This window comes from Heptranchias perlo, chromosome X (assembly GCF_035084215.1).
Source record: "Heptranchias perlo isolate sHepPer1 chromosome X, sHepPer1.hap1, whole genome shotgun sequence".
NCBI classification, from domain to species: domain Eukaryota; kingdom Metazoa; phylum Chordata; class Chondrichthyes; order Hexanchiformes; family Hexanchidae; genus Heptranchias; species Heptranchias perlo.
Genome location: NC_090370.1, coordinates 14,199,883 through 14,344,061, shown reverse-complemented (window position 1 = coordinate 14,344,061; position 144,179 = coordinate 14,199,883).

Sequence of the window (144,179 nt, the reverse complement as noted above, 5' to 3'; positions counted from 1 at the left end):
GTTCAACATGGAGGAGGACTGATTCATCAGCTGAGGGAGGGCGGTAGGTGGTTTCCTTGTCCATTTTTGACCTGATGCCATGAGATTTCATGGGGTCCAGAGTCAATGTTGAGGACTCCCAGGGCCACTCCCTCCTGACTGTATATCACTGTACCGCCACCTCTGGTGGTTCTGTCCTGCCGGTGGGACAGAACATACCCAGGGATGGTGTTGGAAGAGTCTGGGATGTTGGCTGAAAGCTTTGATTCTGTGAGTATGGCTATGTTAGGTTGTTGCTTGACTAGTCTGTGGGACAGCTCTCCCAATTTTGGCACAAGTCCCCAGATGTTAGTGAGGAGAACTTTGCAGGGTCGATGGGGTTGAATTGCCTTTGTCGTGTCCAGTGCCTAGTGGCCCTATGCCGGGTGGTCCGTCCGGTTTTATTCTTATTATGACTTTTTTTAGCGAGATTTTACAACTGAGTGGCTTGCTAGGTCATTTCAGAGGGCATTGCTGTGGATCTGGAGTCACGTATGTTCCAGACTGGGTAAGGACTGCAGGTTTCCTTCCCGAAAGGGCATTAGTGAACGAGATGGGTTTTGACAACAATCCGGTAGTTTCCATGACCGCCATTACTGATACTAGTATTTTAATTCCAGATTTTTATTTAATTAATTGAATTTAAATTCCGCAGCTGCCATGGCGGGATTTGAACTCATAACTCTAGATTATTAGTCCAGTAAGATAACCACTATGCTACCATACCGATGCAATATCAAAGGATAGCTCTCAGTGTGTTCAAAATAATAATTGAGCTTCAGTCCATGATATTGTCCAAACCTCGATTAGATTCCAGACTGTAACTCACTCCCGGGTATCTGTTATTCTATATATAAACCCCCCAAACCCCTCGATTAGATTCCAGACTGTAACCCACTCCCGGGTATCTGTTATTCTATATATAAACCCCCCGAACCCCTCAATTAGATTCCAGTCTGTAACTCACTACTGGGTATCTGTTATTCTATATATAAACCCCCTCAACCCCTCAATTAGATTCCAGTCTGTAACTCACTCCCGCGTATCTGTTATTCTATATATAAACCCCCCGATCCCCTCAATTAGATTCCAGTCTGTAACTCACTCCTGGGTATCTGTTATTCTATATATAAACCCCCCGATCCCCTCAATTAGATTCCAGTCTGTAACTCACTACTGGGTATCTGTTATTCTCCAAATAAACCCCCCGAACCCCTTGATTAGATTCCCCCTGTAACTCACTCCCATGTATCTGTTATTCTATATATAAACCCCCCCCCCGAACCCCTCGAATGGATTCCCTCCTGTAACTCACTCCTGGGTATCCGTTATTCTATATATAAACAACCCCGAACCCCTCGATTAGATTCCAGCCTGTAACTCACCCCCGGGTATCTGTTATTCTATATATAAACCCCCCGAACCCCTCGATTAGATTCCAACCTGTAACTCACACCTGGGTATCTCTTATTCTATATATAAATCCCCCGAACCCCTTGATTAGATTCCAGCCTGTAACTCACTCCCAGGTATATGTTATTCTATATATAAATCCCCCGAACCCCTTGATTAGATTCCAGCCTGCAACTCACTCCCAGGTATATGTTATTCTGTATATAAACCCCCCCGAACCCCTCGATTAGATTCCAGCCTGTAACTCACTCCCGGGTGTCTGTTATTCTAAATATAAACCCCCCTGAACCCCTTGATTAGATTCCAGCCTGAAACTCACTCCCGGGTATCTGTTATTCTATATATAAAAACCCCCGAACCACTCGAACCACTCGATTCGTTTCCAGCCTGTAACTCACTCAGAATATCTGTTATTCTATGAGTAAACCACCCGCGATTAAATTCCCTCCTATAAGTTACTCCTGGGTACCTATTGTTCCATATCTAAACCACCTGAACCCCTCGATTAGTTACCAGCCTGTAACTCACTCCCAGTTATCCGTTACTCTATAAATAAACCCCCCCAAACCCCTCGATGAGATTCTAGCCTGTAACTCACTCCCGGGTATCTGTTATTCTATATAGAAACCACCCGTTTCCCTCGATTAGATTCCAGCCTGTAACTCAATCCCGGGTATCTGTTATTCGATATATAAAGCACCTGAACTCATCGATTAGATTCCAGCCTGTAACTCACTCCCGGGTATCTGTTATTCGATATATAAACCCCCCCCAAACCACTTGATTAGATTCCAGTCTGTAACTCACTCCTGGGTATCTGTTATTCTATACATAAACCCTCTGAACTCCTCGATTAGATTCCAGTCTGTAACTCACTCCCGGGTATCTGTTATTCTATGTATAAACCCCCCCCGAAACCCTCGATTAGATTCCCCCCTGTAACTCACTCACGCGTATCTATTATTCTATATATAAACACCCCAATCCCCTCAATTAGATTCCAGCCTGTATCTCACCCACGGGTATCTGTTATTCTATATATAAACCCCTGGAACCCCTCGATTAGATTCCAGTCTGTAACTCACTCCCGGGTATCTGTTATTCTATATATAAACCCCGCGAACCCCTCGATTAGATTCCATTCTGTAACTCACTCCTGGGTATCTGTTATTCTATATATAAACCCCTCGAACACCTTGATTAGATTCGAGCCTGTAACTCACTCCCGGGTATCTGTTATTCTATATATAAAGCCCTCCGAATCCCTCAATTAGATTCCCCCCTGTAACTCACTCCTGAGTATCTGTTATTCCAGACATAAACTAGCTGAACCCCTCGATTAGATTCCAGTCTGTTACTCACCTCCGCGGATCTGTTATTCTATATATAAACCCCCTGAAATCCTCGATTAGATTCCAGTCTGTTACTCACCCCCGCGTATCTGTTATTCTATAAATAAACCCCCCGTTGCCCTCGATTAGATTCCAGCCTGTAACTCACTCCCGGGTATCTGTTATTCTATATGTAAACTACCCGAACCCCTCGATTAGATTCCAGCCTGTAACTCACTCCCGGGTATCTGTTATTCTAAAAATAAACCACCTGAACCCCTCAATTAGATTCCAGCCTGTAACTCACTCCCGGGTATCTGTTATTCTATATATAAACACCCCCTGAACCCCTTGATTAGATTCCAGTCTGTAACTCACTCCCGGGTATCTGTTATTCTAAAAATAAACCACCTAAACCCCTCAATTAGATTCCAGCCTGTAACTCACTCCCGGGTATCTGTTATTCTATATATAAACACCCCCGAACCCCTCGATTAGATTCCAGCCTGTAACTCACACCTGGGTATCTCTTATTCGATATATAAATCCCCCGAACCCCTTGATTAGATTCCAGCCTGTAACTCACTCCCGGGTATCAGTTATTCTATATATAAACCTCCCCGAACCACTCGATTCGATTCCAGCCTGTAACTCACTCAGGATATCTGTTATTCTCTGTGTAAACCACCCAAACCCTGCGATTAAATTCCCTCCTATAAGTTACTCCTGGGTACCTATTATTCCATATCTAAACCATCTGAACCCCTCGATTAGTTACCAGCCTGTAACTCACTCCCAGTTATCCGTTATTCAATAAATAAACCCCCCAAACCCCTCGATGAGATTCTGGCCTGTAACTCCTCACTCCCGGGTATCTGTTATTCTATATCGAAACCACCCGTTCCCCTCGATGAGATTCAGGCCTGTAACTCACTCCCGGGTATCTGTTATTCGATATCTCAACTCCCCGAAACCCTCAATTAGATTCCTCGCTGTAACTCACTCCCGGGTATCTGTTATTCGACATATAAACCCCCCGAGCCCCTCAATTAGATTCCAGCCTGCAACTCACTCCCGGGTATCTGTTATTCTATATATAAACCACCCGTTCCCCTCGATTAGATTCCAGCCTGTAACTCACTCCCGGGTATCTGTTATTCGATTTATAAACCCCCCCCCGAACCCCATGATGAGATTCCAGCCTGTAACTCACACCCTGGTATCTTTTATTCTATATACAAACCCCCCGAACCCCTCGATTAGATTCCAGCCTGTAACTCACTCCCAGGTATCTTTTATTCTATACATAAACCCTCTGAACTCCTCGATTAGATTCCAGTCTGTAACTCACTCCCAGGTATCTGTTATTCTATACATAAACCCTCTGAACCCCTCGATTAGTTACCAGCCTGTAACTCACTCCCAGTTATCCGTTACTCTATAAATAAACCCCCCCAAACCCCTCGATGAGATTCTAGCCTGTAACTCACTCCCGGGTATCTGTTATTCTATAGATAAACCACCCGAAATCCTCAATTAGATTCCTCGCTGTAACTCACTCCCGGGGATCTGTTATTCGAAATATAAACCACCCGTTCCCCTTGATTAGATTCCAGCCTGCAACTCACTCCTGGGTATCTGTTATTCTATATATAAACCCCACCCCCCGAACCCCATGATTAGATTCCAGCCTGTAACTCACTCTCGGGTATCTGTTATTCTTTGTATAAACCACCTGATCCCCTAGATTAGATTCCAGCCTGTAACTCACCCCCGGGTATCTGGTATTATACATATAAATCCCCCAAACCCTTTGATTAGATTTCAGCCTATAACTCACTCCTGGTTCTCTGTTATTCTATATATAAACCCCCCCAAAACCCTCGATTAGATTCCAGCCTGTAACTCACTCCCGGGTATCTGTTATTCCATATATAAACCCCCCAAAACCCTCGATTAGATTCCAGCCTGTAACTCACTCCCAGGTATCTGTTATTCTACAGATAAACCCCCCCGAAACCCTCGATTAGATTCCAGCCTGTAACTCACTCTCGGTTATCTGTTATTCTAAAAATAACCCCCGAACCCCTCAATTAGATTCCAGCCTGTAACTCACTCCCGGGTATCTGTTATTCAATTTATAAACCCCCCCCGAACCCCATGATGAGATTCCAGCCTGTAACTCACACCCTGGTATCATTTATTCGATATATAAACCACCCGAAACCCTCGATTAGATTCCAGCCTGTAACTCACTCCCGGGTATCTGTTATTCTATATATAAACCACCTGAACCCCTTGATTAATTTCTAGCCTGGAACTCACTCCCAGGTAGCTGTTATTCTATATATAAACCCCCCGAATCCCTCGATTAGATTCCCCCCTGCAACTCACTCCCGGGCATCTGTTATTCTATCTATAAACCCCCCAAAACCCTCAATTAGATTCCAGCCTGCAACTCACTCCCGGGTATCCGTTACTCTATATATAAACACCCCGAACCCCTCGATTAGATTCCAGCCTATAACTTACTCCCAGGTATCTGTTATTCTAAAAATACCCCCCCAAACCCCTCAATTAGATTCCAGCCTATAACTTACTCCCAGGTATCTGTTATTCTATAAATAAACCCCCCCGAAACCCTCGATTAGATTCCAGCTTGTAACTCACTCTCGGTTATCTGTTATTCTAAAAATACCCCCCCAAACCCCTCAATTAGATTCCAGCCTATAACTTACTCCCAGCTATCTGTTATTCTATATATAAACCCCCCCGAAACCCTCGATTAGATTCCAGCCTGTAACTCACTCTCGGTTATCTGTTATTCTAAAAATACCCCCCGAACCCCTCAATTAGATTCCAGCCTGAAACTCACTCCCTGGTATCTGTTAATCTATATATCAGCCCCCCGAACCCCTCGATTAGATTCCAGTCCAAACTCACTCTCGGTTATTCTGTACATAAACCCCCCGAACCCTACGATTAGATTCCAGCCCGTAACTCACTCCCAGGTATCCGTTATTCCAAGTATAAAACCCCCAAACGCCCTGATTAGATTCCCCCTGTAACTAACTCCCGGGTATCTGTTGTTCTATATATAAACCCCTCGAACCCCTCGATTAGATTCCAGCCTGGAACTCACTCCTGGGTATCTGTTATTCTATATATAAACCACCCGAACCCCTCGATTAGATTCCAGCCTGTAACTCACTCCCGGGTATCTGTTATTCTATATATAAACCCCCACCCAAACCCCTCGATTCGATTCCCCCCTGTAACTCACTCCCGGGTATCTGATATTCGAGATATAAACCCCCCGAACCCTTCAATTAGATTCCCCCCTGTAACTCACTCCTGGGCATCTGTTATTCTGTATATAAACCCCCCCCGAACCCCTTGATTAGATTCCAGCCTGCAACTCACTCCCGGATGTCTGTTATTCCATATCTAAACCCCCTGAACCCCTCGATTAGATTCCAGCCTGTAACTCACTCCTGGGTATCTGTTATTCTATATATAAATCCCCCCAGAACCCTCGATTAGATTCCAGTCTGTAACTCACCACCGGGTATCCGTTATTCTATATATAAACCCCCCCGAATCCCTCGATTAGATTCCAGCCTGTAACTCACTCCCGGGTATCCGTTATTCTAAAAATACCCCCCCAAACCCCTCAATTAGATTCCAGCCTATAACTTACTCCCAGGTATCTGTTATTCTATAAATAAACCCCCCCGAAACCCTCGATTAGATTCCAGCTTGTAACTCACTCCCTGGTATCTGTTAATCTATATATCAGCCCCCCGAACCCCTCGATTAGATTCCAGTCCAAACTCACTCTCGGTTATCTGTTATTCTGTACATAAACCCCCCGAACCCCTCGATTAGATTCCAGTCTGTAACTCACTCCCGGGTATCTGTTATTCTATATATAAACCCCTCGAACCCCTCGATTAGATTCCAGCCTGTAACTCACTCCCGGGTATCTGTTATTCTATATATAAACCCCCTGAACCCCTCGATTAGATTCCAGCCTGTAACTCACTCCTGGGTATCTGTTATTCTATATATAAACCCCCCGAACCCCATGATTAGATTCCAGCCTGTATCTCACTCCCGGGTATCTGTTATTCTATATATAAACCCCCTGAACCTCTCGATTAGATTACAGCCTGTAACTCACTCCCGGGTATCTGTTATTCTATATATAAACCCCCTGAACCTCTCGATTAGATTCCAGCCTGTAACTCACTCCCGGGTATCTGTTATTCGAGATATAAACCCCCCGAACCCCTCGATTAGATTCCAGTCTGTAACTCACTCCCGGGTATCTGTTATTCTATATATAAACCACCCGAACCCCTCGATTAGATTCCAGCCTGTAACTCACTCCCGGGTATCTGTTATTCGATATATAAACCACCTGAACCCCTCGATTAGTTTCCAGCCTATAACTTACTCCCAGGTATCTGTGATTCCATTTCGAAACCCTCCAAAACCCTCGATTAGATTCCAGCCTGTAACTCACTCCCGGGTATCCGTTATTCTATATATAAACACCCCGAACCCCTCAATTAGATTCCAGCCTGTAACTCACTCCCGGGTATCCGTTATTCTATATATAAACACCCCGAACCCCTCGATTAGATTCCAGCTTGTAACTCACTCTCAGTTATCTGTTATTCTAAAAATACCCCCCCAAACCCCTCAATTAGATTCCAGCCTATAACTTACTCCCAGGTATCTGTTATTCTATATATAAACCCCCCGAACCCCTCGATTAGATTCCAGTCTGTAACTCACTCCCGGGTATCTGTTATTCCATATAGAAACCCCCCAAAACCCTCGATTAGATTCCAGCCTGTAACTCACTCCCGGGTATCCGTTATTCTATATATAAACACCCCGAACCCCTCGATTAGATTCCAGCCTGTAACTCACTCCTGCTTATCTGTTATTCAATATATAAACCCCCCCCCCGAACCCCTCGATTAGATTCCAGCCTGTAACTCACTCCCAGGTATCTGTTATTCGATATATAAACCACCTGAACCCCTCGATTAGTTTCCAGCCTATAACTCACTCTCGGTTATCTGTCATTCTAAAAATACCCCCCGAACCCCTCAATTAGATTCCAGCCTGAAACTCACTCCCGGGTATCCGTTATTCCATATATAAACCCCTCGAACCCCTCGATTAGATTCAAGCCTGTAACTCACTCTCTGGTATCTGTTAATCTATATATCAGCCCCCCGAACCCCTCGATTAGATTCCAGTCTAAACTCACTCTCGGTTATCTGTTATTCTGTACATAAACCCCCTGAACCCCTCGATTAGATTCCAGCCTGTAACTCACTCCTGGGTATCTGTTATTCTATATATAAACCCCCTGAACCCCTCGATTAGATTCCAGCCTGTAACTCACTCCTGGGTATCTGTTATTCTATATATAAACCCCCTGAATCCCTCGATTAGATTCCAGCCTGTAACACACTCCCTGGTATCTGTTATTCTATATATAAACCCCCCCGAACCCTTCGATTAGATTCCAGCCTGCAACTCACTCCCAGGTATCTGTCATTCTATATATAAACACCCCGAACCCCTCGATTAGATTCCAGCCTGTAACTCACTCCCGGGTGTCTGTTATTCTATATATAAACCCCCCCGAACCCCTCGATTAGATTCCAGCCTGTAACTCACTCCCGGGTTTCTGTTATTCTATTTTCTAAACCCCCCTGAACCCCTCGATTAGATTCCAGCCTGTAACTCACTCCCGGGTATCTGTTATTCTTTATATAAACCCCCACCCAAACCCCTCGATTCGATTCCCCCCTGTAACTCACTCCCGGGTATCTGATATTCGAGATATAAACCCCCCGAACCCTTCAATTAGATTCCCCCCTGTAACTCACTCCTGGGCATCTGTTATTCTGTATATAAACCCCCCCCGAACCCCTTGATTAGATTCCAGCCTGCAACTCACTCCCGGATGTCTGTTATTCTATATCTAAACCCCCTGAACCCCTCGATTAGATTCCAGCCTGTAACTCACTCCTGGGTATCTGTTATTCTATATATAAATCCCCCCAGAACCCCTCGATTCGATTCCAGTCTGTAACTCACCCCCGGGTATCCGTTATTCTATATATAAGCCCCCCCGAATCCCTCGATTAGATTCCAGCCTGTAACTCACTCCCGGGTATCCGTTATTCTAAAAATACCCCCCCAAACCCCTCAATTAGATTCCAGCCTATAACTTACTCCCAGGTATCTGTTATTCTATAAATAAACCCCCCCGAAACCCTCGATTAGATTCCAGCTTGTAACTCACTCCCTGGTATCTGTTAATCTATATATCAGCCCCCCGAACCCCTCGATTAGATTCCAGTCTAAACTCACTCTCGGTTATCTGTTATTCTGTACATAAACCCCCCGAACCCTACGATTAGATTCCAGTCTGTAACTCACACCCAGGTATCCGTTATTCGAAGTATAAAACCCCCAAACCCCTTGATTAGATTCCCCCTGTAACTAACTCCCGGGTATCTGTTATTCTGTATATCAACCCCCCGAACCCCTCGATTAGATTCCAGTCTGTAACTCACTCCCGGGTATCTGTTATTCTATATATAAACCACCCGAACCCCTCGATTAGATTCCAGCCTGTAACTCACTCCCGGGTATCTGTTATTCGATATATAAACCACCTGAACCCCTCGATTAGTTTCCAGCCTATAACTTACTCCCAGGTATCTGTTATTCCATTTCTAAACCCTCCAAAACCCTCGATTAGATTCCAGCCTGTAACTCACTCCCGGGTATCCGTTATTCTATATATAAACACCCCGAACCCCTCAATTAGATTCCAGCCTGTAACTCACTCCCGGGTATCCGTTATTCTATGTATAAACACCCCGAACCCCTCGATTAGATTCCAGCTTGTAACTCACTCTCGGTTATCTGTTATTCTAAAAATACCCCCCCAAACCCCTCAATTAGATTCCAGCCTGTAACTCACTCCCGGGTATCCGTTATTCTATGTATAAACACCCCGAACCCCTCGATTAGATTCCAGCTTGTAACTCACTCTCGGTTATCTGTTATTCTAAAAATACCCCCCCAAACCCCTCAATTAGATTCCAGCCTATAACTTACTCCCAGGTATCTGTTATTCTATATATAAACCCCCCGAACCCCTCGATTAGATTCCAGTCTGTAACTCACTCCCGGGTATCTGTTATTCCATATAGAAACCCCCCAAAACCCTCGATTAGATTCCAGCCTGTAACTCACTCCCGGGTATCCGTTATTCTTTATATAAACACCCCGAACCCCTCGATTAGATTCCAGCCTGTAACTCACTCCTGCTTATCTGTTATTCAATATATAAACCCCCCCCCCGAACCCCTCGATTAGATTCCAGCCTGTAACTCACTCCCAGGTATCTGTTATTCGATATATAAACCACCTGAACCCCTCGATTAGTTTCCAGCCTATAACTCACTCTCGGTTATCTGTTATTCTAAAAATACCCCCCGAACCCCTCAATTAGATTCCAGCCTGAAACTCACTCCCGGGTATCCGTTATTCTACATATAAACCCCTCGAACCCCTCGATTAGATTCAAGCCTGTAACTCACTCCCTGGTATCTGTTAATCTATATATCAGCCCCCCGAACCCCTCGATTAGATTCCAGTCTAAACTCACTCTCGGTTATCTGTTATTCTGTACATAAACCCCCTGAACCCCTCGATTAGATTCCAGCCTGTAACTCACTCCTGGGTATCTGTTATTCTATATATAAACCCCCTGAACCCCTTGATTAGATTCCAGTCTGTAACTCACTCCTGGGTATCTGTTATTCTATATATAAACCCCCTGAATCCCTCGATTAGATTCCAGCCTGTAACACACTCCCTGGTATCTGTTATTCTCTTTATAAACCCCCCCGAACCCTTCGATTAGATTCCAGCCTGCAACTCACTCCCAGGTATCTGTCATTCTATATATAAACCCCCCGAACCCCTCGATTAGATTCCAGCCTGTAACTCACTCCCAGGTATCTGTTATTCTATATATAAACCCCCCCGAACCCCTCGATTAGATTCCAGCCTGTAACTCACTCCCGGGTTTCTGTTATTCTATTTTCTAAACCCCCCTGAACCCCTCGATTAGATTCCAGCCTGTAACTCACTCCTGGGTATCTGTTATTCTATATATAAACCCCCCGAACCCCTCGATTAGATTCCAGTCTGTAACTCACTCCCGGCTGTCTGTTATTCTATATATAAACCCCCCGAACCCCTCGATTAGATTCCAGTCTGTAACTCACTCCCGGGTTTCTGTTATTCTATTTTCTAAACCCCCCTGAACCCCTCGATTAGATTCCAGCCTGTAACTCACTCCTGGGTATTTGTTATTCTATATATAAACCCCCCGAACCCCTCGATTAGATTCCAGTCTGTAACTCACTCCCGAGTATCTGTTATTCTATATATAAACCCCCCGAACCCCTCGATTAGATTCCAGTCTGTAACTCACTCCCGGGTATCTGTTATTCTGTATATAAACCCCCCGAAACCCTCGATTAGATTCCAGCCTGTAACTCACTCCCGGGTATCTGTTATTCTATATATAAACCCCCCGAACCCCTCGATTAGATTCCAGTCTGTAACTCACTCCCGGCTGTCTGTTATTCTATATATAAACCACCCGGCCCCCTCGATTACATTATCGCATTGCTGGTGGTGGGCTCTTGCTGTCTGCAGATAGGCTGCCACATTTCCTACATTACAACAGTGACTACACTTCAAAAAGTCCTTCATTGGTCGTAAAGCGCTTTGGAACGCTCTGAGGTCGAGAAAGGCACTATATAAATGCAAGTCCTTTTCTTTCTTTAAAAGAAATGGGGTCATTTATCACAATTCTAACAGAGCAGCAGTTGTCTACCAGGAATGAGGAATGTTAAACAGCGCGATGGAGTCAGTCAAGAAACCGCCACATTCCTGACATTGCATCTCATCCGCTGCTTGGTGCTGCAGGGGCCACGAAAAGGTAATAGGAAGCTTGAAAAAATAAATAGAAAAAGAAAATGTGAAGGGGGAGGGGAGGAGGAGGGGAAGGGAGGACAAACACCAACCACAGCAGCTGCAGCGTAGGTCAAATGAGGGAGCACAAGGCGGCCCAGAGTGATCAGTCACAGCCTTTACTCCAGTACACAGCGTTGAAATGTAACTTCTATTTTTAACTGTCTCCAATTTTAGAATTTATTTTTGTCTTTCCTTCTAAGTAGAGTCGATAAAAGGGGGAGCGAGAGAGGAAGGGAGAGGCTGAGACACCGGGGGAGCAGAGAGACACAACGGTGAGAGGGAAAGTAAGTGAAGGATAGGGGAGATAAGGAAAGAGAGACTTTGAGATAAAGCCTTGTGAGCGGGGGAGGGGGGAGACAGAAAGGAGAGGGGAAAAGATGAAATGAAGGGAGGTGAGAGAAAAACAAGAAAAAGGGATGGGGGAGAAACTGGGACAGAGATACTGAGAGGAAAGTGATGTAAGAGAGAGAAAGGGGAAGAGGAGAAAATGTGAGAGGAGAGGGAATGACGAGGTGAGAGTGGGATATAGACCCAAGGGAGGGAACAGTCAGCCAGTCTGACCCTGTGTTTGTGTGACATTGGATGTTTCCATTACTGTACTGATGTAATGGAGTCCTGGGGTAGATGCACTGGGCATTCTGTCTGATATAAACTCCTAGCTCTGAGGCCAGCTGTGAATCAGGGGTTACCCCCAGGCTGGTGTTAGCTTGACACAATCCTCCTGTCACTCCCTGCCCCGAAAAAATGCACAGCAGATGTGGTTTGCTGGTAAAGTGTTAACATCTGGAGCATGAAGTGAATGGCTGGAGAGGATACAGCACAAACTCTGCACTCAGTCCCTGCAAGGCATGCAGATCAGCGAGGAATGTGAGAAAAAGTGAGAAAGAGAGATAATGGGGAGTACAAAGAGAAACGGAGAGAGGAAAGATAGAGACAGAGAAACACACAGACAGATCCGAGAGAGAGAGAGAGAGCAAGAGAAAGAGATGTAGAGAAAGAGAGAGATATAAAGAGACAGAGATGAAAGATGGAGACACGGAGATGCAGACAGACAAAAACAGAGAGAAAAACAGAGAGTGATAGACAGGAGACATGGAATAAAGGTAGAGACAGAGAAACACAGAGAGACAGAGACAGGCAGACAGACAGAAAACATGAAGAGACAGAAAGAGGAGAGACAGACAGAGAGAAACAGAAAAAGAGAGACTAACAGAGGAGAGACAGAGAGAAAGACAAGTGAGAGAGCAGGAGAGAGACAGACAGAAATAGAAGAGACAAAGAGAGGAGAGATGGAGACGATAGGAAGGAGTAAAAGCCTAAGGGAGAGTGAGAGGGAAGAGGAAGGAAAGATAGGGATAGACGTTGGGGATGGGGGGCGAGGAGGGTTGAAAATTGGCAAGAGAAAGGATAGCTAACATCCACCGTTGCCCTCGCCCACCATTTCAGTCACATCCTCAAAGAATTCCAATACATTTGTCAGTCACAGCCTGCCTCTCCTGAACCTGTATTGCTTTGGACTCATTGCTCTCTGCTTTTTAAATACACTTGAATAGCTTTTCTTATAATCAACTCCTGTTCTCTTTCCCAATGTGGGCATTGAGCCTACAATCCTCGGGATTGTGCTTCTCACACTTTTTTTAAAAATTGGAACAACACGAGCTGTGTCCCAACTGCCTGAGACTACCCCTGTTTTTAATGAGCTGCGGAAAGGTTCAGCTCTGCAGTCCCCAGCTTCCAGCCTCGCTTCCTTGCTTTTTCTTGGATGGATTCCTCCTGCTTCTGGTACCTCATGAATATTCAGTGAAACTTCATTCCCGATTTCTCATTTCTCCATGAACCCAGCTGCATCTTTTATTGCTTCAAGTATCAGAAAGGGATGTGAGAACTGGAGCTGGACCATTTGCAACTGGTTGCATTTGTGTGTCCTCTTTTCTAAAAGGAAAGGAAAAAACTTGCATTTATATATCACCTTTTACAACCTCAGGATGTCCCAAAGCACTTCACAGCCAATGAAGTACTTTTGAAGTGCAGTCACTGTTATAATGTAGGGAAACGTGACAGGCACCCGTGATTATTAAAATGATTCCCGAGGGCCAATTTCAGTTGAGCCTTGGGCCTCAGGTGTGCGTTTGGAGTGTGCTACCTATTTCAGGCCTGAAAACGGGCCTAGACCAATTTGCAGCCCCTAGCGTCAAATTATGGGCAGTTCTGTGCTGTGGGCCATGGTCAAGCACCAGGAAATAGTTAAGAAATCCAAAAGTGTTTCTCATTCTGGTTTTCCATTCCTGACCTCCACTTGCTATATCCCTTGAATGGCTCTTAACGGCTAAAATGGGGAGCTCACAACATAGGAAAATGTTAACATGAATTTATTGTTCTGTGGCACCCCTAACATTTTCTGCTGCTCTATGATCTGCAACACAATATTTATCACAACGAAAAAGTTTGTTTACACTTATAGCTGTTAATGGAATAAACAGGGGAAGCCAAGTCAAACCATACATAGTTGAAAGGAATAACTACAGTGAACGCAGAAATATTTTGCATTTTTTGAGATCCTTGTGCGAGACTCAAAAAAAAGGCTAGTGTGGTTTTAGGGAGTTACAGTTTTCCTGAAATTATTATAATTGGCCACCAGTTTGGTGTGCTGTTTCAAATTTATTGCTTCTAAAATCACCAGCTGAATTGCCATGCCAACTCTACACATGGAGAGTGGACGTAAGGATCTAATAATCAGACTAGACAAAGTCATTCAGCTTGCCTTGATTCTTACTCCTTTGGAACATAGATAACCAATTGCTATTTGTCTTCTAATTTACACTGCTTATTCTTCAACTATGGTTTAACATTCCTTAATCGTAAATTGTAAATTCACCATCCCTGAACATCTTTTACAACAATCAATATCAGCCCTGCTGTTCGATATCTTTCACTGTGCTCAGTTTCTGTCCTGGTTAGATAGAGGTGTTCAAAATCATGAACGGTTTTGATAGAGTAAATAAGGAGAAAATGTTTCCAGTGGCAGAAGGGTTGGTAACCAGAGGACACAGATTTAAGGTGATTGGCAAAAGAACCAGAGGCTACATGAGGAAACATTTTTTTACGCAGAGAGTTGTTATGATCTGGAATGCACTGCCTGAAAGGGTGGTGGAAGCAGATTCAATAGTAACTTTCAAAAGGGAATTGGATAAATTCTTGAAGGGAAAAAATTTACAGGACTATGGGGAAAGAGCCTAATTGGATAGCTCTTGCAAAGAGCTGGCACAGGCACAATGGCCTCCTCCTGTGCTGTACCTGCTATGATACTATGGTGTTGGATAACTCTCACAGTGCTTGGTATTGTCCTGGTGTTGGATATATCTCACTGTGCTCAGTATCTGCCCTGGTGTTGGATATATCTCAATGTGCTCAGTTATCTGTGCTGGTTTTTTTTTATTCATTCATGGGATATGGGCGTCACTGGCAAGGCCAGCATTTAATGCCCATCCCTAATTGCCCTTGAGAAAGTGGTGGTGAGCTGCCTTTCTTGAACAACTGAGTGGCTTGCTAGGCCATTTCAGAATCAACCACATTGCTGTGGGTCTGGAGTCATATATAGACCAGACCAGGTAAGGACATTAGTGAACCAGATGGGTTTTTACAACAATCCGATAGTTTCATGGCTACCATTACTGATACTAGTTTTTTTTAATTCCAGATTTTATTTAATTAATTGAATTTAAATTCCCCAGCTGCTATGGTAGGATTTGAACTCATGACTCTGGAATATTAGTCTAAGGCCTCTGGATTATTAGTCCAGTAATATAACCACTATGCTACCATACCGATGGATATTTCGCACTATGCTCAGTATCTGTTCTGGTGTTTGTTATCTCTCACTGTGCTCAGTATCTGTTCTGGTGTTGGATATCTCTCCCTGTGCTCAGTATCTGCTCTGGTGTTGGATATCCCTCACTGTGCTCAGTATCTGTCCTGGTGTTGGATGTCTTTCACCGTGCTCCGTATCTGTCTTGGTGTTGGATATCTCTCACCGTGCTCAGCACCTATCCTGGCGTTGGATATCTCTCACTGTGCTCAGTATCTGTCCTGGTGTTGGATATCTCTCACTGTGCTCAGTATCTGTCCTGGTGTTGGCTATCTCTCACTGAGCTCAGTATCTGCCCTGGTGTTGGCTATCTCTCACTGTGCTCATTACCTGCCCTGGTGTTGGATATCTCTCACTTTGCTCAGTATCCACCCTAATGGTCAGTGTCTGTCGCCATACTCACTCTCTGCCGTCATGCTTCACCGATTAGCCTGGGCAGACAGTCATCTTACAACATAATTCTACTTTTTAGTACTAGTATGTCTCCTGTTGCATTGCTCACCTGTAGTCTGTGATCTGGAGTGTGATCTCTGTCATTTAATGTTGTCGCATGATTGCAATTTCCTCCATAGCTGTAATGCAGCAAATTTACTGAAGGAATATATCACATGATGACACAAGGTAAAAATATCACACTCCGAACTGTTACTGAAAGATAGGGGCCTCACAGGTGCAATATTTATAATATTATTTACTTACAACTTTACAAAACTTTAAAGATGCAAGTAAGTTTGTTCTTCTCTCCCCTAAACCTCTTATTCCCAGTTATTTGCATTATTCTTTCCTCCTCCCTCTCCAACACCTTCCTCCTTTTTCTCAATTATTTACATGTTTAGAAAGGATACTTTTTTCTCTCCCTTACTTCCCCCATAGTGGGTGAATTACCAGCGGCTGCCCATAGAACAGTACCCAAGTAAAGAGCCAGCACCTTCAAGAGAAAGAAAGTCATTTCTACCCTAAAGGATGTGCCTTACTCCCAGAGTCAGAACAGCACCATTGTGAATTTTAGCATCTTCCACACCAGCTATCCATGTGACTTCCCTCAATGAGATTGGTTGTCCTGGACTGGCGTTGAACTTAAGTTCTGGGTAAGAGAGAAATGAAGGAGATCGCAACAATGAGAAAAGTGCAAGCTAAAAGAAAAGAAAGAACTTGCATTTCTATAGACCTCAGGACGTCCCAAAGTGCTTTACAGCCAATTAAGTACTTTTGAAGTGTAGTCACTATTGTAATGTGGGAAATGTAGGAGCCACTCTGCACACAGCTAGATCCCACAAATATGATAACCAGGTAATCTGTTTTAATGATGTTTGTTGAGGGATAAATATTGGCCAGAACACCAGGGCGAAATCTCCTGCTCTTCATCAAAATAGTGCCATGGGATCTTTATATACACCTGAGAGGGCAGACAGGGCCTCGGTTTAACATCTCCTCCGAAAGACAGCACCTCTGACAGTGCAGCACTCCCTCAGTACTGGCACTGGGAGTGTCAGCCTGGATTAGATGCTCAAGTCTCTGGAGCTTGAACTCACAACCTTCTGACTTAGAGATGAGAGTGTGACCCACTGATCCAGGGCTGACACTGACAGAAGAGCGGAGTGGAGAAAAAGATGCAACTTCCCATTGCATGTTTTTGGTGACAAAACACAAGTGGAATGATTGTTCAAGTGAGATGTGGCCTCCAATAATTTTTTAATTTTTGTGCTAAATGTTTTGACCTAACCCATTAAAGCTTTGTTGAGTAAGGTGATTGGTAGCAGTGGTTTATCACCAGTGGTAAGATAACAGAATCGGCATGCATCGCGACTGTCCCTGTTGTAATTGGGACATCCGAGAAACCAGCAGCTTGCAAAGTTCCCAAGCCGGCAAGATCAGCTGATTTGCCAGTTCTCCATAAACGGTGCTCCCGCCCACAAGCACCAAGCTGAATTCCGCCGTTCCGACACGTTGCGTGCTGAGGGATTTTATAATCAGCAGTGAATGTGAGATAACTACTCACACAGGATGAACAGTCACAACTCACCCATGATTACTGCTCTTGTTGTTTTCACAACTTGAAGATTAGTAGAGTAATGGAAGGATTTGCAGTCTGACAGGTCTCTCCTTCCATGGCCGTAACCATCTTTACACCAGCCAATAGGGTGGTTAGTCCAATACGGCAGGGGGGCTTTATGGGCTCCCACAATCCGTAAGATATGGGGGGGGGAGGGGGCCACCCACCGGACACAAGTATCCCGCTGGACGTCAACCCAGAATTCAGAGCTGGAGCTCCAGTCGCCGCAACTGTCTGGAGCGGGGTTCGAACCCTGCTCACCTGCTGCTAAAAGCCTCATCCATGCCTTTGTTACCTCTAGACTCGACTATTCCAATGTTTTCCTGGCCGGCCTCCCACCTTGCACCCTCCGTAAATTTGAGCTCATCCAAAACTCTGCACCAAGTCCCGTTCATCCATTACCCACTGTGATCACTGACCTAATCGCTCCACCATTGGCGGCCGTGCCTTCAGCTGCCGAGGCCCTGAGCTCTGCAATTCCCTCCCTAAACCAGTCTGCCTCTCAACCTCTCTTCTTTTAAGACGCACCTTAAAACCTACCTCTTTGACCAAGTACCTGTTCTAGTAGCTCCTTATGTGGCTTGGTGTCAAATTTTGTTTGATAATTGCTCCTGTGAAGTGCCTTGGGATGTTTTACTACGTTAAAGGCGCTATATAAATGCAAGTTGTTGTTGTTGCACCTTCTGACTCAGAGATTGGTCCCAGGTTGACATCAGTGGTAGGAGGGGAAAATTACGTGTAAGGGAAATTTAAAGGGATAGGGCCAATTAAAGGGGCATCTCAACCCATCAGCAGCATCTGCCAGGTTGAAGAGGCAGGGGATACATAGACGAATAAAATTCCTCTGAGTTTGGATGGGGACTTCATACAGCCGCCCCAGGGCCAACTGGAAAATGTAGCGGGGGCCCTAAACCAGTGGGAATCTGGCAGGACCAATCTCAGCCAGGATCTCCAGCCGCTACTGCCCCATTTCCGCCCTGAAATCGCCCGGGGGGCAGGGGGGCGGCGAGCAGTAGCGACGTGAAACTCAGCCCCTAAGTCTCTACCCGAACCGTCACTAACCTGCCTCTTCTCACTCCAGACGCTCCTCTGGCGGTCTCTGCTTCTATTTCCAAATTTCCAGCGGTCACAGCCCTTTTTCATTTCCTCTACAGAGTGAATCTGATGAGGCGCCGTGCCACCAACAGGACCTTGCAGGCAGCCAGTGCTGATCTGCAGGCCAAGTTGCACATAGCGCCCCTGCGATGTCCCGTGACGCGCGAGCAGCGCTGGGCCTCGTGACATTCACCTGCATACTTCCCTCTTATACACACAGCAAGAAGGATCCCTGCAATCTGCTAGCAAAGGCACCTACTTCATGCTGGCTCATTGGGAAAACTAAGAAAACAAGTTGAGACATAGAGACACACACACACGAGCGATACAATAAAGGAAGATTGTGCTACCATTTGACGCGTTAATGCTTGCTGTTTAAAAAAAAATTACTTTACCTAGGCATTCTGATAAGCAACCCAGCTGAGCCAGGGGTGTAGAGAGCGTCTACACACACAAACACATGCACACACACATACACAATGTTCCCTTCTGTGTGTGGGAATTGATATGTGCACATTCCATACAGCTCTACCACTGTGCACTGAGGATCTAAGGGGCTCGGAGGTGCCCAGGTATCCTGTGCCCCTCCGTGCTGAGAAAAAGGCAGAGCTTTCCTGGATTGAGAGCTTCTCTTTTTAAATAGTTTAAAAATAGTTGCTTGTCCTGCACTGCGTAGGGATTTTTTCTTTTCTGTCGTTTTTTTCCCCTCCTCCTTCTCTGCTGAACGTGTTGTCTCCTCGCTGCAGCACGGGTTCCACAAGTGCCAGTCATCTCACCCAGGGGTCCGTTCTTCATGGGTTGATACTGGAAAGTGAGGATCAGCAGGCTATTCAACTGCAGAGGGCCTCACAGCAAAGCCCGATTCTGTCTCCACCTGATGTATATACACACACACATATACACGCACACGCATATACACACGCGTGTGCGTGGTTTCCTGGACAGTGGTCAGGAGTGGGAACCCTGTCTGATTTTTCCTCATGCACTGAAGTTAACTGTAGTGTCCCTACTGCCACTTGGCATCAGGCGACTCAGCACAGTCCAGAAACCCTCCTGGTGTGTGTGTCTTAGATCACATGGTGCATTTACCCATTAAGCCATTGAGCGAGCAGTACTGAGCTGCATTTCAAAGCTGTTCATATCACCGTCCCTTCACCATTACTTCATGGGCTCTCAGCCACTGTTTTTGTGTGTGTGAAGTACTGAGGCTGATTTTTCTGGTCCTGTGTCTGGGGCTATGTGATAACCCAGGGTGTGGCGAACACAGGACAATCAGGCGGGGAGACGTGCACGCCCATAAAGGAGCCTGTGCCATTTTCCAGCCATTTATTTAAAGTGGGTGGGATCCCATACGGGCATGCACTCCTCCACGCCCGATTGTCCTGTATTCACTGTCCCCCGGGCGATCCTGTAGCTCCAGGCTCAGAAACAGGAAAATCTACCCCATTATATTCATGTCACAACTGTGCAGTGGACACTTACATGTCTGCAGTCTTGACACTGAGTGCTCCTAAATTAAGGGCAGCGCCAGCCTTGTTTTAACAGTAAGGCAGCACTCCCTGTACAGTGCCCCGACAATGTACCTCAGCCTTTCACATCGTTCACCTGACGAAGGGGGAAGCCTCCGAAAGCTTGTGAATTTAAAATAAAATTGCTGGACTATAACTTGGTGTTGTAAAATTGTTTACAATTAAACATAGGAAAGTAACCTCCTTGCTGACCAGTTTCTATTTCTTATTCTGACCATGTTTAAACTGTTAGTGAGGTTGACCTGAACTCTGATCCCAAAGTGACCCCAATCAGGAGCTTTCCCCATTGGGATCTTTCCAAATGTGACTGACCTCCCAGCCCGCTGTCAGCACTGTGTGAGGAGTTGTAGCAACTTAAATTCCTGTAAAGAACCTCCCTTTTATGTTCAAACTGCCCAATCAGGCAATTGACATTGTTGCCTCAATATTTGATTGGCTACAACAATCCAACTGGCTGACTGTCAGGTTAAGGTGTGAAATATTAAGGTTTTATATAAGTCTTACTTGATTGGATAGAATTCAATCAAAAACTATGAAAGAAAGAACTTCAATATCTATAGCACCTTTCACAACCTCAGGATGTCCCAAAGCGCTTTACAGCCAATGAAGCACTTTTGGAGTGTAGTCACTGTTGTGATGTAGGAAATGCGGCAGCCAATTTGCGCACAGCAAGCTCCCACAAACAGTAATGAGATAATGACCATATCATCTGTTTTAGGTGTTGGTTAAGGGATAAATATTGGCCAGGACACCAGGAGAACTCCCCTGCTCTTCTTCAAATAGTGCCATGGGATCTTTTACATCTACCTGAGAGGGCAGACGGGACCTCAGTTTAACGTCTCATCCGAAAGACGGCACCTCCGACAATGCAGCACTCCCTCAGTACGGAACTGGAGTGTCAGCCTAGATTATGTGCTCAAGTCTCTGGAGTAGGACTTAAACCCACAACCTTCTGACTCAGAGAGAAGATTGCTACCACTGAGCCATGGCTGAAACCTGAGGAGACCTGAGCAGAGGAGATGATGGGGCGATTTGGTAGAGGTGTTTAAAATTATGAAGAGATGGGACAGGATAGATAGAAACAGACCGTTTCCAGTGGTTGAGGGGTCTAGAACAAGGGGAGATAGATATTGGATTAAATGTAAGTAATTTAGGACCGAGAGCAGAAGGAACTGTTTTTTACCAGAGGGTTGTGAGGCTGTGGAATGTATTACCTGAGTTAGTGATTGAAACAGGGACCATGTCAATATTTAAGAATAAGGTACTGAGGTGGTTGAAGGAAAGAGGGATAAAGGGATATGAGAACAGGGCGGGCACATGGGATTAGGATACTGCTGGTGTAGAGGATAAACACCAACATGGACTGGTTGGGCCAAACAGTCTGTTTCTGTGTTGTAATATCTATATAATTCTACGATAGGTTGTGTAGAAATGTTATTTACATAAACGTTGCCTTATTTTTATATGTTTGTTCCACTGGCCACAGCCTCTCCAGCTTCCCAATGCTATTGGCCAAAGTTTCCTTATCCTTCCAGTCTTATTGGTTAACATTTCTCCCTCTTCTTCTGAGGGGCGGGTGGAAGAGGAGAATCCAGGCCACTGTCTCTTAAACCCACCTGTATTGTTTGCTTCAATGTCCTTTCCTGGTAATTTATACCACAAATGTATTACCCTTCAAAAGAAAGAACGGACGTGCATTTATACAGCGCCTTTTAAGACCTCAGGCTGCCCCAAAGCACTTTACAACCAATGAAGTATTTTTGAAGTGTAGTCACTGTTGTAATGTAGGAAACGCTGCAGCCAATTTGCGCACAGCAAGATCCTACAAATAGCAATGAGATAAATGACCAGATGATCTGTTTTATTGAAGTTGGTTGATAAAGTTCCTTCTGATTTCCCATCATAGTCCTAATTTCAGAATTTTTAATCTGTGTCCTCTGGGATTTGAACCTTTCACCACAGGGAACAATTTGCCTGAGTCAGTTTTGCCAATTTATTTCAGAATCCTGAAAACTTCAATTAGGTCACCTTAAGCGCTCCTGTTTTCCAAAGAAAATAATCCCAGCTTCCTTAACTTTTCCTCATAACTTGAATTCCTACTACCTGGAAATATTTTAAATGGTTCATTGAATACAAAAAAGCACTTTCAGTAAAGAAATTGGAGAGGGACTAGCAGATCCCACTTCCTCCCCAGTCTGACTCAGGAGAAACAGTGTGGATGGCTGTATTATCATCATCTTTCTATCCGAGGTGGAATCCTATCCCATATCGGACTCTTGCTATGAATGTTGGTCACAGTGCTTTGGGATCAATACACCTAGAGTCACATTGGAGCTCAGTTCAACTGTCTTCCCGCTGAGAATCATGCAGCTGTTTCAACGGATAGGCCTCTTCCAGTTGAGGTGGTGTGGAAAGAGGTGGAATCTGTTTGAGAACGCATACATGTGACAGTTCAACGTTGTGTTGAGTGCGTGAACCAGTGACCTGCTGATTCTAAAACTATAAACAGCTGAAATGTAACTTTTAATTGTTGGGGGTGGGTGGGTACAACAACAACAACTTGTATTTATATAGCACCTTTAATGTAGTAAAACGTCCCAAGGCGCTTCATAGGAACGATTATCAAACAAAATTTGACACTCAGCCACATAAGGAGATATTAGGACAGGTGACCAAAAGCTTGGTCAAAGAGTTAGGTTTTAAGGAGCGTCTTTAAGGAGGAGAGAGAGGTACAGAGACAGAGAGGTTTAGGGAGGGAATTCCAGAGCTTAGAGCCTAGGCAGCTGAAGGCACGGCCGCCAATGGTGGGGCGATTAAATTTCGGGATGCACAAGAGGCAAGAATTGGAAGAGTGCAGAGATCTCGGAGGGTTGTAGGGCTGGAGGAGGTTACAGAGATAGGGAGGGGTGAGGCCATGGAGGGATTTGAAAACAAGGATGAGAATTTTAAAATCGAGGCGTTCCCGGACCGGGAGCCAATGTAGGTCAGGGAGCACAGGGGTGATGGGTGAACGGGACTTGGTGCGAGTTAGGATACAGGCAGCAGAGTTTTGGATAAGCTCAAGTTTATGGAGGGTGGAAGATGGGAGGCCGGTCTGGAGAGCATTGGAATAGTCCAGGCTAGAGGTAACAAAGGCATGGATGAGGGTTTAAGCAGAAGATGGGCTAAGGCAGGAGCGGTGACGGGTGATTAAACTTACTATTGAATGAGGTGGGGAATGGAACACTTTTCTACTTCTGTCACACTTTCCAGCACCATTGATTCTAAGTTCTCCAGGTGTTCTGGCCAATATTCCTCCCTCAAATGACACCCCCCCCCCGAAAAAAAATAACTGGACATCCATATCATCGTTGTTTGTGCCTTAATTGAAAAAATAATTGCGCCACATCTATGTTTTGCTTTAAGCGAGAATTTCAGGTGAAGGGCTAAGGCCCATAGTGGAGGACAGCACCAAGATTGGAAATAGTCGGCAAGAAGATTAAGTCAAAAAGCAGTGGCTACGTGACACCAAGCTTGGATTTTAGAAGCCTGTAGATTGTGGGAGGAAGGGAAGACTGAGAGAGGAGAGGAGTTCCACAGCTTTGAGGCCCTGAGAAAGAGTGAGTTAGAGTAGGAGACGGTGCAATGAGTCTTCAGAGCTGATTCTACGAATCAAGGCTCCCAGTGGCGCGTGGCACTGACAGGGAGAACATCTTGGGAAATCATGGGCTGCGGGGCTACGATCATAGTATCATAGTAGATACAGCACAGGAGGAGGCCATTCGGCCCATTGTGCCTGTGCCGGCTCTTTGAAAGAGCTATCCAATTAGTCCCATTCCCCTGCTCCTTCCCCATAGCCCTGTAATTTTTACCCTTCAGGTATTTATCCAATTCCCTTTTGAAAGTTACTATTGAATCTGCCGCCACCACCCTTTCAGGCAGCGCGTTCCAGATCATAACAACTCGCTGCATAAAAAATGTTTCCTCATCTCGCCTCTGGTTCTTTTGCCGATCACCTTAAATCTGTGTCCTCTGGTTACCGACCCGTCTGCCATTGGAAACAGTTTCTCCTTATTTACTCTGTCAATATCCGGAGATGCGCTCCATGTCAGTGCCACTTCCCGTTGGAAGCATCAGATCGCAAATCGACCCTTTGATTTCAACACACTGAAGATGTGAAGGGGCAAGAGAAGAAAGTTCAGGGGAGCAACGAACATAGCAATATCAGTTGTTATTAGTACTTGACACTCTTTCCTTGGAGGATAGTCTGAGGTAGTCGAAGGATTCACAGGCTGATAGGCCATAACGTGAACATTCCTTCCATGGCCATAACCAGCCGATAGGGTGATTAGTCCTAAACGGGCGGGAACGTTTTATGGGCTTCCACAACCCATACGATGAGTAGAGGGCACCTGCACCCAACACACGCGAGTTTCTCGCTGGATGTCATCTCAGAATTCAGAGCCGGAGCTCTGGTCTTCCCTCTCCGGGACTGTCTGGAGTGGGGTTTTGAACCCTGTACCGTCTGACTCAGAGGCGGGAATCCTACCACTGAGCCAAAGTCTTGCTCCATCAGTAAGATAGAGAGAGACAAGAAAGGTTGGGCGAGCGAGGGATAACAAAGGTTTTTCTTGCATTCTTGTTCTTCGGCAATCTTTGAATGCAAAGGCGTAACAGAATGCGCAGTGTGGTGATGCAAAACACCAATGAACCCTGGCCATTGCTGCTTTAATAGAGGGAGGTTTGACTGTAGCAAGAGAGGAATCTGCTTTTGGCAACAGAAGCTAGAAAACTGGGCTGTGATTCAGAGAGCTCAGTGGAATAAACTGCAACAGGATCTGGCATTGCATTGAAAACAGTAGCCTCCAGTGTACTAGTGCTGACAGAGCCATACTAGTGAAAACCCACAGATGGCTAAACTTAACGGTTTGAAAGAATAAATTGCAGCACACATGGAGGCCATTCACACATTGGACGGAGATTACTGCAGCGCTGAAGTAATAAATTTGTTCCTCCCATCCCCCAACCCACCCTCCAAAAAGATTTAGGACAGAAAGTTAGGGGTGAATCTTGACTTTTACACTCCGCCCGAATATCATTTCCACTGAAGTCAGAATAGATACAGAAAATGCTGAGACACACAGCAGGTCAGTTGGTATCGGAAAAAGAAAAGATAGGGTAATGTTTCAGTGGGAACCTTCATCAGAATTGGCATGGCCAGGCCAGAGAAGCCCCTTTATCAGATTGTCCAAATTAAAGAGCAGGGAGGGGAGGACATAGGGTTGCCAACCCTCCAGGACGACCCTGGAGTCTCCAGGAATTAAAGGCTAATCTCCAGGACGCTGCTGCAAGGAACGCAGGAAAAAAATCATTGGGGCAATAAAAAATTGTGTTTTTTTTAAAAAATGTCTTTGAACACTTTTGTTTATTAATTATAAAAATATCAGACATGGGAAAAAAGGCTGTTTGACTGACAGTCAAGAATCATCCAATCGGGTAACGAAGAGTCTATTTGCTTTCCAATTGGTGTGGGAAGGCGGTGCGCCACGAGGATGGATGTGTTGGGTGACCAATGGCAGGAGTGTGGGGGCGGGGAAGTTGGAGGCAGGAGGTCATGCGATGACATCTCCAGAAATATGTCCAACCAGAGTTGGCAACCCTAGGAGGACAACAGGTGGGGTCAAGAATTCAGGTCTACTAATTTTTCTACTAATTAGGAAGCGAAAGGGCTTAATTGGTATAAATTTTAAAAATTGAGCTGGTGAATGACTGTTCGGTTTGACCCAGTCCATCGCATTGAGATCATCTGTGGTTGGATCATGGGACCCAAATGACTGCTAAATTTCATTTGTCATTGGTCCTCATGTGATACCCAAGAACCAATTCCCACTCTCCTGACCTACCTCCAGAGGCAGCTTGCCCATTTCCGAGGGATCAACTATGGGCTGAGTGCCTCACCGGTAATTTGGCAGCGGGGTATAAAAGTAGGTGTTAGGCCCCTCATTAACCTATTCAAGGGGCCTAATGCCTGTTTTAGGCGGCCGCCCCAATATTGGATCTGACGTATTTCAGGCTTCCTTGGGGCGTGGGACATAGTCCCGTGAAATTGGTACTTTTTGCCCCATTTTCCGCCTAGAAAGTGGGCACAACGAGGAGCAGTATCTACCCCTCTGTTTCTATTGACTCTGTCCCACTTCTTCATAATTTTAAACACCTCTATCAAAATCACCCCATAATATCCTCTGCTGTAATGAAAATGTTTCCAACTTTTGGTTATACCCTTATAGTTACAATGTTCAGTTATTGGTTGTACATTGACTGAAAGTGTTTTGTTAATTGTGTGACTGACATTACAACACTGTACATTCATACTGACAATGGGGCTTTCAAAGGAAACAAATGCAAAAGCCCAGAGCAAAATGAAAAGAGAAAACTGCAAAAAAGAGAAAAAGCTGCAAATACACAGCAGACCAGTCAGCATCTGTATGGAGAAAAGAGAGATGAGCGTTTTGGGTGTGAACCCTTCTTCAGAACTTCAGTTCTGATGAAAGGGCCACACTTGAAACATTAACCTGATTTTTCTCCTCACAGATGCTGACTGACTTGCTGTGTATTTCCAGCATTTTCTGTTTTTATCACAAACACAGAGCAAATTTATTTAATAGTTAAAGTAATCATGGTGAATGTGATCTCCTGGACTGGTTTCGATCATCTAAGGGGGCGGGGCGGTCAGAGAGGAATTTTCCAGATTTTTTCACCTTTTTTAGCCCTGGGTTTTTCTTGGTCTCTCCCAGGAGATTACATGGCTGTTGGGGGGGGGGGGGTGGGTGGGTAGGAAGTGACTAGTCATGATACTCCAGGCATCGTGAGTGTGGGGCAGGCTTGATGGAGCAGCTAGTCTTTTCCTGCCTGTAATTCTAGTATGTTCATATGTAACTCTTGCAGTTTGCATTGTATTTGCAAAACTGATAAGCAGAGTCACATTTATTGTAAGCAGTGAAAGGATATAGTTCTCTTTGGTGTCAAACGTGGTTGCCCTCCTGCCCAGGACCTCCTGGACTATGTATTGAATACACCAGTGTCTGCAAAATGAAATTCCCTGGTTCTTTTCTTCAACATGAACAGTCCCGTTCATCTGGATTGCTGAACACTTAATTTCTTACCTGGGTCGAGAGACACATCTCCTTATTAAGGTGCTAATTAATGTTGATCATGATGATCAAACTGATTGATTACGTTGACCTCATGGACATTGAGTATTGTAGAGCCGATGAGGAAACTGCTGCTCCTCTGTGCTTGTAAATTGCTCACATTGTACAAGAAATTGCTCCATTAAAGGCCCAACACAAGGAAAAATCCCCTCCCCCAACCGCTTACTTTAAGGGTAGGGAAAAGGATTCAGAGAAAGGTGACAAGATGATTCCAGGTCATTCCAGATCATTGAGCTGTGACGATAAAGACTGCGGATCTCAATCGGTTCGAATTGGAAAAGAAGAGTAAGGGAGGGAGAATATGATTTAAGTTTTTTAAATCATAAAGGGAGTTGATACTTGCATGTGTAGAGTTAATTTGTGCAAAATCAATGTAGGAGAACCAGAGGACATAATTATCAGCTGAAAAAGCTAAAAGCCCAATTGTAACTTAAGGATTAATTTCTTTACATTCACAATCGTTGACTGATGGTAAAGACTGCCACCTAGTGCAGTGAAAACAGAATCAACCAAAACCTTCCAAACACAATTGGATCAATTCCTGATTTAGCAAGCTGTCGAATTCCTATGGATTTTGGTCAGGAACAAGACAAAAACTGGTTAGTTTAAGCCTTGAAACATGAGCGGATTGGGTGGGTCATGTACTTGGAGGATGGGGTGGGTCCTGTACCTGTACCTGGGGGCTAGGATGGATTGGGTGGGTCTTGTACCTGGGGAATGGGGTGGACCAGGTGGGTCTTGTACCTGGGGAATGGGGTGGACAAGGTGGGTCTTGTACCTGGGGAATGGGGTGGACAAGGTGGATCCTACCTGGGGGATGGGGTGGACAAGGTGGGCCCTGTACCTGGGGGATGGGGTGGACAAGGTGGATCCTGTACCTGGGGGATGGGGTGCATTGGGTGGGTCTTGTATCTGGGGGATGGGGTGCATTGGGTGGGTCTTGTATCTGGGGGATGGGGTGCATTGGGTGGGTCTTGTATCTGGGGGATGGGGTGCATTGGGTGGGTCTTGTATCTGGGGGATGGGGTGCATTGGGTGGGTCTTGTACCTGGGGGGGTGGGGTGCACTGGGTGGGTCTTGTACCTGGGGGAATGGGGTGCATTGGGTGGGTCTTGTACCTGGGGGATGGGGTGCATTGGGTGGGTCTTGTACCTGGGGGATGGGGTGCATTGGGTGGGTCTTGTACCTGGGGGATGGGGTGCATTGGGTGGGTCTTGTACCTGGGGGATGGGGTGCATTGGGTGGGTCTTGTACCTGGGGGATGGGGTGCATTGGGTGGGTCTTGTACCTGGGGGATGGGGTGCATTGGGTGGGTCTTGTACCTGGGGGATGGGGTGCATTGGGTGGGTCTTGTACCTGGGGGATGGGGTGCATTGGGTGGGTCTTGTACCTGGGGGATGGGGTGCATTGGGTGGGTCCTGTACCTGGGGGATGGGGTGCATTGGGTGGGTCCTGTACCTGGGGGATTATTAAATGTTCAAAATGTCTGCAAGAAATTCCCCTCACATTTTCTGGGACCTAAGGCTTGGGTTGGAAATCTCAATTGGATCTTGGTTGAATTTCCAGCTTGTCTTGACAGGTTCTGTTTCTGCGAAAAAGCTGCATCATGGGCGTTGTCATTTTCACTTTGCTCTGGTGGAAATACAAGCCAGGACCTTCCATCCTCTCTCCGCCAATTTGTTGTATCAGAATGACGGGTATTTAGACTGCAACAGGACTGTAGTAAATACCAGAAACTGCACTCTAGTTCCTAGACTACCCATGAGCAACTCCAAGGGTGTTATACACACAAATATACACATATACAAAAACACATCTATGTACACATACACAAATATACACATATACAAAAACACATATACATACGCATTCACACAAATGTACACATACACAGAGATAAAAGTACATATGCACACACAAATATACACATACACTAAGGGACATACATACACATACGCAAATGTACACACACAAAGACACGTATGCATACACATACACACAAATATACGCACACAAAGACACATATACATACGGATACACACAAATATACATATACACAGAGACACGTATACACATGCATACAACAACAAGAACTTGCATTTATATAGCGTCTTTAACAAAGGAAAATGTCTGAAGGTGCTTCACAGGAGCGATTATCAAACAAAATTTGACACCGAGCCAAAGAAGGAGATATTAGGACAGATGACCAAAAGCTTGGTCAAAGAGGTAGGTTTTAAGGAGCGTCTTAAAGGAAGAGAGAGAGGTAGAAAGGCGGAGAGGTTTAGGGAGGGAATTCCAGAGCTTAGGGCCGAGACAGCTGAAGGCACGGCCGCTAATGGTGGAGCAAAGGAAGTGGGGGATGCACTAGAGGCCAAAGTTGAAGGAACGCAGAGTCAACTCGCCAAGGCTTCTTCGACAGCACTTCCCAAACCCGCGACCTCTACCACCTAGAAGGACAAGGGCAGCAGGCGCATGGGAACAACACCACCTGCACGTTCCCCTCCAAGTCACACACCATCCCAACTTGGAAATATATCGCCGTTCCTTCATTGTCGCTGGGTCAAAATCCTGGAACTCCCTTCCTATCAGCACTGTGGGAGAACCGTCACCACACGGACTGCAGCGGTTCAAGAAGGCGGCTCACCACCACCTTCTCGAGGGCAATTAGGGATGGGCAATAAATGCCGGCCTTGCCAGCGACGCCCACATCCCGTGAACGAATAAAAAAAAACATAGGTTAACGAGTACAGTGGTGATCGATGAATGGGACTTGGTGTGAGTACAGATACGGACAGCAGAGTTTTGGATGAGCTCAAGTTTACGGAGGGTGCAAGGTGGGAGGCTGGCCAGGAGAGCATTGGAATAGTCCAGTCTGGAGCTAACAAAGGCATGGATGAGGGTTTCAGCAGCAGATGGGCTGAGGCAGGGGCGGGGACGGGCGATATTACGGAAGTGGAAGTAGGCGGTCTTGGTGATGGAGAGGATATGGGGTCGGAAGCTCATCTAGAGGTCAAATAGGACGCCACGGCTTCAAACGGTCTGGTTCAGCCTCAGACAGTGGCCAGGGAGAGGGATGGAGTCGGTGGCTAGGGAACAGAGTTTGTGGTGGGGACCAAGGACAATGGCTTTGGTCTTCCCAATATTTAATTGGAGGAAATTTCTGCTCATCCAGTACTGGATGTCGGACAAGCAGTGTGACAAATCAGAGACAGTGGAAGGATCGAGAGAGGCAGTGGTAGGCAGAGCTGGGTGTCGCCAGTGTACATGTGGAACCTGACGTTGTGTTTTCAGATGATGTCGTCGAGGGGCAGCATGTACAAGAGAAATAGGAGGGGCCCAAGGATAAATCCTTGGGAAACTCCAGCGATTACAGTGCAGGATCAGGAAGAGAAGCCATTGCAGGAGATTTTCTGGCTACAACTGGATAGATAAGAATGAAATCAGGTGAGGGCAGTCCCACCCTCAATAATTTATTAATACACACACACACACACACACACGCACACACGTATATATATATATATATATATACACACACAAGTACACATGCACATACACACATAAACAAATATATATATAATATATACAGAGAACCAAAGCCCTGAGCAGAAAATGGAATAGCAGCAATGTGAGACAATAGAGACGACAGTTGTGTGTTGAGAGGAAATTGTCTGTAGATTGCATAATAGTGTGTTGAGAGGAGATTGTCTATAGACTGTACAGTAGTGTGTTGAGAGGAGATTGTCTATGGAGAGACTGTACAGTAGTGTGTTGAGAGGAGATTGTCTATGGAGAGACTGGACAGTAGTGTGTTGAGAGGAGATTGTCTATAGAGAGATTGTCCAGTAATATGCTGAGAGGAGATTGTCCATAGAGAGACTGTACAGTAGTGTGTTGAGAGGAGATTGTCTATGGAGAGACTGGACAGTAGTGTGTTGAGAGGAGATTGTCTATGGAGAGACTGGACAGTAGTGTGTTGAGAGGAGATTGTCTATGGAGAGACTGTACAGTAGTGTGTTGAGAGGAGATTGTCTATGGAGAGACTGGACAGTAGTGTGTTGAGAGGAGACAACTTTTTCAATACTAGGAATGAAAAGGTTTGTTCATTTTTCCTGAGGCCACTGAAGTTACAGCATTGAAAGGATCTGTGAAAGATTTGAAGTTTTAACCAAGAGGATTTGGCACGGTAACCTTGTGGTTTTGGTACTAGTTTAACCACCCAATAAATCTGGTAATTTGTGGGTTGGTACTAGATGAAATTACCATGAAAAGTGTCTGATTGTTTTAAAGATCCAACTGGTACACTAAAGTCCCTCAAGGAAGGGATCCTGCCACCGCTACCTGGTCTGGCCTGCACGTGACTCCCGTCCCACACAATGTGGTTGACTCAATGCAACGAGGGATGGGCAATAAATGCCAGCCTTGCCAGCATCGGCCACATCCCGAGAATGAATTTAAAAAATTAAATTCAGATATTTCATCTACCCTTGTAGTGTTAGTGAAGATCTGTAAGATGATGGGAGAAGTGCTTCCTATTTCGCTATGTCATCGTATAATGACGATTACTTCACAGTTTGTGGATTTGCTGTTAAAGCTGGATATTTTCCTCACAGTTCTTTTTTTCAGGATTCTATTCATTTGGTGTTGGAGCTGAAACAATTTGATTTCCACCACACAGGACTCTGCTGAGAGCAAATAAACTCTCCCTCCCCTACGAAGATTGACCATCAAGTATTAAAAAACACTTGCTTTGTGTGTGGTCCCAGAATAATGTGATACTCATGACAGCCAATACCTGCCATGGCAGAGGAAGAGGAGAGAACAGTTATTAAGTAGTCCATTTGTTATGAGTTCCTAAAGTATTTTGAAGGATTTTGGACTTTTCAACATGCACGTTTTGGTGCCAGCTCTTTTAAGGAGGATTAAGTAAGGTGTATGGAGCAGGAACTGCTAGGGTAACGCTCGCCTGGGAGCTGGAATCAACTTGAAACCCTGGATTAGCATGGTGAATATTTGGTAAAAGAGTATGATGGATTAAAGAATGAACCGCAAATGACAGATGACTCATGTGCAGTCAATCACAATCGAGACGAAATTACAGCGAGACTAATTTGGGATCGATAGTCAACCAAGGAACGGATCGTTTGTATCAAAACACCACTAGAGCAAAGGACTATGGGAACTTGACCGAAATCAGAAAGCATGCTGGACTATTTTTTTTTACATAAAATGTACAGCACAGAAACAGGCCATTCAGGCCAACAGGTCTATGCCAATGTTTATGCTCCATACGAGCCTCCTCCCACCCCTCTTCATCTAATCCTATCAACATATCCTTTTATTCCTTTCTCCCTCATGTGTTTATCTAACTTCCCCTTAAATGCATCTCCACTAGTCGCCTCAACTACTCCTTGTGGGAGTGAGTTCCACATTCTCACCACTCTTTGGGTAAAGAAGTTTCACCTGAATTCCCTATTGGATTTATTAGTGACTTTCTTATATTTATGGCCCCTAGTTTTGGTCTCCCCTGCAAATGGAAACATCGTCTTTACGTATACCCTATCAAACCCTTTCATTATCTTAAAGACCATATTGATAAACTTGCCCAAGTTTGAAAAGTATCTCTCATTGTTGAAGGACACAGGCTGCTAAGAATGAGAGATAAACAAGGAAGGCGACAGATAAATAGAGAATAACAAAAGACAGCTGTCTGCTGAAACCGTGAGAAGGCAGTTGAAAGAAAGAGGAAAAAAGCAAGTCCATTTATAGCTGTTCTGCCCTGCATCAAACTTGGGAGAAAAAGATATAAAAACACAGACTTGCAAAGATTTTTAGGAGAACCATGTGTAACGTTTGTACAAGAGGGTGTAGGAGAGGCACCTTCTTATACCCCAACAAAAGGGATTTGATCACCACTTATTTCTTGAGTTGTGCTTGCTGGAAAGGTTGTATGAGAAGCGACTTCTTTCAATCTGGTAAAAACTGTCATGTCTGAATGTCAAATTAAATTGTATAGAGTTGGAAAATAATTACAGTGTCTTGCTTGATTCTTGACTGTTTGTATCCTGAACTAGAGAGAGGGAAAAAACCCTACAATTTCAATCTTTAATTAAATAATTATCAGTTTGGGACCAAAGCATAAAATTGCCCATAATTCAGCACTGTGATATAATGATTGCCCTTCCCCCTTTCATTTTCCATGCACATTATTTTCTTTCCATTTAAGCAATATTCCCTTCCTGGATTTATTTGTCCCCTTGTGAAGCACTTTGCATTTCTCTACATTGAATTTCATCTGTCAACTATCTACCCAATTCCCAAATATATTCAAATCCTCCCGTAGCTGATCTTGTTCAGCTTTGGCGTCTACCGCCTTCATTAGCTTTGTATAATCTGCAAATTTAGCCATTGTGCTTGTGACTCCGAGCTCCTCCAGATCATTTATGAAGATATTAAACAATAGAGGTCCCAAAACAGACCCCTGTGGGACTCCACTGGTAACATTCTCCCAATACAATCCCTGTACCACTACCCTCTGGTTTCTATCGATCAACCAATTACGTATCCATTGTAAGATATCTCCACTGATTCGCATTTCCACTAATTTTCAGTACCTCTCCAGAGGAATTGTATCAAAGGCCATACTGAAATCAGAGTACACCACATCCACTGCCTATCCCTTTCCAGCTCTTTTGTCACACCCTCAAAGAAAACCAGTAAGTTCGACTGTGCCGAGGAGAAGAATTTTGACACTTGTATAGAATATGGCATTCACTTCTATCCAGTCTTTAGGTACTTCAAAGCACTTCCAGCCCAGTTCACAACAGGACAAAATTACAAAGCTCTAGTTCTATCCTGTCTTTGTTGGGTAAACACCAGAAGCACTATACAGCTGTTTTATTTGAAACAGAGTTGTCCTATGTAGGTCTGGAGGTGATACTTAATTTGATGCAGTATGAAAACATTATGGTAAAACGAGCAATGGATACAGATAAAAAGTTAATGGAGACCTCCCCTTCATGAATCCATATTGGCTACCTTTTATGATTTTATTTCTATCCAGATGCTACATGATCTTATCTTTAATGAGGGGTTCCATAACTTTATCCACAATGGACGTCAAACTCACTGGTCTCTAGTTTCCTGGGTCACTTTTTCAACCTTTTTTAAAAATAGGGATAACATCTGCCTTTCTCCAATCACCAGGCATCTCTCCAGTATTCAGTGATTTCCGGAAGATTTGTGCCAGAATTCCTGCAACTTCCTCCCTTATTTCCTTAAGGATCCTCGGATGCATCTTATCCGGCCCCTGAGATTTACTTACCTTAAGTTTGCACAACTGTTCGTCAGTCATGCTGTTAGTAATGTGAATAGTGTCACAACTTATCTCTGCAACACCGTCTTGTTCCTTTTTCAGATAAATTGTTATCTGTCTCCTCCTTGGTAAAAACTGAGGCAAAAATCTTATCGATTATTTTTGCAGCCTGTGTAGCATCAGTTGTCATGTCCTCACCCGATCCCACTTTCAGTGGCTCCACTCCATCCCTCATTTTCTCTTATAGCTAGAAAACTTTTTTGTTATTATCCTTCATTTCTCTCACCATATTCAATTTGAAATTTTCCTTTGCCATTTTGATGCCCTTTTTACATTCCTGGTATGCCTTTTGGTATTGAATCTGACTTAATTCTTTCATGGCCTTAAATGTTTTTTTTCCTTCATTGTTTAAGAAGGGCGGCAGGGAAAAGCCTGGGAACTACAGACCAGTGAGCCTGACATCTGTAGTGGGTAAGTTGTTAGAGGGTATTCTGAGGGACAGGATCTACAGGCATTTGGAGAGGCAGGGACTAATTAGGAACAGTCAGCATGGTTTTGTGAGAGGAAAATCATGTCTCACGAATTTGATTGAGTTTTTTGAAGGGGTAACCAAGAAGATAGATGAGGGCTGTGCAGTAGACGTGGTCTACATGGACTTCAGCAAAGCATTTGACAAGGTACCGCATGGTAGGTTGTTACATAAGGTTAAATCTCATGGGATCCAAGGTGAGGTAGCCATTTGGATACAAAATTGGCTTGACGACAGAAGACAGAGGGTGGTTGTAGAGGGTTGTTTTTCAAACTGTGTCCAGCGGTGTGCCTCAGGGATCGGTGCTGGGTCCGCTGTTATTTGTTATTTATATTAATGATTTGGATGAGAATTTAGGAGGCATGGTTAGTAAGTTTGCAGATGACACCAAGATTGGTGGCATTGTGGACAGTGAAGAAGGTTATCTGGGATTGCAACGGGATCTTGATAAATTGGGCCAGTGGGCCGATGAATGGCAGATGGAGTTTAATTTAGATAAATGTGAGGTGATGCATTTTGGTAGATCGAATCGGGCCAGGACCTACTCCGTTAATGGTAGGGCGTTGGGGAGAGTTATAGAACAAAGAGATCTAGGAGTACAGATTCATAGCTCCTTGAAAGTGGAGTCACAGGTGGATAGGGTGGTGAAGAAGGCATTCGGCATGCTTGGTTTCATTGGTCAGAACATTGAATGCAGGAGTTAGGATGTCTTGTTGAAGTTGTACAGGGCATTGGTGAGGCCACACTTGGAGTACTGTGTACAGTTCTGGTCACCCTATTATAGAAAGGATATTATTAAACTAGAAAGAGTGCAGAAAAGATTTACTAGGATGCTACCGGGACTTGATGGTTTGACTTACAGGGAGAGGTTAGACAGACTGGGACTTTTTTCCCTGCAGAGTAGAAGGTTAAGGGGTGATCTTATAGAAGTCTATAAAATAATGAGGGGCATAGATAAGGTCGATAGTCAAAATCTTTTCCCAAAGGCAGGGGAGTCTATAACGAGGGGGCATAGATTTAAGGTGAGAGGGGAGAGATACAAAATGGTCCAGAGGGGCAATTTTTTCACTCAAAGGGTGGTGAGTGTCTGGAACGAGCTGCCAGAGGCAGTAGTAGAGGCGGGTACAATTTTGTCTTTTAAAAAGCATTTGGACAGTTACATGGATAAGATGGGTATAGAGGGATATGGGCCAAGTGCAGGCAATTGGGACTAGCTTAGTGGTATAAACTGGGCGACATGGACATGTTGGGCCGAAGGGCCTGTTTCCATGTTGTAACTTCTATGATTCTATGATTCTATGATTTGTTACTTGGTAGTCCCGTTCAACCAGACAGAAGTGTCTTTAAGCTTGGTACCTTTGCTTTGTTAGGTACACATTGGTCCATTGCATTCAGAATCACCTCCTTGAAGGAATGCCATAGTTTCTGCACTCTCCTAGCCATATTCAAACCTTCCAGGCCCACTCTGATGAGACTTCTCAAGCGCATAAAATTGGTCCACTTACAATTTGGGAATTTTGTTTGGGCTTTAGTAACCTCTCTAATTCTTGTAATGTCAAAAGTGATCACATTATGATCACTGGTACTTAAAGCCTCACCCACCTTTGTGTTGGAGATTTGATTGTCCTTGGCAGATAACCAGGATAAATGATAGATATTCGCAAACTAGGAGCTAGAGGTCCTGTTAGATAGTGTAACTGAAATGTATTGGGAACCTGTTGGGTGAGCAGTTTGGAGACAAGCATCCAAAGAATGGCAGCAAACATTGGCAGATGGAGAAAAGGAGCAATCATATTAGGTTTATTATCCTGACTATTGTAACCCTCACCCAATTCCTGTTGACAACTGTAACCAACCCAACCTGACTCTTGCTGGTAATCTCAACCGGACCTGACTCTGATTGGCAGTCCCAACCCAACTTGATCCAACACCCATTGGCAGCCCCAATCCAAGGCAACTGGACTCAACTTGTGTTGAGAGCTTCAACTCGATTCCACCCAACTTCCACCGGCAGCCCTGACCTGACGCAACTGGACCAGACTCCCACTTGTAGTGTCAACCCAACCCGACCTGACTCCCATGAGCAGCCCCGCCCCCACTGTTGCTGGGGCGTCACACATTCCAATGAACTTATAACTGACTCTTAACCTGAAGAAATTAGACATATACGGGCTGTGAAGTTATAAGTGCTAGGTTTTTAAAACATGTCGATAAAATAAAATACACACTCAAATAAATAAATTGTGATTAACCTGCCAGCTGTAAGTTCAGTCATTTGAGTGCATGAGTTGGAGTGGGAGTTGGGCTGAGTTAGGGCCACCAGCAGGAATTAGGCCAAGGCTGTAAGCTCAAGTCAGGTCAGGGCTACTTCTGGGAGTTGGGTCTGCCAGCGGGTGTTGGGCTGGGGTGGCCAATGGGACTCAGGTTGTGGCAGCCAGTGGGAGCTAGGTCAGAGGTGATACCAGCAGTTGGGTTGGACCCTACCAGCAGATGTTGGGTGGATCAGGGTGGCCAATGGGAATTAAATCAGGTTGGGACTGCCAATAGGAGTCGCGATTAGGGCAGCCAGTGAAAGTTGAGTCCAGTCAGGACTCCCAGTGGAAGTTGCATCTGGTTGGCGTTGCTAGCAGAATTTCGACCAGGTCAAGGCTGCCAATTAGAGTTAGGTTGGGCTGATGCTGCCATTGGGAGTCAGGTCTATTAAGGGATGTCAGCAGACTTTGAGTCCGATCCAGGACTGCCAATGGGTGTCAGGTCTGGTTGGAGCTGGCAGCAGAAATTAAGACAGTTTCTGCCTGCCAGTGGGAGTCAGGTCAGATCAGGGCTGCCATTGGGAATCAGGTTAATAGGGGATGCAGCCATATTCCCTGCAGCCCTTCTAAATCCTCTCCCTTCCTTCAGCTAACTCACAGGTCTGACTGTGAGCAATGAGCTCAATGTTCAACAGCAACAACTTGCACCTTTAACGTAGTAAAACGTCTCAATGTTTCACAGCAGATCTAGTAGAGTTAGAGAGGTGATGGAAGGCATGGTTGAAGAGGTAGGTTTTTCCTGGGCAAAGCTACACAAGTTTGACTTGATTGCCTTTTAAGAATAACATAACAAGTCATTGTATTTTTACATTTGAACATGGGTGCAAGGATAGAATAGAACTTCCTTTGAGAAGAAGTTGGCTAATGAAGGTAGACTATATTAACCCAGAGTAATGAAACCAGTTGGCACGTGTTTGGCTTCAGATAAAGAGCTTCTCCGTCAGAAGTTCTCTTCTTTGAAGCCCCAAACAACCGTGACAAACAAGGCTGGAGTAATTGGCCTGCTCTTCACAGATGTTATTGAATCACTAAAGAACAAAGACATAACTACATCTTGGCTGGGGATCTGTACTCTCCTCTCTTGTTCCTTCTAAGTTCCCTCCACCCTATGTTCTCACCAGTGGTGCAATGGCAACTCTAGAGGTGAGTAGACTGCAAACCATGTACAGGATTTATTTTCTAGTGTGGGGGGGGGGGCACGCGGGTCTGAGTGTATTGCTCCCTCCCCAGGAATTTTTGACTGCTGACACTTTATTTGGTGCATTTTCCAGCATTTTAGAGCAGGCATATATATCAAAATATTTTTTGATGTGCTTACTGCATCTTGTAAGAACGTATACCCTATTGAGCTGGATAGAAATCAAATATAATGGTGCATCATGTGATAATCTATGATAACAAAATAATGGACTCGTTTCTTGACTTTTATTTTAAATGTTTTTTTTCTTATACCACTTTTTTTGAGCCTAGAAATGACTGAGCGACATTAGTGAACAAACGCATGTGTCATTGCTCTGCTATTTTAACGGAGGTGTTAACCCATTTATTTGAAATGTCATATAAATTCCTTAAACATGCTAATATCCCGAACAGTAATCTCCGGGCTTTGGTCTGAAAATGAATCACTGATAATATAATAGTGCAGTGTAAAAAAAGCTCCTCATCACAGGAACTGTTACACAGTCATTGATTTTCATTACAAGGTGGCTGCCAGCATCGCTTTGACCTTGAGTACCTTTGGAGCCAGAATCTGATATACTTCATGGGTTCTCACAAGGCAAGAGGTGACCCATTCAGGCTCATAACATGAGACTTGTTGTGTTTGAGATGAGCATCACTGGTCTACTGTCACTCTGTTTAGCCTTCATCAGAGCAGAGTCACTCTGCACGTTCATTGATATGGAATTCTTCAAAATTAGTGGTCCATCAACTTAAAAGTGAGCAGTGCGATATAGTTTCATCTGAAAATGTCTTAAATGAGAGCCTTGCCTTCCAAGAAGCCGCCAATGAGGTCAAGAATGAGATATACCAAAACTGTCAATTGTATGCCAAGTTTCGAGCAATAGATGGGAATAAATCAATTTATGGATTGCAAACCATTCATAATTATAAATCTAATGATGGGTGGGATTTCTTATCAGCCACATTAATAATAATTAAGTTTCTCAACGGGATACATTTTATGTCATGAAAATATGGAACATATATGAATGAGGATTACACATAATATGTCATGGTAATGGGGACCGTGTATGAATGTGAACAATACATAGTACATAATAATAATGGGTGTCATGTACCAAAATGATACCAGGGATGAGGGACTTCAGTTATGTGGAGAGACTGGAGAAGCTGGGGTTGTTCTCCTTTGAACAAGATGGGGTTGTTCTCCCCCTTAAGGGGGAGATTTAATACATATGTTCAAAATTATGAGGGGTTTTGATAGAGTAGATGCGGAGAAACTGTTTCCAGTGGCAGGAAGGTCGGTAACCAGAGGACACAGATTTTAGGTAATTGGCAAAAGAACCAGAGGGGAGCAGCCAGTTGTTATGATCTGGAATGCACTGCCTGAAAGGGCGGTGGAAGCAGATTCAATGGTAACTTTCAAAAGGGAATTGGATATATACTTGAAAGGGAAAATTTTGCAAGGCGATGGGGAAAGAGCAGGGGGAGTGGGACTAATTGAATAGCACTTTCAAAGAGCCGACACAGGCACGATGGGCCCAATGGCCTCCTTCTGTGCAGTATGATTCTCTGAAAGTGGGTGTCCGGGAATTTCTGCTGAGGTGCTCCCACTCCACTGCTGTACGTTCGCCGGCAAAATTACGATGGTGGAATGAGGGCAGCTCCAAGGAAATTCCCAACCTGCATGCGTATACATGGATGGGGTTTCCTGCTTTCGTTGAATCCTGGTGCATCCTTGACGTGGCATAACCTCCAGTGCAATACTGAGGGAGTGCGGCACTGCTGGAAGTGCTGTATTTTGTTTGAGACATTAAAAGCAGTGGCTTTATCTGTCTGCTCAAGTGCATGTAAAAGATCTCATGAAACTGTTTGAAATACAGCAGGCATGTTCTCCTAGTGTTCTAGCCAGTGTTTATTCCTCTACCAAAACAGATTGTCTGGTCATTTGGCTCATCTCCTGTTTTTGGCACCTTGCTGTGCATAAATTGGCTGCAACATTTCCCTGTATTACAACAACTACACTTCAAAAGTTCACTTCATTGGCTGTGAAGCACTTTAGGACTTCCCGAGGAGGAGAAAGGTGCTATATAAATGCAAGTTCTTTCTTTCTCTGTTCAGTCCTGGTGGTGTCCTGCACTAGGGGTCTAGGAGTATATGGCCCATTAGGGTTTTGGCTTGCAAGGTTGTCTGGAGCCAAGTGGGAAGAATCCTGGCCCCAGATACAAGTCTACTCCTCCAAGTTCTGTTAATGAGCTAGGCTTTCTGGTCAATCATTATCAGTGTCTTGGAGCACTTGGTTCAATTATTGGATTACTGAATCTATCTATCGTCAGCCATGTTATCTTGGAGCCACCTTGACCCCGAAGAGACTCCACTACCTCTTCCCCCCAAGAGGATAGTCAGTAGTTGGTCAGTAGACAACTTACAAGTGAACATCAATCAAACTGAAGTTCTCAAGAGTCTTAAAGCACTCAAGGCAAATAAATCCCTGAAGGATGGATAGTGTCTGTCCTAGGGTACTAAGAGAGACTAGGGGTGAAACTTGTGAAGTGACCATATTCTAAGGAAATCACTGAATGCTGAGGAAGTCCCACTAGATCCGAAACAGGCTAATGTAATACCCATATTCACGGAAGAAGATTAATCTAATCCAGGGAAACATTCAAACCACGGAGGCGATGCAGAGAAGAGCCACAAGGTTAATGCCTAGTGTCAAAGGATTGAGTGTCGAAGAAAGAATAGAGAAACTGGGATTCTATATCTTTGAAAGGAGGTAGTCTTAAACAGTACAGATAAGGTAAATCTGCAGCACTAGATTAATGGAGCACTGGCTAAAACCAGGAAAGGGCCTTTTAGTTCATGTGTCAGGAAGAACTTCTTCACACAAAGAGTAAACGACATTTGAAATGGTCTCCGGCTAGGGCAGTGGAGGGAAAAACCTTAGACTCATTGAAGAGACAGTGAGATGATGTGATGGGCGACTGTAAGGGTTTTGGTACATGGATGGACTGACTGGTATCCCTCACGTATCTATCTTGTGATCTGGTGAACTTACTGTGCAGTTGATGCTGAATTAAATAAATGGATTAACACCTACATTAAAGCAGCCAACAGAGAAATGTCACACAAACCCGATGTTTGTCCTCCAATATCAACAGTGACTTCCAACAATCACCAGGCTGGAGTCCAACACTGTCCCTACTGAATCACTCCTGTCTGGCATACAGATTCAGCAGCCCCCAGGCCAGGAGTCCAACACTGTCAATACTGGAACACCTCAATTCTTTCCTCTTTCCCTCTTACGCAGTTTGCTGTGAGTTTGATTTCATCTCCAGTTCTCAAATGACAGTATTACTGAACTAAGTCTGTGAGTTTACATCAGCCGTTACTGGGAGTCATTTAAAGAAAACAAATGAAGGATTAGAACAGGTTTGGGTCTGGCTGAGATACCCCTCATGATCAAATAGCCCACTGACACTCACTGTTTAAGCTCACACATGAAGAATGTCAACTTGGTCGGCTAGTGCTCATGAAACTCTACCTCAGTAAGAATCAATGCCGCAGGAGACAGGTGGGAATTAAAACTTTGGCCTTTTCTCCTGAGCCGTCACTCCTTAGACAGGCACCAATAGATGGTGCTGTGAGGAAATCTTTGTCCTGTTTCATACCATAACTTACTTAACAATCTGACCCTTGAACGTGGACAGACCTGTACAAAGTGAGCTCATGCAAATCGAGCGGGAACGATTGTCCTGACAGATCCCGGGGCCAGTCATTGTTCCCCTGAGGGAACCAGGCCAGTGACCTGCTGTAGCGTTTAGACATCCCATCAGGGGAACCAGCTAGATCCAAGAGCTAATGAGCCATTTGTAAAGATCAGCAGTTAATGAGGGACAAATAAGGCAAGTGAATGTAGCAGAGAAATGTTTCCTGTAAACTGGGATAGCTGGAAACAACAGGGGTGCAGAATGTTACACCAAGATGCTATGGAGGTTAGCTTTGATTAATCAACTGTGAAGCAGAATCCAAAGTCAGTGCTGATTAAACAGAGGGCAATTAGCATAACTGGACAGCGGGGTTCGCAGTAATGAGGCAGTAAATACCACACTCGTAATCCCTTTTTCCACTTGGATAGACTTTGTGAATTACTCCAGGATCACAGCTGATTCCAATCCAAATCAGCCATGTAAATGTATGAATGAATGCACATTGTGGTGTGGCACTGGGCCATACAATCCCCGAAGGTCCCATGCTCAATTCCTGGTCTATGCTGCGCTAACTGACCTCAGCCAGGGTGACAATGGTGAGGCACCAAGTGGTCTCAGCATCCCTGGGCAAGGGAAAGAAAGAACTTGCATTTACATAGCACCTTTCATAACCTCAGGATGTCCCATACCACTTTACAGCCAATGAAGTACTTTTGAAATGTAGTCACTGTTCTAACATAGGAAACGCGGCAACTAATTTGCACACAGCAAGGTCCCACAAACAGCAATGTTATAATGACCAGATAATCTGTTTTAGTGATGTTGGTTGAGGGATAAATATTTGCCAGGACACCGGGGAGAACTCCCCTGTTCGTCAAAATAGTGCTGTGGGATTTTTTTATGTCCACCTGAAAGGGCAGATGGGGCCTCAGTTTAACGTGTCATCCAAAAGGCAGCACCTCTGACATTGCAGCATTCGCATTGGAGTGTCAGCCTGGATTTTGTGCACAAGTCCCTGGAGTGGGACTTAAACCCATCAACCTTCGGACTCAGAGGCGAGAGAGCAACCCACTGAGCCACAGCTAACACCTAATAGGAATGGAAAGATTAACCAGAGTTCCAACTGGCAAGGTGGAATCAGACTGCCTCTTTGGAGTGTCCAGTAGACTGTCCATTTTGGAAAGATGTAAGGAATCTTACAACACCAGGTTATAGTCCAACAAATTTATTTTAAAATCACAAGCTTTCGGAGATTATCCCCTTCGTCAGGTGAATGACGAAGGGGATAATCTCCGAAAGCTTGTGATTTTAAAATAAATTTGTTGGACTATAACCTGGTGTTGTAAGATTCCTTACATTTGTCCACTCCAGTCCATCACCAGCATCTCCACATCATTTTGGAAAGAGAAGACATGTAGTATTGATGGCTACAGTGTGGTTCTTCCGTTTTGGAGGAGGGAATGTTAGAACATAAGAACATAAGAAATAGGAGCAGGAGTAGGCCAATCGGCCCCTCGAGCCTGCTCCCCCATTCAATAAGATCATGGCTGATCTGATCCTAACCTCAAATCTAAATTCATGTCCAATTTCCTGCCCGCTCCCCGTAACCCCTAATTCCCTTTACTTCTAGGAAACTGTCGATTTCTGTTTTAAATTTATTTAATGATGGAGCTTCCACAGCTTCCTGGGGCAGCAAATTCCACAGACCTACTACCCTCTGAGTGAAGAAGTTTCTCCTCATCTCAGTTTTGAAAAAGCAGCCCCTTATTCTAAGATTATGCCCCTAGTTCTAGTTTCACCCATCCTTGGGAACATCCTTACCGCATCCACCCGATCAAGCCCCTTCACAATCTTATATGTTTCAATAAGATTGCCTCTCATTCTTCTGAACTCCAATGAGTAGAGTCCCAATCTACTCAACCTCTCCTCATATGTCCACCCCCTCATCCCCGGGATTAACCGAGTGAACCTTCTTTGTACTGCCTCGAGAGCAAGTATGTCTTTTCTTAAGTATGGACACCAAAACTGTATGCAGTATTCCAGGTGCGGTCTCACCAATACCTTATATAACTGCATCAATACCTCCCTGTTTTTATATTCTATCCCCCTAGCAATAAAAGCCAACATACCGTTGGCCTTCTTGATTTCTTCAACACCGTGGAAGATCAGCTAATATAAATTTTTAAAAAATATTACAACATAAAGGGATGGATAGCTCGCGTAACGAGTCTCCGCCCTTTTTTCCTGGGTGTTCCCTGGACATGCAGCAGAGGAAAATATGCCCTGTGTTCTTTCAGTCACATGGTAATACCAGGCTTTTAAATGCATTTGAAGAATATTAACAGAAATTATTCAAAGCTATTACAGAATTATGGAATGCGATATCCAAATTACAGGTAAAAATCCTGGAAGTTGACTTTTTCGATCATCCATTAGCCAATGGCTCTGACTAGCTAGTCATCCACCCATCCAGTCTTTTATTCATCCTTCCATTTCTCCACCCATCCATCTTTCCATCCATCCACCCATTTATCCATCCACTTATTTATCCATTCATCCATTCATTGATCCATCCACCCATTCATTCATCTCGGGCACCCAGTGATAGGACAACTAATCATGCCTGTAAGCGGGGGCAGGGAAGAGTTCCTTCTATTGTTACTTTTCGTGAAATCAGAGACTTGTTCTTTTAGAACGGATTTATGATCTCGCTACAAGTAGCGATCAGAGGAAATCTCCCTCCCCATGAAGCACAGGATTGGTCACTGGTATTACCATGTGACCGAAAGAACACGAGGCATATTTTCCTCTGCTGCATGTCCAGGGAACACCCAGGAAAAAGGGGCGGAGACTCGTTACGCGAGCTATCAACCCCTTTGCGTTGTAATATTTTTTAAAAATTTATATTAGCTGATCTTCCACGGTGTTGATCACAGGTAGCCTGGGTCTGGAGTGTAGATGTGATATTTCGCTCCTAACTTGGGCTGTCCCTCTAAGGCCACTGCTCTAAAAGGGCAAATCCAGATAATTGTAGTTGGTTGATCTGCAGCCTAAAATTTAGAAACAGTTAAAATTACTAGCTTTCTTTCTCTTCTTTCACCAAGTGTGATGTCAGGTGTGTGGCAGCTGGAGTGTAATGTTTGGAGTGTGACAGGTGTGCTGGATGCTTTTCACATTCAGGTGATTGCCTTTCTGGTTTTGAACCAGGATGTGTGGTTTCAGTGTGGCTGCCGTCAATTTTGTGACAATGGAGACCGGACAGAAGAGGCCCAACTTTCCAAGGCTGGGTTTTAAGAAGGACTGTGGTCACCAGGGGCAGGGACCAATGATACACGCGCAAAACCGCCTGCTACTGCACGTGCGGGTATGTGTGCGGACCATTTTTGCACATGCACACAGCCATTTGTTTTCAGTACCCTGCCCCCATCTGGTTTAGGGTTGCCAACTCTGGCTGGATGTATTCCTGGAGGTTTCATCACATGACCCCCTCCCTCCAACTGCCCCGCCCCCACACTCGCCCCATTGGTCACCCAACATGTCTATTCTCACGGCGCAATGCCTTCCCAAGCCAATTGGAAAGCAAACAGACCCTTCATTACCCGATTGGATGATTCTTGACTGTCAGTCAAACGGCCTTTTCCCCATCACCAACATTAGTAAACAAAAATTTTCAAAGAATTTTTTTTTAATGCCCCCTATGATTTTTCTCCCGAGTTTTGCTCCCAGCAGTCTCCTGGAGATTAATCTTCAATTCCTGGGGACTCCAGGGCAATCCTGGAGGGTTGGCAACCCGAATCCGGTTCTGGATCGGGTCAAAAGGGCTCACCTTAGCCCCAGCGCTCCTGCTCTATATTCCGAGACTGTCTGCAGGATGGCCTGTTTAAAGTGCGCTCTCTGTACTCTCTGCGCTCAATTGGCGTTTCTGTGAGCTCGATGGCGATGCCAGAAATTTTGGATGCTGCTCACACTCAGAAGAGCAGAGGTATGGCAGGTATGAGATCTGACAGAGCAGTAATGTGAGGAAAATGAAAGGAGAGAGCCAGCACAAACAAAACTCCCTTTGAGTGAGCTCATGGCAATGCAGGCCTTCCATCAGCAACGAAAGGAGTCCAGGCAAGGGGGCAGCGGCTGGTAGGGTGTCGGTGACCTGGCAATAAGGGACTTTTTATTTCTGAAAGCCCTGCAGTGTGCTGAACAAATATTTGCCTGTTTGTGTCAATGGAGGACAGAAATGTGGAACAAATATAGAAACCAAAAGAGGCCAAGGGAGCGAGTAAAGAGGGGAGGCACACAGGGAAAAATGCAACCTTAGCACACACGCACAGAATAAGAGACCTCAGTACATTTAGCCCAGGTGAGCCAATGGATTCTGACTTAACTTTTCATTGAGGGCCAAAGTCTTGAGCAGTGAGGCCCACTTTCACCGAACTACCTTAAAGCAACTCCGCGTGCTTCACTTTTAAAAAGCCTTTATCTCTTTCTTTCTCTTTCGCTCACTATACCCCCATGTCCCCGTGTTAGTGAGCTCGAAATTTAGGGCCGCGTGGGGCAGCTGGTGAGGGGAGGTAAGGGAGGGGGGAAGGCTAGACTGCTATCAGCGCCTGAGTTATATTTTGAGGTGAATGAGCGATAGTCCAAATTCGACTGGACTTGAGAGACCGAGGCTAACTGAAAATGTAGAGGAATAAAATTGAGTGGCCTTTCACTGTTGGAAATGTTAAACAATAAATGGTAGAATTTTTTTTAAATTGGCAGCAATTACTCAGGAAAGGGTGGGTGTGGCTCTGTGCCCCAATTGAATGGAGCATTATAGACAGAAGAAAGAGCAAGTCAGACATTGGGCAAAGGGAAAAGACTGACGGACTTAACCCTTTCAGTGCTGCAGTAACACTTCCACATTGAAATTAAAATTTAACAGGACTGTAAGCAATGACCTTTTTCCACAATGGCAAGCTCAGATTTTTACTATTATTCAATGAAGTTGTTTAATGTTATCCCATTTCTCATAGTGATTTTTCTCTCCCTCTTTTGCCCCTCCTCCCCCATACTGGACACTGAAGGGTTGGGGGGGGATGGGATCTGCTCCCTCGCTTGGCTGCTTGGTGATTGGCTGCTGGGAGGTGCGCCAGAGATATGCAAGTCGAGTCTAATTGGTGCCAAAAACCAGCTCAGTGTTCCCGCCTCCTGGCTCCAGCCAATTGGAAGGTCATCCCACATTGTCGTACTGACCCGTGAGCCTGCCACATTCTGACACGTTTCCTTGTTGTTCTGTAGATTGGTCCAATTCTACGGCATAACAGGCGACAGGCCAGAAACGACGGTGTGTGATTTAAACAGGTTAATGCCTCCATCCACCTAACGGACAATATCATTCCATGTGGACGTGTTAATTCTTCCAACACTAGGATCTCATTTTGGGACTGTGGTTACTAACCCAGAAAAAAATCATTGACATAAAGGGCTGGATTCTCCTCCTGGGTGGGATAGTGGTGGAGAATGATGGACAAGTCAGACAGTGAGGCCTACCGCAGTGACAATGGCCCTGGTGCCCCCTAATGGAGGGAGAGGTACTTGGTGCGGCCTCCTCCCCCTTCACTCTGGCCCCCACTTTCTTTGCTTTGTCGACCTCAGTCTCTGTTGAGGTCTTCAAGGCTGTCTCTGTGCAGATCTTTGAGGTGCTTTTGCTCCTTTAACTGCCTGGAGGCCGGGATTTTGCAACTGGGCAATGGCAGGCTCCCTCTTGACGGCAGGAATACCATCGGGGTCAGACCTTGAATACCTGATGAACCCAATCCAGCAATCTGGGCCAGGATTGCAGCATTGTCCGAGGGGTGAATGGAAGCCCAGCCCCACTGGAACTGGGAGGAGAGTCCCCGTCAAAGTGTTTTAGGAAAAAGTAAAGGTCGTTAGGCACAGCCAGCCCTTCTCTTTTTCATCAACCCGACCGACCTGCCTTCTGACCATCGGGTAAATTCACTGATCCCATGCTCCCGGGGTGGGGGGGGGGGGGGCCACATCAAAAGGAGCGTGGATGGGAGATAGGGGCACAACACTGTACGGTCAATTCTCTGACCCATGCTCCCTTCGAGCCTGGTTCCCCGCTGGGAGCATTGAATTTACCTTTTCTCTCTCCTGAAACACATCTAACTGTCTCTTGAACCAGTCTGGTTTAGTGTCCTTCCCTGGGAAAACACTCCACATTCGATTAACCTTTGGATGAGCAAGTTCCCCTGACTCTCCTTTTACCCTGAACTTACATTATTTTTAACATGTCCCCCTGGGATTTGAACCCATCACCACACGGAACGATTCACCTGGATCAATTTGATCAGTTCCCACCATAATCCTGAAAATCTCAATGAGGTTACCTTGAATGCTACTCTTTTGCAAAGAAAACAAGACCATCCAGCCGAACCTTTCCTTGCAACTTAAATTCCTGATGTCTCCAATCATCTTTGTTGCCCCCTCAGTCCCCTCTTAAGGGCAGTCATATCCTTCCTGTGATTGGGTGATCAGAACTGCACACAGTGCTCCAGATGGCGGCTGATCAGTTTGCCGGCAAAGAGCGCAGACGGAGGTTGGGGGGTATGGGGTGTGCAGGCCCGTCAGTCCCTGACGGGGTTAAAAGAAAGGGCCCTTACTTCATTTGTTCAGTGTAGAGTTCTCTTGTGCCTCAGTGTTTGCTGGAAAGATGAGGCCCAGTTAGCCATGTAGATGCAAACTGTTTGCTCTTCCGTATTTGACAGGGTAACAAATAACTGGAATAACAGATGTGCTGGGTGGTCACAATCACACATTCCAAGCCTGGCAGCTGCAGTGCAAGAGGTCAGCCTCCTAGCAACCACATAAGTAGCACCAGGACAACTCTGCTCTGGAGGAAGAACTTGTCCACCAGTGATGGGAGTCCATGGGGTGGGATAAAGCACAGTGTCCAGCCACACACCCAAAGAAAGTTTTCTTCCATGCCCTGTTCATCTCCTGGGCACTCACTGCACCAGGTACTTCACTGAGAGGGAAGAAAGGACAGCCATAAAATGCAGCTGTATGGATAATAAAACCAGAGTACACATACATAGATCCCACTCTCAGTGAAAGACTCTCAGTTATAACACTCTCTCTGTTACAACCCACCCTCAGTATAAGACTCTCAGTTATAACACTCTCTCTCACACACCACCCTCAGTATAAGACTCTCAGTTATAACACTCTCTCTGTTACACCCCACCCTCAGTATAAGACTCTCAGTTATAACACTCTCTCTGTTACACCCCACCCTCAGTATAAGACTCTCAGTTATAACACTCTCTCTGTTACACACCTCACCCTCAGTATAAGACTCTCAGTTATAACACTCTCTCTGTTACACACTCCACCCTCAGTATAAGACTCTCAGTTATAACACTCTCTCTGTTACACCCCACCCTCAGTATAAGACTCTCAGTTATAACACTCTCTCTGTTACACACCCCACCCTCAGTATAAGACTCTCACTTATAACACTCTCTCTGTTACAACCCACCCTCAGTATAAGACTCTCAGTTATAACACTCTCTCTGTTACACACCCCACCCTCAGTATAAGACTCTCAGTTATAACACTCTCTCTGTTACACCCCACCCTCAGTATAAGACTCTCAGTTATAACACTCTCTCTGTTACACACCCCACCCTCAGTATAAGACTCTCACTTATAACACTCTCTCTGTTACAACCCACCCTCAGTATAAGACTCTCAGTTATAACACTCTCTCTGTTACACCCCACCCTCAGTATAAGACTCTCAGTTATAACACTCTCTCTGTTACACCCCACCCTCAGTATAAGACTCTCAGTTATAACACTCTCTCTGTTACACACCCCACCCTCAGTATAAGACTCTCAGTTATAACACTCTCTCTGTTACACACCCCACCCTCAGTATAAGACTCTCAGTTATAACACTCTCTCTGTTACACACCCCACCCTCAGTATAAGACTCTCAGTTATAACACTCTCTCTGTTACACACCCCACCCACAGTATAAGACTCTCAGTTATAACACTCTCTCTGTTACACACCACCCTCAGTATAAGACTCTCAGTTATAACACTCTCTCTGTTACACACCCCACCCTCAGTGTAAGACTCTCAGTTATAACACTCTCTCTGTTACACACCCCACCCTCAGTATAAGACTCTCAGTTATAACACTCTCTCTGTTACACACCACCCTCAGTATAAGACTCTCAGTTATAACACTCTCCCTGTTACACCCCACCCTCAGTGTAAGACTCTCAGTTATAACACTCTCTCTGTTACACCCCACCCTCAGTGTAAGACTCTCAGTTATAACACTCTCTGTTACACCCCACCCTCAGTATAAGACTCTCAGTTATAACACTCTCTCTGTTACACCCCACCCTCAGTATAAGACTCTCAGTTATAACACTCTCTGTTACACCCCACCCTCAGGATAAGACTCTCAGTTACAACACTCTCTCTGTTACACCCCACCCTCAGTATAAGACTCTCAGTTATAACACTCTCTCTGTTACAACCCACCCTCAGTATAAGACTCTCAGTTATAACACTCTCTCTGTTACACTCCACCCTCAGTATAAGACTCTCAGTTATAACACTCTCTCTGTTACACTCCACCCTCAGTATAAGACTCTCAGTTATAACACTCTCTCTGTTACACCCCACCCTCAGTATAAGACTCTCAGTTATAACACTCTCTCTGTTACACCCACCCTCAGTAGAAGGCTCTCAGTTGTAACACTCTCTCTGTTACACCCCACCCTCAGGATAAGACTCTCAGTTATAACACTCTCTCTGTTACACCCCACCCTCAGTATAAGACTCTCAGTTGTAACACTCTCTCTGTTACACCCCACCCTCAGTATAAGACTCTCAGTTGTAACACTCTTTCTGTTACACCCCACCCTCAGTATAAGACTCTCAGTTATAACACTCTCTCTGTTACACACCACCCTCAGAAAAAGACTCTCAGTGAGAACACTCTCTCTCACACACCCCACCCTCAGGAAAAGACTCTCAGTTACAACACTCTCTGTTACACCCCACCCTCAGGATAAGACTCTCAGTTACAACACTCTCTCTGTTACACACCCCACCCTCAGTATAAGACTCTCAGTGAGAACACTCTCTCTCACACACCCCACCCTCAGTATAAGACTCTCAGTTACAACACTCTCTCTGTTACACACCCCACCCTCAGTATAAGACTGTCAGTTATAACACTCTCTCAGTTACAACACTCTCTCTGTTACACACCCCACCCTCAGTATAAGACTGTCAGTTATAACACTCTCTCTGTTACACACCCCACCCTCAGTATAAGACTCTCAGTTATAACACTCTCTCTGTTACACCCCACCCTCAGTATAAGGCTCTCAGTTATAACACTCTCTCTGTTACACCCCACCCTCAGTATAAGACTCTCAGTTATAACACTCTCTCTGTTACACCCCACCCTCAGTATAAGACTCTCAGTTGTAACACTCTCTCTGTTACACCCCACCCTCAGTATAAGACTGTCAGTTATAACACTCTCTCTGTCACAAACCACCCTCAGTATAAGACACTCCGTCATAACACTCTCTCTGTTACAACCCACCCGCAGTATAAGACTCTCAGTTATAACACTCTCTCTGTTACACCCCACCCTCAGTATAAGACTCTCAGTTATAACACTCTCTCTGTTACACACCCCACCCTCAGTATAAGACTCTCAGTTATAACACTCTCTCTGTTACACACCACCCTCAGTATAAGACTCTCAGTTATAACACTCTCTCTCACACACCCCACCCTCAGTATAAGACTCTCAGTTATAACACTCTCTGTTACACCCCACCCTCAGGATAAGACTCTCAGTTACAACACTCTCTCTGTTACACCCCACCCTCAGTATAAGACTCTCAGTTATAACACTCTCTCTGTTACACCCCACCCTCAGTATAAGACTCTCAGTTGTAACACTCTCTCTGTCACACACCCCACCCTCAGTATAAGACTCTCAGTTACAACACTCTCTGTTACACCCCACCCTCAGGATAAGACTCTCAGTTACAACACTCTCTCTGTTACACACACCACCCTCAGTATAAGACTCTCAGTTCTAACACTCTCTCTGTTACACCCCACCCTCAGGATAAGACTCTCAGTTACAACACTCTCTCTGTTACACACACCACCCTCAGTATAAGGCTCTCAGTTATAACACTCTCTCTGTTACACCCCACCCTCAGTATAAGACTCTCAGTTATAACACTCTCTCTGTTACACACCCCACCCTCAGTATAAGACTCTCAGTTATAACACTCTCTCTGTTACACCCCACCCTCAGTATTAGGCTCTCAGTTATAACACTCTCTCTGTTACACCCCACCCTCAGTATGAGACTCTCAGTTATAACACTCTCTCTGTTACACACCCCACCCTCAGAAGAAGACTCTCAGTGATAACACTCTCTCTGTCACACACCACCCTCAGTGTAAGACTCTCAGTTATAACACTCTCTCTGTTACACCCCACCCTCAGTATAAGACTCTCATTTATAACACTCTCTCTGTTACACACACCACCCTCAGTATAAGACTCTCAGTTATAACACTCTCTCTGTTACAACCCACCCTCAGTATAAGACTCTCAGTTATAACACTCTCTCTGTTACACCCCACCCTCAGTATAAGACTCTCATTTATAACATTCTCTCTGTTACACACCCCACCCTCAGTATAAGACTCTCAGTTATAACACTCTCTCTGTTACACCCCACCCTCAGTATAAGACTCTCAGTTATAACACTCTCTCGGTTACACCCCACCCTCAGTATAAGGCTCTCAGTTATAACACTCTCTCTGTTACACCCCACCCTCAGTATGAGACTCTCAGTTATAACACTCTCTCTGTTACACCCCACCCTCAGTATCAGACTCTCAGTTATAACACTCTCTCTGTTACACCCCACCCTCAGTATAAGACTCTCAGTGATAACACTCTCTCTGTTACACACCCCACCCTCAGTATAAGACTCTCAGTTTTAACACTCTCTCTGTAACACACCCCACCCTCAGTATAAGGCTCTCAGTTATAACACTCTCTCTGTTACAGCCCACCCTCAGTATAAGACTCTCAGTGATAACAGTCTCTCTGTTACACCCACCCTCAGTGTAAGACTCTCAGTTAAAACAGTCTCTCTTTTACACCCCACCCTCAGTAAAAGGATCTCAGTTACAACACACTCTCTGTTACACCCCACCCTCAGTATAAGACTCTCAGTTACAACACTCTCTCTGTTACACCCCACCCTCAGTATAAGACTCTCAGTTATAACACTCTCTCTGTTACACACCACCCTCAGTATAAGACCCTCAGTTATAACACTCTCTCTCTGTTACACACCCCACCCTCAGTATAAGACTCTCAGTTATAACGCTCTCTCTGTTACACACCACCCTCAGTATAAGACTCTCAGTTATAACACTCTCTCTGTTACACCCCACCCTCAGTCTAAGACTCTCAGTTATAACACTCTCTCTGTCACACACCACCCTCAGTATAAGACCCTCAGTTATAACACTCTCTCTCTGTTACACACCCCACCCTCAGTATGAGGCTCTCAGTTATAACACTCTCTCTGTTACACCCACCCTCAGTATAAGGCTCTCAGTTATAACACTCTCTCTGTCACACCCCACCCTCAATATAAGACTCTCAGTTCCAACACTCTCTCTGTTACACCCCACCCTCAGTATAAGACTCTCAGTTGCAACACTCTCTCTGTTGCACCCACCCTCAGCATCAGACTCTCAGTTATAACACTCTCTCTGTTACACCCACCCTCAGTTTCAGACTCTCAGTTATAACACTCTCTCTGTTACACCCACCCTCAGTAGAAGACTCTCAGTTATAACACTCTCTCTGTTACACCCCACCCTCAGTATAAGACTCTCAGTTATAACACTCTCTCTGTTACACCCCACCCTCAGTATAAGACTCTCAGTTTTAACACTCTCTCTGTAACACACCCCACCCTCAGGATAAGGCTCTCAGTTATAACACTCTCTCTGTTACAGCCCACCCTCAGTATAAGACTCTCAGTGATAACAGTCTCTCTGTTACACACCCCACCCTCAGTATAAGACTCTCAGTTATAACACTCTCTCTGTTATACACCCCACCCTCAGTATAAGACTCTCAGTTACAACACTCTCTCTGTTACACCCACCCTCAGTGTAAGACTCTCAGTTAAAACAGTCTCTCTTTTACACCCCACCCTCAGTAAAAGGATCTCAGTTACAACACACTCTCTGTTACACCCCACCCTCAGTATAAGACTCTCAGTTACAACACTCTCTCTGTTACACCCCACCCTCAGTATAAGACTCTCAGTTATAACACTCTCTCTGTTACACACCACCCTCAGTATAAGACCCTCAGTTATAACACTCTCTCTCTGTTACACACCCCACCCTCAGTATAAGACTCTCAGTTATAACACTCTCTCTGTTACACACCACCCTCAGTATAAGACCCTCAGTTATAACACTCTCTCTCTGTTACACCCCACCCTCAGTATAAGACTCTCAGTTATAACACTCTCTCTGTTACACCCCACCCTCAGTCTAAGACTCTCAGTTATAACACTCTCTCTGTCACACACCACCCTCAGTATAAGACCCTCAGTTATAACACTCTCTCTGTTACACACCCCACCCTCAGTATAAGACTCTCAGTGATAACACTCTCTCTGTCACACCCCACCATCAGTATGAGGCTCTCAGTTATAACACTCTCTCTGTTACACCCACCCTCAGTATAAGGCGCTCAGTTATAACACTCTCTCTGTCACACCCCACCCTCAATATAAGACTCTCAGTTCCAACACTCTCTCTGTTACACCCCACCCTCAGTATAAGACTCTCAGTTGCAACACTCTCTCTGTTGCACCCACCCTCAGCATCAGACTCTCAGTTATAACACTCTCTCTGTTACACCCACCCTCAGTTTCAGACTCTCAGTTATAACACTCTCTCTGTTACACCCCACCCTCAGTATAAGACTCTCAGTTATAACACTCTCTCTGTTACACCCCACCCTCAGTATAAGACTCTCAGTTTTAACACTCTCTCTGTAACACACCCCACCCTCAGTATAAGGCTCTCAGTTATAACACTCTCTCTGTTACACACCCCACCCTCAGTATAAGACTCTCAGTTATAACACTCTCTCTGTTACAGCCCACCCTCAGTATAAGACTCTCAGTGATAACAGTCTCTCTGTTACACCCACCCTCAGTATAAGACTCTCAGTTCCAACACTCTCTCTGTTGCACCCCACCCTCAGTATAAGACTCTCAGTTATAACACTCTCTCTGTTACACCCACCCTCAGTATAAGACTCTCAGTTATAACACTCTCTCTGTTACACCCACCCTCAGTTTCAGGCTCTCAGTTATAACACTCTCTCTGTTACACCCAACCTCAGTATCAGACTCTCAGTTATAACACTCTCTCTGTAACACACCCCACCCTCAGTATAAGACTCTCAGTTATAACACTCTCTCTGTTACACACCCCACCCTCAGTATGAGACTCTCAGTTATAACACTCTCTCTGTGACACACCCCACCCTCAGTATAAGACTCTCAGTTATTACACTCTCTCTGTTACACCCCACCCTCAGTATAAGGCTCTCAGTTATAACACTCTCTCTGTTACACCCCACCCTCAGTAAAAGACTCTCAGTTATAACACTCTCTCTGTTACACCCCACCCTCAGGACAAGGATCTCAGTTATAACACTCTCTCTGTTGTACCCCACCCTCAGGATAAGACTCTCAGTTATAACACTCTCCCTGTTACACCCCACCCTCAGTGTAAGACTCTCGGTTATAACACTCTCTCTGTTGCACACCACCCTCAGTATAAGACTCTCAGTTATAACACTCTCTCTGTTACACCCCACCCTCAGTGTAAGACTCTCAGTTATAACACTCTCTCTGTTACACCCCACCCTCAATATAACACTCTCAGTTATAACACTCTCTCTGTTACACCCCACCCTCAGGATAAGACTCTCAGTTATAACACTCTCTCTGTTACACCCCACCCTCAGTATAAGACTCTCAGTTATAACACTCTCTCTGTTACACCCACCCTCAGTATAAGACTCTCAGTTATAACACTCTCTCTGTTGCACACCCCACCCTCAGTATAAGACTCTCAGTTATAACACTCTCTCTGTTACACCCCACCCTCAGTATAAGACTCTCAGTTATAACACTCTCTCTGTTACACCCCACCCTCAGTATAAGACTCTCAGTTATAACACTCTCTCTGTTACACCCCACCCTCAGTATAAGACTCTCAGTTATAACACTCTCTCTGTTACACCCCACCCTCAGTATAAGACTCTCAGTTATAACACTCTCTCTCACACACCCCACCCTCAGTATAAGACTCTCAGTTATAACACTCTCTGTTACACCCCACCCTTAGTATAAGACTCTCAGTTATAACACTCTCTCTGTTACACACCCCACCCTCAGTATAAGACTCTCAGTTATAACACTCTCTCTGTTACACCCCACCATCAGAATAAGACTCTCAGTGAAAACACTCTCTCTGTTACACCCCACCCTCAGTATGAGACTCTCGGTTATAACACTCTCTCTGTTACACCCACCCTCAGTATGAGACTCTCAGTTATAACACTCTCTCTGTTACACACCCCACCCTCAGTATAAGACTCTCAGTTATAAAAATCTCTCTATCACAAACCACCCTCAGTGTAAGACTCTCAGTTACAACAGTCTCTCTGTCACAAACCACCCTCAGTATAAGACTCTCAGTTGTAACACTCTCTCTGTTACACCCCACCCTCAGTATAAGACTCTCAGTTATAACACTCTCTCTGTTACACCCCACCCTCAGTATAAGACTCTCAGTTATAACACTCTCTCTGTTACACCCCACCCTCAATATAAGACTCTCAGTTATAACACTCTCTCTGTTACACCCCACCCTCAGTATAAGACTCTCAGTTATAACTCTCTCCCTGTTACACCCCACCCTCAGTATAAGACTCTCAGTTGTAACACTCTCTCTGTTACACCCCACCCTCAGTATAAGACTCTCAGTTGTAACACTCTTTCTGTTACACCCCACCCTCAGTATAAGACTCTCAGTTATAACACTCTCTCTGTTACACACCACCCTCAGAAAAAGACTCTCAGTGAGAACACTCTCTCTCACACACCCCACCCTCAGGAAAACACTCTCAGTTACAACACTCTCTGTTACACCCCACCCTCAGGATAAGACTCTCAGTTACAACACTCTCTCTGTTACACACCCCACCCTCAGTATAAGACTCTCAGTGAGAACACTCTCTCTCACACACCCCACCCTCAGTATAAGACTCTCAGTTACAACACTCTCTCTGTTACACACCCCACCCTCAGTATAAGACTGTCAGTTATAACACTCTCTCAGTTACAACACTCTCTCTGTTACACACCCCACCCTCAGTATAAGACTGTCAGTTATAACACTCTCTCTGTTACACACCCCACCCTCAGTATAAGACTCTCAGTTATAACACTCTCTCTGTTACACCCCACCCTCAGTATAAGGCTCTCAGTTATAACACTCTCTCTGTTACACCCCACCCTCAGTATAAGACTCTCAGTTATAACACTCTCTCTGTTACACCCCACCCTCAGTATAAGACTCTCAGTTGTAACACTCTCTCTGTTACACCCCACCCTCAGTATAAGACTGTCAGTTATAACACTCTCTCTGTCACAAACCACCCTCAGTATAAGACACTCCGTCATAACACTCTCTCTGTTACAACCCACCCGCAGTATAAGACTCTCAGTTATAACACTCTCTCTGTTACACCCCACCCTCAGTATAAGACTCTCAGTTATAACACTCTCTCTGTTACACACCCCACCCTCAGTATAAGACTCTCAGTTATAACACTCTCTCTGTTACACACCACCCTCAGTATAAGACTCTCAGTTATAACACTCTCTCTCACACACCCCACCCTCAGTATAAGACTCTCAGTTATAACACTCTCTGTTACACCCCACCCTCAGGATAAGACTCTCAGTTACAACACTCTCTCTGTTACACCCCACCCTCAGTATAAGACTCTCAGTTATAACACTCTCTCTGTTACACCCCACCCTCAGTATAAGACTCTCAGTTGTAACACTCTCTCTGTCACACACCCCACCCTCAGTATAAGACTCTCAGTTACAACACTCTCTGTTACACCCCACCCTCAGGATAAGACTCTCAGTTACAACACTCTCTCTGTTACACACACCACCCTCAGTATAAGACTCTCAGTTCTAACACTCTCTCTGTTACACCCCACCCTCAGGATAAGACTCTCAGTTACAACACTCTCTCTGTTACACACACCACCCTCAGTATAAGGCTCTCAGTTATAACACTCTCTCTGTTACACCCCACCCTCAGTATAAGACTCTCAGTTATAACACTCTCTCTGTTACACACCCCACCCTCAGTATAAGACTCTCAGTTATAACACTCTCTCTGTTACACCCCACCCTCAGTATTAGGCTCTCAGTTATAACACTCTCTCTGTTACACCCCACCCTCAGTATGAGACTCTCAGTTATAACACTCTCTCTGTTACACACCCCACCCTCAGAAGAAGACTCTCAGTGATAACACTCTCTCTGTCACACACCACCCTCAGTGTAAGACTCTCAGTTATAACACTCTCTCTGTTACACCCCACCCTCAGTATAAGACTCTCATTTATAACACTCTCTCTGTTACACACACCACCCTCAGTATAAGACTCTCAGTTATAACACTCTCTCTGTTACAACCCACCCTCAGTATAAGACTCTCAGTTATAACACTCTCTCTGTTACACCCCACCCTCAGTATAAGACTCTCATTTATAACATTCTCTCTGTTACACACCCCACCCTCAGTATAAGACTCTCAGTTATAACACTCTCTCTGTTACACCCCACCCTCAGTATAAGACTCTCAGTTATAACACTCTCTCGGTTACACCCCACCCTCAGTATAAGGCTCTCAGATATAACACTCTCTCTGTTACACCCCACCCTCAGTATGAGACTCTCAGTTATAACACTCTCTCTGTTACACCCCACCCTCAGTATCAGACTCTCAGTTATAACACTCTCTCTGTTACACCCCACCCTCAGTATAAGACTCTCAGTGATAACACTCTCTCTGTTACACACCCCACCCTCAGTATAAGACTCTCAGTTTTAACACTCTCTCTGTAACACACCCCACCCTCAGTATAAGGCTCTCAGTTATAACACTCTCTCTGTTACAGCCCACCCTCAGTATAAGACTCTCAGTGATAACAGTCTCTCTGTTACACCCACCCTCAGTGTAAGACTCTCAGTTAAAACAGTCTCTCTTTTACACCCCACCCTCAGTAAAAGGATCTCAGTTACAACACACTCTCTGTTACACCCCACCCTCAGTATAAGACTCTCAGTTACAACACTCTCTCTGTTACACCCCACCCTCAGTATAAGACTCTCAGTTATAACACTCTCTCTGTTACACACCACCCTCAGTATAAGACCCTCAGTTATAACACTCTCTCTCTGTTACACACCCCACCCTCAGTATAAGACTCTCAGTTATAACGCTCTCTCTGTTACACACCACCCTCAGTATAAGACTCTCAGTTATAACACTCTCTCTGTTACACCCCACCCTCAGTCTAAGACTCTCAGTTATAACACTCTCTCTGTCACACACCACCCTCAGTATAAGACCCTCAGTTATAACACTCTCTCTCTGTTACACACCCCACCCTCAGTATGAGGCTCTCAGTTATAACACTCTCTCTGTTACACCCACCCTCAGTATAAGGCTCTCAGTTATAACACTCTCTCTGTCACACCCCACCCTCAATATAAGACTCTCAGTTCCAACACTCTCTCTGTTACACCCCACCCTCAGTATAAGACTCTCAGTTGCAACACTCTCTCTGTTGCACCCACCCTCAGCATCAGACTCTCAGTTATAACACTCTCTCTGTTACACCCACCCTCAGTTTCAGACTCTCAGTTATAACACTCTCTCTGTTACACCCACCCTCAGTAGAAGACTCTCAGTTATAACACTCTCTCTGTTACACCCCACCCTCAGTATAAGACTCTCAGTTATAACACTCTCTCTGTTACACCCCACCCTCAGTATAAGACTCTCAGTTTTAACACTCTCTCTGTAACACACCCCACCCTCAGGATAAGGCTCTCAGTTATAACACTCTCTCTGTTACAGCCCACCCTCAGTATAAGACTCTCAGTGATAACAGTCTCTCTGTTACACACCCCACCCTCAGTATAAGACTCTCAGTTATAACACTCTCTCTGTTATACACCCCACCCTCAGTATGAGACTCTCAGTTACAACACTCTCTCTGTTACACCCACCCTCAGTGTAAGACTCTCAGTTAAAACAGTCTCTCTTTTACACCCCACCCTCAGTAAAAGGATCTCAGTTACAACACACTCTCTGTTACACCCCACCCTCAGTATAAGACTCTCAGTTACAACACTCTCTCTGTTACACCCCACCCTCAGTATAAGACTCTCAGTTATAACACTCTCTCTGTTACACACCACCCTCAGTATAAGACCCTCAGTTATAACACTCTCTCTCTGTTACACACCCCACCCTCAGTATAAGACTCTCAGTTATAACACTCTCTCTGTTACACACCACCCTCAGTATAAGACCCTCAGTTATAACACTCTCTCTCTGTTACACCCCACCCTCAGTATAAGACTCTCAGTTATAACACTCTCTCTGTTACACCCCACCCTCAGTCTAAGACTCTCAGTTATAACACTCTCTCTGTCACACACCACCCTCAGTATAAGACCCTCAGTTATAACACTCTCTCTGTTACACACCCCACCCTCAGTATAAGACTCTCAGTGATAACACTCTCTCTGTCACACCCCACCATCAGTATGAGGCTCTCAGTTATAACACTCTCTCTGTTACACCCACCCTCAGTATAAGGCGCTCAGTTATAACACTCTCTCTGTCACACCCCACCCTCAATATAAGACTCTCAGTTCCAACACTCTCTCTGTTACACCCCACCCTCAGTATAAGACTCTCAGTTGCAACACTCTCTCTGTTGCACCCACCCTCAGCATCAGACTCTCAGTTATAACACTCTCTCTGTTACACCCACCCTCAGTTTCAGACTCTCAGTTATAACACTCTCTCTGTTACACCCCACCCTCAGTATAAGACTCTCAGTTATAACACTCTCTCTGTTACACCCCACCCTCAGTATAAGACTCTCAGTTTTAACACTCTCTCTGTAACACACCCCACCCTCAGTATAAGGCTCTCAGTTATAACACTCTCTCTGTTACACACCCCACCCTCAGTATAAGACTCTCAGTTATAACACTCTCTCTGTTACAGCCCACCCTCAGTATAAGACTCTCAGTGATAACAGTCTCTCTGTTACACCCACCCTCAGTATAAGACTCTCAGTTATAACACTCTGTCTGTTACACACCACCCTCAGTATAAGACCCTCAGTTATAACACTCTCTCTCTGTTACACACCCCACCCTCAGTACAAGACTCTCAGTGATAACACTCTCTCTGTCACACCCCACCATCAGTATGAGGCTCTCAGTTAGAACACTCTCTCTGTTACACCCCACCCTCAGTATAAGGCTCTCAGTTATAACACTCTCTCTGTCACACCCCACCATCAGTATAAGACTCTCAGTTCCAACACTCTCTCTGTTGCACCCCACCCTCAGTATAAGACTCTCAGTTATAACACTCTCTCTGTTACACCCACCCTCAGTATAAGACTCTCAGTTATAACACTCTCTCTGTTACACCCACCCTCAGTTTCAGGCTCTCAGTTATAACACTCTCTCTGTTACACCCAACCTCAGTATCAGACTCTCAGTTATAACACTCTCTCTGTAACACACCCCACCCTCAGTATAAGACTCTCAGTTATAACACTCTCTCTGTTACACACCCCACCCTCAGTATGAGACTCTCAGTTATAACACTCTCTCTGTGACACACCCCACCCTCAGTATAAGACTCTCAGTTATTACACTCTCTCTGTTACACCCCACCCTCAGTATAAGGCTCTCAGTGATAACACTCTCTCTGTTACACCCCACCCTCAGTAAAAGACTCTCAGTTATAACACTCTCTCTGTTGCACCCCACCCTCAGGACAAGGATCTCAGTTATAACACTCTCTCTGTTGTACCCCACCCTCAGGATAAGACTCTCAGTTATAACACTCTCCCTGTTACACCCCACCCTCAGTGTAAGACTCTCGGTTATAACACTCTCTCTGTTGCACACCACCCTCAGTATAAGACTCTCAGTTATAACACTCTCTCTGTTACACCCCACCCTCAGTGTAAGACTCTCAGTTATAACACTCTCTCTGTTACACCCCACCCTCAATATAACACTCTCAGTTATAACACTCTCTCTGTTACACCCCACCCTCAGGATAAGACTCTCAGTTATAACACTCTCTCTGTTACACCCCACCCTCAGTATAAGACTCTCAGTTATAACACTCTCTCTGTTACACCCACCCTCAGTATAAGACTCTCAGTTATAACACTCTCTCTGTTGCACACCCCACCCTCAGTATAAGACTCTCAGTTATAACACTCTCTCTGTTACACCCCACCCTCAGTATAAGACTCTCAGTTATAACACTCTCTCTGTTACACCCCACCCTCAGTATAAGACTCTCAGTTATAACACTCTCTCTGTTACACCCCACCCTCAGTATAAGACTCTCAGTTATAACACTCTCTCTGTTACACCCCACCCTCAGTATAAGACTCTCAGTTATAACACTCTCTCTCACACACCCCACCCTCAGTATAAGACTCTCAGTTATAACACTCTCTGTTACACCCCACCCTTAGTATAAGACTCTCAGTTATAACACTCTCTCTGTTACACACCCCACCCTCAGTATAAGACTCTCAGTTATAACACTCTCTCTGTTACACCCCACCATCAGAATAAGACTCTCAGTGAAAACACTCTCTCTGTTACACCCCACCCTCAGTATGAGACTCTCGGTTATAACACTCTCTCTGTTACACCCACCCTCAGTCTGAGACTCTCAGTTATAACACTCTCTCTGTTACACACCCCACCCTCAGTATAAGACTCTCAGTTATAAAAATCTCTCTATCACAAACCACCCTCAGTGTAAGACTCTCAGTTACAACAGTCTCTCTGTCACAAACCACCCTCAGTATAAGACTCTCAGTTGTAACACTCTCTCTGTTGCACCCCACCCTCAGTATAAGACTCTCAGTTATAACACTCTCTCTGTTACACCCCACCCTCAGTATAAGACTCTCAGTTATAACACTCTCTCTGTTACACCCCACCCTCAATATAAGACTCTCAGTTATAACACTCTCTCTGTTACACCCCACCCTCAGTATAAGACTCTCAGTTATAACTCTCTCCCTGTTACACCCCACCCTCAGTGTAAGACTCTCAGTTATAACACTCTCTCTGTTACACCCCACCCTCAGTGTAAGACTCTCAGTTATAACACTCTCTGTTACACCCCACCCTCAGTATAAGACTCTCAGTTATAACACTCTCTCTGTCACACACCACCCTCAGTATAAGACCCTCAGTTATAACACTCTCTCTGTTACACACCCCACCCTCAGTATAAGACTCTCAGTGATAACACTCTCTCTGTCACACCCCACCATCAGTATGAGGCTCTCAGTTATAACACTCTCTCTGTTACACCCACCCTCAGTATAAGGCTCTCAGTTATAACACTCTCTCTGTCACACCCCACCCTCAATATAAGACTCTCAGTTCCAACACTCTCTCTGTTACACCCCACCCTCAGTATAAGACTCTCAGTTGCAACACTCTCTCTGTTGCACCCACCCTCAGCATCAGACTCTCAGTTATAACACTCTCTCTGTTACACCCACCCTCAGTTTCAGACTCTCAGTTATAACACTCTCTCTGTTACACCCACCCTCAGTAGAAGACTCTCAGTTATAACACTCTCTCTGTTACACCCCACCCTCAGTATAAGACTCTCAGTTATAACACTCTCTCTGTTACACCCCACCCTCAGTATAAGACTCTCAGTTTTAACACTCTCTCTGTCACACACCCCACCCTCAGTATAAGGCTCTCAGTTATAACACTCTCTCTGTTACACACCCCACCCTCAGTATAAGACTCTCAGTTATAACACTCTCTCTGTTACAGCCCACCCTCAGTATAAGACTCTCAGTGATAACAGTCTCTCTGTTACACCCACCCTCAGTATAAGACTCTCAGTTATAACACTCTGTCTGTTACACACCACCCTCAGTATAAGACCCTCAGTTATAACACTCTCTCTCTGTTACACACCCCACCCTCAGTACAAGACTCTCAGTGATAACACTCTCTCTGTCACACCCCACCATCAGTATGAGGCTCTCAGTTAGAACACTCTCTCTGTTACACCCCACCCTCAGTATAAGGCTCTCAGTTATAACACTCTCTCTGTCACACCCCACCCTCAGTATAAGACTCTCAGTTCCAACACTCTCTCTGTTGCACCCCACCCTCAGTATAAGACTCTCAGTTATAACACTCTCTCTGTTACACCCACCCTCAGTATAAGACTCTCAGTTATAACACTCTCTCTGTTACACCCACCCTCAGTTTCAGGCTCTCAGTTATAACACTCTCTCTGTTACACCCAACCTCAGTATCAGACTCTCAGTTATAACACTCTCTCTGTAACACACCCCACCCTCAGTATAAGACTCTCAGTTATAACACTCTCTCTGTTACACACCCCACCCTCAGTATGAGACTCTCAGTTATAACACTCTCTCTGTGACACACCCCACCCTCAGTATAAGACTCTCAGTTATTACACTCTCTCTGTTACACCCCACCCTCAGTATAAGGCTCTCAGTTATAACACTCTCTCTGTTACACCCCACCCTCAGTAAAAGACTCTCAGTTATAACACTCTCTCTGTTACACCCCACCCTCAGGACAAGGATCTCAGTTATAACACTCTCTCTGTTGTACCCCACCCTCAGGATAAGACTCTCAGTTATAACACTCTCCCTGCTACACCCCACCCTCAGTGTAAGACTCTCGGTTATAACACTCTCTCTGTTGCACACCACCCTCAGTATAAGACTCTCAGTTATAACACTCTCTCTGTTACACCCCACCCTCAGTATAAGACTCTCAGTTATAACACTCTCTCTGTTACACACCCGACCCTTAGTATAAGAGTCTCAGTTATAACACTCTCTCTGTTACACCCACCCTCAGTATAAGGCTCTCAGTTATAACACTCTCTCTGTTACACCCCACCCTCAGTATAAGACTCTCAGTTATAACACTCTCTCTGTTACACCCACCCTCAGTATAAGACTCTCAGTTATAACACTCTCTCTGTTGCACACCCCACCCTCAGTATAAGACTCTCAGTTATAACACTCTCTCTGTTACACCCCACCCTCAGTATAAGACTCTCAGTTATAACACTCTCTCTGTTACACCCCACCCTCAGTATAAGACTCTCAGTTATAACACTCTCTCTGTTACACCCCACCCTCAGTATAAGACTCTCAGTTGTAACACTCTCTCTGTTACACCCCACCCTCAGTATAAGACTCTCAGTTATAACACTCTCTCTCACACACCCCACCCTCAGTATAAGACTCTCAGTTATAACACTCTCTGTTACACCCCACCCTTAGTATAAGACTCTCAGTTATAACACTCTCTCTGTTACACACCCCACCCTCAGTATAAGACTCTCAGTTATAACACTCTCTCTGTTACACCCCACCCTCAGTAAAAGACCCTCAGTGATAACACTCTCTCTCTGTTACACACCCCACCCTCAGTATAAGACTCTCAGTTATAACACTCTCTCTGTTACACACCACCCTCAGTATAAGACCCTCAGTTATAACACTCTCTCTCTGTTACACCCCACCCTCAGTATAAGACTCTCAGTTATAACACTCTCTCTGTTACACCCACCCTCAGTGTAAGACTCTCAGTTAAAACAGTCTCTCTTTTACACGCCACCCTCAGTAAAAGGATCTCAGTTACAACACACTCTCTGTTACACCCCACCCTCAGTATAAGACTCTCAGTTACAACACTCTCTCTGTTACACCCCACCCTCAGTATAAGACTCTCAGTTATAACACTCTCTCTGTTACACACCACCCTCAGTATAAGACCCTCAGTGATAACACTCTCTCTCTGTTACACACCCCACCCTCAGTATAAGACTCTCAGTTATAACACTCTCTCTGTTACACACCACCCTCAGTATAAGACCCTCAGTTATAACACTCTCTCTCTGTTACACCCCACCCTCAGTATAAGACTCTCAGTTATAACACTCTCTCTGTTACACCCCACCCTCAGTCTAAGACTCTCAGTTATAACACTCTCTCTGTCACACACCACCCTCAGTATAAGACCCTCAGTTATAACACTCTCTCTGTTACACACCCCACCCTCAGTATAAGACTCTCAGTGATAACACTCTCTCTGTCACACCCCACCATCAGTATGAGGCTCTCAGTTATAACACTCTCTCTGTTACACCCACCCTCAGTATAAGGCTCTCAGTTATAACACTCTCTCTGTCACACCCCACCCTCAATATAAGACTCTCAGTTCCAACACTCTCTCTGTTACACCCCACCCTCAGTATAAGACTCTCAGTTGCAACACTCTCTCTGTTGCACCCACCCTCAGCATCAGACTCTCAGTTATAACACTCTCTCTGTTACACCCACCCTCAGTTTCAGACTCTCAGTTATAACACTCTCTCTGTTACACCCACCCTCAGTAGAAGACTCTCAGTTATAACACTCTCTCTGTTACACCCCACCCTCAGTATAAGACTCTCAGTTATAACACTCTCTCTGTTACACCCCACCCTCAGTATAAGACTCTCAGTTTTAACACTCTCTCTGTAACACACCCCACCCTCAGTATAAGGCTCTCAGTTATAACACTCTCTCTGTTACACACCCCACCCTCAGTATAAGACTCTCAGTTATAACACTCTCTCTGTTACAGCCCACCCTCAGTATAAGACTCTCAGTGATAACAGTCTCTCTGTTACACCCACCCTCAGTATAAGACTCTCAGTTATAACACTCTGTCTGTTACACACCACCCTCAGTATAAGACCCTCAGTTATAACACTCTCTCTCTGTTACACACCCCACCCTCAGTACAAGACTCTCAGTGATAACACTCTCTCTGTCACACCCCACCATCAGTATGAGGCTCTCAGTTAGAACACTCTCTCTGTTACACCCCACCCTCAGTATAAGGCTCTCAGTTATAACACTCTCTCTGTCACACCCCACCCTCAGTATAAGACTCTCAGTTCCAACACTCTCTCTGTTGCACTCCACCCTCAGTATAAGACTCTCAGTTATAACACTCTCTCTGTTACACCCACCCTCAGGATAAGACTCTCAGTTATAACACTCTCTCTGTTACACCCACCCTCAGTTTCAGGCTCTCAGTTATAACACTCTCTCTGTTACACCCAACCTCAGTATCAGACTCTCAGTTATAACACTCTCTCTGTAACACACCCCACCCTCAGTATAAGACTCTCAGTTATAACACTCTCTCTGTTACACACCCCACCCTCAGTATGAGACTCTCAGTTATAACACTCTCTCTGTGACACACCCCACCCTCAGTATAAGACTCTCAGTTATTACACTCTCTCTGTTACACCCCACCCTCAGTATAAGGCTCTCAGTTATAACACTCTCTCTGTTACACCCCACCCTCAGTAAAAGACTCTCAGTTATAACACTCTCTCTGTTACACCCCACCCTCAGGACAAGGATCTCAGTTATAACACTCTCTCTGTTGTACCCCACCCTCAGGATAAGACTCTCAGTTATAACACTCTCCCTGCTACACCCCACCCTCAGTGTAAGACTCTCGGTTATAACACTCTCTCTGTTACACCCACCCTCAGTATAAGACTCTCAGTTATAACACTCTCTCTGTTGCACACCCCACCCTCAGTATAAGACTCTCAGTTATAACACTCTCTCTGTTACACCCCACCCTCAGTATAAGACTCTCAGTTATAACACTCTCTCTGTTACACCCCACCCTCAGTATAAGACTCTCAGTTATAACACTCTCTCTGTTACACCCCACCCTCAGTATAAGACTCTCAGTTGTAACACTCTCTCTGTTACACCCCACCCTCAGTATAAGACTCTCAGTTATAACACTCTCTCTCACACACCCCACCCTCAGTATAAGACTCTCAGTTATAACACTCTCTGTTACACCCCACCCTTAGTATAAGACTCTCAGTTATAACACTCTCTCTGTTACACACCCCACCCTCAGTATAAGACTCTCAGTTATAACACTCTCTCTGTTACACCCCACCATCAGAATAAGACTCTCAGTGAAAACACTCTCTCTGTTACACCCCACCCTCAGTATGAGACTCTCGGTTATAACACTCTCTCTGTTACACCCACCCTCAGTATAAGACTCTCAGTTATAACACTCTCTCTGTTACACACCCCACCCTCAGTATAAGACTCTCAGTTATAACACTCTCTCTATCACAAACCACCCTCAGTGTAAGACTCTCAGTTACAACAGTCTCTCTGTCATAAACCACCCTCAGTATAAGACTCTCAGTTGTAACACTCTCTCTGTTACACCCCACCCTCAGTATAAGACTCTCAGTTATAACACTCTCTCTGTTACACCCCAGCCTCAGTATAAGACTCTCAGTTATAACACTCTCTCTGTTACACCCGACCCTCAGTATAAGACTCTCAGTTATAACACTCTCTCTGTTACACCCCACCCTCAATATAAGACTCTCAGTTATAACACTCTCTCTGTTACACCCCACCCTCAATATAAGACTCTCAGTTATAACACTCTCTCTGTTACACCCCACCCTCAGTATAAGGCTCTCAGTTATAACACTCTCTCTGTTACACCCGACCCTCAGTATCAGACTCTCAGTTGTAACACTCTCTCTGTTGCACCCCACCCTCAATATAAGACTCTCAGTTATAACACTCTCTCTGTTACACCCCACCCTCAGTATAAGGCTCTCAGTTATAACACTCTCTCTGTTACACCCGACCCTCAGTATCAGACTCTCAGTTGTAACACTCTCTCTGTTGCACCCCACCCTCAATATAAGACTCTCAGTTATAACACTCTCTCTGTTACACCCCACCCTCAGGATAAGACTCTCAGTTATAACACTCTCTCTGTTACACCCCACCCTCAGTATAAGACTCTCAGTTATAACACTCTCTCTGTTACACCCCACCCTCAGTACAAGACTCTCAGTTATAACACTCTCTCTGTTACACCCCACCCTCAGGATAAGACCCTCAGTTGTAACACTCTCTCTGTTACACCCACCCTCAGGATAAGACTCTCAGTTATAACACTCTCTCTGTTACACCCCACCCTCAGTATAAGACTCTCAGTTATAACACTCTCTCTGTTACACCCCACCCTCATTATAAGACTCTCAGTTATAACACTCTCTCTGTTACACCCGACCCTCAGTATCAGACTCTCAGTTATAACACTCTCTCTGTTACACACCACCCTGAGTATAAGACTCTCAGTTCTAACACTCTCTCTGTTGCACCCCACCCTCAATATAAGACTCTCAGTTATAACACTCTCTCTGTTACACCCCACCCTCAGGATAAGACTCTCAGTTATAACACTCTCTCTGTTACACCCCACCCTCAGTATAAGACTCTCAGTTATCACACTCTCTCTGTTACACACCACCCTCAGTATAAGACTCTCAGTTATAACACTCTCTCTGTTGCACACCCCACCCTCAGGAGAAGACTCTCAGTTATAACACTCTCTCTGTTACACACCACCCTCAGTATAAGACTCTCAGTTATAACACTCTCTCTGTTACAGCCCACCCTCAGTATAAGACTCTCAGTTATAACACTCTCTCTGTGACACACCCCACCCTCAGTATAAGACTCTCAGTTATAACACTCTCTCTGTTACACCCCATCCTCAGTGTAAGACTGTCAGTTATAACACTCTCTCTGTTACACCCCACCATCAGAATAAGACTCTCAGTGAAAACACTCTCTCTGTTACACCCCACCCTCAGGAAAAGACTCTCAGTTATAACACTCTCTCTGTTACACCCCCCACCCTCAGTATAAGACTCTCAGTTACAACACTCTCTCTGTTACACACCCCACCCACAGTATAAGGCTCTCAGTTACAACACTCTCTCTGTTACACACCCCACCCACAGTATAAGGCTCTCAGTTATAACACTCTCTCTATTCCACCCCACCCTCAGTATAAGACTCTCAGTTTTAACACTCTCTCTGTTACACACCCCACCCTCAGTATAAGACTCTCAGTGAGAACACTCTCTCTCACACACCCCACCCTCAGTATAAGACTCTCAGTTATAACACTCTCTCTGTTACACACCCCACCCTCAGTATAAGGCTCTCAGTTATAACACTCTCTCTGTTATACACCCCACCATCAGTATAAGACTCTCAGTTATAACACTCTCTCTGTTCCACCCACCCTCAGTGTAAGACTCTCAGTGATAACACTCTCTCTGTTATACTGAGGATGGGGTGTGTAACAGAGAGAGTGTTACAACTGAGAGTCTTATACTGAGGGTTCGGTGCAACAGAGAGAGTGTTATAACTGAGAGTCTTATACTGAGGGTGGGTTGTGACAGAGAGAGTGTTATAACTGAGAGTCTTATACTGAGGGTGGGGTGTAACAGAGAGAGTGTTATAACTGAGAGTCTTCTACTGAGGGTGGGGTGTGTCACAGAGAGAGTGTTATAACTGAGAGTCTTATACTGAGGGTGGGTTGTGACAGAGAGAGTGTTATAACTGAGCGTCTTATACTGAGGTTGGGGTGTGTAACAGAGAGAGTGTTGAAACTGAGAGTCTTATACTGAGGGTGGGGTGTGTAACAGAGAGAGTGTTGAAACTGAGAGTCTTATACTGAGGGTGGGGTGTTACAGAGACAGTGTTATCACTGAGAGTCTTATACTGAGGGTGGGGTGTGTAAGACTCTCAGTGATAACACTCTCTCTGTAACACCCCACCCTCAGTATAAGACTCTCAGTTTCAACACTCTCTCTGTTACACACCCCACCCTCAGTATAAGGCTCTCAGTTGTAACACTCTCTCTGTTGCACACCCCACCCTCAGTATAAGACTCTCAGTTGTAACACTCTCTCTGTTGCACACCCCACCCTCAGTATAAGACTGTCAGTTATAACACTCTCTCTGTTACACCCCACCCTCAGTATAAGACTCTCAGTTATAACACTCTCTCTGTTACACCCGACCCTCAGTATCAGACTCTCAGTTATAACACTCTCTCTGTTGCACCCCACCCTCAATATAAGACTCTCAGTTATAACACTCTCTCTGTTACACCCCACCCTCAGGATAAGACTCTCAGTTATAACACTCTCTCTGTTACACCCCACCCTCAGTATAAGACTCTCAGTTATAACACTCTCTCTGTTACACCCCACCCTCAGTATAAGACTCTCAGTTATAACACTCTCTCTGTTACACCCCACCCTCAGGATAAGACCCTCAGTTGTAACACTCTCTCTGTTACACCCACCCTCAGGATAAGACTCTCAGTTATAACACTCTCTCTGTTACACCCCACCCTCAGTATAAGACTCTCAGTTATAACACTCTCTCTGTTACACCCCACCTTCATTATAAGACTCTCAGTTATAACACTCTCTCTGTTACACCCGACCCTCAGTATCAGACTCTCAGTTATAACACTCTCTCTGTTGCACCCCACCCTCAATATAAGACTCTCAGTTATAACACTCTCTCTGTTACACCCCACCCTCAGGATAAGACTCTCAGTTATAACACTCTCTCTGTTACACCCCACCCTCAGTATAAGACTCTCAGTTATAACACTCTCTCTGTTACACACCACCCTCAGTATAAGACTCTCAGTTATAACACTCTCTCTGTTGCACACCCCACCCTCAGGAGAAGACTCTCAGTTATAACACTCTCTCTGTTACACACCACCCTCAGTATAAGACTCTCAGTTATAACACTCTCTCTGTTACAGCCCACCCTCAGTATAAGACTCTAAGTTATAACACTCTCTCTGTGACACACCCCACCCTCAGTATAAGACTCTCAGTTATAACACTCTCTCTGTTACACCCCATCCTCAGTGTAAGACTGTCAGTTATAACACTCTCTCTGTTACACCCCACCATCAGAATAAGACTCTCAGTGAAAACACTCTCTCTGTTACACCCCACCCTCAGGAAAAGACTCTCAGTTATAACACTCTCTCTGTTACACCCCCCACCCTCAGTATAAGACTCTCAGTTACAACACTCTCTCTGTTACACACCCCACCCACAGTATAAGGCTCTCAGTTATAACACTCTCTCTATTCCACCCCACCCTCAGTATAAGACTCTCAGTTTTAACACTCTCTCTGTTACACACCCCACCCTCAGTATAAGACTCTCAGTGAGAACACTCTCTCTCACACACCCCACCCTCAGTATAAGACTCTCAGTTATAACACTCTCTCTGTTACACACCCCACCCTCAGTATAAGGCTCTCAGTTATAACACTCTCTCTGTTATACACCCCACCATCAGTATAAGACTCTCAGTTATAACACTCTCTCTGTTACACCCACCCTCAGTGTAAGACTCTCAGTGATAACACTCTCTCTGTTATACTGAGGATGGGGTGTGTAACAGAGAGAGTGTTACAACTGAGAGTCTTATACTGAGGGTTCGGTGCAACAGAGAGAGTGTTATAACTGAGAGTCTTATACTGAGGGTGGGTTGTGACAGAGAGAGTGTTATAACTGAGAGTCTTATACTGAGGGTGGGGTGTAACAGAGAGAGTGTTATAACTGAGAGTCTTCTACTGAGGGTGGGGTGTGTCACAGAGAGAGTGTTATAACTGAGAGTCTTATACTGAGGGTGGGTTGTGACAGAGAGAGTGTTATAACTGAGCGTCTTATACTGAGGTTGGGGTGTGTAACAGAGAGAGTGTTGAAACTGAGAGTCTTATACTGAGGGTGGGGTGTGTAACAGAGAGAGTGTTGAAACTGAGAGTCTTATACTGAGGGTGGGGTGTTACAGAGACAGTGTTATCACTGAGAGTCTTATACTGAGGGTGGGGTGTGTAAGACTCTCAGTGATAACACTCTCTCTGTAACACCCCACCCTCAGTATAAGACTCTCAGTTTCAACACTCTCTCTGTTACACACCCCACCCTCAGTATAAGGCTCTCAGTTGTAACACTCTCTCTGTTGCACACCCCACCCTCAGTATAAGACTCTCAGTTGTAACACTCTCTCTGTTGCACACCCCACCCTCAGTATAAGACTGTCAGTTATAACACTCTCTCTGTTACACACCCCACCCTCAGTATAAGACTCTCAGTTATAACACTCTCTCTGTTACACCCCACCCTCAGTATAAGACTCTCAGTTATAACACTCTCTCTGTTACACACCCCACCCTCAGTATAAGGCTCTCAGTTGTAACACTCTCTCTGTTAAACACCCCACCCTCAGTATAAGACTCTCAGTTATAACACTCTCTCTGTTGCACCCCACCCTCAGGATAAGACTCTCAGTTATAAAACTCTCTCTGTTACACCCCACCCTCAGGACAAGGATCTCAGTTATAACACTCTCTCTGTTGTACCCCACCCTCAGTATAAGACTCTCAGTTATAACACTCTCCCTGTTACACCCCACCCTCAGTATAAGACTCTCAGTTATAACACTCTCTCTGTTACACCCCACCCTCAGTATAAGACTCTCAGTTATAACACTCTCGCTGTTTCACACCCCACCCTCAGTACAAGACTCTCAGTGAAAACACTCTCTCTGTTACACCCAACCCTCAGAATAAGACTCTCAGTTATAACACTCTCTCTGTTACACCCACCCTCAGTATAAGACTCTCAGTTATAACACTCTCCCTGTTGCACACCCCACCCTCAGTATAAGACTCTCAGTTATAACACTCTGTCTGTTACACCCCACCATCAGAATAACACTCTCAGTGAAAACACTCTCTCTGTTACACCCCACCCTCAGTATAAGACTCTCAGTTATAACACTCTCTCTGTTACACCCCACCCTCAGTCTAAGACTCTCAGTTATAACACTCTCTCTGTTACACCCCACCCTCAGTGTAAGACTCTCAGTTATAACACTCTCTCTGTTACACCCCACCCTCAGTATAAGACTCTCAGTTATAACACTCTCTCTGTTACACCCCACCCTCAGTATAAGACTCTCAGTTATAACACTCTCTCTGTTACACCCCACCCTCAGTATAAGACTCTCAGTTATAACACTCTCTCTGTTACACCCCACCCTCAGTATAAGACTCTCAATTATAACACTCTCTCTGTTACACTCCACTCTCTGCATAAGGACATCAGTTATAACACTCTCTCTATCACAAACCACCCTCAGTGTAAGACTCTCAGTTATAACAGTCTCTCTGTCACAAACCACACTCAGTATAAGACTCTCAGTTATAACACTCTCTCTGTTACACACCCCACGCTCAGTATAAGACTCTCAGTTATAACACTCTCTCTGTTACACCCCACCCTCAGTATAAGACTCTCAGTTATAACACTCTCCCTGTTACACCCCACCCTCAGTGTAAGACTCTCAGTTATAACACTCTCTCTGTTACACACCCCACCCTCAGTATAAGGCTCTCAGTTATAACACTCTCTCTGTTACACCCCACCCTCAGAAAAGACTCTCAGTTATAACACTCTCTCTGTTACACCCGACCCTCAGTATAAGACTCTCAGTTATAACACTCTCTCTGTTACACCCCACCCTCAGGATAAGACTCTCAGTTATAACACTCTCTCTGTTACACCCCACCCTCAGTATAAGACTCTCAGTTATAACACTCTCTCTGTTACACCCCACCCTCAGTATAAGACTCTCAGTTATAACACTCTCTCTGTTACACCCCACCCTCAGGATAAGACCCTCAGTTGTAACACTCTCTCTGTTACACCCACCCTCAGGATAAGACTCTCAGTTATAACACTCTCTCTGTTACACCCCACCCTCAGTATAAGACTCTCAGTTATAACACTCTCCCTGTTACACCCCACCCTCAGTATAAGACTCTCAGTTATAACACTCTCTCTGTTACACCCCACCCTCAGTATAAGACTGTCAGTTATAACACTCTCTCTGTTACACCCCACCATCAGAATAAGACTCTCAGTGAAAACACTCTCTCTGTTACACCCCACCCTCAGGAAAAGACTCTCAGTTATAACACTCTCTCTGTTACACCCCCCACCCTCAGTATAAGACTCTCAGTTACAACACTCTCTCTGTTACACACCCCACCCACAGTATAAGGCTCTCAGTTATAACACTCTCTCTATTCCACCCCACCCTCAGTGTAAGACTCTCATTTTTAACACTCTCTCTGTTACACACCCCACCCTCAGTATAAGACTCTCAGTGAGAACACTCTCTCTCACACACCCCACCCTCAGTATAAGACTCTCAGTTATAACACTCTCTCTGTGACACACCCCACCCTCAGTATAAGGCTCTCAGTTATAACACTCTCTCTGTTATACACCCCACCATCAGTATAAGACTCTCAGTTATAACACTCTCTCTGTTACACCCACCCTCAGTGTAAGACTCTCAGTGATAACACTCTCTCTGTTATACTGAGGATGGGGTGTGTAACAGAGAGAGTGTTACAACTGAGAGTCTTATACTGAGGGTTCGGTGCAACAGAGAGAGTGTTATAACTGAGAGTCTTATACTGAGGGTGGGTTGTGACAGAGAGAGTGTTATAACTGAGAGTCTTATACTGAGGGTGGGGTGTAACAGAGAGAGTGTTATAACTGAGAGTCTTCTACTGAGGGTGGGGTGTGTCACAGAGAGAGTGTTATAACTGAGAGTCTTATACTGAGGGTGGGTTGTGACAGAGAGAGTGTTATAACTGAGCGTCTTATACTGAGGTTGGGGTGTGTAACAGAGAGAGTGTTGAAACTGAGAGTCTTATACTGAGGGTGGGGTGTGTAACAGAGAGAGTGTTGAAACTGAGAGTCTTATACTGAGGGTGGGGTGTTACAGAGACAGTGTTATCACTGAGAGTCTTATACTGAGGGTGGGGTGTGTAAGACTCTCAGTGATAACACTCTCTCTGTAACACCCCACCCTCAGTATAAGACTCTCAGTTTCAACACTCTCTCTGTTACACACCCCACCCTCAGTATAAGGCTCTCAGTTGTAACACTCTCTCTGTTGCACACCCCACCCTCAGTATAAGACTCTCAGTTGTAACACTCTCTCTGTTGCACACCCCACCCTCAGTATAAGACTGTCAGTTATAACACTCTCTCTGTTACACACCCCACCCTCAGTATAAGACTCTCAGTTATAACACTCTCTCTGTTACACCCCACCCTCAGTATAAGACTCTCAGTTATAACACTCTCTCTGTTACACACCCCACCCTCAGTATAAGGCTCTCAGTTGTAACACTCTCTCTGTTAAACACCCCACCCTCAGTATAAGACTCTCAGTTATAACACTCTCTCTGTTGCACCCCACCCTCAGGATAAGACTCTCAGTTATAAAACTCTCTCTGTTACACCCCACCCTCAGGACAAGGATCTCAGTTATAACACTCTCTCTGTTGTACCCCACCCTCAGTATAAGACTCTCAGTTATAACACTCTCCCTGTTACACCCCACCCTCAGTATAAGACTCTCAGTTATAACACTCTCGCTGTTTCACACCCCACCCTCAGTATAAGACTCTCAGTGAAAACACTCTCTCTGTTACACCCAACCCTCAGAATAAGACTCTCAGTTATAACACTCTCTCTGTTACACCCACCCTCAGTATAAGACTCTCAGTTATAACACTCTCCCTGTTGCACACCCCACCCTCAGTATAAGACTCTCAGTTATAACACTCTGTCTGTTACACCCCACCATCAGAATAAGACTCTCAGTGAAAACACTCTCTCTGTTACACCCCACCCTCAGTATAAGACTCTCAGTTATAACACTCTCTCTGTTACACCCCACCCTCAGTCTAAGACTCTCAGTTATAACACTCTCTCTGTTACACCCCACCCTCAGTGTAAGACTCTCAGTTATAACACTCTCTCTGTTACACCCCACCCTCAGTATAAGACTCTCAGTTATAACACTCTCTCTGTTACACCCCACCCTCAGTATAAGACTCTCAGTTATAACACTCTCTCTGTTACACCCGACCCTCAGTATCAGACTCTCAGTTATAACACTCTCTCTGTTGCACCCCACCCTCAATATAAGACTCTCAGTTATAACACTCTCTCTGTTACACCCCACCCTCAGGATAAGACTCTCAGTTATAACACTCTCTCTGTTACACCCCACCCTCAGTATAAGACTCTCAGTTATAACACTCTCTCTGTTACACACCACCCTCAGTATAAGACTCTCAGTTATAACACTCTCTCTGTTGCACACCCCACCCTCAGGAGAAGACTCTCAGTTATAACACTCTCTCTGTTACACACCACCCTCAGTATAAGACTCTCAGTTATAACACTCTCTCTGTTACAGCCCACCCTCAGTATAAGACTCTCAGTTATAACACTCTCTCTGTGACACACCCCACCCTCAGTATAAGACTCTCAGTTATAACACTCTCTCTGTTACACCCCATCCTCAGTGTAAGACTGTCAGTTATAACACTCTCTCTGTTACACCCCACCATCAGAATAAGACTCTCAGTGAAAACACTCTCTCTGTTACACCCCACCCTCAGGAAAAGACTCTCAGTTATAACACTCTCTCTGTTACACCCCCCACCCTCAGTATAAGACTCTCAGTTACAACACTCTCTCTGTTACACACCCCACCCACAGTATAAGGCTCTCAGTTATAACACTCTCTCTATTCCACCCCACCCTCAGTATAAGACTCTCAGTTTTAACACTCTCTCTGTTACACACCCCACCCTCAGTATAAGACTCTCAGTGAGAACACTCTCTCTCACACACCCCACCCTCAGTATAAGACTCTCAGTTATAACACTCTCTCTGTTACACACCCCACCCTCAGTATAAGGCTCTCAGTTATAACACTCTCTCTGTTATACACCCCACCATCAGTATAAGACTCTCAGTTATAACACTCTCTCTGTTACACCCACCCTCAGTGTAAGACTCTCAGTGATAACACTCTCTCTGTTATACTGAGGATGGGGTGTGTAACAGAGAGAGTGTTACAACTGAGAGTCTTATACTGAGGGTTCGGTGCAACAGAGAGAGTGTTATAACTGAGAGTCTTATACTGAGGGTGGGTTGTGACAGAGAGAGTGTTATAACTGAGAGTCTTCTACTGAGGGTGGGGTGTGTCACAGAGAGAGTGTTATAACTGAGAGTCTCATACTGAGGGTGGGGTGTGTAACAGAGAGAGTGTTGAAACTGAGAGTCTTATACTGAGGGTGGGGTGTGTAACAGAGAGAGTGTTGAAACTGAGAGTCTTATACTGAGGGTGGGGTGTTACAGAGAGAGTGTTATCACTGAGAGTCTTATACTGAGGGTGGGGTGTGTAAGACTCTCAGTGATAACACTCTCTCTGTAACACCCCACCCTCAGTATAAGACTCTCAGTTTCAACACTCTCTCTGTTACACACCCCACCCTCAGTATAAGGCTCTCAGTTGTAACACTCTCTCTGTTGCACACCCCACCCTCAGTATAAGACTCTCAGTTGTAACACTCTCTCTGTTGCACACCCCACCCTCAGTATAAGACTGTCAGTTATAACACTCTCTCTGTTACACACCCCACCCTCAGTATAAGACTCTCAGTTATAACACTCTCTCTGTTACACCCCACCCTCAGTATAAGACTCTCAGTTATAACACTCTCTCTGTTACACACCCCACCCTCAGTATAAGGCTCTCAGTTGTAACACTCTCTCTGTTAAACACCCCACCCTCAGTATAAGACTCTCAGTTATAACACTCTCTCTGTTGCACCCCACCCTCAGGATAAGACTCTCAGTTATAAAACTCTCTCTGTTACACCCCACCCTCAGGACAAGGATCTCAGTTATAACACTCTCTCTGTTGTACCCCACCCTCAGTATAAGACTCTCAGTTATAACACTCTCCCTGTTACACCCCACCCTCAGTATAAGACTCTCAGTTATAACACTCTCTCTGTTACACCCCACCCTCAGTATAAGACTCTCAGTTATAACACTCTCGCTGTTTCACACCCCACCCTCAGTATAAGACTCTCAGTGAAAACACTCTCTCTGTTACACCCAACCCTCAGAATAAGACTCTCAGTTAAAACACTCTCTCTGTTACACCCCACCCTCAGTATAAGACTCTCAGTTATAACACTCTCTCTGTTACACCCCACCCTCAGTCTAAGACTCTCAGTTATAACACTCTCGCTGTTTCACACCCCACCCTCAGTATAAGACTCTCAGTGAAAACACTCTCTCTGTTACACCCAACCCTCAGAATAAGACTCTCAGTTATAACACTCTCTCTGTTACACCCCACCCTCAGTATAAGACTCTCAGTTATAACACTCTCTCTGTTACACCCCACCCTCAGTCTAAGACTCTCAGTTATAACACTCTCTCTGTTACACCCCACCCTCAGTGTAAGACTCTCAGTTATAACACTCTCTCTGTTACACCCCACCCTCAGTATAAGACTCTCAGTTATAACACTCTCTCTGTTACACCCCACCCTCAGTATAAGACTCTCAGTTATAACACTCTCTCTGTTACACCCCACCCTCAGTATAAGACTCTCAATTATAACACTCTCTCTGTTACACTCCACTCTCTGCATAAGGACATCAGTTATAACACTCTCTCTATCACAAACCACCCTCAGTGTAAGACTCTCAGTTATAACAGTCTCTCTGTCACAAACCACCCTCAGTATAAGACTCTCAGTTATAACACTCTCTCTGTTACACACCCCACGCTCAGTATAAGACTCTCAGTTATAACACTCTCTCTGTTACACCCCACCCTCAGTATAAGACTCTCAGTTATAACACTCTCCCTGTTACACCCCACCCTCAGTGTAAGACTCTCAGTTATAACACTCTCTCTGTTACACACCCCACCCTCAGTATAAGGCTCTCAGTTATAACACTCTCTCTGTTACACCCCACCCTCAGAAAAGACTCTCAGTTATAACACTCTCTCTGTTACACCCGACCCTCAGTATAAGACTCTCAGTTATAACACTCTCTCTGTTACACCCCACCCTCAATATAAGACTCTCAGTTATAACACTCTCTCTGTTACACACCCCACCCTCAGTATAAGACTCTCAGTTATAACACTCTCTCTGTTACACCCCACCCTCAATATAAGACTCTCAGTTATAACACTCTCTCTGTTACACACCCCACCCTCAGTATAAGACTCTCAGTTATAACACTCTCTCTGTTACACCCCACCCTCAATATAAGACTCTCAGTTATAACACTCTCTCTGTTACACCCCACCCTCAGTATAAGGCTCTCAGTTATAACACTCTCTCTGTTACACACCCCACCCTCAGGATAAGACTCTCAGTTATAACACTCTCTCTGTTGCACCCCACCCTCAGTATAAGACTCTCAGTTATAACACTCTCTCTGTTACACACCACCCTCACTATAAGACTCTCAGTGATAACACTCTCTCTGTTACACACCGCACCCTCACTATAAGACTCTCAGTTATAACACTCTCTCTGTTACACCCACCCTCAGTATAAGACTCTCAGTTATAACACTCTCTCTGTTACACACCACCCTCAGTATAAGACTCTCAGTTATAACACTCTCTCTGTTACACACCACCCTCAGTATAAGACTCTCAGTTATAACACTCTCTCTGTTACATCCCACCCTCAGTATAAGACTCTTAGTTATAACACACTCTCTGTTACACACCCCACTCTCAGTATCAGACTCTCAGTTATAACACTCTCTCTGTTACACCCCACCCTCAGTATAAGACTCTCAGTTATAACACTCTCTCTCTAACACACCCCAACCTCAGTACAAGGCTCTCAGTTATAACACTCTCTCTGTTCCACCCCACCCTCAGTATAAGACTCTCAGTTATAACACTCTCTCTGTTCCACCCCACCCACAGTATAAGGATCTCAGTTATAACACTCTCTCTGTTACACACCCCACCCTCAGTATAAGACTCTCAGTTATAACACTCTCTCTGTTACACACCCCACCCTCAGTATAAGGCTCTCAGTTATAACACTCCCTCTGTTACACACCCCACCCTCAGTATAAGACTCTCAGTTATAACACTCTCTCTGTTACACCCACCCTCAGTGTAAGACTCTCAGTGATAACACTCTCTCTGTTATACTGAGGATGGGGTGTGTAACAGAGAGAGTGTTATAACTGAGAGCCTTATACTGAGGGTGGGGTGTAACAGAGAGAGTGTTATAACTGAGAGTCTTATACTGAGTGTGGTGTGTGTAACAGAGAGAGTGTTGTAACTGAGAGTCTTATCCTGAGGGTGGGGTGTAACAGAGAGAGTGTTATAACTGAGAGTCTTATACTGAGGGTGGTGTGTGTAACAGAGAGAGTGTTGTAACTGAGAGTCTTATCCTGAGGGTGGGGTGTAACAGAGAGTGTTGTAACTGAGAGTCTTATACTGAGGGTGGGGTGTGTGACAGAGAGAGTGTTACAAGTGAGAGTCTTATACTGAGGGTGGGGTGTAACAGAGAGAGTGTTATAACTGAGAGTCTTATACTGAGGGTGGGGTGTAACAGAGAGAGTGTTGTAACTGAGAGTCTTATCCTGAGGGTGGGGTGTAACAGAGAGTGTTATAACTGAGAGTCTTATACTGAGGGTGGGGTGTGTGAGAGAGAGTGTTATAACTGAGAGTCTTATACTGAGGGTGGTGTGTAACAGAGAGAGTGTTATAACTGAGAGTCTTATACTGAGGGTGGGGTGTGTAACAGAGAGAGTGTTATAACTGAGAGTCTTATACTGAGGGTGGGGTGTAACAGAGAGAGTGTTATAACTGAGAGTCTTATACTGAGGGTGGGTTGTAACAGAGAGAGTGTTATGACGGAGTGTCTTATACTGAGGGTGGGGTGTAACAGAGAGAGTGTTACAACTGAGAGTCTTATCCTGAGGGTGGGGTGTAACAGAGAGAGTGTTATAACTGAGAGTCTTATACTGAGGGTGGGGTGTAACAGAGAGAGTGTTATAACTGAGAGCCTTATACTGAGGGTGGGGTGTAACAGAGAGAGTGTTATAACTGAGAGTCTTATACTCAGGGTGGGGTGTAACAGAGAGAGTGTTATAACTGACAGTCTTATACTGAGGGTGGGGTGTGTAACAGAGAGAGTGTTAGAACTGAGAGTCTTATACTGAGGGTTCGGTGCAACAGAGAGAGTGTTATAACTGAGAATCTTATCCTGAGGGTGGGGTGTAACAGAGAGAGTGTTATAACTGAGAGCCTTTAACTGAGGGTGGGGTGTGTTAGATAGAGAGAGTGTTATAACTGAGAGTCTTATACTGAGGGTGGGGTGTGTAACAGAGAGAGTGTTATAACTGAGAGTCTTACACTGAGGGTGGGGTGTTACAGAGACAGTGTTATAACTGAGAGTCTTATACTGAGGGTGGGTGTAACAGAGAGAGTGTTATAACTGAGAGTCTTATCCTGAGGGTGGGTGTCACAGAGAGAGTGTTATCACTGAGAGTCTTATACTGAGGGTGGGGTGTGTAAGACTCTCAGTGATAACACTCTCTCTGTTACACACCACCCTCAGTATAAGACTCTCAGTTGTAACATTCTCTCTGTTACACACCCCACCCTCAGTATAAGGCTCTCAGTTGTAACACTCTCTCTGTTACACACCCCACCCTCAGTATAATACTCTCAGTTGTAACACTCTCTCTGTTACACACCCCACCCTCAGTATAAGACTCTCAGTTGTAACACTCTCTCTGTTACACACCCCACCCTCAGTATAAGGCTCTCAGTTGCAACACTCTCTCTGTTACACACACCACCCTCAGTATAAGACTCTGTTGAGATGGAGGTTGAAATTACCAAGAATGAGAAGTCACTCAGTGCAGAGGCTGAGGGAGGAAAGCAGTGAAGATATCTCGGTGAGAAACTTGGTGTGGTATTTGGGTGGGCGGTGGAGAATGACGATTTTAAAGGGGAGGTGAGAGGGGTGGAACAAGGTGAGATGCTCAAAGGAGGAGAAGGTGCCAGAGGAATAGAAGGACAGACGAAGGTGTGATTCAGTTGGACGTACTCCTGGAGGTTTCATCACATGACCTCTCACCTCCAACCGCCCTGCGTGGTCAAACAGCCTTTTTCCCATCTCCAATATTTGTATAACTAATAAATGAAAATGTTCATAATTCTTTTAATGCCCCTATAAATTTTCTCCCGGGTTGCTCACAGCAGTTTCCAGGAGATTATTTTCTAATTCCTGGAGACTCCAGGTCAATCCTGGAGGTTTGGCAACCCTATGGTGGACAGTTAAAATTGCCCAGGTTACTGACTTGCCTTGGAGCTGGCGGGAGCTGACCGGTTGGGAAGGGCAAGGGCAAGGGCACCCGCCCAAAGTAGGCAGGGTCCTTTTTAACATATGTATATCGGGACCTGATGACGTCATCGGGACCCGACTGCAATTTTAACTTGGGCGGTCTGAGAGGGAAATGGCAGTGAGTTTCCCACTAGGCCAATCCAGCGAGGAAGAGGACCGGTGCCAGAAGAGGCCCAAAAAGATACATTCAAAACATTTTTTTTTTACGATCCTTGTGGGGCCAGGTGGAGCAGGAGTGATTTTCCACTGCTTCTCCCCCGACTTCCTGCTCGGATTTAAATGAGGCTCGGTGGTTCAAATAGCCTGGGCCTCATTTCTGGAGCAGTGGGGGAGTTTCTCACTCACACCCGGTGCTCGCCCGCAATAAGCTGGCCCTGAGTTAAAGTCGGGGCCAGTGTCTCTCGTGCTCATTCACTACAGCACCAGGAACATGGAGTGAGCAGCAAGCGGTGAGCTGCTACATTGTGCACCAAAAGCCCAGTGTTGAAGCCCAGCTGCCATACCCAAAGGCACACAAACACTGAGGTGATGTACAAGAGGACAATTCAACCCCTGCAAATGAATCACGACAGTAAACTGCACACATCTGGAATAATGATGAGGCGCGGGAGTAAGCTTCAAAATACACTGGGAGCAGGTTCAGTTCAGTCAGTGGAAGGTTAAGTGCCAATAATGTTTAAACTACATGGATTTTTGTTGTGCGTTTCATCAGTGTATCCGCTTGAAGAAAGGAATACAGGATTTCTTTCATTATTACAATGGCAGAGTTTAAGAAAACACACAAAAAGGCTTTAATCGAATCGAATACTAACTAGGGTTGCCAACTCTGGTTGGATGTATTCCTGGAGGTTCCATCACACGACCTCCCACCTCCAACTGTCCCGCCCCACCCCATCCTCCAGGTCATACAGCTTTTTTTCCCATCCCCAATATTTTATAATTCATAAACGAAAGTGTTCAAAGAAAATGAATAAAATGCACCATTTTTTAAATCCCCCTGTGATTTTTCTCCTGGGTTTTTACTTGCAGCAGTGTCCAGGAGATTAACCTTTAATTCCCGGAGACTCGGGGGCAATCCTGGAGGGTTGGCATCGCTAATGTGAACCCAAAATAATCATTCTACTTTTTGGTCAGTTAATGGCCGAGGCTGTGAATCCTCTGCATTGTAGTGATGTGACTGAAAGGGCTGTTGGTCACAAATATCCCAGACAGATGGAGTATCCATTAATCCCATTTCTGTAATGTTACTGGGTAGGAAGAATAGAAAAACATAATTTTTTTAAATGGTGAGAAATTATTAAATGATGGTGTCCAGAGAGACTTGGGTGTCTCGTACATGAAACACAGAAAGTTAGCATGCAGGTACAGCAAGCAATTAGGAAGGCAAATAGCATGTTGGCCTTTATTGCAAGGGAGTTGGAGTACAAGAGTAAGGAGGCTCTACTACAGTTGTACAGAGCTTTGGTGAGACCTCACCTGGAGTACTGCGTACAGTTTTAGTCTCCTTATCTAAGGAAGGATATACTTGCCTTAGAGGCGGTGCAACGAAGGTTCAGTAGATTAATTCCTGGGATGAGAGGGTTGTCCTATGAAGAGAGGTTGAGTAGAATGGGCCTATACTCTCTGGAGTTTAGATGAATGAGAGGTGATCTCATTGAAACATATAAGATTCTGAGGGGGCTTGACAGGGTGGATGCTGAGAGGTTGTTTCCCCGGGCTGGAGAGTCTAGAGCTAGAGGGAATAGTCTCAGGATAAGGGGTCGGCCATTTAGGACTGAGGTGAGGAGGAATTTCTTCACTCAGAGGGTTGTGAATCTTTGGAATTCTCTACCTCAGAGGGCTGTGGATGCTCAGTCATTGAATATATTCAAGACTGAGATCGATAGATTTTTGGACTCTAAGGGAACCAAGGGATATGGGGATCGGGCGGGAAAGTGGAGTTGAGGTCGAAGATCAGCCATGATCTGATTGAATGGTGGAGCAGGCTCGAGGGGCCGAATGGCCTACTCCTGCTCCTATTTCTTATGTCCTTATGTACCAGCTGTAGGTACTGAGAGAACTTTGGTAGGTGTGCTTAGATGGTCGTCTGGTGGCTCAATGGCTAAATGCCGCGCTGGGTATGGTACTGAGCTAGAACAGACCAGGAAGGTCCCAGGTTCCACCACAGATCTTTGCTGAACTAGTTGATCTCAGTCAGGGGGGTGTTTGACCTGCTGCACTCGGCATAGGTGCCCCTCGGTTAGGGAACAGAGAAATCGGCCAGAGTTCCAGATTGCTGTTGAGTGAGTCCTGCTGAAGAATGCATCTGTGGACATCAGGTGAGGCCAGGATCAGGCTGGACCTGGGATGCCCTCGTGCGGTCAAATAGCCTGCTGACATGTACACACACATGAAGAATGGTCAATTGGGTAAGGCACTGGAGGGCTGCCGGTGCGTGTGGAAGAGTACCTCAGTAACAGCCAGCGCCTTCAGGAGATGAGGGGACAAAATCGGAGGCAAAAGGAAGGGAGCTCAGGGCTTTCTGCAGACAGGAGGCCCCTTGATGCCAGCCTCAGATGCATGAAGCTGGTTCTAAGGCTGGAATTGCTTATTGTACATAAACCAGAAGGCCTACGAGCCTTGATTGCCTTTCACCAACAACAATTATGTTTATTCTACTTTTATCAGCTTAATGCTGGCTGCAGTCAGAGAAATGAGGCCTATTAAAAATGACAGCAGCCATCTCAGAGTGGGGGGAGGGGTGGCCTCTGGATTTCAGCTGGCAAATAACTTGGTTCCTTCAGGTGGCTAAGGACATTCTCCGCTTCAAGCACGCTGTTCCTCGAGAGGCCTGTCTGTTTTCGCTGAAGGCTGGGGGCTGAGTGAAAGAACAGCTTGTCTCTCCGTGCCAAGGAATGTTTAAGCAGACAAAAGGGCTACTGGTGAATGGGTGTGAGACAGAGAGAGAGAGAGCGAGAGAGGGACTGGACTGTGAATGGCTACTGCTGTCTTGGAGCCACAAGTAATCAAAAGCAGAATTACAGTTAGCAGTGACACTGATGGGGAACTCGCTGTGGGAAAACCACAGAGGTTTCTGTGTTTGCTGCTCTGTACTATTTGCCAAGTCTGAGACACAGTCATTGAAGTGGAAAGCATATCTGGGAGATAGCGGGAATAAAGTAGAGGACAGGGGACAATGGGGAACAGCGGCATTGTCTTATTAATCACCTTTTGTCGAATCCAGAGGCGGGATAGGAGTGGGCAGGGGGACTGCGGTCATGACCTGCCTAAATGACGTTCGCTTTGCCGCTGATGAAACTTCAATTGTAAACCTTAATAGCCTGTGAGGCGGAGAACTGAGTGAAAAAGAGTGGTCTCCTGTTTTAAAACCTGATTTTTGATGTCTGGTTTACATTTGGAGAAATTTCCGGGCTGTCCAGTGCAACACTGGATGGGAATTCAATTAATTACAAGTCTGGTCGGAAGTGCTAAGTGAGGTGATGTGGACTGGATGTGTTAATGGCAGTACAAACCCAACAGACATAACAAGCACACCCATTTCTACAGTGCTCCTCCTGTAAAGGGAAGCACATCAGAGCACTCCACATGGCAGAGGAGAAAGGTTGGCAGTGAGACACAGTCTCACTGTGGTACTGTGGGGTAGATTTTCAACTTGCCGCCAGATGTAAAGCTGGTGCCACGGATCGGCCGCCCATTATAGAAACTGCTCGATTTTCATTTCCATGGATTTCAACGAAAATCGGCACTTTCTATAAACTGAGGTTATTTTTAGAAGGAGATTGTTAAAAAGGCTCCATTCCTAAAACACAAACTAGTAAATTGCCTGTGGCATTGCCCTGTCAGTTGATGAATACATTTTTATATATCAGCTGTGGCTCAGTTGGTAGCACACTTTCCTCCGAGTTAGTTGTCTATGGGTTCATAGTCCCACTCTAGTGACTTAAGCACATAATCTCAGCTGATACTCCAGTGCTGCCTTTTGGATGGAGATGTTAAACTGAGGCCCAGTCTGCCCTCTCAGGTGGATGGAAAAGATCCCATGGCACTATTCGAAGAAGAGCAGTTGAGTTCTCCCCCGTGTCCTGGTCAATATTTATCCCTTAGCTAACATCACTAAAACAGATTATCTGGCCATTATCACATTGCTGTTTGTGGGATCTTGCTGTGCTCACGTTGGCTGCCATGTTTCCTTGCATTACAACATTACAACACTTCAAAAGTATTTCATTGGCTGTAAAGCACGTTGGGACGTCCTGAGGTCCTGAAAGATGTCATATAAATGCAAGTCTCTATTCTTAATGGCATTGGGAGACTTCAGAATCTCTCTCCACAGAGCCATCTAGTGTCCCAATCCTGCACCTACAACATGACAGTTGACATAACAAAATTGAATGGGAAATTTTGATAATAGGAAGTAAGTTTTGTGGACAGGAAAAGAATTGTATTCAGTAGGATTAGATTCCAGCCTGTAACTCACTCCCGGGTATCTGTTATTCTATATATAAACCACCCGAACTCCTCGATTAGATTCCAGCCTGTAACTCACTCCTGGGTATCTGTTTTTCTATATATAAACCACCCAAACCCCTCGATTAGATTCCAGCCTGTAACTCACTCCCGGGTATCTGTTATTCTATATATAAACCCCCCCGAACCCCTCGATTAGATTCCAGCCTGTAACTTACTCCCGGGTATCTGTTATTTTATATATAAACCCCACGAACTCCTCGATTAGATTCCAGCCTGTAACTCACTCCCGGGTATCTGTTATTCTATATATAAACCCCCCGAACCCCTCGATTAGATTCCAGCCTGTAACTCACTCCCAGATATTCGATAGGTTTTAGGCTGCAATTAAATGGAGCTGACAGACAGGCTGCAATGATCTGATGGATATTACCTCTTACCATGTCACGATTGATCAAACTTTGCTGCAGTTCAAACTCATACAGCAGCAGTGTTGGGGAGGACATTTATAGCAATCAAAAGAATGGCAACAGTAGAATAATTTTCAGGAACAGGAAAAGGCCGTGGGGCCCAACAAGCCCAATGCCTGTTTGATTGATCAACTCCACCATCTGCTTTTCCCCCAAGTTCATCAATCCTTCCGTCTCCAGAACTGCATCTTCTTAACCTTTCTGTTTCAGCTCCATTACCTTTCTGGCCTGATGATTCAATCCCAGGTGCGACCTTTGTGTTTTACTTAGTAATGGTCACCCACATGATTAGTAGTTTTCTCACCACTTTGGCTGTCTGTTACTTAAGATGTGTCACTCCATTGGGGTAGCTCATCTTTGGATGGGAGGCACGGGTGGGAATCTAATATAAACCACACACTCCAACACTGGATTCACAGCAAGCTGTATGGGCACCTCACTAAGCTGCCCTCCTAGCTGGAGGAGGCCGGCTAATAGAGGCCTGACCTCCCAAGCTGAAGGAATTTCTTACACTCTGTTTTATTGGAGATGAAAGCAAACAAAAATAAATGGACTGTGATGGTGAGGTTTGACATTGAGTCCTCTTTCATCAGATGGAGTATCTGCCTATTACAGCTTCTGCATTTTTTGCTCTGATTGGGCATTTAATCTCTCCCTCAGTTTTTGTTTTGTTTCTCCAACACGTACAATCCATATCTGATAAACAATATCAATGGGACTCACATGTAATTGTTCCCACTGTGCACTGCTTCTCAGATGTGAAGAAAGAAGCAAGAAAGAGCCTGAATTTATATAGCACCTTTCATGACCTCAGGACATCCCAAAAGTGCTTTACAGCCAATGAAATGTAGTCACTGTTGTGATGTTTGGGAAACGTGGCAGCCAATTTGTGCACAGCAAGATCCCACAAAACAGCAACGTCACAAATGACCAGATAATCTGTTTTTTTTTTAGTGATGTTGGTTGAGGGATAAATATTGACCGGGACACCGGGGAGAACTCCCCTGCTCTTCTTCAAATTAGTTCCACGGGATCTTTGACGTCCACCTGAGAGGGCAGACGGGGCCTCAGTTTAACGTCTCATCAGAAAGACGTGATATAATGGTGGTGTGCCAGTCTGTTTGTGACGTGGTTTGGCATTGAATATTGGAGCATGGCATCGATCTAAAGTTGTGGGCTGATTTTGCTCCCTGATATTCCTGGCTTTGGATGCCTGAAGCTGACACTGGGGGCATAAAGTAGAAAAGGGCTCCATTCACCCGCACTGACATCCATTAAAGAAAGAAAAAAAGAACTCGCATTCATACAACGTCTTTCATGGTCTCAGGATGTCCCAAAGCACTTTACAGCCAATTAAGTATTTTTTAAATGTAGTCACTGTTGTAATGTAGGGAATTATCTTGATGTGCACAGTCATTCATCAAAACATAATTAAAAAACACTTAAAAAATCAATGCTGAAAACAGCTGTATTGTCTGGGCGTAGAGTGCCTGTTCATACAGTGCAGTGTAACAGAATTACTCTCATGTGGCCTTGTGGTCCTGTTAGGCCCTCTTCATATCCATACTCGAGTTAGACGCAATTCAAATTCTTTTCTTTGTAAAGCTTGACTTTGCCCTGAATAATCGTAGCTTTCACACTCACCTCTCTGTGAAGAGAATGTTGAATCCTCAGGGTGATCCAGTGGCTGTTATTTTAGCTCCACAGGCCCCTCCTTTCCTTTCCTGCCCAAGAACAAGGGAAGAGATCCTGCTCTGTTAAGAGACAATGTTTATTGAATTTTAATTCACTGTACAATCTGATTTAATGTACAGCCTGACTGTGCAGTAATAGAGTTTGAACTAATACTGAAGGATAATTCTAGTGGTACAGTCTTAGGCTCCCATTTAAATAGATTATTAGTTCTAGTGAGAGAGAGCGAGGAGTAGAGAGAACTTGCATTTATATAGAACCTTATCACATCGCTCAGAAACATCCCAAAGTGTTTCATGTGCAATGAATAACTTTGAAGTGCATTGACTGTTATGTGGGTAAATATGACAACCATTTTCTGCACAGCAAGGTCACACAAACATCAGTGCATTGAATAAGCAGTTCATGTTGATGATGGTTGGGAGAGGAATGTTGGCCAGGACACAAAAGCTTGATCCCACCCATGGAGTACATGGGCATCCTATTTTTACTCCATTATGCAGTACCTTGTACTTGTTTAGATCCTGATCACTGACTCGTAGCTTTAATACCCAGCTCTGTAAAGGTAACTGTATGTTATACAGTATTGTTAGTCTTTCATTAAACACCTTGGCCCAAACCGTGAAGGTGCAACTTTCTCTGCTGGAACCTCACAAGACTGTTCCCCCTATTGCATAAGGATTATGGGGATTCAGTTTCCGCTGGGGTTCTGCCGATCGTCCGCTGTAACTTTGTCAGAAGAGCTGTGGAACCCCCAGAGAAACGATGTAACTGGATCCCTTGTGCACGCATGCTCAGAATCATAGAACTTTACAGGACAGAAGAAGGCCGTTCCTCTCACTGTGCCTCTGCCCTCTCTCTGAAAGAGCTCTCCACTTAGTCCCATTCCTTGTGTCAGCAGTGGCTCAGTGGTAGTAATCTTGCATCTGAGTTAGAAGGTTTGTGGGTTCAAGTCCCATTCTAGGATGTGAGTGTATAATCTAGGTTGATACTTTCGTGCTGCACTGTTGGAGGTGCTGTCTTTCAAATGAGACATTAAATTGTGTCCCTGTCTGCCCTCTCAGGTGGATGTAAAAGATCCCATGACACTATTTTAAAGAAGAGCTGGGGAGTTCTCCCTGGTGTCCTGGACAATATTTATCTCTCTACCAACATCACTAAAACAGATTATCTGGTCACTATCACATTGCTGTTTGTGGGATCTTGCTGTGCGCAAATTGGCTGCCGTGTTTCCTACATTACAACAGTGACTCCACTTCAAAAAGTCCTTCAACGTGTTTTGGGTTGGCCTGAGGTTGTGAAAGGTGCTATATAAATGCAAGATCTCCTATCCCCATTTGGCCCATTATCCCTGTGCCTTCTCTCTGAAAGAGCTCTCCATTTAGACCCATTCCCCTGCTCTTTCTCCATGAACTTTAAAATTTTTCTTTTTCAAATATTTATCCACGACCCTTTTCAAAGCTATTATTGATTCTACTTCCCCCACTGTTTCTGGTCGGGCATTCCAGGTCCTAACATCCCTCTGTGTAAATAAATTCTCCTAACCTCTCCCTTCGCTCTTTTGGTGATGATCTTAAATTTCTGCCCTCTTGTTACTGACTCACCGACCAATGGAAATAATTTTTCCTCGGTTACCTTCTCAAAACCCTTCATAATTTTGTACCCCTCTTTCAGATCTTCTCTGAGCCATCACTATTCTAGTGAAGAGCCGTTGAGCCTGCTCTGTTCCAGAATCATCGATGTGCTGTTTGTGCCAAACATGCATTATGGAGACTACCATGGACGTATACCTCTAATTGTGGAAGAGTAAGTAAATAAATGTCTCCTACCATTTGGGAGACTCTGGGAGACTGGGAGGCAGAACTGACTCTGGGCAGTATGTTGGTACCCTGGCACGTAGAGGGCACAGCCAGGTAGGAAGGCACTCAAGAATCTAGACTACCACCTTGGGCTATGTGCTTCTCTCCATTTTTAAGTTTAAACTGTGTTGAAATGAAAAATAAAAATAACCTTTGCAATTAGCCAAAAGCGTCAATTAAATGAGAGCTCAAAGACAGAGGTAATTTTAACCTAACCTGCCTGTTTTAATTTCTGTTAAAGTCAATGGGGCGGGGTATAAAACAGGGAGCTGTTCCAGAAACCACCCCTTTCCCACTGGGCCGGTTAGGTTAAAATGACTAGAAAGACTGCCTGACATCTTTCCTGATCCGAAAGAACAAAGCAACACTACCACAATCAGTGAGAACCCCCTGGTGAACTGGCCAATACAAATAATCCACATCAACAAGAGGTTAGCCAACTCCCTTTAAGGTGACATCTACATAATAACCAGGGATGTGATTTTACTCGACCCTGACTTTGTACACCAAACTACAGAGGCTTCAACTAGCCAATCGCTGGGAATCCATTTTAGAAAAAGGAAGTTGGCACTGGACTAGCTAAAATGTCATACGGAGATCTTTAAGATTTGAGATTGGACAGATATCTGATCAGTCATGGAGAGGTACGAGGTGACCTAATTGATTTCATGAAGGGAATTGACAATATTGATCCTGGGTTTTTAATCTGGTTTTTCACCTCTCTCAGGAGACCACATGGTTTTGGGTGGGATGGGAAGTGTATATATTGTGATACACATTTTGTGCGACAGGCTGGATGGGCTAGAGTGTCTTTTCCTGGCCATCATTGTTCGTACGTTCGTAAATTGTTTGCTGTGGCGAAAGGTTCAAATACCAGGGGACGTGAGTTAAAAATGAGGAAATTGGGAGTAAGAAGGGTAGGTGGGGTTGAGGTCTATCAAAAAGAGACAGGGATTTTGGGCCTAATGCTTTCCCTGTTTCTAAAACTTCTTATATTCTTATGTCCTAATCCTCAAGATTAAAATGAAGTTGGAGAAAGGAGGGGTCCATAGACCTTCCAGTGACTGCTGTCCCATCCCCCACCCCAGGCCCCAACTCAGATGGGATCATCAATGGGTACCGAAGGCATCGGGAATAAATAGAATTGATGAACTACAAGAAGCCAGTCTATGACTGAACTTTGAACGGATTTAAACTGTAACTGGATACCGGAGGAGATGAGAGGGGCTCTTTTTTTAAGTTGCTTTAAAACACAAGGGGTGGGTTTATCATATGGGCAAAGAGCACCACATCAGAAAATGTCTGAAGCAGTTTATCTTCCTGTGGAGAAGAGGAAGACTCTTCACTGCTGAGGAATCCGACTGACCACAATAATATTATGTTTGGAATCCTAGAGCGGATGAACACTGATACATTCAGAGAGAAGAGAATAGAATTTGCTGTTTACTGTCTTAAATTGACTGAGGCTGATTTCTGGGAACCTGTGGCTACACAAGGTTGGGCCAAAGCAATTATCTAACAGAAGCGGTGAAAATCCAAGTTTCCTTTAGTCGACCTATTTATCTTTCAAGAAGGAAAAATCCACCATATTCAGTCCCTGGTATACATCCTGTTTCTACTACGTTTCTAAATTGACATTAATATTTATACAGTCCTGTCTCATTAGGAGTTCAGCGGCAGGTTCCCAGTGCTGTTGTGGTGCTTTTCTCTGATGCTGCCAGTGTTTAGGTGATGGACATTTGTGGGCACAAAGGTTTTGGCCCTCTGAAGGTAGGCATTGGCGCTGCCAGCTAAGAGCCCTTGGTAAGCCATTAAAGGAAGAGGCCATGCAGTTGGGTAAGAAAAAAATGTGCAAGGAGGATGAGAAAGCAGACCAGCATGGGTAAAGGAGAGCAGTCAATGGGATTCAGGGAGTAGTTGTGGAGGTTCATTTGTAGAGAGGATTTAAAGGATGTTATAGAGGTGGAGGTGCAGTAGGACTTAACATTTGGAGAGAATGACATAGTAATTACAACACAGAAAACAGACCGTTCGACCCAACCAGTTTCATGTTGGCGTCTATCCCGTACAAGAACAGTATTCCTAATCTGATGTGCCTGCCCTGTTACCATATCCCTTTATTTCTGTTTTGTTTTGCTCAACTATCATTGACATGGTCTCTACTTCAATCACTAACTCCAGTGGCGCATTCCACAGCCTCATAACCCTCTCCCGCTCTCTGTCCTAAATCTCTTACATGTAATCTTATATCTATCTCCCCTCATTTCTAGACCCCTCAACCACTGGAAACAGTCTGTTTCTATCCACTCTGTCCCATTCCTTCATAATTTTAAACACCTCTATCAAATCACCCATAATCTTGTCTGCTTGAACAAAAACAGCCCTAATTTTTCAAATCATTCTTTGTATTTCTGCCAAAACAACACACAATACTCCAGATGAGGTCTTACTAAGGTTTTATATAGATTCACCATTACGTCCCAGCTTTTATATTCTATACCTCTTGCGATAAAACTCTATTCCATTAACTTTTTTTATGGCCTTATCCACTTAAGGTGCTGCTTTTGCCAACTTGAACCCCTAAATCCCTCTGCTCTTCCACATCACCCAGCTTTGCCCCATTCCACCATCTTATCAATATCTCCTTTGCAGTTTTCTTTGGTCCTCAGAATTATTTACTATACCTCCTATTTCAATATTGTCCACAAATATGGACACCACTCCCTGTAGCCCTAAATCCAAATCATTGATGTAAACAGTGAACAGAAGCACTCCCAGAACAGAACCCTGTGGGACACTGCAACCCATGTCCAACCACTCTGAGAAACTGCCCTTAACTCCTACCCCAGTTTGTAATCCAATCTGCTACCGTCCCCTCCTAATTCCATACCTCTTAATCTTCTCCAATAGTCTCCTGTGTGGAACCTTGTCAAAGGCTTTCTGAAAGTCCATGTACACCACATCCACTTCACTTCCTCCATCAACCATATCTGTCACCTCCTCAAAGAATTCAGTCAGGTTTGCCAAACACCGTCTCCCCATCGGGGAATTGAACTCTGCTCCTCTGATGATGGGCAGGGCTACGCATCACTATATCAACGGGGCCCATTAACAAAGGCATAAAAGGAAGAGGATTTGCAGATGACTACTGACCGTTAACTGAGATTATCCAATCAATTTCAAGCAATTAGCAACAAAACAAGTCATGTACTGGGATGTAACTCAAGATCATTTGACCATAGGGTTGAATCTGTGAAATTATGGGCTGGGCACTGTGATTTCCGGAGATGCACTCTCCGTTGCCCGCTGGGAGTGCTGGATCATGGAATTACCCCTTATAAGTCAAGCCAAGTGTCTCTAACTTTGTATAGATCCTGTTCAGTGTTGTATCCAGCTGTGGGCACCTTACCTGCAAATATAAGGCTGGAAATTACTGCTGGCAATCTGAGCGGCTGATTGATTAGCCTGTTCACAAGACATTCCTCTGTGAGGTGTTATGATGGAGGTATAACCCCGTAGGTTAATGCCTCTGTTAAAATAACAGGCAGAAGAATGTTGAACCAACACACCTGAGTGTTCGGCCGGTAATATCACCACCGGATTCAATGAGTTGCGTGGAATCCATGTTGTATGCAGTTGTGGAAGGAACAGGCTCGATGAGTTGAATGACACTTTCTGGATGCTACCTGGAGTGAGAAGAGATTGAAGGACATGAGGGGACATTCAGTGATGCTGTACCGCTGGCATGGACGCTGTCTCAATAGGCTCGCAGGCCCTAGAAAGATCCCTTAACATTACAGGGCCTAGAAAGATCCCTTAACATGACCGGTGCTGGGTATATCTCCGCGTGTACTGACCGGTGTTGGGTGTATCTCCGCGTGTACTGACCGGTGTTGGGTATATCTCCGCGTGTACTGACCGGTGTTGGGTATATCTCCGCGTGTACTGACCGGTGTTGGGTATATCTCCGCATGTACTGACCGGTGTTGGGTATATCTCCGCATGTACTGACCGGTGTTGGGTATATCTCCGCATGTACTGACTGGTGTTGGGTATATCTCCGCGTGTACTGACCGGTGTTGGGTATATCTCCGCATGTACTGACCGGTGTTGGGTATATCTCCACATGTACTGACCGGTGTTGGGTATATCTCCGCGTGTACTGACCGGTGTTGGGTATATCTCCGCATGTACTGACCAGTGTTGGGTATATCTCCGCATGTACTGACCGGTGTTGGGTATATCTCCGCATGTACTGACCGGTGTTGGGTATATCTCCGCATGTACTGACCGGTGCTGGGTATATCTCCGCATGTACTGACCGGTGTTGGGTATATCTCCACATGTACTGACCGGTGTTGGGTATATCTCCGCGTGTACTGACCGGTGTTGGGTATATCTCCGCATGTACTGACCAGTGTTGGGTATATCTCCGCATGTACTGACCGGTGTTGGGTATATCTCCGCATGTACTGACCGTGTTGGGTATATCTCCGCGTGTACTGACCGGTGCTGGGTATATCTCCGCATGTACTGACCGGTGTTGGGTATATCTCCGCATGTACTGACCGGTGCTGGGTATATCTCCGCGTGTACTGACCGGTGTTGGGTATATCTCCGCATGTACTGACCGGTGTTGGGTATATCTCCGCATGTACTGACCGGTGTTGGGTATATCTCCGCGTGTACTGACCGGTGTTGGGTATATCTCCGCGTGTACTGACCATCCTCTGGTACCTCACCCAAGTGGCCATTCTTCGCATGTGAGTTTCAAGAGGCCATTTGATCACAAGATTCATCACAACTGTGAATATTTGTTCATGGGATGTGGGCGTCGCTGGCGAGGCCGGCATTTATTGCCCATCCCTAATTGCCCTTGAGAAGGTGGTGGTGAGCCGCCTTCTTGAACCGCTGCAGTCCGTGTGGTGAAGGTTCTCCCACAGTGCTGTTAGGAAGGGAGTTCCAGGATTTTGACCCAGCGACGATGAAGGAACGGCGATATATTTCCAAGTCGGGATGGTGTGTGACTTGGAGGGGAACGTGCAGGTGGTGTTGTTCCCATGTGCCTGCTGCTCTTGTCCTTCTAGGTGGTAGAGGTCGCGGGTTCACACTATCCTAGCTGATATTTCCCCCTCTCCCTTCGTTAGTCCAATTGTAGTGCTTCTACTGCCCACAAGTCACGTAGCTCACCACAGACCAGGGGTCAAAGCACTCTCTATTTCACCAGTGTGACATTTTTCCATTTGCTACACCATTGTGCATCCTGTGGGCTGTCTGAGATTACCAATTAGTGCTGAATTAAGAACAGTTTTGTGCTGTAGGTCTACGTCCAACTAAGGACTGCCTAAATTCATTTCACAGAGGAGGACCCTATACAACCGGTAGACAGAGGAGACTTCATCCCATTAGTCAGGGCTGGGTTTGTACCGAGGTCCCAGATGAATATCCAGGGCGAAACCCATTGCATCACCCAGTTCTCTGACAGATTTTTTAAATCTATAAAAAACATTTGATCCTGAATTTCGGTGGGAGATCAGTGAAAACTCCTGAAAAACGGCAGAAACAGCTGAAAATGTTTCAAATTTAAGTCAATTTATGCAAAGTTATTTATTATTGTACCTTGAATCATTTGCCTTCATTCCCGCATCTCCCTCACTGTCTCCCATTCTCTCTCTATCTGTCTCTCACTTCATTCTCCCTTCTTTCCATCTCATTCCTTCTCTTTCTTAAAATAAATGGGTTCCCGTCTGCATTAAAATAACGGGCAGAAGAACTTCATACGGACTGGTGATATGTTGGTACCCCGATATGCATGAGACCTACCTTCAGGCCTCGTGTTCCTATGGAGCCGACAACGTGAATCCAAAGCTGAGCTACGGCTGCACATTAGGTGATGTGTGTGCCTTCACACACATGGTGTTGACCTCAACCCATTGCTCAGGACATGCCAGAAAGGGAGGGAGGGAGCCAGGGCTGAAATTTCAGGTCCCAGCAGCCAGTACAGAGCTGCTGCCTGCCCGCTGAGCACCGGGTGGTTTTCTCAGGGATCGGGAAGGTAGCAACAGGGAGGGAAGAGGATAGGGGAAAAGGGGGAGTGGGAAAAAGAGCCAGCCAGGGGTATTATTCATTTCTTTTTACCAGGCCCCCCCCCTGCCCGTGCCTGTTACCAATGGGTGCTGTGCACTGTTCAGATACTCCAGTCACATTGCAGGGTGTCCGCCTAATTTAAAGAATGGTCACTCCCCTAAGGAGCAAGCTCCCAGCACCTTGGCCAGTCACAGAGAGCTGTGCTGAGCTCATCAGTGCATTGAAGGCCTCGGGAGTGATAGCAGTCTTCAGCGGTGGCACGGAACGGGCGCTAGCGGATTGGCCGCCCATCTTACACCCGCTCGATTTTCTCTTCCGTTGACTTCAATGCAAAAGTAGATCGGGCGGGAGCGTAAAGCCAATTCACTATCGCCCGTTTTACACTATCGCCGAGGAACAATTTCACCCTCACATCTCCACGGCTGATTCTCGGGCCCCCACCAGCACATTATTGGCCTCTGTTTAAGTCGAGGAACCATCGAAAGACAGTGCAGAAAAGCAGAGTTCATGAGGGGATGAGAGACACACTGAGAACAGCCTTGGGACTGGCAATAAATATCATTCTCTAGTGAGATACCACTTCAACTTTGACCTTTTCTCAGAGGAGAATGCGACCCCGAGTTTATATTGTTTAATTGCTACAATTTATCAACAAAATCTGCTCCCGTGTGATCACATGTTCCTGATGTGGAGAAATCCAGCTGTAACATTGTGTAAAGGGAACCTCAGGATACCTCACCTGTGTCCAATGTAACTTTAGCCCTAGGCTTCATGTGGAGTCAAGGTGCAGTCACACTAACTTAATGCTGTTGACTTTTCCCTCCATTATCTCCTTTGCCTCCTGAAGGCACTGACTCCTGCTGGGATCAAAGTCCACGAGTGCCAGCGGCCTCCTGGCACCTCACCCAAGTGCCCATTCTTCAGGTGCAATCCTAAACAGTGCAAAGTGGGCTATTTGACCGTGGGGGTGCTGAGCCCGATCTTGTTCTCACCCAACTTTCCAGCAGGGGTCACTGGATCACGGTCAGGAGCAGGTGCTCTGGATGACTTTCTCTTCCCTAACTCAGATGTGCTGAGGCCAGGTCAAAAGTCAAATTTGGGACCCTCTGGTCTGACTGGCTCAGTCGTGCAGTTACCCAATGAGTCTCCAGGGGAACCATATCTTGCAGCATGTAATATGGTTTGTGCATTTCTATCATCCGGGAGCCAGGAGAGGAGGGGAGGAGGAGGAAGGGGCACTGAAAAGTCTGAAGATTGAGGCGATTGTAAAAAGGGAAGTTAAAAAAAATAAGCAAAGATCAAAGAGGCAAAGATCAATGAAGGAGAGAGTGAAGAATAAAACGAAAGAACCAAAGGGGGCTGAGGAGCTGGATACCTTTGAGTTGCTTGGGTAGTCATAGAGGTTAAAGGTCGTGGTCGTCATGTCCATGTGGTTACCCAGAGCCCCACCGAGGTTTCTGAATGTGGCACAAAGGTCCATGGAGAGGGACAGCTCACTTTTTGTTTGGTGAACAGTTTGAGATGTTTATAAAGTTCATTTATTTTCTCTGCTGTGGTTGGATTTTCTAACCAATGGCAGATTTATTCCTTGAATTTCTCTGCATCTTATACTGATTCTGCCGATGAATGAGGGAGTCTAAGAGCTGCCCACACTTCATCCTGTGGCATTGCCTGATATTTCTGGGATAGTGGTAGTCAAGGTAAGAGAGAAGCTTCTGACTTCCCATGCAGTCCTAACCTCCGAAAGGAACTGTCCGTTCAAACCACACCAACACAACATCTCCATTGTCCTCTGTTTAATGATAACTGTCTAAACGTTCCAAGGTTTTTTTTCTCAAAATTCATCCCTACACATTTTTTTGTGACAATCGCCTTTTAATTCAAAGCCCACACACAATGCAAACAGTGCAGAAGGCGCTTGACCTGTTACTGAATTTCAACATAGACCTGCCCCAATGGCTCATTAGGTAAAATGCACCTCCTAAACTGATGGTCCTAGTTTTGATTTGCCCAGTCTGAGCTGAGTTAGTTGATCTCAGGCCGAGGGGTGACAGAGGCGGGTTCTAATTGACCTCAGTGCCCCTGAGCTAGGGAGCAGAAATCAGCCAAGGTTCCTGCTCCTGATTGGAATCCAGTGACCCCTGCTGGACAGGACAGGGCTTGATTGTGACGCCTCATACAGTCAAATATCCCACTGTTTAGGCTCAGACATGAAGAATGGCCCCTTGAGTGCGATCCCGGCGGGCGGCTGGAGCCAGTGGGACTGTCACCTGGGGAAGAGTCAGTACAAGCAGGAGAGGAGGGGGAAAAAAAGAATTTCTGCTGAGGGACATCATTTCCACATATTAAAAATGATATAAAGAAAAGATTGTTGTCGTCCTGTCCCTGATTGCATTGATTTAAAATAAACACTGCAGCAGCTTACGGGTTATCCAGACTGTTTCAGCGATAGAAATGGAAGTGTTATAAAGAAATGCATTTACTCTCTTGTGTGAACGGAAAAATCGAACCGGAGAATGAACACAGAGCACAAGAATTTGAGCCGAGTGTGGAAAATATTTGGTGATGATGGAATGGGAATTTACCACAGCTGTATCTCAATCCCAGACTGCCGAGAGACTCAGACAGCACTTCCTGTGCTGCCTTCCCCACACAGGACACTCTGTTTCGCACCGGTGTGGCGAGTCTGGAGTGTGCGAGCGAGTCCTCTGTACCCTGGTGAATAGACAGACTGTTCTGTGGGTTCACACACACCTCACAGAGACTCTGTTTACACTCGGCCAGTTCAGTGCCAGCACTAATACAGGAAATCTGCCGCTTCCTCTCCTTATATATAGCCCCGCAGCAGACACCTACATCAAACTGCGGGCTTCATATCACCGCTGATGGCATTTCACAGGGAACAAGGCCTTCAAAGAAAGTCGCCCTCGTTTTTTTTTCTGAACGCAAACTAAACAGGCTGTGTTTGAGGAGAAAAGGGAACTGTTTTAATCCCCTCCCCTTCTGGACAGAAGCTTCAATCTTGTTAGATCTGGCAACTGAAATAAAACAGACTTAGAATTATGGAGCAAGGAGAAGGTGTTAACGTCAATCCCTGGTCTGTGCTCGATCAACTGGGGCAGCACTTGCCCCTGGGCTGGGGAAGTGGGGTAAATTATCCTGCACCTCATCGCTATCCCTGCTGGAAAGTGCACATGTCAGGTGAGGAGAAGATCGAGCTCAGTTGTGCTGCATTCTCACGGTTGAATGGCCTCCTGATGGTCATGGCCCATCCATGTAGAATGGTCACTTGGGGTGAAATGGTTGCCAATGTCTGGAAGGGTATCTCAGTAAGAGTCAGGGTAGGAAGAGTGCGGCAGGGGTGGGGGTAGGGAGAAGAAAGACAATTGCTTCCAATTGTCACATGAGAGATTGATTCTAACTGAGGGAGGCTAATGTGGCTCAGTGGGTTGCACTCTTGTCTCTGAGCTAGAACATTGTGGGTTCAAGTCCCACATCAGAGACTTAAGCACAAAATCCAGGCTGACACTCCCAGGCCAGTACTGAGGGAGTGCCGTACTGTTGGAGGTGCTGTCTTTTGGATGAGAGGTTAAACCAAGGCCCCATCTGCCCTCTCAGGTGGACATAAAAGATCCCATGACACTATTTCCAAGAAGAGCAGGGGGGAGTTCTCCCCCGTGTCCTGGTGCCAATATTTATCCCTCAACCAACATCACTAAAAACAGATTATCTGGTCATTATCTCATTACTGTTTGTGGGATCTTGCTGTGCGCAAATTGGCTGCCGCATTTCCTACATTACAACAGTGACTGCACTTCAAAAATACTTCATTGGTTGTAAAGCACGTTGGGACATCCTGAGGTCGTGAAAGGCACTATAGAAATGCAAGATTTTTCTTTCTAGTATTCAAATTGTTTCGTTGGGCTTTTACTTTTTGTTGCAGCTTATAGTTGTGTCATTTTCATTGGAATTGGGAGTGTCCTGGAACTTCACAACTTAAATAATTAAGGCATCAGGATGCAGCTATGGGAATGTGGGCCCCCAAGGCATTGTTCTTGCTACTACTGGGATGGCAGCTGTTGTCATCAGCCTGATGTGTGTATAGGTATCACATGAGCATTTATTGATGTCAATGTTCCATATTGGTTTGAGACACATTCCCTTAACAAGCAGTCTCCAACAATGTATCTATTAGATTACCAGCTTGATGGACAGCTGCAGGCAGGAGATAGAACCATAGAAGTTTACAGCATAGGAGGAGGCCATTCGGCCCTTCACGTCTCTGCCTGCTCTTTGCTGGAACAATCCAAAATAAATTCCACTGCCCCACTCTCTCCCTATAGCCCTGTATCTTCCTCTGCTTCAAATATTTATCCACTGATCCCTACAAAGATGCAATGGTCTCTACCTCAATCACTCCCTGTGGAAATTCATTCCATGCTCCAACAACTCTTTGCCTAAAGAAATTTCTCCTGACTTCTCTCCTCACTCTCAATGACAATTTGAAATTGATGACCCCTCGTCACTGGGTCCCCAACTGGAGGAAATAGTTGTTCTCTATTCACCCAATAAAACCCTTCATAATTTTAAAAACCTCTATTAAATCTCCTCTTAGCCTTCTCTGCTCCAATGGAGATGGTCCCAGTGTCTCAAATCTCTCCTCATAACTATAGATTCCCATTCCTGGCATCATCCTGGTGAATCCACACTGTACACTCTCTATGGCTTTAATGTCCTTTCTATAATGGGGTGTCCAAAACTGCACACAGCACTCTAACTGTGGCCTAACCAATGTACTCTTGTACTCTATACCCCTGTTTCTAAAACCAAAAATGCCATTGGTCTTTTTTATGGCTTTATCTACCTGCACTTGTATTTTCAGGGAATTATATATTGGAACCCCTAAGTCTCTCTGTTCATCCACGCCCTCCAACATCGTTCCCTCGGGTTCACTCCCAGCTCCTCCCCTCGGGTCCACTCCCAGCTCCTCCCCTCGGGTCCACTCCCAGCTCCTCCCCTCGGGTCCACTCCCAGCTCCTCCCCTCGGGTCCACTCCCAGCTCCTCCCCTCGGGTCCACTCCCAGCTCCTCCCCTCGGGTCCACTCCCAGCTCCTCCCCTCGGGTCCACTCCCAGCTCCTCCCCTCGGGTTCACTCCCAGCTCCTCCCCTCGGGTCCACTCCCAGCTCCTCCCCTCGGGTCCACTCCCAGCTCCTCCCCTCGGGTCCACTCCCAGCTCCTCCCCTCGGGTCCACTCCCAGCTCCTCCCCTCGGGTCCACTCCCAGCTCCTCCCCTCGGGTTCACTCCCAGCTCCTCCCCTCGGGTCCACTCCCAGCTCCTCCCCTCGGGTCCACTCCCAGCTCCTCCCCTCGGGTTCACTCCCAGCTCCTCCCCTCGGGTCCACTCCCAGCTCCTCCCCTCGGGTCCACTCCCAGCTCCTCCCCTCGGGTCCACTCCCAGCTCCTCCCCTCGGGTCCACTCCCAGCTCCTCCCCTCGGGTTCACTCCCAGCTCCTCCCCTCGGGTCCACTCCCAGCTCCTCCCCTCGGGTCCACTCCCAGCTCCTCCCCTCGGGTCCACTCCCAGCTCCTCCCCTCGGGTCCACTCCCAGCTCCTCCCCTCGGGTCCACTCCCAGCTCCTCCCCTCGGGTCCACTCCCAGCTCCTCCCCTCGGGTCCACTCCCAGCTCCTCCCCTCGGGTCCACTCCCAGCTCCTCCCCTCGGGTCCACTCCCAGCTCCTCCCCTCGGGTTCACTCCCAGCTCCTCCCCTCGGGTCCACTCCCAGCTCCTCCCCTCGGGTCCACTCCCAGCTCCTCCCCTCGGGTCCACTCCCAGCTCCTCCCCTCGGGTCCATTCCCAGCTCCTCCCCTCGGATGACACATTAAACCGAGGCCCCATCTTCCCTCTCTGGTGGATGTAAAAAATCCCATGGCACTATCCGAAGAGCAGGGGAGTTCTCCCTGGTGTCCTGGGCAACATTTATCCCTCAACCAACATCACCAAAACAGATTATCTGGTCATTATCACATTGCTGTTTGTGGGATCTTGCTGTGCGCAAATTGGCTGCTGTGTTTCCCACATTACAACAGTGACTACACTTCAAAAGTAGTTCATTGGCTGTAAAGCACTTTCGGACATCCTGAGGTTGTGAAAGGCGCTATATAAATGCAAGTTCTTTCTTTGAATTCTTTCTTTCCCTAAACTCTACCTCTGGCCTCTTCTACTTGATTACTTTCCAGCTTGGCCTCTCCGACTCCTGTATACTTGGCCTTGTCCAAAACCTCCGACTGATGGACTTACAGTCCTGGCCTCCCTACAGAGTGTTCTGTTTACTGACCCAGAGTTTGCAATTTACACACCGGTGAACAATTCATCACCTGCCATTTTACAGCTCAGTCTTGGCTTCCTCTCTGCATGAAAAGCAAGCTGAAGCGTCTGCTCACAGCGGGCGCTGCAAACTGGGCACGCTGTACGCCAGCATAGCCCAGCGGCTGATGCCTGAGAGCCGGATAGGCTGTGCAGGTGATGGTGAGAATATTCAGCATCTCTGGGACCCTGACGGGAGTGTCACATCTCAGACTGCGATCTCGCAAATCCCACGGGGAGAAAAGAGAGAGGATAAAAAAATACATCAAAGCCCGCGTGCCCGTCTCCTCCAGCCCACCATAACCGACACAGCTTGCTGCCTTTTTGCGCCAATGTTCTCCCCTCTTGCTCTGAAGGCACTGACTCTCGCTGGGGTATAGCTGCACGGGCACTGGGTGCCCTCAAATGGCCATGCTTCAAATGTGGGTCTCGATGGTGGGTGCTGGCAGGCTATTTTATCATGTGGGCATCACAGCTGGGCACAGTCCTCGCCTCACACCTGCACTTCCCACAGGAGTCACTGGATAGTGATCAGAAGCGGGAACCCTGGCTGATTTCCCCACCCTAACTCAGGGTGCTGAGGTTAGGTGTAGCACCCGTGCTGGCGTGGCTGAACTCAGTTAACTCAGCACAGACAGGGGTCAGACCTGGGACTTCCCCGGTCTGTACGGCTCAGCCACTCAGTGCCTAAAACAGCCATTTGCTCCTTTTAATCAGGTTGCTGTTTCTCACATAGAGAACTCCTCGGGCAGAAGGCTCACGACCGTGCCTGATCCCGGGAGCTTCTCCTGCTCTATCACAGCAAAGTGTTCCATCTGGTGGACTGGCTGAGAACCAGCATAACTAAGGCACCAAGGGCAGCTCTGTTTGAATGACAGGCACCACAAGATAGGTTCTGCTCCTCTGACCTTTTCCATCCAGTATACTGACCCTGCCATCTTCTCATTTAAGTTTTTAGCCCTCTGAAGAGGCAGAAAGGAGCTTAATTTTTAATGTCTCATCCCATCTTCTGCCAGTACTCCCCTCCAAGGCCTGTCTGTCCCCTCCTGGACTCATCCAAACTCCATTCCTGGGCCTGCTTTTACTGGGCCCACCTGAACTCCCCTTTCAAACCTGACCATGATCCCTTCCTGGGCCTGTCTGCACTCCTGGCCCAGCCCTGCCTTTACTCTCCCCCAGGCCTATCAATACTCCCCCCCGACCCACCTATACTCTCCCTCCCTCCTCCCCAGGGTCTGTCAATATTCCCCTCCTGGACCCACCAGTGTTCGCTTCCTGGGTTTAATCTTTTTATTTCATTTCTTCCTTTTATAAATCAACTCACCTTCTCAAGTTTTTTTGATATATATTAAACGACTTGGACTTGGGTGTACAGGGCACAATTTCCAAATTTGCAGATGACACAAAACTTGGAAGTGTAGTAAACAGTGAGGAGGATAGTGATAGACTTCAAGAGGACATAATCAGGCTGGTGAAATGGGCAGACACGTGGCAGATGAAATTTAATGCAGAGAAGTGTGAAATGATACATTTCAGTTGGAAGAACGAGGAGAGACAATATAAACTAAAGGGTACAGTTCTAAAAGGGGTACAGGAACAGAGAGATCGGTGGGTATATGTGTACAAATCTTTGAAGGTGGCAGGGCAGGTTGAGAAAGCGGTTAAAAAAGCATACGGGATCCTGGGCTTTATAAATAGAGGCATGGAGTACAAAAGTATGGAAGTCATGATGAACCTTTATAAAACACTGGAGTATTGTGTCCAATTCTGGGCACCGCACTTTAGGAAGGATGTGAAGGCCTCAGAGAGGGTGCAGAAGAGATTTACTAGAATGTTTCCAGGGATGAGGGACTTCAGTTACGTGGATAGACTGGAGAAGCTGGGGTTGTTCTCTATCGAGCAGAGAAGGTTGAGAGGAGATTTGATAGAAGTGTTCAAAATCATGAAATGTTCAAAATCATGAAGGGTTTAGATAAAGTCAATAAAAGAGAAACTGTTCCCATTGGCGGAAGGGTTCGAGAAGCAGAGGACACAGATTTAAGGTGATTGGCAAAAGAACCAAAGGCGATGTGAGGAGAAACTTCTTTACGCAGCGAGTAGTTATGATCAAAATTTGCAGGGCTACGGGGAAAGAGCGGGGGAATGGGACTAACTAGATTGCTCTTACAAAGAGCCGGCACAGGCTTGATGGGCCAAATGGCCTCCTTCTGTGCTGTAACCGTTCTATAATTCTATTTTATCATTCTATGATATCCAACCCTGCTGCCCACACACTCCAAACCTCAACTCAGTGCCTATTTTAACTCTAAGCCTTGGTGCTGGCTTCAACCCAACACCCAAAGCCACCTCCTCCATACCTCCAGACACACGGCCCAATCTCCTCCTTAGCCCTCAAGCAACACTGCAGGAGAGTCACTAAATGGTTACCAACCCAACCCACCCCTGCTCTCAGGCAAAGCGCAACCCAGCCCATTCAGGCAGAACACAGCCTGATACAAATTGACCCAACCTCACTCTCCGACAGAACCTGACATGATGTTGGAGGCTCCTCGTCCTCCCTTTCAGTGTAGTCCCAATCACGGGCACCAAAAGTGCTCCAGTCCCATCCTTCCCCATCCCACCCCAGCCCAGCCTGCTCCCCTCCCCTCTCCTCCCACATCTGCTTCTGGATTTGGGGGAAAGAGAGCAGCTTTCTAAAGGGCTTCTCATGTTCCCAGTAACTCACTGAAGGATCTTTGCACCACCTAGTGTTAACAGTGAGTTGAGGCCACGAGTCAGTCTTGCTACGTGTTTCATAAGAAGCTAAACCTGTAGTCGGAGCTCAGTAATCCAAGTTGTCCAGATCTGTTTTTCAATCTGAGAAATAGTTGCTTACGATGATGTGACAGTCACACTGTTCCGACAGCTCAGGAATCCTCAAGCTAACCGGCAATGGAGCACCTCAGCAATTACTTGTTTCTGCAATCCTGTTAGATATTTATCTTTTTAAAGGAGATGATCTGTTGCATGCAGAAAAAACAAGGGAAAAGCTCCTTACCCCTCCCGACGTGGTCCTAAACCAAATAGGTCGGTTAAATTCCAGGTTCCATCCTTGACTTGTGCTAAGTTGGCTGATTGTAACCAGGGAGGCAGTGGTGGGGTGTTACACATGGCCTCAGCCCCCCTCTGATGGCTGGAAAAAATTAGCCTGGTTTCCTGCTCCTGATCTCGACCCAACGCACCCCACCCCCCGACCCCTGGCAGGAAAATGTGCATGTCGGGATATTGGATGAGCACAGGAGAGGGCTCAGCTGTGAAGCTCTTCATGGTTAAATAGTCTGGCAATGCTCACTGCCCAGCCTTGCACATGACGAATGATCTTTTGGGACTGGAGGATGCCCAGAGTCCATGGGCTCGATATTAGCAGGGCGGCAGGTTCGCAGTGGGGGGGTCGACTGGGCGCGTGGGTAACGTGCCCAGTGAAATCGGGGTGCTCCGCACGCGATTGCAGCTTGATTGAAGGTACTTACCTGTGCTTCCGGGTTTCCTGCTGGTAAGCTGCGCAGCGGGCGGACTGCGCATGTGCAGTAAGGTCTGTCAGCTGGAGGAGCCCTATTTAAAGGGGCAGTCCTCCACTGACTGATGCTGCAGAAAATAGGAAAAATTACAGCATGGAGCAGCCCAGGGGGAAGGCTGCTCCCAGGTTTAATGATGACTCACTCCAGGTATTATTGGATGGGGTGAGGAGGAGGGGGAGGACAGAGATCTTCCCCCTGGCGGGCGGGAGGAAGCGGCCTGCCTCTGCTGGCTCAAGGTGGCAGAGGAGCTCACCTGCACCACCAATATATCGCCCACCTGCATACAGTGCAGGAGGCGCTGCAATGACCTCAGTAGGTCAGCCGAAGTGAGTACACTTACTCATTCCCCTACACTCCATCTGCCACATCACCACCCCCACCCCACATCTCCTTCTGCACTGCCAACACTACTCTATCACATCACCCCTCATACCCACTCAAACCTCATCATCATCGTACCTGCACTCACCTCACCAGTACTCATCCCACCACTACCATTCAACCCAATCCTCATACAATCTCATGGCTCTATCTCATACTCACCCTCTGATGCATCTCTTTCACAGTCAGCCTCACTCAACCTGCCACGACCTGTGCTGCAGCCACAGGGCATGCATCACATATGTGCAGTAGGCAGCGTAAGGCAAACGTGTCGTGAGCATGAAGGGGATACACAAGGGTGTTTGAGGGTTTGTCATGGTTTTTACATATATTTAATTTCTGATCAACTCACATTACATATTACATTGGCACCACTAATGCCATGTCTTTGCGAATCTTGTCTGGTTTGTTTTTTTTTATTCGTTCACGGGATGTGGGCGTCGCTGGCAAGGCCGGCATTTATTGCCCATCCCTAATTGCCCTTGAGAAGGTGGTGGTGAGCCGCCTTCTTGAACCGCTGCAGTCCGTGTGGTGAAGGTTCTCCCACAGTGCTGTTAGGAAGGGAGTTCCAGGATTTTGACCCAGCGACAATGAAGGAACGGCGATATATTTCCAAGTCGGGATGGTGTGTGACTTGGAGGGGAACGTGCAGGTGGTGTTGTTCCCATGTACCTGCTGCTCTTGTCCTTCTAGGTGGTAGAGGTCGCGGGTTTGGGAGGTGCTGTCGAAGAAGCCTTGGCGAGTTGCTGCAGTGCATCCTGTGGATGGTGCACACTGCAGCCACAGTGCGCCGGTGGTGAAGGGAGTGAATGTTTAGGGTGGTGGATGGGGTGCCAATCAAGCGCGCTGCTTTATCTTGGATGGTGTCGAGCTTCTTGAGTGTTGTTGGAGCTGCACTCATCCAGGCAAGTGGAGAGTATTCCAGCACACTCCTGACTTGTGCCTTGTAGATGGTGGAAAGGCTTTGGGGAGTCAGGAGGTGAGTCACTCGGCGCAGAATACCCAGCCTCTGACCTGCTCTCGTAGCCACAGTATTTATATGGCTGGTCCAGTTAAGTTTCTGGTCAATGGTGACCCCCAGGATGTTGATGGTGGGGGATTCGGCGATGGTAATGCCGTTGAATGTCAAGGGGAGGTGGTTAGACTCTCTCTTCTTGGAGATGGTCATTGCCTGGCACTTATCTGGCGCAAATGTTACTTGCCACTTATGAGCCCAAGCCTGGATGTTGTCCAGGTCTTGCTGCATGCAGGCTCGGACTGCTTCATTATCTGAGGGTTTGCGAATGGAACTGAACACTGTGCAGTCATCAGCGAACATCCCCATTTCTGACCTTATGATGGAGGGAAGGTCATTGATGAAGCAGCTGAAGATGGTTGGGCCTAGGACACTGCCCTGAGGAACTCCTGCAGCAATGCCCTGGGGCTGAGATGATTGGCCTCCAACAACCACTACCATCTTTCTTTGTGCTAGGTATGACTCAAGCCACTGGAGAGTTTTCCCCCTGATTCCCATTGACTTCAATTTTACTGGGGCTCCTTGGTGCCACACTCGGTCAAATGCTGCCTTGATGTCAAGGGCAGTCACTCTCACCTCACCTCTGGAATTCAGCTCTTTTGTCCATGTTTGGACCAAGGCTGTAATGAGGTCTGGAGCCGAGTGGTCCTGGCGGAACCCAAACTGAGCATCGGTGAGCAGGTTATTGGTGAGTAAGTGCCGCTTGATAGCACTGTCGACGACACCTTCCATCACTTTGCTGATGATTGAGAGTAGACTGATGGGGCGGTAATTGGCCGGATTGGATTCGTCCTGCTTTTTGTGGACAGGACATACCTGGGCAATTTTCCACATTGTCGGGTAGATGCCAGTGTTGTAGCTGTACTGGAACAGCTTGGCTCGAGGTGCAGCTCGTTCTGGAGCACAAGTCTTCAGCACTACAGCTGGGATGTTGTCGGGGCCCATAGCTTTTGCTGTATCCAGTGCACTCAGCCGTTTCTTGATATCACGTGGAGTGAATCGAATTGGCCGAAGACTGGCTTCCGTGATGGTGGGGATATCGGGAGGAGGCTGAGATGGATCATCCACTCGGCACTTCTGGCTGAAGATGGTTGCAAACGCTTCAGCCTTGTCTTTTGCACTCACGTGCTGGACTCCGCCATCAATTAGAATGGGGATGTTTGCAGAGCCTCCTCCTCCCGTTAGTTGTTTAATTGTCCACCACCATTCACGACTGGATGTGGCAGGACTGCAGAGCTTTAATCTGATCCGTTGGTTGTGGAATCGCTTAGCTCTGTCTGTAGCATGTTGCTTCCGCTGTTTAGTATGCATGTAGTCCTGTGTTGTAGCTTCACCAGGTTGGCACCTCATTTTTAGGTACGCCTGGTGCTGCTCCTGGCATGCTCTTCTACACTCCTCACTGAACCAGGGTTGATCCCCTGGCTTGTTGGTAATGGTAGAGTGAGGAATATGCCGGGCCATGAGGTTACAGATTGTGCTGGAATACAATTCTGCTGCTGATGGCCCACAGCGCCTCATGGATGCCCAGTTTTGAGCTGCTAGATCTGTTCTGAATCTATCCCATTTAGCACGGTGGTAGTGCCACATGACACGTTGGATGGTGTCCTCAGTGCGAAGACGGGACTTCATCTCCACGAGGACTGTGCGGTGGTCACTCCTACCAATACTGTCATGGACAGATGCATTTGCGACAGGTAGATTGGTGAGGACGAGGTCAAGTAAGTTTTTCCCTTGTGTTGGTTCGCTCACCACCTGCCGCAGGCCCAGTCTGGCAGCTATGTCCTTCAGGACTCGGCCAGCTCGGTCAGTAGTGGTGCTACCGAGCTACACTTGGTGATGGATATTGAAGTCCCCCACCCAGAGTACATTCTGTGCCCTTGCTACCCTCAGTGCTTCCTCCAAGTGGTGCTCAACATGGAGGAGGACTGATTCATCAGCTGAGGGAGGACGGTAGGTGGTAATCAGCAGGAGGTTTCCTTGCCCATGTTTGACCTGATGCCATGAGATTTCATGGGGTCCGGAGTCAATGTTGAGGACTCCCAGGGCCACTCTCTCCTGACTGTATATCACTGTACCGCCACCTCTGGTGGGTCTGTCCTGCCGGTGGGACAGGACATACCCAGGGATGGTGATGGAAGAGTCTGGGACGTTGGCTGAAAGATATGATTCTGTGAGTATGGCTATGTCAGGCTGTTGCTTGACTAGTCTGTGGGACAGCTCTCCCAATTTTGGCACAAGTCCCCAGATGTTAGTAAGGAGGACCTTGCAGGGTCGACTGGGCTTGGTGTTTTGCCGTTGTCGTGTCCGGTGCCTAGTGGTCCGATGCCGGGTGGTCCGTCCGGTTTTATTCTTATTATGACTTTTCGTAGCGAGATTTTACAACTGAGTGGCTTGCTCGGCCATTTCAGAGGGCAATTAAGAATCAACCACATTGCTGTGGGTCTGGAGTCACATATAGGCCAGACCGGGTAAGGGCGGCAGGTTTCCTTCCCTAAAGGACATTAGTGAACCAGATGGTTTTTTACGACAATCCGGTAGTTTCATGGCCATCATTACTGATACTAGTATTTTAATTCCAGATTTTTTATTTAATTAATTGAATTTAATTAATTAATTGAATTTAAATTCGCCAGCTGCCGTGGCGGGATTTGAACTCATGACTCTGGATTTTAGTCCAGGCTTCTGGATTACTCGCCCAGTAACATAACCACTAATGCCCTTTCCTGATCACGATGAAGACCCACAACTGATGCCACCCATTGTGTCACTGCAGAGTGGGTGTAGGTGTATTTGCAGGGCTCTGTTGTGCAGACGGCTGAGATACGTCGGCGATGTCCCCGGTTGCACCCTGGAAGGATGCGGAGGAGAAGTTGTTGAGGGCAGTGGTGACTTTGACAGCGACAGGTAAGAAGATGGTGCTCGGGCCAGCCGGGAGCAGCTTGGCATGAATGAGGCTGCAGATGTCCACGACTACATGTCGAGTGACTCTGAGCCTCCGTGTGCACTGCTGCTCAGAGAGGTCCAGGAGGCTGAGCCTCGGTCTGTGGACCCTGTGGCGAGGGTAGTGCCCTCTGCGATGCATCTCTCGCTGCGGTTGCCCTCCCTCCTGCTGTGCAGGTGGATGTGTCACAGCACTGTGTTGTGGAGCTCCACGTGTCAGAGGTGGACGGCGTGGCCGGCGAGGCTGGTGATGCTGTTCGCCCTCCGAGGAGGTCATGACTGCAGCTACGGAGGCCCCCATCCGGAAGATATACATTTGAGGGGGTCCGCAATGTAGGTACATGTCTCTGGACCCTGGGGTAAGTGTGCAAGTTTGTGAATTTTGTTGTTAGGAGGAGGGTAGTGGAGGCCAAACTTTGTCCCCAGTGACAGAGTGGCCTCCTGCAATGAGTGAGGGTCTCCCCCTCCACCTGTCAAATGGACCTTTGCAGCTGCCACAGGCTGATGGCTGCAACACGTCCATTTGAACTGGGAGTGTTTCCCCCAGTACGGGAAACAGTCTCAGTTAATTTCAAAATCCCACCCCTCCTAAAATATCATGTCAATCAGGCCTGTAAACAACCTGAAGTACCTGTTTAAGTGGCACCCCGCTGGCTTTAATTACCGGCGGGAGTCCCACATGCGGGGGCTGCGCGCGCATGTCAGCGCGTCACAGGGGAACCCGGAAGTGGACGGGTTGGAGCCGGGCTCTAGACCCACCCCGGGAATCCCCGATTTTCACAGCCCTCCCCGCCACGAACGCACCCGCTCGGGGGTGCGAAAAGCGAGCCCCATGAAACCAAATCCAGCAAGAGTCAATAATCTTCGGACAAGAAAAAATTGGAAAAATAAATATATTTGGACATACATTACAGATATCGATACTGGTAAAGGTTTGCTGCTGTGTGCTGGGTGGGTATTTTGCTTTGTCTGCTCTGAATTCTGACCAGTTGCTCCAGGTGAGAAGTCAACACAGTACAGAAAGAGGCCACTCGGCCCATCGCACCTGTGCCAGTGCCAACTGTCCAACTGGAGCTGTCTACTCTCATCCCATCTCCCTGTGATCTTCCTTTTTGAAACGGTCATCCAATTCCACAGGGTCCCCAGAGTTTGGACAGGGTCTCTGGCTGAGAGTAAGACCACCAGACATCAGACATGATACCAGATTTGGGTGGAGGAGGGTGTCTAGACTGAGACCACGATACCCATCATAAGAAGCCTAAAACGCCTTTCACACGGCGAGGCCTCCAACCCAATCTTCATGGCTCAAAGCAACACTGGTGGACCAAAGCTGAGCTTCTCAGTCACTCGTTCCATTGTTTTTGAGAATCCCCAGTCAATGCGTCTATGCCTGAAGTATGCTGGTTCTTGGTGGGGGGTTTCGGGGCTGATCACTCTTCCTTCTGGGTGGTTGGAATATCCGACTCAGCTGTGCTTTTATCCTGTGGTGTGTTGTATCCCAACTGGTCATGGTTTGTGACCCTGCACCATCTCCCTGACATGTGGGTGGCCGCACTCTGTGATTTCATTCCCGGTGGTCCACATAACAAAAAATGACAGAACAATGAAAACAGAAAGAGCACAACATGTGTAAAAAAAACCAGAATAAATAGAACAGGACAATTCCCATTAATCAACTGGAGATAACATTCCACTGAACCTTACAGTGATTAAAAGACTTGCATTTATATAGCACCTTTCACGTCCCAAAATGCTTTACAGCCATTGAAGTACTTTTGAAGTGTAGTCACTGTTGTAATGTAGGAAATGTGGCAGCCAATTTGCGCACAGCAAGATCCCACAAGCAGCAATGAGATAAATGACCCGATAATCTGTTTTTGGTGATGTTGGTTGAGGGATAAATATTGGCCAGGACACCGGGGAGAACTCCCCTGCTCTTCTTCGAATAGTGCCATGGAATCTTTTACATCCACCTGAGAGGGCAGACGGGACCTCGGTTTAACGTCTCATCCGAAAGACGGCACCTCCGACAGTGCAGCACTCCCTTAGTACGGCACTGAAATGTCAGCTGAGATTATGCGCTCAAGTCTCTGGAGTGGGGCTGGGACCCATGACCTGACTCAGAGGCGAGGGTGCTGCCACTGAGCCAGGGCTGACATAACAGGGCTGTGTAAATGGGGGTCAAAGAGCAATTATATGGTTAAAATTCCTCCATGTGCTATTTTAAAATAACAAATTCATGACAAATAGCACACACTGGAAGTTTTACCCCCAGAAGTATTTCTGGACAGAGAGGGGGTCGAGAGATATGATCAGAAGGCGGGTTGGTGAGGGTAGATCTATCAAAAAGGGATGTGCTCTTATGTTCTGATTTCTGGACTTTTTTTGTATTCGTTCATGGGATGTGGGCGTCGCTGACAAGGCCGGCATTTATTGCCCATCTCTAATTGCCCTTGAGAAGGTGGTGGTGAGCCGCCTTCTTGAACCGCTGCAGTCCGTGTGGTGAAGGTTCTCCCACAGTGCTGTTAGGAAGGGAGTTCCAGGATTTTGACCCAGCGACGATGAAGGAACGGCGATATATTTCCAAGTCGGGATGGTGTGTGACTTGGAGGGGAACGTGCAGGTGGTGTTGTTCCCATGTGCCTGCTGCCCTTGTCCTTCTAGGTGGTAGAGGTTGCGGGTTTGGGAGGTGCTGTCGAAGAAGCCTTGGCGAGTTGCTGCAGTGCATCCTGTGGATGGTACACACTGCAGCCACTGTGCGCCGGTGGTGAAGGGAGTGAATGGTTAGGGTGGTGGATGGGGTGCCAATCAAGCGGGCTGCTTTATCCTGGACGGTGTCGAGCTTCTTGAGTGTTGTTGGAGCTGCACTCATCCAGGCAAGTGGAGAGTATTCCATCACACTCCTGACTTGTGCCTTGCAGATGGTGGTAAGGACTGATAAGATGATTCATATTTTCATTCGACATGGGTCTAGGCAACAGTGTGATCCTCACAGACTCAACCTTGAACCAAACTTCGACTGTACTCCCAATGCATACTCTACCAATCATCACTGATTCGAAAGCAAATATTTTCAGGAGAAAGGAGACTTGTCCTCTTGGCAATGCTCCAGATTCAAGCATTCCATTTTCAATCAGCACTTTTCTCCACTGATCTGTGGAAGGTTTTGTTTTTTTTAAAGGGGCAGTGTCTTTGTTGACAAGTCTTTTACGTAACTCCTTTTCCTGATATTTGCCAAACACTGTCAGTGTGCGTCAAACAATGTAATTGTGCTTCAGAAATGTCACCATGTTATGTACGGGCCACATCGGCTCCGATTTTAACTCCCCCCCCACCAAGCCTGGCGGAAACTCTCCAGGGGGTCAGTTAAAATGAGGAGAACCACTTACTCCCTCTGATCCAGCTGCCTTCCTGCCGTGTCCTGATGTTAACCTGCTGTTTAGAGCAGACGAATTTTAGTCGGAGGCCTGAGCGGGAGAGGGGGAGCAGTGACAGCTTTCCCATCAGGCCAGAACTGCGGGATGGGGATCGAGGGCCAGAAGAGGCCCAGCAGGTACATTTTTATATTAAGCTGTCCTTATGGGTCAGGAGGAGCAGCAGTGTCTCCTCAGGGCCTCACAAGGAAAGCTTAGGTCTCCCTAGCTAAGTGCTCCCCTCTTCCCCCACCCCCTAACCACTTATTTGACTGCTGGCGACCATTCCCACAGGTCCCAGGCTGCAGCCTCCTGCCGCCCGAATTCCTACTCCCACCGGCCGAACAGGCAGTGGATCTGGCCCGGTTCGGGCGGGTGTCCGAGGAAATTTATGGAGATGAGGCCCGGCTGTTAAGATCGACTGGGCGTCTGGACTCCCCGGATTGGCCGCCCACTTCGGGGCTCAAACACAACGTACCCATCCCCCCTTTGAAATCAGGGCCGATCGTAACAGAAGAATGTCCATTTCTGGTTGTTCTCTTTCTGCACATTCAAGAATTTGCCCCTTTAACTGATTGAATTCTGAATGAGAGAGTGAAGGAGATTGCTCAGATGATACATGCAGCTGGTCTAGTAGTTAGGGTGCAACAGTTAGCCTCAATATGTCAGTGCAGAGAGCGGGAAAAATCAGCCAGGCTTCCCATTCCTGATTGCTGTTCTATATCCCCAGAAATTTCAGTCTATCAACGCCGCAATAGTTCAGGTGGTTTATATATAGAATAACAGATACCCAGGAGTGAGTTACAGACTGGAATCTAATCGAGGGGTTCAGGGGGTTTATATACAGAATAACAGATACCCAGGAGTGAGTGACAGACTGGAATCTAATCGAGGGGTTCGGGGGGTTTATATATAGAATAACAGATACCCAGGAGTGAGTTACAGACTGGAATCTAATCGAGGGGTTCGGGGGGTTTATATATAGAATAACAGATACCCAGGAGTGAGTTACAGGCTGGAATCTAATCAAGGGGTTCGGGGGGTTTATATATAGAATAACAGATACCCGGGAGTGAGTTACAGGCTGGAATCTAATCGAGGTGTTCGGGGGGGTTTATATATAGAATAACAGATACCTCGGTGTGAGTTACAGGCTGGAATCTAATCGAGGGGTTCCGTGGGGTTTATATATAGAGTAACAGATACCCGGGAGTGAGTTACAGGCTGGAATCTAATCGAGGGGTTCCGTGGGGTTTATATATAGAGTAACAGATACCCGGGAGTGAGTTACAGGCTGGAATCTAATCGAGGGGTTCCGTGGGGTTTATATATAGAATAACAGATACCCGGGCGCGAGTTACAGGCTGGAATCTAATCGAGGGGTTTTGGGGGTTTATATACAGAATAACAGATACCCAGGAGTGAGTTACAGGCTGGAATCTAATCGAGGGGTTCGGGGGGTTTACATACAGAATAACAGATAGCCGGGAGTGAGTTACAGGGGGGAATCTAATCGAGGAGTTCGGGGGATTTATATACAGAATAACAGATACCCGGGAGTGAGTTACAGACTGGATTCTAATCGAGGGGTTCGGGGGGTTCATATACAGAATAACGGATACTCGGGAGTGAGTTACAGGCTGAAATCTAATCGAGGGGTTTTGGGGGTTTATATACAGAATAACAGATACCCGGGAGTGAGTGACAGGCTGGAATCTAATCGAGGGGTTCGGGGGATTTATATACAGAATAACAGATACCCGGGAGTGAGTTACAGGCTGGAATCTAATCGAGGGGTTCGGGGGGTTTATATACAGAATAACAGATACCCGGGAGTGAGTTACAGGCTGGAATCTAATCGAGGGGTTCGGGGGGTTTATATGCAGAATAACGGATATTCGGGAGTGAGTTACAGGCTGGAATCTAATCGAAGGATTCGGGGGGTTTATATATAGAATAACAGATACCCGGGAGTGAGTTACAGACTGGAATCCAATCGAGGGGTTCAGGGGGTTTATATATAGAATAACAGATACCCGGGAGTGAGTTACAGGCTGGAATCTAATCGAAGGATTCGGGGGGTTTATGTACAGAATAACAGATACCCGGGAGTGAGTTACAGACTGGAATCCAATCGAGGGGTTCAGGGGGTTTATATATAGAATAACAGGTACCCGGGAGTGAGTTACATGCTGGAATCTAATCGAGGGGTTCAGGGTTTTTTTTATAGAATAACAGATACCCGGGAGTGAGTTACAGACTGGAATCCAATCGAGGGGTTCAGGGGGTTTATATATAGAATAACAGATACCCGGGAGTGAGTTACAGACTGGAATCTAATCGAAGGATTCGGGGGGGTTTATATACAGAATAACAGATACCCAGGAGTGAGTTACAGGCTGGAATCTAATCGAGGAGTTCAGGGGGTTTATATATAGAAGAACAGATACCCGGGAGTGAGTTACAGACTGGAATCTAATCGAGGGGTTCAGGGGGTTTATATATAGAATAACAGATACCCGGGAGTGAGTTCCAGGCTGGAATCTAATCGAGGGATTCGGGGGGTTTATATATAGAATAACAGATACCCGGGAGTGAGTTACAGACTGGAATCTAATCGAGGGGTTCGGGGGGGTTTATATATAGAATAACAGATACCCGGGAGTGAGTTGCAGACTGGAATCTAATCGAGGGATTCGGGGGGTTTATATATAGAATAACAGATACCCGGGAGTGAGTTACAGGCTGGAATCTAATCGAGGGGTTCGGGGGGTTTATATATAGAATAACAGATACCCAGGAGTGAGTTACAGGCTGGAATCTAATCGAGGAGTTCAGGGGGTTTATATATAGAATAACAGATACCCGGGAGTGAGTTACAGACTGGAATCTAATCGAGGGGTTCAGGGGGTTTATATATAGAATAACAGATACCCGGGAGTGAGTTACAGACTGGAATCTAATCGAGGGATTCGGGGGGTTTATATATAGAATAACAGATACCCAGGAGTGAGTTACAGGCTGGAATCTAATCGAGGAGTTCAGGGGGTTTATATATAGAATAACAGATACCCGGGAGTGAGTTACAGACTGGAATCTAATCGAGGGGTTCAGGGGGTTTATATATAGAATAACAGATACCCGGGAGTGAGTTACAGACTGGAATCTAATTGAGGGGTTCAGGGGGTTTATATATAGAATAACAGATACCCGGGAGTGAGTTACAGGCTGGAATCTAATCGAGGGGTTCAGGGGGTTTATATATAGAATAACGGATACCCAGGAGTGAGTTACAGGCTGGAATCTAATCGAGGGGTTCGGGGGGTTTATATATAGAATAACAGATACCCGGGAGTGAGTTACAGACTGGAATCTAATCGAGGGGTCCGGGGGTTTATATATAGAATAACAGATACCCGGGGGTGAGTTACAGGCTGGAATCTAATCGAGGGGTTCGGGGGGTTTATATATAGAATAACAGATACCCAGGAGTGAGTTGCAGGCTGGAATCTAATCGAGGGGTTCGGGGGGTTTTATATATAGAAGAACAGATACCCGGGAGTGAGTTACAGGCTGGAATCTAATCGAGGGGTTCGGGTGGGTTTATATATGGAATAACAGATACCTGGGAGTGAGTTACAGGCTGGAATCTAATCGAGGGGTTCGGGGGGGTTTATATATAGAATAACAGATACCCAGTAGTGAGTTACAGACTGGAATCTAATCGAGGTGTTCGGGGGGTTTATATATAGAATAACAGATACCCGGGTGTGAGTTACAGGTTGGAATCTAATCGAGGGGTTCGTGGGGGTTTATATATAGAATAACAGATACCCGGGAGTGAGTTGCAGACTGGAATCTAATCGAGGGATTCGGGGGGTTTATATATAGAATAACAGATACCCGGGTGTGAGTTACAGGCTGGAATCTAATCGAGGAGTTCAGGGGGTTTATATATAGAATAACAGATACCCGGGAGTGAGTTACAGACTGGAATCTAATCGAGGGGTTCAGGGGGTTTATATATAGAATAACAGATACCCGGGAGTGAGTTACAGACTGGAATCTAATCGAGGGGTTCAGGGGGTTTATATATAGAATAACAGATACCCAGGAGTGAGTTACAGGCTGGAATCTAATCGAGGGGTTCGGGTGGTTTATATATAGAATAACAGATACCCGGGGGTGAGTTACAGGCTGGAATCTAATCGAGGGGTTTGGGTGGTTTACATACAGAATAACAGATACCCGGGAGTGAGTTGCAGGCTGGAATCTAATCGAGGGGTTCGGGGGGTTTATATATAGAATAACAGATACCCGGGAGTGAGTTGCAGGCTGGAATCTAATCGAGGGGTTCGGGGGGTTTACATGCAGAATAACAGATACCCGGGAGTGAGTTGCAGGCTGGAATCTAATCGAGGGGTTCGGGGGGTTTATATACAGAATAACAGATACCCGGGAGTGAGTTACAGGCTGGAATCTAATCGAGGGGTTCGGGGGGTTTTATATATAGAAGAACAGATACCCGGGAGTGAGTTCCAGGCTGGAATCTAATCGAAGGGTTCGGGGGGTTTATATATAGAATAACCGATACCTCGGTGTGAGTTACAGGTCAGGATGTGATTGATATATTCGTCTTTTTCTTTTCCTTTTTCTCCCCTGCTTTTTGCTTTTAGGTGTGCAGTGACCATGCTGAGATCCAAACACCCCAAGTACACCACCGTTACCGTCCTCCCACTGAGCAGGTGAGTTGACACTGAACAGAAGTTCTTGGACCCTGGATACATTTTGATGGAATGAGATGTCCGTCGACAGGGAGACACATGGAGATCCCTGCCCCACAATTGGAGGATGTTGAAGTCATCCCACCCACTGGTACAGCAGTAAGCTGGCCAAGCAGATGCCACTCCATCGCCGTTCAACATATTTTCTTCCTACCTGAGGCCGATGCATGATATAGGCCACACGGCAAACAGGCCTATTGCAGCCCAGAAGCCTCAATGAAGGGGGAAACATGACCATGGCACTCCATCTGTTGAGACGTTGTCTCAGTACTCTGGGTGGACAGGCGCTACTGTGAATGCTGAATGGATACAGCAGCTTGGCTGAGGCTATGACCAGTGCATTTGTTACGTTGTGAGGGCAAAGGAATGAAAATTGGTCAAATTTCCAGGTGATACCAAACTAGGAGGGGCGGTGGAATTAGAGGCGGCAGCTCAGAAATTGCAGAATGACCTGGACGAAAATGTAAGTGGGCAGAACAATGGCAGATGGTCCAATATAAAGTACAGCACATAGGAAGTAACAATGGACAACACCCATACTCCATTAATGACATTGAAGTGGCCGAGGGGGAAGTTGAAAAAGACCCAGGAAAAAAACTCAACACTCAAACATGTCCATACAATACAAAACAACAATCGACAAAGCTGTCGTCAGTGCAGTCAGAGGAAGTTATGATCAAAGTGTACAGAGCTCTGGTCAGACTGCACCTTGATTACTGTCTCCAGTTTTGGTCACCGAGACACAAGGGAGACATTCAAATGTTGGAGGCAATGCAGGGAAGAGCCAAGAGGCTGATATTTTGTCTTGCAGGCCTGAGTTATGAGGAAAGACTGGAGAAAGTTTGGCTTTTGAGCCTGGAAAGAAGGTGTCTGACAGGTGATCTTGAAGTGTATATAGGTACAGAAGGTAAAAACAGCAAACAGCTTGGGAAAGCCAGAGTGTGACTTATGGGGCAGAGAGAAGGCCCTGTTGTGGCTTGTTCTCCAGCTGATGTCCCCACCTCATATTTGTAGCTGGACAAGGCAAAGAAAGACTGACCTAATCGTCAATGTGCTCCAGTTAGCCCTTCACCATTGAGGTAATACAATGGCCCTGATATTACCAGGGAGGCGGGATGGCAGCGGGGGGGCGACTGGGCACGTGGGTAACCCTCCCAGTGAAATCAGTCCGTTCCCCACCCGATCGCGGGTAAATTGAAGCCACTTACCGTGGCTTCCGGGTTTCCCGTCGTCAACCAGCGCAGTGGGCGGACTGCGCACCCGCATCACAGACTGTCAGCTGGAGGAGCCCTATTTAAAGGGGCAGTCCTTCAATGCTGCTCTTGCAGCAAAGAACCAGAAGTGCAGCATGGAGCAGACCAGGGGAAAGGCTGCTCCCAGATTTAACGATGCCTCACTCCAGGTCTTACTGGATGGGGTGAGGAGGAGGGATATTTTCTACCCAGCGGACGGGAGGAAGTGGCCTGTCTCTGCCACCAAGAAGGCCTGGCTTGAGGTGGCAGAGGAGGTCAGCAGCAGCAGCAACGTCTCCCGCACATGGATCCAGTGCAGGAAGTGCTTCAATGACCTAACTAGGTCAGTCAAAGTGAGTATACTTACTCATTCTCCTACACTCCGTCTTCCACATCACCGCTCCCACCCCACAACTCCTTCTGAACTGCCAACACTGCTCTATCACATCACTCCTCACACCCACTCAAACCTCATCCTCAACTTACCTGCACTTACTCACCTCCCCAGTACTCATCCCACCACTACCACTCAACCCAATCCTCATACAATGTCATGGCTCTGTCTCATACTCACCCTCTGATGCATCTCTTTCACGGTCAGCCTCACCCAAACCAATGCATTCAGCCGTTAGCCATGTCACCAACCCTCACTCACGCCTCTCTACGTTCTCCCCTTATAGGAGACAAGAGCCCAGAATGCACGGGAGTGGGTGAAGACCGGAGGGGGGGCCGCAACATCTGGTCGTCCTCACAGACGTGGAGCAGGAGGATCTGGAACTAAGCCGCACCCTCGAGTGCCTGTCCATCAGGGACACCGAGACTGGCACCTGACAAACGGCTGGTGACAGAACTTTAACATTCAGCACTCACAATAGCAAATGATGTTAACATGCCTTGCCATCTTCAGCACCTCAACATCTGTCATCATGCTTAATATTGTCTTCTGTTCTCTTACAGGGCCTTCAGCGACCGCTGTGACGGCGGAGGGCGATTCCTCAGAGGACCTGCTGGCCTCTGAGAGGGCACCGTCACATCTGAGCGAGCCATCCACCAGCACAGATACACACACCTCGGTGGGTCCCTGTCCTCAGTTAGTTGGGGTCACACATGGTGAGTCACCGCACACATGAGCACGAGCAGACCCTGGTGGCAGGGGCAGCTGTGGAGAGTCCGCATCGGTGGGAGCACTCTTCTCCAGGCTCTGCTCAGCTGGACACAGATGCTGAACCCTGGGGGCCATCCTTTAAAAGGAGAATGATCGAGGGGCAGCAGCACATTTGCGAGGTTCTGGAACAGGTGCCACGCGCACTCTCCACAATCGCGCAGAGGATGGAGGAGTCCAACTCCTGCATGAGTGGAATGGTGGCACAGGTACAGGAGGGAATCTCTGAGATACTGTCACAGGGACGTGAGGGAATCTCTGAGATACTGTCACAGGGACGGGAAGGAATCTCTGAGATAGTGTCTGCGATGGAGGAAAGGCTAGCCTCCATCGAGCTTCAAGCACGGCTCACCAGTGAGTCCATTGAGGCCCTGACAACGGCCCTTCGGACTCCGGGTGAGCAACTTTCTGCCGCCTTAAACAGGCAGGCAGATACTCTGGCACTGGCCTTACAAGGCTTCACACGTGTCCTCCAAACTGTCGTCCAGCAGGGTGGTAGGAGTGATGTGGGCCTGGCCCAGGAGAGGGATGATGGAGAAAGGGGACATGGAAGTGGGGACGCCACTCAAAGTGCTCCCACATCTCACCCGTTGCCCCCCTCAACCAGTACCCACAATGCTGCCTCCTCTCCAGGTGGCCGAGTCTGCCCCTGCACAGGTGCAGGTGGAGCAGTCTTTGGAGGGGCCCTCACGGGCACCAAAACCCAGAGGGCGTGGGCCCAAAGCATCTAATCGGTCAGGGCATGAACCAGAGCAACCTGTCACTACCTCTGCTGCAGCCACAGGGGATGCACCACGTAGGAGTAGTCGTAAGCGTAAGGCGAAGGTTTTGTGAGCACAAAGGGGATGCACAAGGGTGTTTGACGGTTTGTCATGTTTTTTATTTATATTTGATTTTTGTTAATGGCACATTAAATATTATTATTGTCACCATTACTGCCACGTCTTGGCCATTCTTGACTGGCTTGTGTAATAAGTCCCTTTCATGAGGTTCATCATGAACACCCACACTTGATGCCACCCATTGGGTCACCCTACAGTGGGTGTATGTGTAGTTGCACGACTATTTTGTGCAGGTACCTGTGGCGCAGCACTGTGTTGTGGAGCTCCACGTGGCGGAGGTGGACGGTGTGCCTGGTGAGGCTGGTGATGTTGCTCGTCCTCGGATGAAGTGATGAATGCAGCTATGGCGCCCCCCCATCCTGACGGTGTGAGTTTGAGGGGGTCCGCAAAGCAGGTAAATATGTTTGCACAGCAGAGTTTAGGGTATAGATTAATAATTTTGAGTGGAAAGACAAAGGTGTTGCAGCCAAAACTGTGTCTGAAGTGACAGAGTGCCCTGCTGCAATAAATGAGGTTCTCCCACCACCTGTCAAATAATCCTTTGCATCTCCCACTGGCTGCTGGCTGAAACACGTCTGCTCCAACAGGGAGTGTTTCCCACAGCACGGGAAACACGCTGAGGATCCTTCAAAATTGCACCCCTGCCAAAATCTCCACTCAATGAGATCTGTCAATTACCTCAACTAGCTAAATAAGTATCTAAATTATCATCCGGCCGGCTTTAATTGCCGGTGGGAGTCCTGCATGCGGGAGCTGCGCGCGCACCCGAACGCGTCATTGGGGAACCCGGAAGTCAGCGGATTGGAGCCGGGCTCCGAACCCGCTCCGGGGTTCCGCCATTTTAGGAGCCCCCCTACCCCCAATGCACCCGCTCCGCCATCCGAAAATCGGCCCCAATGCCTCCTCCTGTGCTATATACTCTTTGAGAACACACTCGTCGAAGAACAGCCAAGGGAATCAATATTTATTCAACGTTTAACTGTGTGCAGATCATGTTCTGGTAAGGATTAGGCCTTTGTCTTTTGGTTCCCTTGGCAACAGATCAACCTTCTAATCACTGATGGTTTCTAAGATGAAACATGTTACAGCTTTGGGCTTTGTTGTGTCCAGATGTCCATCAACTGTGCCAAATTCCATTTAGCAGCCAGAAAGGCAATTATTTACCATGGACTGACAGAACCTTAGAGGGCTGACCATCGACCCCTCAACCCTCAATCCCTATTCACAGCTGAATGCTCCTCCAGCTGGGGTTCATAGAATCAAAGAATCTTACAGCACAGAAGGAGGCCATTCGTTCCATCATACCTATGCCAGCTCTTTGAAAGAGTTATTCAATTAGTCCCACTCCTCTGCTCTTTCCCCATAGTCCTGCAATTTTTTCCTTTTCAGCCATATATCCAATTCCCTTTTGAAGGTTACTATTGAATCTGCTTCCACCGCCCTTTCAGGCAGTGCATTCCAGATCAGAGAATCATTGAATCTTACAGTACTGAAGGAGGCCATTTGGCCCATCGTGCCAGTGCTGGCTCTTTGAAAGAGCTGTCCAATTAGTCCCACAACCCAGCTTTTTCCCCATAACCCTGCAAATTAGTCCTCTTCAAGTACATGTCCAATTGCCTTTTGAAAGTTCCTATGGAATCTGCTTCCACCACCCTTTCAGGGAGTGCATTCCAGATCATAACAACCCTCTGTGTGAAAAAAAATTCTCCTAATTTCCCCTCTAGTTCTTTTGCCAATTATTTTAAATCTGTGACCTCTGGTTACTGACCCACTTGCTAGAGGGAACAGTTTCTCCCTACTTGCTCCATCAAAACCCCTCAACATTTTGAATACCTTGAATAGGTCTCCCCGAACCTTCTCTGTTCTAAGGAGAACAATCCTAACTTCTCCAATCTCTCCACATAACTGAAGTCCCTCATCCCTGGTATCATCCTGGTAAATCTCCTCTGCACCCTCTCCAAGGCCTTGACATCCTTCCTAAAGTGCGGTGCCCAGAATTGGACACAATACTCCAGCTGAGGCCTAACCAGTGATTTGTAAAGGTTTAGCCTGACTTCCTTGTTTTTGTATTCAATGCCCCTATTTACAAAGCCAAGTATCCCGTATGCTTTCTTAACCGCCTTATCAACTTACCCTGCCACCTTCAAAGATTTGTGTATGTGCACCCCCAGGTCTCTCTGTTCCTGTCCCCTCAGGTCACCTCGACCACCCCTGCAAGTTCTCCTTCCATTCTGCATTCACTTTATTAATTGGAAGAGATGCCTTGAAATGAAGAAGGAACAGTATGGTGGAGATAGGGAATAGCTTGTGACCCTTGATTTTAATGCTGAAATATTCATTCCCTTCAATGGAGTGACAGGAACAGGAAAGACACAAACTAAATCCAAGGTGCAGCCTCACCCTGCGTACTTTTTTAACACAGACATAAATGTTGATTATTTCTATTATTTTCTCTTGGGATGTGGGCATCGCTGGCGAGGCCGGCATTTATTGCCCATCCCTAATTGCCCTTGAGAAGGTGGTGGTGAGCCGCCTTCTTGAACCGCTGCAGTCCATGTGGTGAAGGTTCTCCCACAGTGCTGTTAGGAAGGGAGTTCCAGGATTTTGACCCAGCGACAATGAAGGAACGGCGATATATTTCCAAGTCGGGATGGTGTGTGACTTGGAGGGGAACGTGCAGGTGGTGTTGTTCCCATGTACCTGCTGCCCTTGTCCTTCCAGGTGGTGGAGGTCACAGGAGATAGCTTCTGCACTGCAGCACAAGTATTAACATTGGTTTTGATAGAAAAATGTATGGACCACAAGCAGGTCATGGACTATACTTCCAACTCACTAATATGTTTGATGTTGCCTCAATAATGTAACAGTCAGAGACCCAGTGTGACAATCTGACACACAGGCAACATAAGACCCACATATACACACACTAGAAATGCACAATTACACACATACAATATACACACACAATCATGCACACCACACAAAATAACACACTATACGCGCACACAGGATAATACATGATACACACATCACATAACCATACCCATCAGTGTTTGCCACCTTATATTCTGCGACCAAGGACTTCTTCTTTGCCCTTTATAGCCACCATTTTATGAGGGTCCTCTGGTGTTGCTATACATAAACGAGGGCTTCCTTGCTCATAGTGCTGCTCATCAATATGAGACGGATGCAGAGGTGTGTGGATGGTTGGCCTGCAAGAGTTGGCTTCTTAAAGGTGGGCAGCACTTCTTATTGATGGTTGGATATTAGCATTTTTTCTTTGGTTTATATGCATTTGCATTGGTGCATTAATATTTGTTGCTGTTCAGGCCTGATTCTTTGCATTGCAAGACTTGTTTCCAAATCCATTTCTTACAACCGTCCTGTTTGAAGAATGGAAAGTGGTGGGTAGGTTGGGAATTCCATTGAGGGGTTCCAACCTCAGTGCACTACCCCCACGATCCAGGAACAGATACAGAAGAAGACGGCACACCTTAAGTAAGCTGGCAAGGTAAGACTGCCTACCAGTGCCATTGACCACATACCGAGTATGCATGCCACAAGATGCCACCTCTCAATCAGTCCTGCATTTACTGCCCTCACCCAACGGTACAGCTCTTTCACTGCTAACCATGTATACCTGAAGTCCAGCATATTCAAGCTCACAACGTACAATTGAATGCCTTGCCACACTCACATCTCCCAAGGGCATTGCACATGAAATCATTTGAACGTAACCTAGCTATATGATGCATGGTTAGATACAATGCATAGGATGGGTGACAGGTCTGTCACCATATGTGATCCTTCAACACCTCAAGACTACTTCGAAGCTGGCATGAAAAGATGGGATAGAACACAAGGGAACACTTCCAAAATTGGAGGAGGACTCAGAAACAATGGGGTTGATTTTCAAGTGACCGCTTCCATTGGGCGGGAGGGGCGTGGAGTGACCCTGTGGGCCGCTCGATGGAAGCAGTTCGAGGCTGGGACCATATCCAAGGTCAGGCCCTCATTATCGTTTTATCAGTGAGCTGCCGGCGCTTTTGGAGCAGATGGGGTAGGAAATCCAGTGACTCCACTGCGGAGCCCTGCTGATGCGGGTAAGTTAAGGGGGGGGGGGGTGATTCCATGGAGGGTCAGGCATTGGGGGAAGTGGAGGTCGATTTTTGTGGGCCAGGAGGTGCTTTCATGCTGAGACCCCCCCCCCAAAAAATCATTTAAAAACCTTATATAAACCTTTTTTGAGCGGCCTGCAGCATCCCTTTATTTTTTTTTATATATATTCGTTCATGGGATGTGGGCGTCGCTGGTGAGGCCGGCATTTATTGCCCATCCCTAACTGCCCTTGAGAAGGTGGTGGTGAGCCGCCTTCTTGAACCGCTGCAGTCCGTGTGGTGAAGGTTCTCCCACAGTGCTGTTAGGAAGGGAGTTCCAGGATTTTGACCCAGCGACAATGAAGGAACGGCGATATATTTCCAAGTCGGGATGGTGTGTGACTTGGAGGGGAACGTGCAGGTGGTGTTGTTCCCATGCGCCTGCTGCCCTTGTCCTTCTAGGTGGTAGAGGTTGCGGGTTTGGGAGGTGCTGTCGAAGAAGCCTTGGCGAGTTGCTGCAGTGCATCCTGTGGATGGTACACACTGCAGCCACAGTGCGCCGGTGGTGAAGGGAGTGAATGTTTAGGGTGGTGGATGGGGTGCCAATCAAGCGGGCTGCTTTATCTTGGATGGTGTCGAGCTTCTTGAGTGTTCTTGGAGCTGCACTCATCCAGGCAAGTGGAGAGTATTCCATCACACTCCTGACTTGTGCCTTGTAGATGGTGGAAAGGCTTTGGGGAGTCAGGAGGTGAGTCACTCGCCGCAGAATACCCAGCCTCTGACCTGCTCTCATAGCCACAGTATTTATATGGCTGGTCCAGTTAAGTTTCTGGTCAATGGTGACCCCCAGGATGTTGATGGTGGGGGATTCGGCGATGGTAATGCCGTTGAATGTCAAGGGGGAGGTGGTTAGACTCTCTCTTTTTGGAGATGGTCATTGCCTGGCACTTATCTGGCGCGAATGTTACTTGCCACTTATCAGCCCAAGCCTGGATGTTGTCCAGGTCTTGCTGCATGCGGGCTCGGACTGCTTCATTATCTGAGGGGTTGCGAATGGAACTGAACACTGTGCAGTCATCAGCGAACATCCCCATTTCTGACCTTATGATGGAGGGAAGGTCATTGATGAAGCAGCTGAAGATGGTTGGGCCTAGGACACTGCCCTGAGGAACTCCTGCAGCAATGCCCTGGGGCTGAGATGCTTGGCCTCCAACAACCACTACCATCTTCCTTTGTGCTAGGTATTGACTGCTGGTTAGGCCGCTCAATACCAAGTACCAATGGGCGGAGCGTGTGCAATTCACACTCTGCCTATTGGTACTTGAAAATTGCATTGGGGTCCCATTGATGCCCTAGGGCCCTGATTTGCATGGGATAATGAGACTCCCACCTGTTTCCGGCAGGTGCCTGTGCAGACATTTCAAGGTCCCCACCAAAATAGCAGAGATCTGGAAGTCGAAGGGAATGGGATGGTAAGTGCTGCCCTTCCATTTTGATCGTGCTACCAGCTCATTCCTACCCAGACTGGGGGGGGGGGAGGGGGGGATGAAAATTGGCCCTTATGGCTCTTGCATTCTCTTAAAGGAGACCACCCTGAACATCTTTAGGAAATTGCTGAATGAAAAATGGCCAAAGTCCACCTGGTTGGCCTTCTACCATCCTGGTAGTCACATGATACAACGATAATGGAGTTGTTGACTAATCATAACAATCAATCTCTATCAATGAGTCTCCAACAGACCCAGACATGAGGCGAGGAAAACCCCCAGTGGTGGAGAGCTTTGGGAACCATAGGTCCAAAGTCACCTAGTCCTCACAAGCCTGTTACACTCACCGCATGTCCTGCCTCAAAAAACTCACACACCGTATCCCAAAATATTATTTTCTCAGTTTGAAGCTGTCTCTTGGAGTCAGAATTCCAACTCTTGTCCCTTTTCTGTCATTGCAGGCCTGGAAGAGCAAGTGGCCAGCACTCCATGTCATTCTCAGTCTCTCTCACCAATGTTTGCAAGCACCAGCACTGCTGCACACACCCTGGAAGATGCAGTTAGTGAGCCGGAGGAGGTGGCATTGGGATCGTCAAAGGGCAAGATGAATATTCGACCACTTGTCCCACTGGCAGCGGCCCGAAGGTAAGTCCCGGGAGGGGAGCGGGTGGAGTGGTAATGGCGGGATGGGGGGAGGTGGGGGAGGGGGGGGACGAGATCGAGATGCTGTGGAGTCGGGGGAGCACTCGTATTCTTCCTGGCACCATAGCAACATTTAAAACATTTTTTTTTAAACTTACCCATTGGTGGCAACAGTTGAAGAATCCTGAGTGGAGTAGGCCCGGCTCCTGCTCCATTCATCGCAAACCAGTTTCCCCGAGGGGTCTTTAAACAGGCATTAGACCCCTTATTAACAGATGCAAGGGGCCTACCAACAGCAACAACAACTTGCATTTATATAGCGCCTTTAACGTAGTAAAACGTCCCAAGGCGCTTCACAGGAGCGATTATCAAACAAAATTTGACACCGAGCCACATAAGGAGATATTAGGACAGGTGACCAAAAGCTTGGTCAAAGAGGTAGGTTTTAAGGAGCATCTTAAAGGAGGAGAGAGAGGCGGAGAGGTTTAGGGAGGGAATTCCAGAGCTTAGAGCCTAGGCAGCTGAAGGCACTGCCACCAATGGTGGAGCAATGAAAATCGGGGATGCGCAAGAGGCCAGAATTGGAGGAGCGCAGAGATCTCGGAGGGTTGTAGGGCTGGAGGAGGTTACAGAGATAGAGAGGGGAGGCCATGGAGGGAATTGAAAACAAGGATGAGAAATTTAAAATCTAAATTAAAATGTCTGTTTGCCTTTTTACTTATTACGTGTAGGTCAGTGAGCACAGGGGTGATGGGTGAACGGGACTTGATGTGAGTTAGGATACGGGGCAGCAGAGTTTTGGGTGAGGTGAAGTTTATGGAGAGTGGAAGATGGGAGGCCGTCCAGGAGAGCATTGGAATAGTCGAGTCTAGAGGTAACAAAGGCATGGATGAGGGTTTCAGCAGCAGTTGACCTGAGACAGGAGCGGGGACGTGCGATGTTACAGAGGTGGAAGTAGGCGGTCTTGGTGATGGAGAGGATATGGGGTCAGAAGCTCAGCTCAGGGTCAAATAGAACGTCGAGGTTGTGAATGGTCTGGTTCAGCCTCAGACAGTGACCAGGGAGAGGGATGGAGTTGGTGGCTAGGGAACAGAGTTTGTGGCGGGGACTGAAGACAATGGCTTCGGTCTTCCCAATACTTAGTTGGAGGAAATTTCTGCTCATCCAGTACTGGATGTCGGACAAGCAGCGTGACAAATCAGACAGTGGAGGGGTCGAGAGAGGTGGTGGTGAGGGAGAGCTGGGTGTCGCCAGCGTACATGAGGAACCTGACGTCGTGTTTTTGGATGATGTCACTGAGGGGCAGCATGTAGATGAGAAATAGGAGGGGGTCAAGGAGAGATCCTTGGGGAACTCCAGAGGTAACGGTGTGGGAGCGGGAAGAGAAGCCATTGCTAAAAAATGGGCCCAACGAATTCAGCAGTGGCCCAAAAGCACACGCAAAATAGGCACAGGCCATCCCACGACTAAATTTGTCATCGTTGTGCCCGTTGTGCACCCGAAAAACAGGCACGTGCACAACACATCCCAATTTCTACCCCATTGTCTGTTACAACAGTTAGTCCCCATGTTAGCCTGGAAGGAAGCTGACACAGAAAAGTTGCGAGCCTTGATGGCCACTGGTAGTGCTGTCAATATGGTGCAGGTGCCCTTGAAGCAGACGGCACAGCTGTCCAGGAGCCTACAGAGCCTGTTCCCCATAATCGTTCGAGTGTAGGCATGCCAAGGCCTGCATATATAATTGGTGGCGTAATGGCAGGTGCGGGCAGTCTGGATCTGATGAGAGCTGACCTTCCTGGCATGCCTTCTTTCAGTTTATACCACTTCAACCATGAAGTCAGATAACGGGCGATGAAGAGAATCCCCACACAAATTCGAGGTGAAGGTGTTTAGGGTGCTTCAAATTCATGGCCCATCAATAATTGTAACTTGCTAATTGCCATGGGGCTGTTCACTGAGACATTCCCTGAACTCACGTGAAACTTTGTATTATCAGAGCCCTTTTATCAGCTCTGCTGAGGTACCTCGATTACATTCAGCTTCTGATGAACTAGGGGACAATGTTTAACCTATTTTAGGTTATCTGCTGTAAAAATTGTACCGGGAAAAGAAGTTAAAAATGGTTCAATTGGTGAAGTGTTTAAATTTTAAAAAAAGCCCCAAAAACATAGGGCTCGATATTAGCAGGGCAGCGGGGGGGGTAGACTGGGCCCGTGGGGAACGCGCCCGGTGAAATCAGTCTGCTCCGCACGGAATCGCAGGCTGATTGGAGCCACTTACCTTTGCTTCCGGGTTTCCCGCTGCTAAGCTGGAGGAGCCCTATTTAAAGGGGCAGTCCACCAATGCTCCTCCTGCAACAAACAACCAATGCTGAACCATGGATCAGGCAAGGGGAAAGGCTTCTCCAAGGTTTTCAGACTCCTCATTCCAGGTGCTGCTGGATGAGGTGAGGAGGAGGAGGGAAATCCTTTTCCCGTCTGATGGGAGGAAGTGCCCTCCCTCCACCACGAAGAAGGCCTGGCTGGAGGTGGCCGAGGAGGTCACCAGCTGCGGCAATGTGCCACAAACCGGGGTGCAGTGCAGGAAGAGATTGAATGACCTAACCAGGTCAGGCAAAGTGAGTATACTTACGCATTCTCCCACACTCCATCTTCCACATCACCTCCACCACCACACAACCCCTTCTGCACTCCACCACAATGCACTCGTATCACTCCTCACATCCACTCGACTATCATCCTCACCTTGCCTGCACATACTCACTGCCCCAGTTCCCATTCGAACACTACCACGCAACCCAATCCTCATACAATCTCATGGCTATGTTGCACACGCACCCTCCCATGCACCTCCCTCACGCTCAACCCCACCCACACCAATGCATGCAGCGGCTCAAGATGCCAGAACGCCCGGGAGAGGGCAAGGACGAGAGGGGGCCCGCCACACCAGGTGGCACTAACAGATGCAGAGCAGCAGGCATTGGAGATCAGCCGCACGCTGGAGTGTCTGTCCGTGGCGGATGCCGAGACTAGGAGTGCACAAGCGGCTGGTGACAGAAAGCTAACACTCAGCACTCATGATAGCGAATGATCTTAGCATCACTTGGCATCTGCAGCACCTCAACATCTGTCCACATGCTTAATCTTGCTTTCTGTTCTCTTGCAGGGCCATCTGCGAGCGCCGTGACCTGCCGGCCTCTGAGGGTCCATCGTCACATCTGAGCCATGCATCCACCAGCGCAGATACACACACCTCGGTGGGTCCCCGTCCTCACTTAGTTGGGCTTGCACATGGTGAGTCACCACGCACGTGAGCACGAGCAGACCCTGGTGGCAGGGGCAGCTGTGGAGAGTCCGCGTCGGTGGGAGCACTCTTCTCCAGGCTCTGCTCAGCTGGACCCAGATGCTGAACTCTGGGGCCAGCCGTGAAAAGGAGAGTCATCGAGGGGCAGCAGCACATTGCCGAGGCACTGGAACAGGTGCCATGCGCACTCTCCACAATCGCGCTGAGGATGGAAGAGTCCAACTCCTGCATGAGGGGAATGGTGGCACAGGTACAGGAGGGAATCTCTGAGATAGAGTCACAGGTGCAGGAGGGAATCTCTGAGATCCTGTCACAGGGACGTGAGGGCATCTCTGAGATAGTGTCTGCGGGTTAGTGCGGGAATGTCTGCGATGGAGAGAAGGCTAGCCTCCATCGAGCGTCAAGCACGGCTCACCAATGAGTCCAATGAGGCCCTGACAACGGCCTTTCGGATTCAGGGTGAGCAACATTCTGCCACCTTAAACAGGCAGACAGAAACTTTACAACTGGCCTTACAAGGCTTCACACATGTCCTCCAAACTGTTCTCCAGCAGGGTTGTAGGAGTGATGTGGGCCTGGGCCAGGAGAGGGATGATGGTGAAAGGGGACATGGAAGTGGGGACACCATTCAAAGCGCTCCCACGTCTCACCCGTTGCCCCCCTCTCAACCAGTACCCACAATGCTGCCTCCTCTCCAGGTGGCCGAGTCTGCCCCTGCACAGGTGCAGGTGGAGCAGTCTTTGGAGGGGCCCTCACGGGCACCGAAACCCAGAGGGTGTAGGCCCAAAGCATCTAATCGGTCAGGGCATGAACAAGAGCAACCTGCCACTACCTCTGCTGCAGCCACAGGGGATGCACCACGTAGGGGATCCCAGAAACGCAAGGCGAAGGATTTGTGAGCAGAAAGGGAATGCACAAGGGTGTCTGACGATTTGTCATGTTTTTTATTAATATTTGTTTTCTTTCAAATGCACAATAAATATTATTATTATCACCACTACTGCCACGTCTTGCCCATTCTTGACTGGCTTGTGGAATAGGTCCCTTTCATGGGGTTCACCATGAACACCCACACTTGATGCCACCCATTGTGTCACTGCAGAGTGGGTGTAGGTGTATTTGCAGGGCTCTTTTGTGCAGACGACTGAGAGACATCGGCGATGTCCCCGGTTGCACCCTGGAAGGATGCGGAGAAGAAGTTGTTGAGGGCAGTGGTGACTTTGACAGCGACAGGTAAGAAGATGGTGCTCGGGCCAGCCGGGAGCAGCTCGGCATGAAGGAGGCTGCAGATGTCCACGACTACATGTCGAGTGACTCTGAGCCTCCGTGTGCACTGCTGCTCAGAGAGGTCCAGGAAGCTGAGCCTCGGTCTGTGGACCCTGTGGCGAGGGTAGTGCCCTCTGCGACGCATCTCTCTCTGCGGTAGCCCTCCCTCCTGCTGTGCAGGTGGATGTGTCACAGCACTCTGTTGTGGAGCTCCACGTGTCAGAGGTGGACGGCGTGGATGGCGAGGCTGGTGATGCAGTTCGCCCTCCGAGGAGGTCATGACTGCAGCTACGGCGGCCCCCATCCGGAAGATGTCCATCTGAGGGGGTCCGCAAGGTAGGTACATGTCTCTGGACACTGGGGTAAGTGTGCAAGTTTGTGAATTTTATTGTCAGGAGGAGGGTGGTGGAGTCCAAACTTTGTCCCCAGTGACAGAGTGGCCTCCTGCAATGAGTGAGGGTCTCCCCCTCCACCTGTCAAATGGACCTTTGCAGCTGCCACAGGCTAATGGCTGCAACACGTCCATTAGAACTGGGAGTGTTTCCCCCAGTACGGGAAACAGTCTCAGTTAATTTCAAAATCCCACCCCTCCTAAAATATCAGGTCAATCAGGTCTGTAAACGACCTGAAGTACCTGCTCAAGTACTTTAAGTGGCATCCCGCCGGCTTTAATTGCCGGTGGGAGTCCCGCATGCGGGGGCTGCGCGCGCATGTCAGCGCGTCTGTGGGGAACCCGGAAGTGGGCGGTTTGGAGCCGGGCTCCAGACCCGCCCTGGGAATCCCCGATTTTCGCAGCCGCCCTCCCCCCGCCAGGAACGCACCCGATCGCGGGTGCGAAAATCGAGCCGATGGAGTGGTTGAAGCAGATAACATTGATGCATTTAAGGGGAGGCCTGATGCACACATGAGGGAAAAGGGAATAGAGGGATACAAGGACAGGGCGGGAAGAGGTAATTAGATTGGGAGGAGCCTGGTGTGGAGTATAAATACTGGCATAGACCAGTTGGGTCGAATGGCCTGTCTCTGTGCTGTAGATTGTAAGTAATTCTTTGTATGTATGTAATCTTGCTGCCTGAAGTTCTGAGAATTCTCAGTATAGGTTTTTGCCATGGATTCCTCAGACAGCTGATGGCTGCTGATCACAGTCTGAGTACAGTTCCTGCAGCGTCACTGAACTCTTACCAGATATTATAGGATAATCTCCTCAGAAAATGACTGAGATACAAAACTGGCAGGCTTTAGGATGAGCTCACTGATCGCATTAAGTGTCAGCCATGGCTCAGTGGGTAACACTGAGTTAGAAGGTTGTGGGTTCATAAGCCCCAATCTGGAGACTTGAGCACAAAATCTAGGCTGATGTGCAGTACTGAGGGGGTGCTGCTCTGTCAGAGGTGCCGTCTTTTGATTGAGACGTTAAACCGAGGCCCCGTTTTCCCTCTCAGGTGGACGTAACAGATCCCATTGGCACTATTTGAAAAAAGAGCAGGGGAGATTCCCCTGGTCTCCTGACCAATATTTATCCCTCAACCAACATCTCTAATACAGATTATCTGGTCATTATCAGATTGCTGTTTGTGGGATCTTGCTGTGCGCAAATTGGCTGCCGCGTTTCCCACATTACAACAGTGACTACACTTCAAAAAAGTACTTCATTGGCTGTAAAGTCCTTTGGGACATCCTGAGGTAGTGAAAGGCGCTATATAAATGCGAGATCTTTCTTTCACAGATGAATCAGCGAGCCTGAGCTGAGTGGTGGTTTTTTTATGACAAATTTCAAATCGTCTGCCGCAGAAAAAAAATGGCTCAGCCTTTTATTTGATAATGAAAACAGGGAATAGAGTGAAAAGGTCCTTGGCTGGTAATCTAATCCGAGGATAATGTAAAAATCCTGATGATGTATTATTTTTGGACCTGCCGTCAGGAAAACCAGATGTTCGGAGGTAATATTTCAGGCGCTGAGCTCCAGTTGTGTGAGGACCAGCTCTATCCAGATTCCAGGACAATCGTCCTGCTTTTATGTTTTATTTGTCTTCATCAAGGTGAGTAAATAGGAAGGGAGATTGAGCATTACTGGAGAGAGTGGAGGATGGGGGAGGTGGTATGAATTATCTGTATTACCGATTTGTGTATGATGGGTGGTTGTGGTTACATTTTGACACTCAGGCACCAGGAGAAGTGGGAACATAGGAACAGGAGGAGGCCATTCAGTCCCTCGAGCCTGTTCCGCCATTCAATGAGATCATGGCTGATCTGTATCTTAACTCCATCTACCCGCCTTGGATCCGTAACCCTTAATACCCTCACCTAACAAAAATCTATCGAACTCAGTTTTGAAAGCTCCAATTGACTCCCAGCCTCAACAGCTTTTTGGAGAGAGAGTTCCAGATTTCCACTCCCCTTTGTGTGAAGAAGTGCCTCCTGAATGGTCTAGCTCTAATTTTAAAGTTATTCCCCCTTGTTTTGGACTCTCCCACTAAAGGAACTAGTTTCTCTCTATCTACCCCATCAACTCCTTTAATCATCTTAAACACCTCGATTAGATCACCCCTTAATCTTCTATACTCAAGGGAATACGAGCCTGTCCTCATAATTTAACCCTTTTAGGCCCGGTATCATTCTGGTGAATCTGCACTGCACCCACTCCAAGGCCAATATATCCTTCCCGAGGTGCGGTGCCCAGAATAGCGGAGGGCGGACGGGAGAGTGTAAAGCCTCTACTGCAAGGAAACTCGATACCTCCATGTAAAGGTGCCTCAGTGACTCACCTGGACCAGAAAGTTCCAGGCCCCATTCTGTGCTGGGATAGCTGATCTCAGCGGGGTGGCAGTCGGGACGTTGCAATTGGCTTCAGTACCATCGCTCTAGGAAAGGAGGAAAATAGCCAAGGTTTCCCCTTCCGATGACTGGTGACACCTGCTGGAAAATGTGTATGTTTGGACATCAGGTGAAGATGTGATCAAACCTGGGCTTGGCTTTAATGCCCCCCCCCCCCACACCTGGTTGAATGGCCTCTTGTGTGCCTGGCATAAGTGGCAGTAATTCTTATGGTCGAGCCCCCATCGAAGCAGGGTAATGGAAAGGGAAGGATGCAGGCAAATAGAACGTAGCACAGTGCAGAGACAATGGGCTCGATATTAGGAGGGAGGCGGGTTGGCAGCAGGGGGTCGACCGGGCGCGTGGGTAACGCGCCAAGTGAATTCGGGGTGCTCCGCACGCGATCTCAGCCTAATTGAAGGCACTTACCGTGGCTTCCGGGTTTCCCGTTCTAGACCTGCGCAGCGGGCGGACTGCGCACCCGCATCACAGGCTGTCAGCAGGAAGAGCCCCATTTAAAGGGGCAGTCCTCCAGTGGTGCTCCTGCAGCATAGAACCAATTTAGGAGCATGGAGCAGGCCAGAGGCGAGGCTGCTCCAAGGTTCTCTGACTCCTCACTCCAGGTGCTGCTCGATGGGGTGAGGAGGAGGAGGGAAATCTTTTTCCCATCGGATGGGAGGAGGTGGCCTCCCTCCACCACCAAGAAGGCCTGGCTGGAGGTGGCCGGGAAGGTCACCAGCAGTGGCAATGTGTCCAGAACCTGGGTGCAGTGCAGGAAGAGATTTAATGACCTAACCAGGTCAGGCAAAGTGAGTATACTTACGCATTCTCCCACACTCCGTCTTCCACATCACCTCCACCACCACACAACTCCTTCTGCACTCCACCACAACGCACTCGTATCACTCCTCACATCCACTCGACTATCATCCTCACCGTGCCTGCACGTACTCACCGCCCCTGTCCCCATTCGAACACGACCACACAACCCAATCCTCATACAATCTCATGGCTATGTCTCACACGCACCCTCCCATGCATCTCCCTCACGCTCTCCCCCACCCACACCAATACATGCAGCGGGTCACCGTGCAACCATCACTCAATCACACCTCTGTGTTTTGCCTTGATAGGAGAAGAGATGCCAGAATGCCCGGGAGAGGGCATGGACCAGGGCGGGCCCGCCACACCAGGTGGCACTAACAGATGCGGAGCAGCAGACACTCGAAATAAGCCGCACGCTGGAGTGCCTGTCCGTGGCGGATGCCGAGACTGGGGGTGCACAAGCGGCTGGTGACAGAAAGCTAACACTCAGCACTCATGATAGTGAATGATCTGAGCATCACTTGGCATCTGCAGCACCTCAACATCTGTCCACATGCTTAATATTGCTTTCTGTTCTCTTGCAGGGCCATTTGCGAGCGCCGTGACAGTGGAGGGCGATTCCTCAGAGGACCTGCCGGCCTCTGAGGGTCCATCATCACATCTGAGCCAGCCATCCACCAGCGCAGATACACACACCTCGGTGGGTCCCCGTCCTCACTTAGTTGGGGTCTCACATGGTGAGTCATCACACACGTGAGCACGAGCAGACCCTGGTGGCAGGGGCAGCCGTGGAGAGTCCGCGTCAGCGGGAGCACTCCTCTCCAGGCTCTGCTCCGCTGGACACAGATGCTGAACCCTTGGGACCAGCCGTGAAAAGGAGAGTCATCGAGGGCCAGCAGCACATTGCCGAGGTACTGGCACAGTTGCCACGCGCACTCTCCACAATCGCGCAGAGGATGGAGGAGTCCAACTCCTGCATGAGGGGAATACTGTCACAGGGACGTGAGGGCATCTCTGAGATAGAGTCGCGGGTTAGTGCGGGAATGTCTGCGATGGAGAGAAGGCTAGCCTCCATTGAGCTTCAAGCACGGCTCAACAATGAGTCCAATGAGGCCCTGACAATGGCCGTTCGGATTCAGGGTGAGCAACATTCTGCCGCCTTAAACAGGCTGACAGACACATTACAACTGGCCTTACAAGGCTTCACACGTGTCCTCCAAACTGTCGTCCAGCAGGGTGGAAGGAGTGATGTAGGCCTGGGCCAGGAGAGGGATGATGGTGAAAGGGGACATGGAAGTGGGGACGCCACTCAAAGCGCTCCCACATCTCACCTGTTGCCCCCCCTCTCAACCAGTACCCACAATGCTGCCTCCTCTCCAGGTGGCCGAGTCTGCCCCTGCACAGGTGCAGGTGGAGCAGTCTTTGGAGGGGCCCTCACGGGCACCGAAACCCAGAGGGCGTCCGCGCAATGCATCTCATCGGTCAGAGCATGAACAAGAGCAACCTGCCACTACCTCTGCTGCAGCCTCAGGGGATGCACCACGTAGGGGTTCCCGGAAACGTAAGGCAAAGGATTTGTGAGCACAAAGGGGATGCACAGGGGTGAAAGACGAAATGTCATGTTTTTGATTTATTTTCCTTTGTTTTGCAAAAAATCATTAAAAATTGTTATCATCACTACTGCCATGTCTTTGTGAATCTTGTCTGGTTTGTGCAATATTGCCCTTTCCTGAGGATCACAATGAAGACCCACAACTGATGCCACCCATTGTGTCACTGCAGAGTGGGTGTAGGTGTATTTGCAGGGCTCTTTTGTGCAGAGGGCTGAGAGACGTCGGCGATGTCCCCGGTGGCACCCTGGAAGGATGCGGAGGAGAAGTTGTTGAGGGCAGTGGTGACTTTGACAGCGACAGGTAAGAAGATGGTGCTCGGGCCAGCCAGGAGCAGCTCGGCATGAAGGAGGCTGCAGATGTCCACGGCTACATGTCGAGTGACTCTGAGCCTCCGTGTGCACTGCTGCTCAGAGAGGTCCAGGAAGCTGAGCCTCGGTCTGTGGACCCTGTGGCGAGGGTAGTGCCCTCTGCGACGCATCTCTCTCTGCCGTTGCCCTCCCTCCTGCTGTACAGGTGGATGTGTCACAGCACTGTGTTGTGGAGCTCCACGTGTCAGAGGTGGACGGCGTGGATGGTGAGGTTGGTGATGCTGTTCGCCCTCCGAGGAGGCCATGACTGCAGCTACGGCGGCCCCCATCCGGAAGATGTACATCTGAGGGTGTCTGTAAGGTAGGTACATGTGTCTGGACACCGGGGTTGAGGTTGCAAGTTTGTGAATTTTGTTGTCAGGAGGAGGGTGGTGGAGGCCAAACTTTGTCCAAAGTGACAGAGTGGCCTCCTGCAATGAGTGAGGGTCTCCCCCTCACCTGTCAAATGGACCTTTGCAGCTGCCACAGGCTGGTGGCTGCAACACGGGAAACACTCTCAGTTTAGTTGAAAATCCCACCCCTCCTAAAATATCCTACAAATCAGGTCTGCTAATGACCTGAACTATCAAATTAATTGCCTTAAGTGGGATCCCGCTGGCTTTAATTGCTGGTGGGAGTCCCGCATGCGGGGGCTGCGCACGCATGTCAGCGCGTCACAGGGGAACCCACTGGGGAACCCAGAAGTGGGCGGGTTGGAGCCGGGCTCCGGACCCGCCCCGGGAATCCCCGATTTTCGGTGCCCCCTCACCACGAACCCGCCGGCTCGGACGTCCAAAAATCGAGCCCAATGGATCGCTTGGAATCTGCACATGCTCTTTGTGCTGTTTTGTGCCATTTTAAAATTAGTTTTAAAAATCACTGGGTGTCACAGGGCACAAGTCAGATTCAGTTTTGAGCAAGACTCATAGAAGGGGATTAGGCACTTTGATTTTACAGTACGGATCCGCCCTGTTTAAATAGTACTCTGAATTGTGTTTCTGCCTTTGTTACCATCTCTCTCACTCCTTCTCTGTCTCTCTCTCTGTCTCTCTCTTTCTCTTTCTCTCTCTCTCTCTTTCTCTCTATTTCTCTGTCTGCCTGTCTGCATCTCTGTCTTTCTCTGCCATTCTCTGTCTCTGTCTCTCTCTGACTCTGTCTCTGTCTCTCTATCTCTATGTCTCTCTTTCTTTCTCTCTCTCTCTCCGTCTCTCTCTCTCTTTCTCTTTCTCTGTCTGCCTGTCTGTCTTTCTCTCTCTCTCTCTGTCTCGGTCCCTGTCTGTCTCTCACTCTTTCTCTCTCTCTTTCTCTCTCTCTCTCTCTTTCTCTCTGCCTCTGTCTCTCTGTCTCTGTCTCTATATCTCTGTGTCTGTCTGTCCATCTCTGTCTCTTTCTTGCTCTCTCTCTGTCTCTCACTCTTTCTCTGACTCTCCCTGTCTCTCTCGTCTTTCGCTTTCTCTGTCTCTGTCTGTCTCTCTCTCTTTCTCTCTCTGTCTGTCTCTCTCTTTCTCTCTCTCTCTCTGTCTGTCTCTCTCTCTTTCTCTCTGTCTGTCTGTCTGTCTCTCTCTCTCTTTCTCTGTCTCTCTCTCATAGGAATAGAAGTATCTCATTCAGCCCCTCGAGCCTGTTCCACCATTCAGTTAGGTCATGGCTGATCTGTACCCTATCTGTGATGCTTGGAAGTAGAGGAGGACAAACAGAAGGATCAAGCAGGCCCGATGGCATGAGCAGCTCTCTGTGCCCACCTACTGGGACCCACATATCTGTACCTCCTATAGGGGTGAACATACCTCACTTTGGCAGGAGGATTCTCCTTTTCCCAAGGGAAACTGGGAGGATAGACCCAATCCACCATTAAGATATGTTAATGCCTGACTAACCTTCCTTGGAAGCAGCCCAATCTGAATACTGTCTGTATTCTTCACAGTGGCACTGCATGAAATAAGGCAGGTTACAGTCAGCAAGAGCCAGTGTACCCTGATTCAGGCCTTGGTGTAACTGCCAGGCACCACCCATGAGGAATTGCCTTCACAGGGTTGGGCCAGCAGAGGGCAGATGCAGAGCTGTCTCGTCTGCTGCCAGGACACCTGCAGCCACCATGCAGCTCTAGGCCCGCGGGCACTGCCAGTGACAAGAACACTCAGTTATGCCCTGAAATTTGTCTCTAGCTCCTTGCAGGCATTCTGCAGTGCTGACCTATGGAATGGTACCATGGAGTGGCACTCCTTCCTCATAACCACCTGCACCTCAGCAGCCACTTACCCGCAGACTCGTGCCTCTACCTTGCATTTTGGCCCGTCTCTTAGAAAGGTTACAGCACGGAAGGAGACCATTCGGCCCATCGAATCTCTTTTTAGTCCCCTCCCCTTTCAGCCTTGGCAACGGCTGTTGCTAGCTTGAGATACCTTTTGAGCATTTCCAAAGGTTTTTAGACTTTTTACCACGTGACTGTGCCACTCCCCTTTAACTGTTCCCATCCCTTTAAAATTCCACTTGCACACAATTTTCCACTCCCACCACTAGTGTGGTTCCCGCACTTGTCCAAATCTGCATCGGGAGCTATGCTAATGAGCTGAGTTCTGAAAACTGGGTGGAAACAGTACACTTCCTTTCATGTCAGTGCGAAACCCGGCCCTTAATTTCCTTCGGGTTCTCCCGACCTCCTGCCGACACTTCAGCGGAAAACCCAACGAACCTCCGCGGAAATTCAGGGCACCCTCATTTCTAAGCATTCAGGTGTCAGAAACTAAAAAGCTCCTATTTAGATACCAGCGCCAGTCATTTCTGTGAGGGATCTCTTGATCTCCTGCCATGACTTTGGTGGGATCCCCAGAGATAAGCGGTTTACACGGTTTTTTCCAGGGCTTCCATGGATCGCCCGGTGAAGTTATGATGGCAGATGAGGAGAGTCCCTGCACAAATTCTATCCATAGGCCTAAATGCAGGACTTTTAATGCAGACTTCCTGTCCTTACTCGAACGATGGTACAATCCTTCCAGAATGTAACCGCCTTTGAGTTAACCCTTTGTCTGCTGCTCTCGTTTTTATGTTCTCTCTCAGGTA